We start from the raw sequence: 134,645 nt of genomic DNA on the forward strand, positions 1-134,645 counted from the left end.
CATAGGGAGGAAATGCTAACAGAAAAGCATACAAACCTGTTATTATGTACAATGAAAATAATCTGCATATCAAAACTGTATAGCAAAAAAAGATGAAAAGAAATGCACCAAAATGTTCATGGCAGTTCTTTGGTGTTAGAATTATGGAGAGTTTTCATTTGTTCTTTTTATTTCTCCTCAAATCATTTAATGAGTTTGTCCTTTTCATAACAGGAGGGACATACATATTAAAAATTAAGCATTTGTTGGTGTGTGCATGAAAGCATTTTAGACCTCGGAAAAAATGTTAGAGGTCATCAAGTTCAAAACTTCTGACTCAACAGAAGAGGAAATTGAAGCCCAGAGAGGTTGAATAACTTTCCCATGGTCACACAGCAGCAAAGCCAGAATTAAACTCAGCTATCTTGATGTCAGTCTGGGTTCAGGTATAGCAGGCTACTGACCCAGACATAACATAGAGGAAAGGAAAATTAAAAAGGAAAAGGAAGGCAGGAGGAAGGGAGGGGGGAGGAAAAATCTTAAAACTTCCCAAGCTACCTATCTTTTTTCCTAAACATTTCACATTATCTCTAGACCTGCCCGTTTCCCTAAAGGCTGACGATCTTAATTTTGCCAAGACTCTGCAAAACATTTCCTCTCTGTAATATTCCCCAAGGGAGGAAAACTTGCAGGAAGTAACCAAAGAACAATTTTTACCTTCTAACTTAATTACTGCTACTTTCTTCTATTAGGGAGCTCACCAAGAACTGAGATTTAAATGTTCCCCCCTCTAAGCTGGTGTGTAATGAGTGGACACAGAATTAAGAAAAGTTAATTTTGAATGTCAGTGTAATTCCTGTGGGAGAATACACTTCTATAATTTACCTCCCTGATCCATTAGTGCTTTGCCAGTTTTAGGAATTTAATATTTTAGTCACATCTCACATCTTGCAAACCACTCTGCACAAATTTGCTAATAAAAAGACTATTTTGCTAAAAGTTAGCAAGCCAGCTAACTTCCCCCTGCCGCTGTGATATACAAAATACAAAAATTATGTTAGCTAAGCCCTGGATTAGGGCTTCCCTGATAGCTCAGTTGGTAAAGAATCCGCCTGCAATGCAGGTGACCCTGGTTTGATTCCCAAGTCTGGAAGACCCCCTGGAGAAGGGGTAGGCTATCCCTTGGAGAAGGGATCGCCTATCCCTTGGAGAAGGGATATCCCCTGGAAATGGGATAGCCATGAAATTAAAAGAGGCTTACTCCTTGAAAGAAAAGCTATGACCAACCTAGACAGCATATTAAAAAGCAGGGACATTATTTTTCCAACAAAGGTCCATCTAGTCAAAGCTATGGTTCTTCTAGTAGTCATTTATGGATATGAGAATTGGACTATAAAGAAAGCTGAGCGCCAAAGAATTGATGCTTTTGAACTGTGGTGTTGGAGAAGACCCTTGAATGTCCCTTGGACTGCAAGGAGATCCAACCAGTCTATCCTAAAGGAAATCAGTCCTGAATACCCATTGGAAGGACTGATACTAAAGCTGAAACTGCAATATTTCGACCACCTGATGTGAAGAACTGATTCATTGGAAAAGACCCTGATGCTGAGAAAGATGGAAGGCAGGAGGAGAAAGTGATGACAGAGGATGAGATGGTGACGTGGCATCACTGACTCAATGGACAGGAGTTTGAGCAAGCTCCAGGAGTTGGTGATGGACAGGGAAGCCTAGCATAATACCATAGTCCATGGTGGGGGTCACAAAGAGTGGAAACGACTGAGCGACTGAACTGAACTGAAAGCCCTTAATTAAAATGGCCTCATATGGAGGGGACTTTTCCTAAAGTCATAGCTTGTTGAAAAAAGCTGGGGGGGGGTCGCTAATAGGAAAGATGGGGTATTAGGGATGGGGTAAGGAAGCCAGGGGAGACAGAAAGAGGCAGAGAGATACCGTGGTGGTCCAGTGGTTAGGACTAGATGCTTTCAGTGCTGGGGCCATGGGTTTGATCCCTAGTAGGGGAACTAAGATCCCACAGGTTGTAGGGTGTGGTCAAAAAAAAGAGGAGAGACAGAAAGAGTCTAATATAAAGTTCATAGAGAGAAACGGAGAGATAAGCAGAGAAAGACAGACAAAAAGAGTGAGACACAGGCAGACAAAGATATATAGACACAAAGAGAGGTTGAGAGGCAGACAGATAGAGGCAGAGTCAGGAAGACAAAGAAACTGACAGAGAGCAATGGAGTAAGAGGGGAAGTGAGAAGTGGGTGCTGATCTTCCTTCAACCTTAAAGCCCTCATCACGTCATCATCATCACAGCAGCAAACCATAATCACTCTGTCACCCGGGTTCAGGGTGTCCAGTGAGATTGAGAGCAAAGTCAAAATAAAATGGGTTGTTAGGATCCCAGGCAAGACAGGAAGAGAAGGACCGACACAGCTTTTTGGCAGAAAGTTAGACTCCCAGGACTCTGAGCCTTGGACGTGGAGGCAAGTCTTCTGGTGCTTTCTAGGAAAGCTGGTCCCCAAAGCATCTATTTTCTGCCCCTTGCCCAGAGAGTACTAACAGGGTGAAGCTTCATGTGGCTCTGAAGCACTTCCTATTACACGGACTAATGCCTGCAGGCCAGGGAAATGCCAGGCTCAAAACCTGTGTGCTCTTTCTCTCCACTGTGACCTGAATGCATCACACATGTTCATCAGCACAAACTAAAGCTTTTTTGTCCCCCAGACTTCACTGGTCTTCACAAACTTGAAATTTGCCCTAGATTTTTCTCTTTCAGCTGATATTTACACAGGAAAAAAAAATAGCGATAATAATATCAGCAGGCAGTTTTTGACCACTGATTGTGTGGCAGGCACTGGGCCACACTTTACAAGAATTATGTCATGTCGTGCTCACCACAAAACTCTTTACGTTTTAGTAACAGTATTTTTTAGGTAAGAAAAGTGTGACTCAGTTATGTTTTGTTTAAGAGCACATTGCTAATGGGCCAGGTAGAAAAGATTTGAACCCATGAACCAGCTCTTCACCACACTGCCTCTAAGTCTCTGCTGTGAAGTTTCATTCAGTTAAAGAATGCAGTTCCAGGGAATTACCTGATGGTTCAGTGGTTAGGACTCTGCACTTCCACTGCAGGGGAGCATGGATATGATCCCTGGTCCAAAAACTAAGTTCCCACAAGCCACACAGCCAGAAAAATAAAAAAAGAATATGATTCCAAGTACCCAAGAAAATGGTTCCTGAAATTGCCATGCTCCCTTCCTCAACAGGGCTTTGCATAAGTAATTTAATTAATAAATTACTTATTAAAAGAGTGAATGAAATAACTACAAATATACGTTAAAATCAAAATTAGAAGTATGAAGATGGGGAAATGCTGTAAGAATCAGCTAAGGGGGTTGAAAGTAGTTGCCTCTAAGGATGGACTAAGAAAGAAGTGGGAAATATGATTATTCTGTTATAAATACGTGATAATTGACTTCTCAGCTATATGGATGTATTATACCAATACAGTTAAATCATAAAAATTAAAAGCAATGACTTTACTGGAATTTTTTAAAATATAAGAAGAAAGATGAAAGGGAAGGAGAGAGGAGTTTTTCAAATGGGAAGAGAATGGAGTGGTGAGGGAGGGGAGGATGTCGGGGAAGACACATCCCAGGGAGCAATCCATGCAGTTCAAAGGGTCTGGGCTTGAGCTTAGTCACTCAGCTGTGTCAGACTCTGAGACCCCATGGACTGCAGTCCATCAGGCTTCTCTGTCCATGGGATTTTTCAGGCTAGAATATTGGAGTGGGTTGCCATTCCCTCCTCCAGGGGATCTTCCCAACCCAGGGATCAACCCATGACTCCTGCATCTCCCGCACTGCAGGCAGATTCTTTACTGCTGAGCCAACAGGGAAGCCCTGGGTACCCACAATCTAATTCTCAGAATGAGGAGTCACGGCCAACCTTGAGCTACACAGTGGAATGGAAGGAGACCTCTATGAAATTGTATACAAAATGAAGTCACATGTGAATTTCCCAGGTTCAATAAGCTTCTCTTTAAAAGAAACCATGGAACCATGCAGGCATATCAGCCACTCACACTTTAGTCTGAACTAGCCACTTTCTGACAGCTAGGAGTTGCAAACTCAACTGCTTACAGGGTTCAGGCATAAAATGTCCAGATTATCAAAGGAAGCTGTGATGAAAGGTTCAGTTCAGTTCAGTTCAGTTCAGTTAGGAACTAGTAAATAAACAAGATAAAAAAAATTTTTTATATGTTTTTAAAAATGGAAAGAGTTCATGTAAAGTTCTAAATTTCTGAGTCTGTCTGCCAAAATACAGTAACGCTGAGCCTGTAGTTTCTCATGGTAATGATCGCCCAGAGCTGAGTTGCAGCTGCTCCCTGTATAACAGGGAAGAGCAAATCTGACTTGATAGTGGCTCTACTGGTATTTCTTTAACCCCTGTATTCTATTGCTTTTGCTACAGATTAAGAATGTTGCCTATAGCCCAAAATATACTGGATAGCCCATTTCCAAGGCTCTGTCCTTTAAAGGTATAACAAATTTCCATCATATAGAGATAAAAAAACTGCAAAACAGTAACATTGCTCATGTTGGAAGCTTACAGGAATATGGTGACCTGACCTATATGGACAGCTGCATAAACAAAGGATTCTCACAGGGTGAAGTTTGCAATAATCAACCACTCGCCTTTGAGCATAGAAGCAGCCTGAATGCTAACTTGGGTAAGATGTTGTTGTTGTTTTTCCCTCTAGGAAGAATTTTATTGTCAAGTAATTCCCTTAGGGAACAAAGCCTCCTGAGAAGTCTGAAGCACACTTCCCCTTTCCTTCTGTGATTTAAGATGGTTCTCTGGGACACTAGACTACCATCTTCTTGGTCTGCTGGCTTTCCAAATAAAGTCACTATTCCTTTTGCCCCAACAACTCATCTGCCAATTTATTGGCCTATCATGCAAGAAGCAGTACAAACTTGAACTCACTAACATCTATAGATGGAGCATGTACTCTCCAACTCACCACATCCTACCACTCTTGTATTTTCCTAGCCCATCCTACTTTACTTGTTGACATTTTATGCCTGAACCCTGTAAGCAGTTGAGTTTGCAACTCCTAGCTGTCAGAAAGTGGCTAGTTCAGACTAAAGTGTGAGTGGCTGATATGCCCGCATGGTTCCATGGTTTCTTTTAAAGAGAAGCTTATTGAACCCATCAAAACTCTTAATGATGAAATTCATAGGCCATCTATTTCTGAGTCCCTCAGACCATGTTTATACATCTCACTTTTTCTCGCATTCAGATTAGACCAACAGAAATCCAGCTCCAAGCATTCTCCCTCCAAAAAACTTCTGTAGACCTTCCCAGATTTCTCCACAATCTATTGTTACTGTTAATTTAGTTTGGATTGGCTGATTTTGGCTTGTTTGATTTTGGAGTCTTTGATTGGGTAGTTGGTTTTTTGTTGTTGTTGTTTTTGTTTTCCATGGGGTTTTTTCGATTTGGTTTTTGCTATTTTAAGACAAATTATTAGCTGCTGGCAATCATAATTTTGCCTGTCGAAATAATCTTGGCCTCCAAGAAAATGGGGAATCAGTAGCTCCCTTTGATTGACACATACTTTTGAAAGCTTCTGTTTGCTTCCCTAGCTCTGAGGTAACTATCGAAGACAGCCATTATTGCTGGGGCCACACTGAGAAAAGCCCTGTTACCTTTTCATAACAAAATGCTGCGCACTTTGAAACTGTCTCATGCCGGGCCAATTTTCCTAACTGTTTGGCACCTGCAAAGGGACAAGATGACTTTGAATTGAGGGGTAGTGGTGAGAAAAACAAAGGGGAGCAAAGTCAAAGACTGTGATGTTCTTTATATCAGAAGTGTGCAAACAGTGACTTCCATTGCAGCTCAAAAGGAGAGAGAGATTCCTTGCCTGAGGCTGATGTCTAAGAGACTGAATCTCTACTTCACTTGAGTCAATTACATTTGATTCAGTATTTCCTGAGCATCATTATGTGAAATGCAGTATGTCTGACTTATGAGGATGCAAAGATGAGGAAGACAGAGCCACAGTTCTCAAGGAACTTGCAGTCTAATAGGAGAGTTCAGACAAAAACTCTAAGAATGATAAATAAATAAATACGGTTTCCAATTACATAATCTTTCTATTCTTTCCTAACAAACATTTATTCCCACTATTCTTGGTAACCACTACCATGTTCCCAATTTCAAGCTATTTGGTCCAGGAGAGCCCCCTGAGAGAAAGATAATTTCAACTATACTAGATGAGCCCCTGGATCAAGTCATACCTGAAACTTTCCCCCTTAGTCTTTTCTGAGCCTTCAAGCTGTAAAATCCCTGTTTGTTTTGCATAAGCAGGTTTAAGTTATCTTTTTAACTGAAAGAATCCAGACTAATAAAAACATATATAAATACTCTTACTTATATTATCTCATTTCATCTTCAAAGCAATTCTGTAAGATTTACAAGAAGGAACTGTTCAGGGCCCTGTAAAGGGATAAGACTGATGTGAACAATGCCGGTTCTATTATGTAACCTAATCAAACCTTCCTAAAGGAAATGCTTAGTCCACCAAATTATCTTGGGCCAGACCAGAGCTTTAGGGTATCAAAGGCAAGAAATTCAACTCTAAGATCAATAGAAGATCATGAATCTGGAGACACGAAGAACTATCTGGAAGGAGACTAATATAACTTATCCAGGCAAAAAAGGCCTAGAGCAGTGTCTCTCAAACTTTGATATGTATATAGATCAACTGGGGATCTCATTAAAATCCAGGGTCTAATTCAGTAGGTCTAGGGTGAGGCCTGAGATTCAACATTTATAACCAGCTTCCAAAAGATACTGATACAGATGCTGCTGAACCAGGACCACACTTTGAAGAGCCAGGGCTCAGATCAGGGCAGTGACCACCCAGACATGTTTAGGACAGAGGTAGCTACTGAACATGTTTTATTTGGCTCACACAGTAATTAAAAAAAAAAAAAGTTACTATATCAGTTTCTCTATTTGTGTGTTTGAAACTTTTCATTATAAAAAGTGTTTTAAAATTTAAGTCAATTGTCAAAATCTAAAGATGACTTTACAAAAATGTCCCACTTTCTTCTTCTCAAGAAATCAGATGATCTGGCCACACTGGGCTCACAATCCTGCCTGGAAACATGAATCTCTCTGGTGGGGCTCCAAGTTGATTCCACAGTCCATCTGCTCAGCACAGCACAATGGTTCAAAGTCTGGAACCTGGACCCACCCTGCCCATCTGGTCCTGACCTGGTACTTCTTACCCATGTGATTTTGGGCAAGTAACTTTCACCAGCTTTCCTATCTGTGAAATAGGAATGATAACAAGTAGCAACCTTGAGGTAGGGTGAGGATTAAGTAAATGGGTATGTGTAAAGCTCTCCAGAGAGTGCCTGGTATCCAGTTGGGACCAGGTAAGGCTTGGTATCATTATTTATCTCCTGGTCCTTGTATGCACCTGAGTTTGCCATCCCTGGTTTAGAAGATGAAATTTCAAGAATATTGTCAGTGGGTGAGGCCAGGAAGACCCCCTCTGAGTATGGAAACCACTATCCCTGGGGTGAGAAGTGAAAACCAGGGTAACAATCTGATACACACAGGCTGATGTTCACTGGCCCTTAAGAGTCCAGATAACAACACTTTCTGCATCTCCCCTCTTCCTCTCCCTTTGAAAGACCGCTGACTAAGGCCCAAGGACGGAGAAGTGTCCCAGTTGATGCCAGGCAACCCCCGGGACCTCTGGAGAAGGCGTGCACCCAACACAGGAGGCTACCGAGGCCAGGTGCCAACCCCCTGCCCACCTGGGGAAGAGGGGCACCGCTGGAGACACAGGCCACTGAGCCCCAAGGACCAGTTTCTGGCGACCACCTGTTTTCTGCGCAGACGCTGCCACTAGCACACCCTCTGGGGACCCGCCCCCCAAATTCCGGTCGGATCCCGCCGTCCAATACCGTAGTCGCCCCACCCTTAGTTCTAGCGTATCCTCCAGCTCCAGCTGGCCCCGAGGACATCGTCCTACGTCCCCCTCCCCACCCCAAATAACACCCCACTATCCCGGACTCAGCGCTCGAGGAGGTAGGACCTGCGGTGACCAGTCCCCTCCCCCTGACCAAACCCCTTCCCCGCCAGCCCACCTTACCCTCCCGCAGCGACGGACAGCCCGCGTCTCTCGTCCTCCTCCTCCAGCCTTGTCGCCTCTGCCACCGCCACCGCCACCGCTGCAAAGCCACCTGCGCGTGACCCTCGATCACCAACACCCTCCCCCACCAACCCCCCACGTACACCCGCATTTGCGCTCAGACCTTAGATGTGGAGCAGTGCATGAGGGGAAGCTCAGAAAGGGTTAAGGAGCCAAGCTCAAAGATCAGGAAGACCACCTCCCTCCTCCATCCCCTCTCCACCACCGCCTATAAGTTGTCTCTGCAGTTGGGCTTCTCGGCTGGCAGAATCCATTCACCCACTCCTCCTTCCTCCATTCAGTCATTCACTCACGTTGCTTGTCCCCAGATACACAGTGGTCTACCGCCACTGGTGGAAGGCAGCGGGGAAGGGGGTAGGCACGGTGGGGGGGGGGGGTCACTTGCTGTCCCTCTAGGAGCATTTTCTCCCCCTCCTAAAGGTCCTCAAAGAGAAAACCAGGAAAGGTGGGGTTGGGCTGGGGTGGAGGAGTCAACTTTCATTTTCACTCTCAAAAGGAACTGCTGGCTAGAATGAGCAAGATTTTTAATCAGTGACTTAAAGGGTGCCTAAGATGGACTTTCAGCCAGTTTGTTTAACCCCTCTGGGACCAAACGAAGTAGAGTGGATGTTGAAAGTATTATTAAATGCATTGTCCTATGTAACTCTTAATAGTGTCTGGCACACAGTGGGCACTCAATCATGGTAGCTATTATTGCCCACTGCATTCAGCAAGACACCTATTCCCAAAGCTGGAATGGAAGAGAACATCCTGCTAGTGAGGAAATATCTCATTCTCTTCCTCTTTAAGCCAAGTGATATAAACCAGAGGAGTGTGGCCAAGGGTGACCTGCAAAATACGTTCTGCTTGGTTTAGTCGGGTTTTTTTAAGAGAACTAATTACCAACACTTACAAACTGAGACACTGATCCTGAAACTGATGCTCCAGTACTTCGGCCACCTGATGCAAAGAGCCGACTCATTAGAAAAGGCCCTGCTCCTGGGAAAGATTGAAGGCAGAAGGAGAAGGGGACAACAGAGGACGAGATGGTTGGATGGAGTCACTGACTCGATGGACATGAATTTGAGCAAGCTCAGGGAGACAGTAAAGGACAGGGAAGCCTGGCATGCTGCAGTCCATGGCATTGCAAAGAGTCAGACATGACTGAGCGACTGAAAAACAGCAACAATAAACTGAGAGGGCACATAAATATGGGGATTTTCAGTACCTCTTTGATAAATAGAAGGTTTGGGCCTTCTAACCCCACTTTCCTGAAGGCAGGAAGTTCAAGGGCAGTGGGGTCCTTTAAACAAGTGTCTTTTCCAGCATTTCTAATTTTTTTTTTTTGGTCACACCATGTGGTATGTGGGATCCTAGTTCCCCGACCAAGAATCAAACCTGCGCCCCCTGCATGAAGCATGGCATCTTAACCACTGGACCACCAGGGAAGTCATGGGTGTTTCTTCTGATTAGTCAGTTTCCACTAGGCCCACTTTCCTCATTTACAAGGTCTTCTTGGTGAACCTTTATATTAATTTATTTGGCTTCATCAGATATTCATTGTGGCTTACAGGATCTTCATTGGGCTTATTCTGGCTATTTACAGGGCAGGCTAGAGCCTGACTAGTGTCAGGAGTTAGCTCCCCTCCCTTCTCCCGGAGCGTGTTTCAACCAGACTGGCCAAAGGTGGGGGTGGAGGATAAGCATCAGATCTCAGGTCCCTCACTCCTTGGTGGAGGATACATTGAATGTGGATTTGGGCTCTGGTGCCCCAGTGGCAGTCTGCTCAAGATGCATCTGTGTTTGCTTCTTTCCTTTGCTTTCCCCTCTCCTCCACTGATGCTTCCTGAGGTTGCCTCCCCCAGTAATTGATTTGTACTCACATCTTTGTCTCAGGGTCAGCTCTTGAAGGTGGAGAAGGAAATGGCAACCCACTCCAGTACTTTTGCCTGGAAAATCTCATGGATGGAAGAGCCTGGTAGTCTACGGTCCGTGGGGTCGCAAAGAGTCGGACACGACTGAGCGACTTCACTTCACATCACTTCAGCTGTTGAAGGAGGTCATCAAGAGGATGTGACTACTGTTTGGCCCTTGAGGTGGCCCTAGGCAATCAGAGGCTCTTCACCTCCCCTCTTCTGATCTAGCAATGTACCTTCTGCCCACTGTTCCTGCAGTAAGAAGCATTTTCCAGGACAGCCTTGGGAGAGTAAGGTGCAGTTGAGACCATCTGGATGGTATATGTAATCAAGCCCAGTTATGGCATCTCTGTAAACTTTTCAGACTGGCAGGCCAGTGTGGAGATATCCCCGTCTTGTGTTGGCCCAAGACCAGCCTCGGAAGTAAGTTCCCTTACTTACTGAAACTGCCATCTGCCAGCTGGTGTGGCTGCCCCTTTCTCTGGTCTCTCCCTGCTGTGTGTGTGAACCAATCTCTGCTGGGGAGGAGCACGAATGAGGACGCTGCACACTGCGCTTAACATACCACCCCAGCGCCCTCTCGGGCCCACATCGCAGGCATGGCCTGGCCCCTGCTGTGGCCTACTCCAGTGTTTCAGTGAGCCAGGCTTTCACCTCCTCAGACACGCTGAAAGGTGGCCTCAGGGCCTTTCTACAGGCCCTCTCTCCTTTTCACTTGTGGGCCATTTCCCCAGAAGAGCTTTCACTCATCATCCTAAATTCAGCACCCCTCTGTCTGCTCCGGGTTATTTTCATCCACACCTGTATCACCACTTGGAATGACATATTTGTCCTCCCTTCCCAAATTGTGAGCCTCTTTGAGGATAACTATGTCTGGCTTATTCACCATTGTAAACCCAAAGCCCGCTTCACAGAGGTGCTCAATATATATTTATTAAACAAATGAACAAAGTGTGATTATCATTATGCCCATTTCACAGAAGAGTAAGTTGATGTTCAGAGTGATTGAATCATTTGTTCAAGTTAACACATTTGGAAAGTGAAGGTCTGGATTTAAACCTGGCTCAGGAAAATGTCTGCTGAGTCATATGGTGTCTCTTTAACTTTATAGGAGACAGCAGACTATTTTCCAAAGTTGTTGTGCCATTTTGCATTGCCACCAGCAACATATGAAAGTTCTAGATGCTCCATATTTTTGTCAATATTCGATGTTGTCAGCTTTATTAATTTTAACCATTCTGCTGGGAGTGTTGATTTATCTCATTGTGGCTTTAATTTTGCATTTCCCAAGATCCCCTGGAGAAGGAAATGGCAACCCACTCCAGTACTCTTGCCTGGAAAATCCCATGGATGAAGGAGCCTCGTAGGCTACAGTCCATGGGGTCACAAAGAGTCGGACACGACTGAGCTACAACACGTTTGTTTGGTTGGTTGGTTGTTCTTGACATTTCAATCATACAGGACATGTCTGGGTGCCTCTACTCCCCTGGTGCCAATGATTAATACAGGCCTCCCAGGTGGCGCTAGTGGTAAAGCATCCGCCTGCCAATGCAGGAGATGCAAGAGACGCAGGTTCAATCCCTGGATTGGGAAGATCCCGTGGAGAAGGAAATGGTAACCTGCTCCAGTTTTCTTGCCTGGAAAATTCCATGGACAGGGGAGCCTGGTGGGCTACAGTCTGTGGGGGTCGCAAAGAGTCAGACACGACAGAATACCCAGCACAATAATTAATAACACTGAACATCTTTTCATGGGCTTATTGGCCATTTGTATATCTTCTTTTGTGAAATATCTTTTTTATTTCACAAAATGAAATAAAGATGGGAAGATAATGACCCAATCATGGAACAGAGTAGAAGCAAAGTATGAGATGGGAAAGAAGAAACCAGGTGAACTTGGCAGGTGGGAAGACAGAGTGGAGCTGTGAAATTAAACGTTAAAAGTTGGAGAGGGAAAAGGTAAGGACTATCACAGCAGGAAGATTTGCCCACTGCTGTATCTCCAACACAGACCTTGCCTGCCAGGTAGTCAGTACCCACTAAATATTTGCTGAATGAATAATAGCAGCCTTATGATATTCTTACTATTTGTCCCATGACTGCCCTCCCTTCCCTCCACCTTCTTTCCTTCAATATTAGAGAGTATATTCACATCCTAGGGAACTGACTGGAGGCTTGAGTAGGGTGGCAAGATGAGTTAGGGGCAAGTACTCTGGGCTGAATACTGCATCCTCCCCAAATTCATATATTGAAATCTTAATCCAAGATGTGATGGTATTTGGAGGTGGGGATGTGGGCCTTAGGGAGGCGATTATGTTAGTGGGGCCATCGTGACAGGATTAGTGTCCTTACAAGCAGAGGGGGAGATAGGAGATCTCTCACTTTCCTTCTCTCTCTCAGCAAACATCCAGGAAAGCCCACAAGAGGACAGAAGCTGGGACAGAGCCCTCAAGAAGAACTCCACCATGCTAGGACTTCCCTGGCGGTCCAGTGGTTAAGACTCCAAGCTTTCACTGCAGGGGGTGTGAGTTCAATCCCTGGTTGGGGAACTAAGATCCTACATGGCCCCGCACCGTTCTGGCACCTTGATCTCAGGCTTCCAGCCTCCAGAATTATGAGAAATAAATGTTATTTAAGCAGCCTAGAGAGCTGAAGAATTCAGAAGGCATGGATTTGTCCTCCAGGAAATCACAGTCCTATTCACCTCCAAGAACTAAGGTAATGGCTGTAAAAAGACCTGGATCAAGAGACAGTGCTATCTATCTATAAAGTGGAATATCATTCAATCATAAAAAGGAAGGAAGCACTGATTCATGGTGCAACATGGATGAGTCTTGAAAATATTATGCTCACTGAAAGAAGCCAGTCACACACAAAAAAGAACACATATTGTAAGATCCCATTTTTATGAAATGTCCAGAATACGTAAATCCATCAAGACAGAAAGATGAGTGGTTGCCAGAGGGTAGGAGGAGAAAAGAGCATGGAAAGTGACTGTTAACTGGGTATACATTTCATTTTTGGGTGATAAAAAGGTTTTAGAACTAGATAGTGACGATGGTCGCACAACACTGTGAATGTCACTGACTTGAACCTTTTAAAATGGTTAATTTTATGCAAGATCAATTAAAAAAAAAAAGACCTGTGAACATAAAAATGGGAATTTTTCTGAAAAATCCCTCATAGGGATTATTCTAGCTAATGCCAAAGACTTTGCTGCTGGTGCCTAGTTCCATGTCACATGTGGGGCTGCCACACTGCCCAGTTCCAGGGGCGCCATTTACACGGTATTCATTCTACAGGAGTGGCGCCCCCTAGAGTTGTGAGACATGGCAGCTCCACCTTTAGGGTCAGAAACAGATCCGACTGGCTGGAATGCCACTGCCTCCCCAAGTTTGTGTCTTTCTCCTCTCCCCCAAAAGGCTCAGGGACGTGGCTCTGACAATCCTGACTCCAATTAGAAAAGCAGTGTTAGAGGCTGGATCACGGGTGCCTGCAGGTGGCTGGTGAGAGTCCCCAGACAGCCCTGGAAGGATGGCTTCTTCACTCTTTACAGAAACTCTATCCCAGGGTTGTTAGGCTGGTTCAAAGGGCAGAGTGAGGAGTGCTTGGTAATTGCATTGAGCTGGGCAGCTTGCTTCCCAATTACTGGGCATCTGAAGTTATTTGATGCGGGAAAAGTGTCTGCACTGCTGAACTTCCTCTAAGCTGCTGTGGGAACAGCGAGAGCGTACCAGCTCCACGCTGAGATGGACCAGATGCCAAGCAGAGATGCCTATTTTGGTGTTAGCTCCTTCCTGCGCACAGCTGGGCCAAGATGGGCACTTAAAAATAATCATTCTTATCAAAATGTCATTGACATGCCATAACACTAAAGAAACAAACAACTTTATGGAGGTATGATTTCCGTACAACAATGCACCCATTAAGTGGACAGTTTGGTGCATTTTGGGGCTACCCTGGTGGCTCAGCAGTAAAGAATACTCCTACAGCACAGGAGATAGCCTGCAATGCAGGAGACAAGGGTTCAATCCCTGGGTATCTGCATAACCACCACTCCAGTAAAGATACTGAACCTTTCCATCACCCCAGAAACTTTCCTCATATTCCTTTGCCCTTAATCACCACCCCCTCAATCCTAGACGGCCATTGACATGTGAAAGAGCTCTAGAATTTCATATAAATAAAATCATACAATATGCACATTTCTCTATCTGGCTTTTTTTGCCTAGCAGAATGTTTTTTTATATTTGTCCACATTGTTGACTGTATCAGTAGTTCACTCCTTTTTCATCACTAACAAGTATTCCATTATATGGATACACCAGAATTTGTTTATCTAAGCACACATTGATGGGTATTTGGGTTATGTCCATTTTGGAGCTATTATGAATTTCACTGCTGTGTGCAAATCTTTGTATAAGCATATGCTTTCATTTCTCTTGGGTAAATGCCCAGGAGTGGAACTACTGGGTCATATGATAAAGTGTATGCTGAACTTTATAAGAAATTGCCAAACTATTTTCCCAAATTGTACCACTTTGTGTTCCCATCAGCAGCTCATGAATGCTCCAGTTGCTCCACACCCTCACAAACACTTAATATTGTCAGTCTTACTAGTGTGAGCCAACCTGGTAGATGCGTAGTGGTTGTCTCACTGAGGTGTTAATTTGTATTTCTCTAATGATTAATACTGTTGAACACCTTTTCATGTGTCTATTGGCCACTTATATACCTTCTTTTTTGCACTGTCAAGTATTTTGCTCACATTTTGATTGGGTCATTTGCTCAATGTTGAATTATATGATATATTCCAAAGGCAAGGGGTGAAGTTATTCAAGATTCTCAGTGTGATGGGAGGGGTTCCTAGTCTCCGTTTTTCTCTGGGGTCTGGCCAGGATGACTGAGAAGGGAGCCTGTAGTAGTATAACCTGAGGTGCAGAAAGATTAAAAGCATAAATCCTTATAGCATAGAGCACACAGGAGGACATTACCCTCAAACTTTAGTATTCATGAGAATCACCTGGAAGACTTGTTGAACCAGAGATTCCCCGGGAGACTCACCCCAGGTGTTTGACTCGGTAGCTCTAAGGCAGAGCCCAGGAATCTGCCTTTCTAACAAGCTCCCAGCTGATGCTGATGCTGAAGCTGCTGGTCTGGGGACCACAGTTTGAGTTACACCTTAGAGGTGCTTGATGCTGAAGATGGACTACAGTGAACTCCCTCTTGTCCAATCTGTCATCTCTGAAGCCCTCCCCTCTTCCTCCATCCACCCGCCCCTCCTGCGCTCAGAGTAACTGGACAGAATGGAATGAGTGACAGACTACACTGTCACCACAGAGAGGACCAACATGGCCCAGGGGCTCAAGGAGAGTGCTTTCCCCGATGACCTCATGGGGTAGACGCATCTTAAGGAGTGCCCTAAAAGTCAAGAACGGAAGCCACAAACTAGCTGAGTCAGGCGTGGATACGAGTCTTTTTGTGGGCAAGGAGGTTGTCTACACAGTATTCAGGATTCTTCTGAATTAGTCATCAACATGTATACAAAACTGACAAATCCAAGGTCATTTTTTTAGAGCCACTGGTTGCAACCAAACTCTTTTTAATTTGCTTTTTTAACTTTCTATTTTTTTAAATTTTAAATTGGTTTTTACTGTTGTTATTTTTAAATCATTTTTTCTTTTTTTCAAACCCTTGTGTCAAGGGCTGACTTTCAATAGGTCGAAGCAAGGGCGATGCCTTGCTACAAATGAAACCCCAACCCAGAAGCAGGTCATCTACGAATCAAACTCTTCTTAAACTTTCATGTGAAAGGTAGAATTATGCTTATTAAAAATAATTCTTAGTGACTTTGGCATCTGAGTTTAGGACGAAATACATCTGGGGGCTAAGATACCTGGAGAGACAGCAAAAGCTTGTTAGAAGTAGGAATGCATACAGATAGGCGTGTATGTGCACAGCACACTTTTTTTCCCTTTTCTTTTTTGGCAGCACAGCGTGGCATGCGGGATCTTAGTTCCCCCACCAGGGATCAAAACTGTCCCCTGCACTGGGGGCTCAGAGTCTTAACCACTGGACCACCAGGAAAAAACACACATCTTTTTCTTATATGTGTTCATTAAGCTAGAAGAGTGCACAACCTTAACTGAAAACTTAACAGCAAAGACTTTGATTTTACAAATTTATAAACTACAGAGTAAAATATAAATAAATAAAGTGAAAGAAGAAGAAGAAATGGAAAGGAAAGAATACTCACGGTTGCCAGTAACTAGGAGCAGATGAAATAAGAAACATTTTCGATCTTAGTTAAAATTTTAGAAATTTTCCAAAGTGCTTAAATGAGAGAGGGGGAAAAAAAGGAAGTAGAGTGAATAGGGGAAAGGGTACTGCCAATTCAGATGAAGCTAAAAATTTAAATTCTTGTTAAACAATCCTAAGAAATTGGCATTCAAAAGATGCTATTAATAAAAATACTCTGTTCAAAAAGATGGTTTGGTGTAAAGTACTTTTTCCCCTTTATACTTTCCCTTACCCCTCAGGCATTTGGGATATAAAGATTGGATTTGAATTCCAGTTTTGCTGTTTATTACCTGTGTGACCTTGGACAATTCACTAGACCTTTCTGATCCTCAGTTTCCTTACTTGTAAATTGGGAATAGTGAAAATTACTTCTCGGGTAAACGGTAGAAAACTCAGCAGTAGATCTTAGGCAGAACTCAAAAGGTCCACATCAAGGGACCTCCCTGGTGGTCCAGTGGCTAAGACTCCACTCTCCCAGTGCAGAGGGCCAGGGTTCAAACCCTGCTCAGGGAACTAGATCCCGCATATTGCAACTAAAGATCCTGCACGACGAAATGAAGGTAGAAGATTCCATGTGCCACAACTAAGACCCTGCACAGCCAAATAGGTAAATAAATAATTATGTATTTAATACTAAACACTAGATTTATTACTAAGTTCATATTTATTTTTAAATTAAAAAAAAAACAAACCTTGCCCACAAATATTAGGTGCTGAAAGTTTTCAGTTCTGTGTGCCCAGAAATTGAGTGTGCCAAGCAGATATGAGCAGGGCACCCACAACATGTAATGAGTCACTGAAGGATTTTAAGCAGAGTGATTTTCAAAGCTCACTCTGGTCTTTGGGAAGATAAGAGGCTGTAGGTGACATCAGTGGAAACACAAGTGTAGCGTGGATTCTGCTGGCAGTAACTTAGGCAGGAGATGGCCGTAGTTTGGACCGGTATGGCGGATGGGGGTGGAGAGAGTGGGAAGGTTTTGGATACATTCAAAGTAGGAACTGCAGGGATGATGTGGGATGATGGATGGGATGTGGGCCTGAGAGAGAGTGGGGCATCAAGGATAGCTTCTAAATTTCTGGCTTTGTCCACTAGGTGAATGAAGATGCTATTCTCTGAGAAGGAACTGGAAAAGAAAATGTTGCTATTATTGTGGAATTTGATTCAATTAAGGAGACTGCACCTAGTCTGGGGCCTTCCCTATGCTAGGCTCTCAGTAAAGTTCTGTGTTTTACCTTCCACTTTCATCTTCTTTGGAGACAATATCAAAGCCTACTGGGGCCCACAAAGAGGGAAACGTTTAATCTCTGGGAAATAACAGACAATAGAAATGGACTTCCCAGCCCACCTTGGCAGGTTTATTGAAATTCCATGTGATATCCCTGGTGACTCAGACAGGAAAGAATCTGCGTGCAATGCAGGAGACCCAGGTTCAATCCCTAGGTCAGGAAGATCCCCTGCACAAGGGAATGGCAACCCAGTCCAATATTCTTGTCTGGAGAATTCCACGGACAGAGGAGCCTGGTGGGCCAATCCATGGGGTCACAAAAAGTCAGATATGACTGAATGACTAACACTCATGTGACATTCCAACCCAATTCTGGAAGCAAATTCCAGAAATTACCTTTGGTCCTGATATACCAGGGGCAGATCTTTTTTTTTTTTTTGATTGGCATCAGTTATAAGCTGAGGGTTATAACAATGTGGTCATTTTCAGCTGGTGATGTGCTTTTAGTTCAGTATTTTCAAATGGCTCAGAGTTTTCCTCTTAACACATGGTCCAAAAACAAACATGGAAGAGAAAACATTTGGGATTGCTCCAGAAGATCTGAATCAATCACTCACATATTCAACAAACATGAGCATTGAGTGTTTTCAAGGCAACTGGTAGACAGAGGAGCTTTCTCAAGGAGCTAAATCATATGAGCAGAGATGAAACTGTTCACAGCCAAGACAGAAAGTATACTGGCGGGGGTCAGAAAAGGGGGTGATTATTATCCACAAGTGTCTTTACAGGGAATACAGGGACACGGAATGATGCAAAGACTTAGAGACGGAAAGACATGCAGAGTTACCTGAAAAGGAGTGCAAACGGGTACAACCACTTTGGAAAACTGGTGGTATCTATTAGAATTAAACAGACATAAACACTGTAATCTAGCAATTCCATTCCTAGGCATAATGCAGTCATTTGTTCACTAAAGACATGTGCTAGAGAGTTCAAGGTCATGCTATTCATTAGAGCAAAACAATCAAAACAAAGAAACTGGAAACAACACAAGTGCTGACCAACAGCAGTATGAATGAACAAACTGTGGTACATTTACACAATGGAGTATCATTATACACTGTACAGCAATGTGAATAGTTTCCAAGAACACACAATAACATGGATGATTCCCATACAGTTATAATTCTAATAATAATACTTTACAGTTGGGCATACTGTTAAATAATTTCAAGAAATACTGAGAAGTAATTGCTAGAACGGGCTTTCCTGGTTCTTCGACTCAGTAGTAAAGAATCCGCCTGCCAATGCAAGAGATGGGGGTTTAACCCCTGAGTGGGGAAGACCCCCTGGAGGAGATCTATTCTTGCCTAGAAAATTCCGTGGACAGAGGAGCCTGATGGGCTGCAGTCCCTGGAGTCATGACTAAGCAGCTGAGCACAATACACACACACACAATTCCGAGAATAGACACTGCCCGAGGCACTGGAGATGAGACAGTGAACAAGATCTTGAAAAACCCTTGCCTTCATGTATCTTACATTCTAGTGAAGGGAACAGACAGCAAATAAGTAGTATATCCGAAATCTCTGAACATGGTTAGTATGGTTTGGGCTTTTTAATGGAATTAGATAACTTAATGGCCAGGACTGAATCAAAATGAACATTATCCCCTAAACCTGGTGTTGAGGAACATCTGTGGAGAGGGGTGACCCTTGATGGATATTGAGGGACCACAGAATCTCATAGAATTATATGTAAAATGTTGTATGTCTAGGGCTTTTTCTGGGGAGACGGTCCAAGGCATTCTCAGATTCTTAAAAAGGTTGCTGAAAGGGAGTTCCAAATCTCCAGATTCTCCCCAGTGCTGCTCAGGGAGCATGCACACAATCCCAGAACACTTGCCAATAATTATGGGATCAACTGTATTTTGCTCAATCTGCTCAACATTATTTCTCTGAACCAGGAAATGTATAGTCCCGTCCTACGTGTCATTCATAAACGCTACAACAGATCTTGCTGCTTCATACTCTGTTCGCTTTGCAGAACTACTCCCTGCCCGTCCGGCAGGCATGGGGTTGTTTCCCCTGTCTTACCATCCCACAAAGGTTGCTGTGAGAGCTTTGGAAAGATTGTTTGTTCCTTTTAAAGTTTTTTCTTGAAGTGTTTTCAAAAACTGCAAGAAGTGGGTCAAATAGTACCAACGGTTTAATACTCCAGAATGGCTTTTGACCACATTTTCAATACAGCAAGAATAGCTATTAAAAATCACCTACAGGATATGACAAAGGGATCATTTTAGCTTTAATTCATCATTGATCTTCTTCTCCCCCCAACAATAGTAGTCATTTATCTGTGATAAAATAGCAGAATGAAACATACTTATTACAATAATGGGAAAATACCTATTTTCTGGCAAGATATTTCATGCTTCTATGCCCTTGGAAGTTCCTCTCAAATCTTTTTCATTCACCATAACCAATGTGTCAGTTTCAGGGTAAACAGGCAAGATGGAGTGGGGGATGGGGGGGTTGAAGGGTGGAATGTTGCCATGGTAACAAAGGATTTCAGTGATGAGTATCCATGGTGATTGTTGCTAAATTCTGAGAGGCTTTAAATGCTTTATTTAAAATACATAACAACTGTGCAGCTGCTGAGGATGTTGTGAGAGGAAGAGAGGAAGGGACTGTTTGTTCCTTTATGGGCTTGGTGTGGTTCAGAAGGAAAAAAATAAGGCAGTTTAAGGACAGACGTGCTCCCTGTGTGATGCTGTTTAACAGCTATCAAGGTCTGCTCTCGCTCTAACACAGGATGCTCTCACAGTTCTGAGTCCGTCTTACCTTGATCGCCTACTTGACAGGGTAACGCCTGAGATAAACTCCAGCAGGAGCGAGTTCCCATCCTGCTCCTTCCTTGGGCACCCTGCCCACATCACTGCCTCAGAACAAAAACACCCAGTGCCCTGAGCAGAACTGAGAGCTCCCAAGGGGTGAACCCCAATGGAAGCTTAAATTCAAGGCTGAGGATTGTGAAGCAGGGACTATTTTTTTCACCCCCAAATTTGAATGGAAGATGAACTGGAGGAGTGGGACTAGAATCCAGGTCGTCTAATTAGTAACAGAGTTCACTCTTTCTCCTTTTGTATTAGAATGAACTTTCGCTATGAACAGCAAAGATCCAACATAGAAACTTTTTAAAATAGAAGCTCATTTCTCTTTTCTAAATCCAATCAACTCATTAAGCAATAACTCCAGAGGCTCGGGGGGCCAGGGGCCCCTTCTTGTTCCACTAGACTCCATATTCATGGTCCCTTCTTTGTCCACCACGGCTGCCTAATTCTAACCATCACATCCAAATTCCAACCAACAGGGAAGAGAAAGCGATGAAGAAATAAAAGCAACGGTCCAAATAAATGTCTTTTTAAAGAAGGTTCCTAAAAACTGCCCCCTGACACTTTCCTTTATACCTCATCTGTTGTTACCGAACACAAGTCCGTGCGCCAGTACACAGTGAGGCCAAACAATACCACAACGTTGGAGTTTGGAGCAGAGAAAGGCTTATTGCAGGGCCATCCAAAGAAACGGATGACTCACGTCTTAAAAACCCTAAACTTCCTAAAAGCTTTCGGCAAAGCTCTTTTATAGGAAAGGTGAGGGAGGGGCATGGTTAGTTGTTGCAAACATCTAGGCGTCAGATCCTTTGTTCTTAAGGTCAGGACATGATCAGGTTATGATATATAAACCTACAAACCTATAAACCTCCACCAAAACAAATGTTAGTCTCTGTTCTGATAATAAAGAGCAAGGTCCCAAGGCTTAACTTTTGTCCTCTAGGGCCCCTATGCCAGCCAGTTACTCTCCCCAGGAGCACTTGTCCAGCATCCAGTCTGGGTCCTTCTGCCTGTGCCCAGATCCTGCTGAAGAGGCAGCTCTCAGCTGGTGGTGCCCTCGGGGCCAGGTCCCCAGACCTGTCCAGTCATCTTCACTGAGGGAGCCAGGCACCCAGGAACCTGCCACTCTCAGGCTTTTCATTTAGACAGGAGAGAATAGTTGTATAGGATCAATAGAATATGTGTCATAGCAAGTATCAGGTTAATTCCCAGCTCATCACAATTGCCCTTCTTTGAGAATAGCCCCAACTGTTACGGAAGTCACTGACCAAAACGGCCCATCCTCGCTAGCCATGATAGTAACCACTTGCATGAGTTATCAAACAGGAGGTGCTGGTAAGGAACATGGAACTGACAAGCTACTACCAGCCAGAATAAAAAAAAGGAAAGGAAAGAGGTGAGACGCCAGTCCATACGTCCTGCCACCTTCCTAGAGTCCTTCTCACCAGACTCCATCTTGGCTGAGCAATGCACGTGCCACCAGGAAGGTCCCTGAGTCGGAATGATTGGCCGAAGACAACCTGGAAGCTAACTCCATCAGCATAAAACCCGAGACTGTGAGCCGCGGGGCAGAGCAGTCCTCCTGTTCCCTTACCCTGCTGCTCTCCGACCAGGGCGCCCCTCCCCACTAATATCTCTTGCTCCGTGAGCACGGGTGTCTCCTCGAACAATTCCTTTCTGAGTGTTAGACCAGAGCCCAGCCTCCAGGCCCTGGAAGGGGTCTGCTTTCCTCCAACACAACCACAGAGGTGGACTTGAGGTGATAAAGTGCAACGTCCTTGCAACTTAACCCTGGCCTCTGGTTACCTCCTAGAGGTATACAACTGATCTAAACTGGACCAAGTTGTGAAACTTGGACAGAGAGACTGAAGCTGTTGGAAACTATTTCCTTAAGGGCAGCATCTACGTACGCGGTCCTCTGAGGACATCAGGAGGTTCCGAGACGGCGGCCATTAGGTGGAGGAGGCGGAGGTCAGGGAAAGGTTCGCCTCTGCCTGGAGGCCAGGACGAGGGCTCTGGAGCTCTGCGGGCAAGACACAGCCCTCAGCCTGTCCCTGGGCCCCTGGTTCACCTGCCAGCCCTGAGCTGGAGGGCCCCTGGGAGAAGGCTGAGCTCCACCTCTGGGCACATTCACCTCTGAGAGGGCCATCAGCTGCTAGGCTGACCGCTGGACTAGCGAGACCTCCAGCCTCCGCACACTCTGGATCTCGTTCCAACGATCTCGCGGTAACATGCCCCCACCCCCCAGGACGGTAGTGCTTGAGACAATCCTAAATGGTATGTTGGGCTTCCCTGGTGGCTCAGACTGTAAAGAATTTGCCTGCAATGCAGGAGACTGGGGTTCGATCCCTGGGTCAGGAAGATCCCCTGGAAAAGGGAATGGCAACCCACTCCATTCTTTCCTGGAGAATTCCATGGACAGAGGAGCCTGGCAAGAGCCACTAACACATAATCTTTATCTTGGGAGAAATTCGTCCCTTTTTTCATTCCCTTCCAATCCTGAGCACGACAAGGAGAAAGTCTCAAGTTGGTAACCACAGGTCCCCAATGCTGCCCTCAAACTTGCTATTGCCTCCTTTTAACAGGAAGTCTCAGCCCAGAGTTCTTTTTTAATATTTTTTAAATTTATTCGGCTGCTCTGGGTCTTAGTAGTGGCATGCGGAATCTGGTTTCCTCAGCAGTCAACCCCGGATATCGGCATGGGAGCTCAGTCTTAGCCACTGGACCACCAGGGAAGTCCCACCCACAGTTCTAAGTAGCCCTGCTGCTGCTGCTGCTGCTGCTGCTGCTGCTGCTGCTGCTGCTGCTGCTGCTGCTGCTGCTAAGTCGCGTCAATCATGTCCGACTCTGTGCGACCCCATAGACGGCAGCCCACCAGGCTCCCCCGTCCCTGGGATTCTCCAGGCAAGAACACTGGAGTGGGTTGCCATTTCCTTCTCCAATGCATGAAAGTGAAAAGTGAAAGTGAAGTCGCTCAGTCGTGTCTGACTCTTAGCGACCCCATGGACTGCAGCCTACCAGGCTCCTCTGTCCATGGGATTTTCCAGGCAAGAGTACTGGAGTGGGGTGCCACTGCCTTCTCTGTAAGTAGCCCTAAATATCCCTAAATACTAAACCTGATGGGCAGAGCAGATGCTAGCTTTTGTTGTACATGAGCCATTGTCTTAACAATCACAGTTGCCTTACTAGAGCTTCATACATGGTTTTACTTGCCTTGTATAATTATCATTTATTTTCTATTTTTGTGAGTAATAAGATTTTCCATTTACACTTGGGCAGTTATTTCCTTTTAAATAAACAGCTTTATGTTTTTTAAAAGGAATCTATTTAAAGGAAAAACTTACGTGCACAATAGTACTGGGGGCACATGAATATCTTACAAGTGTGACCGAACTATGGGAACACAAAATTTTCATGGAAAATACAACTACTGAGGCTGGAAGAGGCCTCATTCTAATCCCAGTTATGCCACCGATTTGCTGTGTGACTTTGGACAAGTCCCTTTACCTCTCTGGGCTCCCATTTCTTTACCTGTAAAATGAAGAAAACTGAACTGCTGTAAAATGAAGAACCACTGAACAGTGGTTGCTAAGATCCCTACTCTAAGTGATAGGAATTCTGGGGTCTACGGAGAACTCCAAAATATAACTTGCAAGGATCCAGTGATACCGGCTTTGTGACACCAGCTTCCTCTAGTGATACCAGCTTTGCCTCCATGAGCCTTTGAGAGCACGTGTTCTCTCATGCATGCTAAGTCACGTCCAACTCTGTGTGACCCTTTGGACTGTAGCCTGCCAGGCTCCTCTGTCCATGGGATTCTCCAGGCAAGAATACTGGAGTGGGTTGCCACGACATCTTCAGGGAATCTTCCTGACCTAGGAATTGAACCCGTGTCTCTTATATCTTCTGCAATAGCAGGTGGGTTCTTTATGACTAGCACCACCTGGGAAGCCCCAGTTGAGAGTACATCAAGCAGCAAAAGCTTAGTTTAGCGATGGAGATTAATCTGTATTCAGAACATTGCAAATAAATAAAGATTTTTAAGCCAGTGGAGAGCCATCTCCCAAACATGCAAAATTAGAGTTAATTATTTTTAAAACAATACACCTCTTAATTTGCAAATGAGCAGAACCAGCATGCTAAGCAGGGTCTTATTTTGGATGCTAACTACAGTAGCTTTTTCAATGGAAGATTTTCATACTCTCTCTTCACACTTCCCCTCAACTGTTTATTAATAACTCTGCCTTTTCCTTGGGTTTAAGTTATCCCTAAATATTAAAGCCGGTGTGCAGCGCAGATGCTAACTTTTGTTTTACATAAGTCGCTTGTCTTATTATAACCCGAAACAAAGACCCATATCAAGAAATCCCGAGAGATGATCTACTTCGGAGCTCTGGACTTGAACAAAATTAGGGGGGAGTCTGGGGGGGACACAGCTCCACTGTCCCTCAGAAATGTTGACATCTGAGTTCCCAGGCATATGAAGAAATGTGTGGGAAAACCACTATTTTACACCCAAGCACTGGAGAAAATTGAAGTGTCTGGCTATAGCAAGTGTTGTCAAGGATGAGTAATTCTTATAGACAGGAAGCCAGTCAAGGGAGGCCCCATGCCTGCGGTGGACAGAAGGATGGCTTTGGAGTTATTCACTCAACAAATATATATTGAGCACCTACTGTGTGCCAGGCGCTGCTCTTGATGCTGGGGAAGCAGCAGAGGGCGTGACAAAGCACCTTGCTTTCATGGAGCTGATCTTTTTGAGAAGAGTGAACAACAAACAAAAATAAGTAAGTGATAGAGTGTGTTAGATAATGAGAAGTGCCAGGGAGAAAAATAAGGAAAGAAGGGGAAATCAGGGGTAGTGGGGAAAAGTTGCAATTTTTAAAAGGGTTGTCAGAGAAGAGGTGACATTTGAGCAGACACTTGAAACAAGTTTATGCAACTATTTGGGGAAGAGTATTCTAGGCAGAGGAGAAGGCAATGGCACCCCACTCCAGTACTCTTGCCTGGAAAATCCCATGGACGGAGGAGCCTGGTAGGCTGCAGTCCAGGGGTCGCTAAGAGTCGGACATGACTGAGCAACTTCACTTTCACTTTTCACTTTCATGCATTGGAGAAGGAAATGGCAACCCACTCCAGTATTCTTGCCTGGAGAATCCCAGGGACGGGGGAGCCTGGTGGGCTGCTATCTATGGGATCGCACAGAGTCGGACACGATTGAAGCGACTTAGCAGCAGCAGCAGCATTCTAGGCAGAAGGAACAGCCTGTGCAAAGGCTGAGGTAGGAGTATGCCTGGGATGATTAACAAAGAGGTGGGGAGAGAGGATGCAGTCAGGGAGACCAGGGAAGAGGCTACTGAGATGTGAGAGCGGCTGGACCAGGTGATAGCAGCAGGATTGGGGAAAAGTAGGCAGGTACATATTTTGAAAGTAGAGCCAAAAGATTGTGCTGAATCTAGTTAGAGCTGAGTTCAAATTCCAGTTCATCCATTTTCTCAGATGTGTCAGTTTTCCTCTCCGAGCCTCAGTTTCTTCATCTGTAAAATGGGGATAATCGTTCCATTGGCAGCTGTGGTGGGGAGTCAGTGACATAGCTGGTGCACAGTAACTCAGAGCTATTATTATTATCTCCTCCAGCCAATGTTCACCTCCTCGGGGCTCTACTGACCACCTTAGAAAGACAGAGCGCCCTGGGGGTGGGGGGTTATCACAGAGGCATGTTCTGATATGGAAAAGGGAAATGAATCTGACGAGAGTGGACCCTAAGAAGATGATGTCACCAGCCACATAGAAACAGGATGGGTCATGGGCACAGGAGGAGACTGACCCCACCACATGACCTGTCCTCAGCTAGAAGCCAGGGAAACCTCCTTCCGTCCTCCGCCTCTCTCTCTGCTTCTGCTAGTCTTGTCTCATCTCTCCACTAACTGTAGCCTCTTGTTCTTGATGGCAAGTTCTGGCTGCCTCTGATGGCCCTTCTGCACACTGAAGATATGGGAAAAACAAAATAATTAAACCTTGCGTTTCTTGGTATCTTTCAGCTGGGAACCCAAAGTGCTTTTCCAACATTAATGAGACTGCTGAGGCTTCCAGCAGCTGAGCACGGAGGGCAGGTCACTGACACAGCATGGACCCAGCTGTCAGGGTCTTTCTGTTGCCTTAAGAGCCCTCCAGGAGGAATATCAGCTAATTCAGAGAAATGTCCATGCAGTTCTATAAGGATGGATGAATCTGCCCTTTGGGTTACCTCTTTTAAAAACAGTAAAATTCAACACAGAAAAAGGAAGCCAAAAAACCTTAAAATGTTTATGGAAGAACTCTTATGTAATTCGCTGCTGCTGCTAAGTCGCTTCAGTCGTTTCCGACTCTGTGCGACCCCATAAATAGCAGCCCACCAGGCTCCCCCGTCCCTGGGATTCTCCAGGCAAGAATACTGGAGTGGGTTGCCATTTCCTTCTCCAGCTGATTACCAATAATCAGCTTATCCACTTCTGCGATAATCAAGCTAGACATCAGCATAATGTCATTATGTCAATCAGTAAACATTCTCTGTCATTTCACATGTCACTCAGACGTGTTTTTTCTGATCTCTGTATTTAAAACAGCATCCCACTGCCCCCGTCTCTATTATTCTTTGTTCCTTTATCCTATTTTATTTGTCTTATTTCTTCTATTATTGTATGAAATTGTGATTATTTATCTATTTTCTTATTTACTATTTTCTCCTCCAGCTGAAAATAAACCTCATGTGCGCCTTATTTGTTGCTCTGTCCCAGCACCTGTAACAGTGACCATCACATACTGCGCCCTCAATAAATACTGAATGAGAGGATGAATGAAAGAGGGAACAACCCTTCGGGGTAGGTGGGCCTCGTATATCTTTGCCATTTAACAGATGAAGAAACTGAGGCTTATCTTATCCAGATTGAAACAAACAGCTCAAGGAGGGGTACAGGACAGAGCCAAGAGTTAGAAGAGAAAGAAGGGTGGGCCATGAGGTCTCCTGAGTCATCACACTCTGGACCATAACTGAGGAATCCAACATTCTAAATTCGAACCCATAAGTGTGTCAAGACAGAAAGATAACTCACATCTTGTTTATTTGCTTGATGTATAATTTTCAAATACACAAACTAAAGATATCCTGGCCTCCCTCTGCACTCTTGCCTTGGAGCCTGCAAATGTTAGAGGTGCCCCCATCACCCCAAACCAAGAAGTGAGCCTGGAACCCATGCTGGGCTGATAGCACGTCCCCTCTCCAACAGTCTAACTCCTGAAGCTTCTGATTAACGTCTTTGACTTAACTGAGCCCGAATTGGTGTCTGTTGCTTCGCACAGAGTCAGACATGACTGAAGAGACTTAGCAGCAGTAGCAGCAGCAGCTTCCAACCTAAGAACCCGCCAGATATTCCCACCCCCAAATTCATTGTTCCTTCCATTAGAAAAGGAGGTAAATACACATCAGGTCTGCATCCCCAGAAGACGTACAAGACACAGAGAGGTAGAAAGGGGAGGGTAGGATGGAACCTCAGGTACACCTCACAAGAGGTATCCAGAGACTGCGTTGGATCCTCCGTCCCCAATTCCCCCACCTCAACTGACTCAGGGCAAACAGAGTCTTAAAATTCACTGAATCTCATAAAAGAAATTGTGCCTTCAGCTGCAACCTCCACCCTCATATGTATTGAACAAAAAAAAAAGCAAAACCATTAAAAATCATTTTAATTTTTGCTAGAAATCATTAAAACCTTCACACTTGATGCTCTGTCTTTTGTAAATATTTCTATCGCATCCCCTAAAAAGTGATCTCACTGAATGGATGAATAATAATCTAAACAGAGGACAGGAGGAAATTTACATCATTTAAATGAAACCCTCTATTATGCAAAATTATTATTCAAATCATGCAAATATCACCCTCTCAACTGGATGAACTTGCCAGGGGAGTGGGGAGGGAGCGGAGGCAGACCACTCCATGGAGCGGAGGGAGGGAAGAAGCAAGATAAGCAGGATCCTAGAAGAGCATCTGGAGGGTACTAAAGCCTGCAATGGTCCACGACGGGATGGGTCTTTGTATGTTAGATTTGTTTGTGCATCACTCTACCCTAAAAATATGCAAAAATCTGATTCATTTCCTGTGATTCCCACAAATTGCAAGAAATGAACCCCTCAGATGTTGTGGCTGTACATCAAGAATACTTGTAGCAACAGAAGGATGGAATTCTCTTCCAGCAGGGTGTCTAGTAAAGATGAGACAACCTGAAAAAAAAGTTAGCTTTCAGGATAAATGGGGAAAGGACAGAATGTTTGCTACAACAGAGACCAATCCCCATTATTATTACCATGGATGCTGATACTGCTGATAAGAACCCCCTTCCTTTGCCAGAGTTTTTTTTTTCTTTCTTCCCTTTTCTTTATTTCTTTCTTCTTTTTCTTTCTTTCTTCTCTCTTCCTTTCTTTCTCTCTCTCTTTTTTTTTTTTTAAAGGAAATTGGATGGTGCTGTTCCCCTCCTTAAAGCCTCTTAGGAGCTTCCCATTCACTGATGACAGGAAGGCTACATGTCCTCCCATCCACCTAGGAGTAAGTGTGATTGTCATCCAGTGTTCCAAGCTGGAATCCACCTGGAAACCAGGAAATCCACCTGGAAACCAGGAAATCCACAGGAAATCCACCTGGAGACAGAGCTTAGCATATGGGCTATTTATTAAGGAGAGCCCTTGGGATGGATCCCTGTGGAAGGCTAGGGAAGGAAGTAGAGTGGATAGAGGGGGAAACTGAGCTTGTGATGCAGGTTCAACGACATCCTCAACCCCCATGGGGAGGCCTGGTGCTAATTTGGTGATGTTCAAAAGTTGGGTCTCGATGGCTAGGCCTTCATACTCCACCTTGAGTTGCAGGCTGACCCAGAAGGGGAAAAGGTCAAAGTGGCTCTGCAGCTGAGGGAACCTTGAAGGAATTAACAGCTGAGGGCCATCTGCTGTCAGCATCCCCCTGACAAGCCCTCCACTAAAAGGGGATCTGAGTGGCACATGGAACTGAGACTTGATGAGTTTTTGCAACCTGCCAAACGTCTCATAAGTACAACACAGACAAACAGCAGAGCCAAGATTTGAACCCAGATCTGTCTGATGCCAACATTTTCCCCACCAGCATGTACTTCTTATTTAAACTGCTAGTCTACACTGGTTAGTAAAAAGCAAAGGAGTTCATAATGACTTGGATAAAGGGAATAAAACAGAAAAGACTGAAAGACCAATCTGTGGTTTGACAGCCTGGGGGCCTGAGTATATGATGGCATCCCTGACAAATGGGAAAGTTGGGATGCGGAGTCAGCGGAGGGAGGAGAGGTGACAGGTTCTGATCTGACCAAGTGGCCTGTGGCAGAGATTGCTAGAGGGAAAATTTGCATTCAGGGATAGATATGAAAAAAATCACCATGTTTTGAACTCTCTGAGTTGGCAAAGGGCCAGGAAGATAACCCAGCATTTGTCTGGAGCATTGCATGACGGGAAATGCCATTAACACTTGGAAAAGATGAAATGCAGCCGAGGCGATTAAATAACAACACTGCACTTTCTTCCAGAAACTGTGAGGACTTGGGCTTCTCCCCAGAGAGAGGTAGCAACTGAAGACAGTTTCACAGATGATGACAAAATGGAACAAGTACACAGTGAGGAAGCAGAGGCCCTGAAGTTCAGCCACAAAACTTCGCTGTGTGTCCTTGAGCAAGCCACTCGCCCTCTCTGAGCTTTGAGGTGAGTGAGTTACAGTGAGCACAGTGAATTCTGCCTTAACAGAAGCCAGATATGACACAAAGCAAAATCAGATACGTTTGTTTCCTAATGATGTCTCAGTATTCTTTTGTCCCAGTCACACATCGTTTGCACATTAAAGCTTTGCCAAGAGCACTATTTCCGCAAAAGAAAACATTCCTTTTTCATCTGCTACTGAGGAAAAGCCCTCTCCATCTATCCTTTGTCCTTCCTCTCCAAGGGGCATTAAGTAAAAGAAATGTTTTGGTTTCCTCTCTACTGTAACATGTATGTGCTGATACACAGCACTGAGTGACACTCCAGCTGCAAATTCAGAGGCACTAGAAAGTGATCTGGGATGTGCAAGAAGGAAGGAGGGAGGAGCCTTCCTTCTGGCCCCTCCCTGCTCTGACCACCTACCTTCTGACTTACGGTGGCCCCTCCTGCATAGCCCCACCTGTCCTTCCCCACCCCCTCACCCCACACCGCTTCCAACTGCACTCCTTCCCTTTGCCCTGGAGGTGGTAATGATTCTCTCTCTGCCAGCCCTAATGCCTCAGTATGCCCTGTAGTCCCCTTGATCACAACCACATCGTTATACTGGGTTACAGTTACATAACTATATAACTATACAGCTATAGTCTTTTTTACCAAACTCTCCTCAATTATCCAGTTGAAGTGTGCATTCTCTTTCCTGCTGGAACCCTAGCGGATACAATAGGTGCTCAATAAATATGGATTTTTTAAAAATAAATGAACAAATATTTGAATAATTGAGTGGATGAAAATGGTAACTGTGTGAGGTGATGAATGCATTAATTAACTTGATTGTGGTCATCATTTCATAATATATTCATATATTCCCTAGTAGCTTCCCTAGTAGCTCAGATGGTAAAGAATCTGCCTGCAGTGCAGGAGACCCAGATTCGCTACCTGGGTCGAGGAGATCCCCTGGAGAAGGGAATGGCTACCTACTCCAGTATTCTTACCTGGAGAATTCCATGGACAGAGGAGCCTGGTGGGCTGCAGTCCATAGGGTCAAAAAGAGTCAGACACGACTGAGCAACTAACAGACACATAGGAGGTCTTCACAGTGGAGACCTTAAATATATGCAATACTAATTATACCTTAGTAAATCTGGAGGGGGGATGAATGGATGAATGAGGTGGATAAAGGGGAGAAGCAGAGGATTGTGGTTGAGGTTAGTTATGAGTTAGAGTAAGGTAAGGGATAGGGAGGCCTGGCGTGCTGCAATTCGTGGGGTTGCAAAGAGTCGGACATGACTGAGTGACTGAAATGAACTGAACTGAACTGAACTGAACTGAAGGGTTAGGGTTAGAACTGGGGTTAGGGTTAGTGCTAGGGTTTGTCTGCAAAGTAGAGGGAGAAGGGATGTCATCACGGCAAGCAGAGCCGCCTACAGCTGTCTCTGGTGCTGTGTGGAGGCTCCTCCATCCCATCTCTGCTGCCCAAGGGGCCGTGAGATGACTGTACTGTGCAAAAAGCCCATTAATTATTTTGGCTGAAGGTCAGTTGACACACCCCACAGACAGTACATTAAAACACCTGTCACATGGTGGTCCTTCTGGGGGCAGCCAGCACCTCCACAAAAGGATGCAAACCTCAGCCTCCAGCAAGGTCAGATTGAAGGAGTCCGGCGTGCATGACGCCCTTAGTGGAAGTCACCAGGCTCTATGGCTACGAAAGGAAGACATTTCTCATCTTAGACAAGCGATTTTGTGAGCTACCAGAGCTGTGGCTTAGAATACACTCAGGAGCCCCCATCTGGCGTCTTCCCTGATGCAGGCATTTTCCTTCTTTGTGGAATTCTAGGTTTCTAGAGTGTGAAGCGCTTCCTGAGTTTCAGTGACTCAAAGCCGTGGTCGCAATTTGGCTGTACCCTTGTCATGCATGCTTTATTATCTGTTTAATACTTTTCTTTAAATTAACTCTCACCTCCTTTCTTTGTTCTTGTTTTTGGTAAATCTGTTTTAAAAAGGAAACATTATGTCATGTATCAGCAAACTAGGATGGTTAAGGTCACAGGCTCTGAAGGCAGAATTCCTGGGTTCAAATCCCCCTTCTGGTATGTACTAGCTGTGTGACCTTGGGCAAGTGCATCAACTTCTCTGTGATTTTATTTTCTCATTTCTAAAGTGGGGATAATAATAGTATCCTATCTTGTAAGAGAAGGAAATGAGTCATGCATGTAAAATCTTGAGAAAAGTTCCTGGAATTAGTAAGCACTACGTTGGTGTTGGTAGTGGTGATTGCTGGATTATAAATAAATGGAAAACTAGTTTTCACTGGCTACACAGAGAGAAGGGCAAGGAAAACCACAAATAGAAAATAAAAACAATGTTTTTTATGTATATATATCTGAAGAAAACAAAAATACTCTTTCAAAAAAATACATGTATCCCGGTGTTCATAACAGCATTATTTGCCATAGCCAAGATTTGGAAACAATCCAAGTGCCCATCAACGGATGAATGGATAAAGAAGATGTAAAAAAAAAAAAATGAAATTTTGCCATAAAAAAGAATGAAATTTTGCCAGGGACAGACTTGAATGGTATTGTGCTCAGTAAAATAAATCAGATAAAGAAAGACAGACACTGTATGATATCATTTACATGTGGAATCTAAAAAATACAACAAACTAGTGATATAACAAAAAAGAAACAAACTCAGAGATGTCGAGAACAAACTAGTGATCATCAGTGAGAAGAGGGAAGAGGAGGAGCAATATAGGGGTAGAGGATTAAGAATACAAACTACTATGTATAAAATAAATAAGCTATGGGGATCTATTATACAGTACAGGGAATATGCCTCCCTGATGGCTCAGATGCTAAAGCATCTGTCTCCAATGCAGGAGATCTGGGTTCGATCTCTGGGTCGGGAAGATCCCCAGGAGAAGGAAATGGCCAGTACTTTTGCCTGAAAAATTCCATGAACGGAGGAGACTGGCAGGCTACAGTCCATGGGGTCTCAAAAAGTTGGACGTGACTGAGCAACTTTACTAGCTCACTAACAGGGAATATAGCTATTTGTTTTATAATAACTATAAATGGAGTATAGCCTTTAAAAATTGTGAATCACTATGTTGTACACCTGAAGTTTATATAATATTGTAAGTCAACTATCCCTCAACTTAAAAAGATAAAATTTTTAAAAAGCCAATGTTATTAAATTTTCTTTGTTAGAAGGAGATATTAGCCAATGCAGGTATTAAAATATCATTAGCAACAAGCTGCATTTTTCTTCACGGAAAAGACAAATGGAATTGATCAAGGAAAGAAATTCCCCAGGGGTCTAGTGCTTAGGATTCAGAGCTTCCACTGCAGAGGCCCTGGATTTGACTCCTGGTTGGGGAACTAAGATCCCGCAAGCCTCTTGGTACAGCCTAAAAAAAGAGAGAATTGAACAAAAAATACTTTAACCAGATGATATTTAAAGCTCCATCCTTGTATCAACTAAAATTTGTTTCATACACTATAGTCCACTCTGGTTTTACCCTCCAGGACAGGGGCAAACAGAGGTCCCAACGTTGGCCTGCCCAAGGGCACAGGCAATCTAATACAGATGTCATTCTCAGCCAAGCTGGAAGTTCTTTGGACATCAGAATTCCTAAAATCTCTTCTAGACAAGGATAACCAAGAGCCCCAGTTCAGCTCTGTTCAGTGGGTTTATATTTTCAGGCACCAGACCTGGAAAGACCTGAAATGTAAAAGAAATCTTTAATAAAATTCCATTAAAACTTGAGAAGCAGTCAATGGCCATAACACAAAATGACTTGCAGAAGCTTCGAGTATTTTCATCTTCTCCAAACTACCTTTACGAAAAAGACAGCTATAAAAGTGAAGGTTTTAGCAGCCCTGCCAGGGCTTTTGAACATACAGGTAGATTGCAATCAGTGTTGCAGTTAGCCTCAGGAAATGCAATTTTTTGGCCAATGAAAATGCCTGTGATATTCTTCTTTGGTTTTCAAAATAAATGCAAATGCACATCCCTCAAGACAAAAGGAAAGTAAGGAATAAAATAAAAAATAAAAATGTCAGGTGTAGGGGGATGAAACCAGGAGATAGTTTGTCGCTGTGGGAAGTGGACCAATTATTTTACCTCATTCAGGGCCTGGGTTCTTCACCTTAAAAAATAGGGAATTGAAACTAATGGTCTCTACGTAGAGAATGGACTTGCAGTTGCCAAGGGGGAAGGAGGAGAGGGAGGGGACTAGACTGGGAGTTTGGGGTTAATAAATGCAAACTACTAAGTTTAAAATGGATAAACAACCAAGTCCTACTGTATACCACAGGGAACTACTGACATATCCAATTTCCTGGGATAAACCATAATGGAAAAGAATATAAAACAAGAATGTATATATGTGTATAACTGAATGACTTTGCTGTGCAGCAGAAATTAGCGCAACATTGTAAATCAAGTATCCTTCAATTGAAAAACAACTAATGGTCTCTAATGACTGCCACTGACATCTCTTACACACACACACACACAGGAGCTGTAACAGAGAAAACTAGCTGCTCCTCCACCCACACACTCAGCCCTTCCCCACATTATTCTTAGTTGAAGGTTGGCCATCCTCCTAGGAACCAGGACTCCAGACTTGAGGCCTCTAAGCACCTTATCTCCATCATATCCATCCACATAGCATGCCAAATCTTGCTAACTCTCCTTTTATTATTTATTTTTGCTTTTATTTATACAACGCTTATTATATTCCAGGGAAAAAATGGGTTTCAACCTTTCCAGCAGTCAGTAATAAGCACTATTACTTTGCTACCCAGCACCCATACCCCTTCTTCTGGTAATAGCACCCTGTTTTCTTTTGAGGACCATCCCCCACTCTTAATCCATGAGGCTTAGGAAATGCCAACACACACTCCCTTCCAATGACCCAGGCCTTACAATGCGTGTGTGTATTCCATCCCTCTGGCTATAAGGATTCACTCAGGAATGGGCATGTGAGCTGTGGTGATCCAATTACCAACCCCATAATTTTTATCAGAACTAGTAATAAAGAGGTAATCTCTTTACATAGGATTTGTTGAGGGAGTGTGACATAGGTCTGGATGTACTGGTAGCCAACTTGCCACCATGAGGAAAGAAACAGCCTAAATAAAGCCAACACTTTATCAAGAGATAAATCCCTAGTAACTTTACTAAAGCCTCTGGATCCAGCCATACCTGAAATCGGAGCAGTCTCTAGTGAGCATACAACACAAGTAGTTACCTTAGTGGGAGAGTGAAAGCAGAATATCTCAGGTAGAACACTGAGGCATATGCAAAGGCCCTGAGGCAGAAACAGAAAGGAAATATCTATTTTTGTGAAACAGAATGGCTGTTGTGCAGCCGTTCTGCACAACAGAATGTGGCTGGGGTGCAGACACCAGGGACAGGCAAGAGTGGAAGGAAATTAAGTTCTGAGAGAAAGGTAAGGGTCAGACCATCGAGGGCAGACCAGAGTATGTATTTAGATATTCATCCTAAAGTCAATGGGCAAAATAATCATAATAATAAGTAAAAAGGTAAAAAAAATAAGACAATAGGTAAAGTTTTAAGAAGGAGAGGGTTAATAGTCTGATTTGAATTTTGAGAAATCCACTGGGGTTGTTTGAAGGAGAATGGACTGGGAAGGCAGATTTTGGAGGGACAATTTGGGGACTATTGTAATCATCAGGGGAGAGAAGGTGGCCTGGAACACGGTGGCATGTGTCCAAACAGCTGCCCTTGGAAAGGCCACAGAGAGGAGGAGAGGCCGGCCACGTGCTCTATCTTAGAAGCTACATGAAATGAAAACTAATGCAACAACCAAGGCAAGATTTGCAGCCCCCAGCAGCCCACCCAAACCACCGAATCATGGAGAGCTAACACAATCAATAAATCCACAGTTGCTGGGCAAGAGCACTGCTCTGCATATATATCGGCACAAAGTAAGGGACCAAGAGCTATGCACCAGTTACATTCAGTCACCCCTAAGGCTTGCAAGAACCTGGAAGCTGAGCAAACTGTCTGCCAGACAGGACCCCTTGCACCTGTTTGTCTTTTCCTGTTTACACTCTTGAGCGATTTCTCCTGACTATTTCCCTTGAATTAAAAAATGGCAGATGTTCATCATGAAGGGGAATGATTCCTTTACAGGGGAGAAATTAGACAATATCACCTTGGCCACATGATCAAGGTTAACATCATCAATAACAGGACAAATGACACCTCGTGCCTCCTGATGGGACACACCAAGAAGGACACAACGATGCCCACACTGTGTTTTTGCCAAAAGATGTTTAACCCCAATCTAATCATAAGAAACAATCAAACAAATTCAGATCGATGGACTTTGTACAAGACAAACGGCCTGTGCTTCTCGAATACCAATGTCGTAAAAGAAAGAGAAGGGAACTGCTCAAAATTCCGGGAGACTGAATCAAAACGACTAATAAATGACATGTGTGATCTCTGACTGGATCCTGGTTCCCAAAAAAGAAAGACATTTGGGGGACAATGGGGAAATAAAAATATTGACTATATATTAGACAATGATATTGTGTCAGTGTTAAATTTCTCGAGTGTGCACACAGCATAATCATAATTATGAAGAAGGATGAGAATGCTTTTAGGATTTGCACCCTGCCATGTTAAAGGATGAAGTGTCATGCTGTCTGTACTTGAGTCTAAGGAAAAATAATGATATTGATTGACAAAGAAAGTATGTAGGTAGGTGGGTAAATAGATTAGTAGGTGGATAGATAAGATAGGTAGGGTAGGTAGGACTGATGCTGAAGCTGAAGCTCCAATAGTTTGACCAAAGAGCTGACTCACTGAAAAAGACCCTGATGCTGGGAAAGATTGAGGAGAAGGGGGTGACAGAGGATGAGATAGTTGGATGGCATCACCAACTCAAAGGATATGAGTTTGAACAAACTCTGGGAGATAGGGAAGGGCAGGGAAGCCTGGTGTGCTGCAGTCCCTGGGTCACGAAAAATCAGACACGATTTAGTGACTGAACAACAACAAGAAGATAGATAGGCAGGTATATAAAGTAGACAGATAGATAAGATAGGTAGACAGATAAAGATAGGTAGGTTACCTGGGTAGACAATAAGACAGATAGATGGGTAGATAGATAAAATCAGTAGATAAAGACAGGTAGGTATGTAGGTAGGTAGAGAGACGTAGGTAGACGGAGATGACATAAATGTGGCACCTGTCAAAAATGACTCTATCAAGGTAACTATTATGTAAGTGTTCATTGCACTAATCCATTATTCTTGCATTTCTTCTGCACTCTTGAAATCTCCCAAGTTATAAATTGTGGGGAAAAATCAGTCACTTCTTTCAACGCTCACACATACAGCACACAGCCAGTGTCCTGCTGCCACTGTGGTGAAGAGTCACCTCCCTGATTGGCAATGTTACCAGGCCTCCTGGTTTGCCCAAGACAGACAGCATTATTAACAGTGCCCCCTGAAAACCAAGATGGCTGCCCAAAGTGGAGAGAAAATATCACCACCATCTGACTTCTGAAATACCAGCATGTAACACTCACATTCATCAGCTGTATGGTGGGCACGTAATGGTGTGCTGAGTATACAATGCTGAACAAAGTCAGGAAGTTTCCTCCCCTCATGGAACTGATGGTCGACAGCCCCTTTTGGCAAACTGCAGCCCACGGGCCACATCCAGCCCCCGGCCTGCTTTTCATTCACTCGCGAGTGAAGAAAAACTTTACATTCTAAAATGCTTAGAAAAAATCAAAAGAAAAAAAAATTGTGACATATGGAAATTAAATGAAATTCAAACAAAATGACCATCAATAAAGTTTTATTGGCACACAGCCCCATCATTGAGGTACACATTATCTCTGTTGTGTCCCAACAGCAGAGTCATGATAGTGACAATCTGGCCCACAAAGCACAAAATATTCACTTTCTGACCCTTTATAAAAAAAAAAAATTCGCTGACCTCTGGTCAACAGTTATATTTTCAGTTGATTTCCTAGGGTCGCCAAAAGATGAAGTAAGATAAGGCAAGTGTAACAGAAGCACCTGGCACTTAATAAATTCTCAGACAATGTGATTTGGTTAACTGTCTCAATTTACTCATCTGACAAGTGAAGGTAACTGCACCTACAGAGACTTCCCTAGGAGGTCAGTGGTTAAGACTCCACATTTCCACTGCAGGGGCGTGGGTTTGATCCCTGGTTGGAGAATTAAGATTCCATACGTTCTGTGGTGCAGCTAAAATTTTTTTAAAAAAGGAAAAGAAAGAAACCACAAAGCTCATATAGATAATCTCTGCCACAAGTTATCATCTGAAAAGGCAGTTGTGGTGTGGTGAAGAAAAAACATGGCAGCTCCAGGGTGTGGTGGTTGTGTGGAGGTAGTCAGAGAATGCAGGTCAAGCCCTTGGCAGAGTGCCTACACCTGGAAGTCAGTCAACAAGCAGCAACTACTGGCTGTTATACAAGCTGACTTGAGCAGTGCACTATTCACGAGGTGCTTGTCACATTTATTAGCGTCACCTTTTTAATGTTTCACCCTGACATATTTCAAATGTTCAAGAGAATATATGGAACATATAATCTTATAATATGAACATATTACAAAATGTTATAAAATCCATAAAAACATGAAACATATCATCTTACAATGTAAAGACCTTATAAAATGTCACAAAATCTAAAATTATATGGAACTTATGCTCTTATCATGTAAATAGATGATAAGACATAAAAACTAATAACATGAATAAATCGCTCCAATAAGCATCGTGGAAGCCATCAGAAGCCCACTGGTCCCTCTCTCTTATCCAGCCCCATCTCCTCCTAATGTGGAAACAACTACCAGAAAGTGAGGGTTATCGTTCCTGTATTTTCCTTTAGAGTTTGACTATGAACAATTTTCTTCTCTAAACATGGTTATTTGTTTTTGCATGTGGCTGGGCAGGCAGAATAAATGATCTCACTGTGTTCCTCTTCTGCCAAGATTTCCTTGTCCCTTTGTGTGAAGGATTCAGTCATATTGACAGGATCCATTCCTTCCCTTTGCTGTATCACACATCAGTCAGTGTATGAAAAACACCACAACTACTGATCCCATCCATTCTTCTGCAGAGGGACTTTTGGGGGATCTTTCATTGCTTTGCTCCTACAAAGAATCATTCTTGTGTATCCTGTTAGCTCATTTTATCTGCACAGGCAGTATGATCATCACCCCATTCTCCGTGAGGTTCTGAAAGCTTAAATTACTTCCCAGAGTCACACGAGCAAAATTTACGACCCAGTCTTTACCGTCAGCTCATCCCCATTCTCAGCTCTTTCAGATCACGCTTCCCAAATTGAAGCAATTTCCCACTTGTTGATTGTAATAAAGTAAAAGGTATTTGCTCAACCATTACCTTTTGGAAGGGCTATGTAAACTCTAAAGCAACCCACGAATTTCATTCATATCCTCCCTGCTATGTGCCATTAGCTAGTAAATTCATATAACACAGGAACAAGCTATGTCAAGGGTCTGCAAGAGATTTCCAAGTCCTGTAGGAAAAACATAGATGTTTATTGAGTGCCTACTATGTGCCGAGTCATCCACCCCCATTAAACTTCTCAACAATCCTTCACAACAAGGTAGATTTCCCAAAGAGGAATCTGTGGATCAAAGGCCTGAACTGATTTGTCTAAGATCTTATAGCCAATAGGTGATAGAACCAAGAAACAAGATCAGGATTGTAGGATTTCAAAGCCCTGATTTTTCCCACTAAATTAACACGCCTAGCACAGAATGTTCCACCTCCTCCTGGAGCCTAAAACTCCAACATAATTAACACCTTGTACCAAAACATATATTTTAACTTCCCCTTAGAAGAAACTTAATGGTTTATTCTTTTATCTCGTGAGAGGAATTAGGACTTACTTGTTGGTCCAGTGGTTAAGACTCCACACCTCCACTGCAGAGGGCACGGGTTTGATCCCTGGTTTTCACAGTGTGTTCAAAAAATTAAAAATAAAGAGAGGATTTATGCATCCCCAACGAGGATCTTGGGGCTTCCTGGGTGGCACTAGAGGTAAAAAATCTGCCTGACAAGCAGGTGATGTAAGAGTGTTGTAGCCACGTGTTCTGGGAAACAAACTCACTCAGAAGGACAGTTTGTTTCCTGGAACGCGTGGATACAACATTTGGTGCATTGGCCAAGAAACTCCTCACTTTGAGGAGACAAGTCCCATTTGGGACTACTCCGAGGCCTTGCAGCTCGAATCTTCTAGAGGGGGAAGGCACCTCGCCCTTCTGGAAGGATTGTGCTTTTCAATGCCTGGACCTTTCACGTTAGCAGGTAGTAGACGGCAGCAGAGGAACTGAGCTCTCAGGTGAGGAGAAACCTACCCAGTAGGATGGAAGAGGGGGCCTGATCACCCTCCTGGGAGGGATTAGAAGGGGCACAGACCCACAGGAGCCTGGAATAGGCAGGTGGCAACAATTACTTGGTACACAGGTTGACGAGCAAGTTAGGGCTTAGGAAGGAAATTTGTGTAGGTCATTTAGGAGGTGGTGTCCACACCGTCTTGGGGAAAATTATTACCAAGCAATTGTCAGGGGATTTTTAGGAGAAGAAACTTGGTTTTTCTGTGCTCGTATTCTGCCCTCCCCAAGGAGGTGTCCCATCTGCTATGAAATTCTCGACCCCCTCGGAATTGTCAGGCTAGAAGGAGGGGGATACATAAGTGAGTACGAATTGGCTTTTCCGGAGACAGCCTGGGACGTGGGATATTTAACCCATCTGTATTTTCATCTGAACCTAATCAAGCCCACCAAGGCAGAAGGGACTTTAAAAGTTAAGGGAGAAACAGTCTTGGATCACGTGATGTTCTGGTTTGGCTACGCTGACCGGCAGGTGAAGACATGCCGATCCCCCTTCTCCCTCTAGGACCTGGCAGGTAAGGCTCACCTCAACCCAATTAGGAAGGAGGCAGAATGGCAATTTAAGTGTCATTGAGTGGAAATATCAGAAGTACATAGGGCACTGAGAACTTTGTAGACAGAACAAAAAGGAAAAGTAGAAGGTCCGAGAAGGTAAGCAAGATGGGGGAAGTGAATCCAAGGCAACTGTATTGGAGTGCATGATTAAAAATTTAAAGAAGGGATTTGGAGGAGACTATGGGGTGAAGATGAAGCCTAACTGCCTCCACATACTCTGTGAGGTCGAATGGCCCCGTATGGGAGTAGGATGGCCACCAGAGAACACCATGAACTTAAAAATAGTGGAAGCAGTCTCTACAGTAGTCACAGGAGGGCCAGGACACCTGGATCAATATCCATATACTGACTCATGGCTAGGCTTAGCTGAAAACCCTCCTACATGGACAAGGTTCTGTATCCAGAAGGGAAAGGGAAAAATATTAATGGCACAAAAATTGACTGATGATAAAAAAGGAAATTCTACAGGATTTGGACAGGGATGACCTGACCCTTCCCCATACTGGATAATGACACGCCTGCTTCCCAGTGCTCCACCAGGACCGGAGGCCGCCTTACTGCCCCATGCAGGGCCAGGTGAAGTTCCTGCAGCAGCCACTGCTCTTCCACCAGCTCTCCTGGAGTTCGTAGAGCCGCCGTTTCAGCAGGCTCCAATCCCAGCAATGGAGACCTCTGGTCAATGCCCCCAGAATTCCACCTTAGCTGGACCTCCTAGATTGTATCCACTCTCCTGGTGAGTACTGATGGGAAGGGGGAAGAAAACACAGCAATTAGACAGAGGCTGTGCTCCACCTAGGAACAGGGGGAAAGAACCCCACTACAGATGCCCCTCAGAGAGCTACGACAGCCTCCAGTTCAGGACACATGGGGCACTACCATCAGCCCCCTGTAGCCTATTATTACCAGCTATGTTCCTCTACGGATACATTAAACTGGCAGAGACACGCTCCACCATAGTGTGGGGGAGCCACAAGCCACGATTAAGCTAATGGAGACTATTTTTCAAACCCACTGCCCTGCATGGGATGACGTAATCAAACTACTAGTCTCCCGCTTCAGCACTGAGGACAGACACAGGATCCTAACTGAGGCCAGAAAATGGTTAAGAGCAATGGCACCTGAGGGTACTGCAAACCCGCGGCGGTGGACAGAGCTAGCCACCCCGATGAGAGGCCCCGCTGGGACTGTAACACAGAGGAAGGGAGGGGCCACCTGGAGAGATACCAGGCGGCTATTTTACAAAGCCTCAAGAGGGGGGCCCGAAAAGGTATGAGTATGGCAAAACCCTCCAAAGTGATTCAAAGGGAAAGCGAATCACCCTCTGAGTTCTGCGAAAGACTGTGTGAGGCCTATAGACTTTATACGCCAATAGACCCAGCCAGAGGCTGCTGGGTCTCAGATGGTGACTAAATGCAGCCATTGTGTCTCAAGCCTACCCCGAAAATGTCAGATGGTGGCGGGCACCAAGTGACTCATGAATGTTTATACATCCCTGAATGCCTAGTACCTTTGTTGGGAAGAGACTTGCTATCTAAACTGGGGGCTGCTGCTAAGTCACTTCAGTCGTGTCCGACTCTGTGTGACCCCATGGACTGCAGCCTACCAGGCTCCTCCATCCATGGGATTTTCCAGGCAAGAGTACTGGAGTGGGGTGCCACTGCCTTCTCTGAAATTGGGGGCACAAGTGACCTTTCCCCCCACAGAAGACCAACTGTTTGAGTGGGCTCAACCACCTATTTACTCTTCCTCTCAGTAACCCCTCAAGATGAATGGAGGTTGCGTGAGCTCCTGGAAGGGAAACTGGACGGGCTAAACAGTCAAGAGAGTTAACTCAACAATTCCCTGAGGTCTGGGTGGAAGACAACCCTGCACACCCGCCCCCCACACCAGGCTTGCAAAACATGTCCCACTGGTAACAGAACTCAAAGCCGGTACAATGACATCAGTACCCGCCTTGGGCCTGCCAGACCTTGCAAAGCCGTTGACTCTTTACATGACTGAAAAGGACAAGGTGGCTATGGGAGTGTTGTCCCAGACTATGGGGACATGGGACAGACCAGTGACTTATCTCTAATCAGCTGGACAATGTTGCCACTGGGTGGCTGGGATGCTTATGGGCAGTTGTTGCAGTTGCCTTACTGGTCCAAGAGGCAACAAAGCTGACTTTGGGCCAAGATTTGTTCACAGAAGTCCTGCACAAGGTCAACATTCTCCTGCGAGGGGACCCCCATAAATGGCTGTCGACATTCCGGATTACTCAATACCAAGGACTGTTATGTGAGAACCCCCATGTTACTACTGAGCCTTGTCAGGCCCTGAATCCGGCCACTCTCCTTCCTGTGGGAGAAGGTGGGCCCTCACATGACTGCAAGGAAATATGCCAGCAGACCTGACTTGAGAGACCAGCCAATCCCAGACCCAGATTGGGTCCTGTACACCAAGGGCACCAGCCTGGTGAAACAAGGACAATGACTGTCGGGATATGCAGTAGTCATGGAAGAAACCATCGCTGAGGCTAGCTCTCTGCCGTCACACTGGTCTCCTCAACGGGTCAAACGATATGCTCTAATCCGGGCCCTCCAGCTGTCAAAAGGTAAGAAGACAAACATTGACACAGACTCCAGGTATGCTTTTGCCACACTACAGGGCTCTGTATAAGGAGAGAGGCCTTTGACAGTTAGTGAAAAAGATATTAAAAATAAGGAAGAAATTAAGACCCTGTTAGATGCTGCCTGGGAACCAGAAAGGGTTGCAGTCATACACTGCTGAGGACGTCAAAAAGAGGATACCCCCCAGGCTCAGGGAACAGACTGGCAGATAAGACCACTAAACAAGCAGCTGAGGGCTTGGGGGTGACAAGTGAAGCCCCTATTAAAGCTCTCATATTGGTGGAGCTGCCTGAGGTAACGCTAGACTCTCCAAAATACACTGAAGCCAAAACTAACTAGCCAAAGCAGAAGGGGCCATCAAGACTGAAAAGGGATGGTGGGAATTGCCAAGTGGCAAATTATTGGTACCGGAGGAACTGGCAGCCACTCTGATAAGCCAAACACACCAAGCAACCCATCTAGGCCATGATAAACTGGAAGAGCTAATTTGAAAATATTTCTTAGTTCCCCACCTCTCTTCCCTAACGCAGGACAAAATCTCAGAACTGCACTGCCTGCTCACAGGTCAATGCTGCCTCTTGGCATGGACAGAAACCTCCAGGGATTCAGCTAAAAGGCACGCTGCCCTTTGAATACCTGGAAGCGGACTTGACTGAAATGAAACCTCACCGACACTACTGTTACCTGCTGGTCATGGTATGTACGTTCTCGGGATGGGTAGAAGCTTTTCCTGCCCAGACTGAAACGGCATCAGAAGTAGCCTGGTGCCTGCTTAGGGAGATAGTTCCCAGATTTGGATTTCCTGCCAGCATTGGATCGGACAATGGCCCGGCTTTCATAGCTGATTTAGTATCACAAGTAAGCAAAACTTTAAACATCAAGTGGAAATTACATACAGCATATAGGCCCCCGAGTTCTGGGATGGAGGATGGAACTAACCGGACACTTAAAAAGACACTCTCCAAGTGGATCTTAGAGACTGACTGTTCCAGGGTGGATTTGCTTCCGATGGCTCTGCTCACTCAGGATGACCCCACAGTTCCGTGGCTCTTTCCCATACAAAACTGTGTATGGGAGGCCCCCTCCCATAATAAAACAGGTGTCAACAAATTTCCCTCAGGTAAAGGGCGATAAGATTTCACAGCAGATGGAACAACTGGGTAAGGTAATAAATCAGGTAACTAAGTTTGTACAAGAAAGGGTGCCGTTCTCCCTTGGGGAACAGATTCATGAATTTGTGCCCAGGGATCAGGTGTGGTCAAGGACAGGAAACAGGACTCCTTGGCCCCACATTGGAAGGGTCCATATACTGTTGTTCTAACCAGCCCTACCGCAGTTAAAGTTGCAGGTGTCACTCCCTGGATCCACCATGTGAGGGTGAAGAGAGCATACCAGGCAGACCCGGAGGACGCTGAGCGGACTACGCAACAGGACCCCACTGATCCCTGTGAAACCCAGATCATCTTGAAGAAAGAGAGAGGAAGCTCTACGATCAACTGCTGCTACAAGGACTTGCTGGTATCGTCTTGAGACTAACCTTAGTTTCAGTACAAAGAGGGACCTGTGCTATAATTAAAATTGAATGTTGTGTATATATTCCTGATTTATCTGGCTATATATCAGCCACCCAGGATGACATGAAAGGTCAGGTAAAAGTTATGTCTGATGATAATCTTCCTTTTTGGACTTCAGTCCTATCTTGGGTGAAGGGTGATTGGTGGAAAACTATATTTACCATTGTTATAGTTGCCTTGATAGTTCTGCTTTGTGGACCCTTTATTTTACAATGTATTATGAATTTTGTAACCCAAAGGTTGATGTCGTTCTCCCACACTGGAGGTCGGAGCGTCAGGGTGCAATATATCCCTATGAGTGATGCTCATACTATGAGTTAAGAGCATCAAGAGAGGGGAATGAAGGAGGAAACAGACAGAACAGGCTCCATCTTGAAAGCAGGACTCCATCTCAGGCCGGACTGTGGACTTTGAGCTATATGCCCAGTATCTACGGAAACAACATACCAACTGGAAAACCAGGCCACCTGGATGGAAGAGCCCCAGGGCTCGTACCTAGACTCTCTGTTGCCTAAAAGAATACCCTAATTATCTGTGTAACTGAATAGAATCATAAATTCTATCATGTTTATTGGGGTATGACCACAGGCCTATTGATATTTGTCCACTGTTAACTACCTAGGCTTAAGGCATATGAATCACAGGTTAACTTTGATTGTATCTTTCCTTTCCTTTGTTCAGACTAGTTTCAGGGAATTTGGGGAGGTGGGTTTGGGCATGTACACTTAGGGTATATAAGGTTTTCATCAGAAAAACTGGTCAGGGTCCTTGGCTAAGAGGAGACTCTGCTTTGGGCCCGCCGGTGTAATAAACTGCTCTCCACTATCTGCATTGTCCTTCTGAGTGAGTTTGTTTCCCAGAACACGTGGCTACAACAAGAGATATGGGTTCGATCCCTGGGCTGGAAAGATCCCCTGGAGAAAGGAATGCCATCCCACTCCAGCATTCTTGCCTGGAAAATTGCACGGACAAGGGAGCCTGGTGGGCTACAGTTCACGGGGTCACAAAGAGTCGGACACGACTAAGCATACACACACAAACAAGGATCTTAGTCCATTGTCAAAGGTGGAGAACATATTGAACACAATAAATCAATTCACAGTGGGGCACTGCTAGAAGCTTATTTGTATGACGGAAGCTTAGGAATCTTTTCTGTCCGTAACTCAAACCTTTGTTAAGACATTTTCTAAAGCCTTTATACAAGGTAACACTTGAGAGAATCCACCCTTTAGAAGGAAGGAAATTGATTTTCGTATGAGAAAAAATAATAATGGTAAAAGGGGAAGCAACCGTCAAACATGTATGAATGAAGATGGAAAAAAACTACTTCTTACAAGCCGAGAAATCCATCAGGACCCAGACATCTGTCACCTCCCAAACAGACTTTAATTTTAGAGTTTGCTTCCTCTACATTTCTTTCCCCTTCTCTTCCCATAGTTAGATGGATTTAACATATGCTTGGGATTTCACAAACTCGGTTTTGGTAGGTGCGATGTCTAAGAATATCTAAAGCTGGTTTTGAGGCCTTATGGGTTCTTTGAGACTCAGTCTTTGGATTTTTCCTATTCTTCGTGGGTACTCCTGTGATGTCAAGTGATTCCCAAATCCCCATCTGCAGATGTGGACTGAACCAAGCACGGGTAATTTCCAACGACCTTTCTCTCCAATGCAGCTCACTTCAAATGTGCCCACACAGCCCCTGGTAATCTTGTTTAAAAAAAAAAAAAAAAAAATACAGTTTGTGATTCAATCCCTGGTGGCTCAGACAGTAAAGAATCTGCCTGCAATGCAGAAGACTTGGGTTCAATTCCTGGGTCGGAAAGATCCCCTGGAGAAGGAAATGGCTACCCACTCCAGTATTCTTGTCTGGGAAATCCCATGGGCAGCGAAGCATGGTGGGCTACAGTCGAATAGAGTCACACACAACTGAGCAATTAACACTTTCACTTTTCTGAGCCAGTAAGGGTGAAGGAGGGCCTGAGACACTGCCTTTCCTTAACTTCCAGAACATCATTACCTGTCTCCTTGACCTTCAAATGGCAGTAATAGACGCGACAGACCAGGGCTAGATATACTTTAGAAGAGTGAATAGAACTGGCCGGAGGGATGGACAGGCACCGGAGGGGTCACAGATGATCCCTACATTTCTGGTTGAAACAATAGAGTGGTGGTAATGCTGGGGCCTGCACCAGTGGAGGAGATGCTGAGTGCTGGCCCAGAGCTTCAAGGGGCTTCTGCAGGCGCTGGGCGTGACTGTTCAGAGTTCACAGCTGCCCCAGGGAATCAGAGTGAGGCTGCCTCCACCTGAGTCCTGCTTATCCTGCACTCCTGGGCTCAACAGACCCTAATTCCCCACTTACTGAGTGAGTGGAACCTCAGATAAGTCAGCTTGTGTCCCTGAATCTCAGTTTGCATGCATGCTAAGTTGTTTCAGTTGTATCCGACTCTGTGCAACCCCATGGACTGTAGCCCACCAGGCTCCTCTGTCCATGGAATTCTCCAGGCAAGAATACTGGAGTGGATTGCCATTTCCTCCTCCAGGGGATCTTCCTGACCCAGGGATCAAACCTGAGTCTCCTGCTTCTCCTGCATTGTAGGCGGATTCTTTACCGCTGAGCCACTGGGGAAGACAGAACCTCAGTTTACTCATCTGTAAAATGGAGATGAGCCATTCATCCAGAACTACTGAGCCACCCAGGCATCATGCTAGGCACAGGTACATGGCGGTGAGCAAGACAGACAGGGGAGAGTACCTGCTTTGCCAGGGGAAGGTACCTTTCAGTTTTTTAAATCATCTCTGACAGTCTTTCCATAGCTGCTTTATTTTCCATCTTTTATTTAGCCTGTGTGTGTCTCCTTTCCCTAAATGGGGCATTAAGTCTTTTAAGACAGGGGTCAAGATGGATATTTGTTTTGCATCCCTCATAGTAGCTAGCCTAGGGCTCACCATACTCATTAAAAAGGGGTTGAATGGATGCATGAATGCATACTGCTTGTTGCTTTTGAATCTGAAAGAAAACCTGAAGAAATTCTAAACTCGCTGCTGCTGCTAAGTCGCTTCAGTCGTGTCCAACTCTGTGCAACCCCATGGACTGCAGCCTACCAGGCTCCTCTGTCCATGGGATTTGCCAGGCAAGAGTACTGGAGTGGGTTGCCACTGCCTTCTCCCCTAAACTCACTAGCCAGGATAATTAAGACTGGTCTCACATGGTAGCTGGTAGAGAGCTTCAGCATCCTGGCAATGCCAAGAATGCTCTCCATCAACCCGAGGAAGGAAAAAAACTGAGAATGACAATCACAGCAAGGCCCAAACCACAATGCACAGACAGGTATATTCCATACGCACCTAAAGAGCATTTACAGAAATTGATTGGTGATTCAGTAATTCCAGACAAGTCAGCCAGTCAGAGAGAATTGAATATCTTTAGTCCTAAACTCAGAACAGGACAGATCCAGAACTGAAAAGGAAAGAAAAAAACAAAAAGGCAAGTGGCATAAAGAATTCACAGAAAGGGATGTACAAAGCATTTGAAATGATGCTTGAGAGAAGCAGATTTAGTTACATTGAACCATCTCCGTTCATCTATTAGAGGGATGAGGGCTCATGTTGGACCACAGGGTAAAGATACGAGGGGAAAGAGGCTGATCGGGCTATAACTAGTGTCAGCCACACTGGGGGACATTTCAGCATTCTGCATCCAAGAAACAAGTGTAAACTCTTGGAACCAGCACTTTGTTGCTGTTGTTCAGTTGCTCAGTCGTGTCCAACTCTTTGCGACCCCATGGACTGCAGCACACCAGGCTTCCCTGTCCTTCACCAGCTCCCAGAGTTTACTCAAACTCATGTCCATTGAGTCGGTGATGCCATCCAACCATCTCATCCTCTGTTGTCCCCTTCTCCTCCTGCCCTCAATCTTTCCCAGCAGCAGGGTCTTTCCCAATGAGTCGGCTCTTCTCATTATATGGCCAAAGTATTGGAGCTTCAGCTTCAGCATCAGTTCTTCTGATGAATAGTCTGAACAGATTTCCTTTAGGATTGACTGGTTTGATCTCCTCACAGTCCAAGGGACTCTCAAGAGTCTTTTCCAACACCATATCCAAGTAACAAATGTAAACTCTTGGAACTGGCACTTACAGTGGGACATATGTTCAAAGCTGCTCTCAGTCCTTGGGGATAATGAGAAACACTGTTCACAGGAGACAGGTGTGAAGAGATTTCCCACTGTATGCTCTTTTGACTGATGCTAAAGCTGAAGTTCCAATACTTTGGCCACCTAATGCAAAGAGCAGACTCATTGGAAAAGCTCCTGATGCTGGGAAAGATTGAGGGCAGGAGGAGAAGGAGGTGACAGAGGATGAGATGGTTGGATGGCATCACTGACTCAGTGGACATGAGTTTGAGCAAACTCTGGGAGACAGTGAAGGGCAGGGAAGCCTGGCATGCTGCAGTTCATGGGGTCACAGAGAGTCAGACACGACAGCCACTAAACAACAAAAAAATGCTCTTTTGAATATTTCACACTTTGTTCTAAGTGAATTTATTATGTATTCAAAAACAAACACAATTTTTTAAGCCTAAGGAAACTTTTAAAAAACAGACATATTGGTTAATGGGTCCAGAATTTCAGTGGTGATGATACAGTTCTGGAAATATCGTGGTTAATGTTGCACAATAATGTGAATTCCTCATACCATACACTTAAAAGTGGTATAAACATTCAATTTTGTGTTATTCACATTTCACAATTTAAAAAAATTTTTTTAAACAAACTAAAGACAAACACAAAAGAACTCATGAATCATGAGATCACATTCAAATACAATTACTTGGGAATTCCCTGGTGACCAGATGGTTGATGGCATCGTCAACTCAATGGACCAATGGACATGAGATTGAGCAAACGCCAGGAAACAGTGAAGGACGGGGAAGCCTGGTGTGCTGCAGTCCACGGGGTCACAAAGAGTTAGACACAAATGAGTGATTGAATGACAACCAGTGGCTAGGATTCTGAGCTTTCACTGCCAAGGGCCCAGGTTGGATCTCTGGTTGGGGAACTAGATCCCAGAAGCCACAGAGCCGAAAAAAAAGAAAATACCAGCACTTGGAAGATACATTCTGCCAAGCTGTTAAAACTCAGAGGCCTAGATTATATACATTCTCTAGGGTAGTCCTGAATTAATAAATAAAGGAACATTTATTAATTGTAAAACTAAATTGCAATGTAACTCTGTGAACTTATATGAAAACATTTACAATGTAGGAAAAAAAAAAATCCTTTGCCTTAGGACGTGAACTTGATTTTTCCCTTGAAAAATGTGGTCTCAACAGTGATTACATTCAGAATGAAATGGCTCATTCCAAACCATAGTTATACTCTAAATTATACTAGGAAGTCCTAACAAAACTAGCCTAGATTATCCAAATAGTGACTTTATACTTCACCAAGAACAGGATGATTAAAAATGTGGTGAACAGATGCATGGATAGAGGATAAAGACACTGATAAAATATGTACTATGTTTTGCTGCAAAATGTGTCCAGAAGAGTCTTAGAACTGCCATTGGTGCAGATCATGACAAACAGAATTATTCTCCTTTATTCCAAGATGAATAGAGAAGAGTTGAAAGAGAAGACGGGAAATAGCTATTTGCCTTGCATGTTCATTTCTAGAAAGAGAAGCAAAGAAACTGACCTTAACTGAACCCACAAGAAAATGAAAGGACAGTTTGCCTATTTCTCTACACACACACACACACACACACACACACACACACTTCCCCTCTTTCTCTGTACATACGCACACAAACACAGAGAGGCTCCCCCATGGCCAAGAATAAGCTTAAGGGACCCCCAACATTGAATTCCAACTCCCCTATAATTTACTTCTCTATGTAACCATTCAGTTAATACTCTTATTGTCTACTCCCATCAAATTACTACCTGTATATAGATCTGTCTCCTTGACTACACTAAACATGTCAAAACAAGGACTTTTATCCATCTATTCCCGTGTCTAGTCTCTAGCAAGGATTTAATTTTTGCTGAATGGAAGAGAGTTTGTACCCAAAACACTCTACGGTCTTATCAGGTAGAGACAAGTCTGAGTAACATATGAATTTTTTTGTCCATAAAAATGTTTATAAGATTCTTTCTTATCAACTCTTCTTGGAGTAGCTGTGTTTTATATCAGGATGCTATTTGGAGATTTAAATCATCTAACCTCAAATGACAAGACTATCAGCTCACTAGTAACTGTGGCTATTGATAAAATAGCAAATCACTCTTCTTGGCTCAAATTCAGTGTTTGGAAGCTCACTTAGTTCCTAGGGGGGAAAAAACAGCACCTGCAATAAAACCATTTACTCCAGGTCACCATCCCCTTTTTCTTCCAACTGCTTCTTGTATGGGTTTCCCTGATAGCTCAGCTGGTGAAGAATCAGTCAAAGCAAATGAGTGGATACAAAAGCATGCACATGATCCAATAACAGGTGCTTTCTTCAAAAGCTTTTCATTTACAAGATGATCAAGCTTGACAGGCTACAGCCCAGCCCATCGGGTTGGAAACAGTCGGATACAACTGAGTAACACAACAACAAGCTAAATAAACCCTTAGCGCTCCATTCACAATTAATTGGTTATGGGGATTCCTGCTTTGCCCTTTAATCTACACATTCTCTTAGGGACTCTTCTTATGTGTAAGACCTACAGAACTAGAAAGTTCTTTCATGACAAGTAAAAGATACTGCCATTGCCGTCTAATGTACAGAAATTCCTTGGTGGCTTAGACGGTAAAGAATCCACCTGCAATGCAGGAGACCTGGGTTAGATCCCTGGGTTGGGAAGATCCCCTGGAGAAGGAAATGGCAACCCACTCCAGTATTCTTGCCTGGAAAATTCTATGGACAGAGGAGCCTGGCAGGCTACAATCCAAGGGGTTGCAAACAGTCAGACACAAACGAGCAACTAATATCTAATGTACAACTCAGGATCTCAGGCAGGCTGAAGGGGAAAGAGAGTTTCCAGGCCAGCAGTGTATACCTTTTCTGAAACCCCAGAGGGTACACACCAAAGTTGTTGTTGTTCACTCGCTACACACCAAAGTACCATGCTATGAAAACCCAGCAGAGGTTCCCCTCTCAAGAAAATTCTCTTGATAGATACCCTCAGTTCCTCTTCACAACTCCCATACCATTTGAAATTCACTAATTTCCATTTTTCCTGCTTGTCTTACTGTCCTGCATCTTTAGTAGTGCTTATCCCAAGTACAGCTAACTGCTTTCCTTTTTTTTTGCTGCACCATGTGGCTTGTGGGATTTTTTTTTTTTTTACTGCACCCCACAGCCCGTGGGACCCTAATTCCCTGACCAGGGGTCGAACTCAAGCCCCTTGCATTGGAAGGTGAAGTCTTAACCACTGGACTCCCAGAGAAGTCCCTTGTCGGATTTTAGTTCCTCGACCAGGATCAGGACCAGGGATCGAACCCGGGCCCTTAGCACTGAGAGCACTGGCCCACCAGGGAATCCCCAGTTAACCACCTCCTGACTGTACCAGGCCTAGCACCCATGTTGGAGCACCACCACTGTGACGATGGCCCCCACATCTATTCTGCTCACTGCTCAGTCCCAGTGACTTAACACAGACAGACGCAGCACTCGGCATTTCGCAGGGGCTCTGTATTTCCTGAATGGATACATGACCAAACCACCTGCATCTAAATACAGGCAACTCGGCTGAGACCAAGAGGAGGGCAACAGTATTTTATAAAAGTGTAAGTAAGTAAATAATACAGATCATTCCTTGGATTTATAATACAGAAGGAATACCTGTTTTGTTATTTATAAAAAAGGATTTCTTTCTGGGTAGCGATGTCAGAAGCAGCAAACGGCCCTGTTGGCATGAGGTATGAGACCTAAGCTACTCCTAAGGGGAGGCTGACGTCCTGCGCCACGCTGATTTACTGCTCCTGCAAGCCTCCTTTATCATATCTTCACTTCAGGGCCCCACTCAACACTATTTACATCCAGTTCTGTATGTTTTCTGTGTATATTACACAGACATTTTTTATTTGCTACTTACTCATAAGTTCTTTCGAATAAGATTGCCTTTGTGTCTCCCAGAGCTGCTCAATAAGTTGGTACTGAGTAAGTGCTTGAGGAACTGATTCATTCATTCTGTATTCCAAGTTCCCTTCTAGGTTAAGAGTTGCTAAATGTCAGCATCTGGCCAGTATAGAGGTTCAGGGACATATAAACCCAGTTTTTCCTGGAACTTTTTTTTTTTTTTTTGGAGTATAGCTGCTTTGCAATGTTGTTTCTGGACATTTTTGATGAAGTAAATGACAAATACTGTAATATAAGAAAATGGTTTTATTCCTAATTTTTAGTTCCCATACAGTTTACAAATACACTTTTACTCTGATAATGCAGCTTTGCAACTAGCAAAGCAGTTAAAACTAACACCCATAAATATAGGTGGGGAGACAATTAACAGCCACTAACGTTCCTCTACATAAACTATTCTCTTAATGTTATTTTTTAAAAACAATTGCAAATAGACTATGTAATATACGTGGGCAAAAAGGCAATTAACTGAATCTCTTGAAACACTAAATGTATAATAAACAGTGCATATTATCAACATTTACATGATTCACATCAAAATGATGACATCCTAAAACGTCTTCCTTTTAAAGGATAGATTTATCAATAAAATATTACATATCTTTTAATACTCTGGTACAATACTTCATATACTGCAGGAAAATTAACTGTAGGTCTAGTCATCAACTTAATAAAGGATCCTTTTCCATTAGCTTTTATTAATAAAAGAATCACAATTAGGTCATAAATAAACAGGCAAATTATTAATTACATGATTTGAGGTTTAGGATGAAAACTTGTAAAAATTAGTTTGATATACAGTAAAGTTATACAACACACTAAAACCAACTGTTTAATATTTTTGCCTTGTGTGAACTGCCCGTAATGAAAAAGGAATAAACTTTTTAGGGATGGAAGATACAATAAACTATATTTTGGAACTTACTTTTCAAGAGGAAGAGGAAAAAAGATTTTAAAGAAATCAAGGGCTAATACAGATCCTAATAAAGGCATATTGAAATCAGGGAGGCCATGTGCTTGCCATATAAAACTTTATTCCCCCAACAACATACAGAAAACAAAAACTGCACTGGGTTTGTACTTATGTCTACAACCTAAGTCTCCCTTGCGGATTAATAAGCTACAACAAAGCACTTCACAACTGCATACCTTTTTCCACATTCCTCTGCACTAGAAAGAACCCAGGACATTATATTAGTTCTTAAAAACCCCAGTAAACCCTTAACAACCCCTTAATAACACCTAAAAATAATCTTGATGACTTTCTTGGGTGTTCCAAAGCAACTGGACTTTGTAAAGGACGCACAAACACCAAGAAAATCATACATGTACGTTCTCATCCCTGTTTAGCCACATTTAAAAAGTCACTGAGTCACTGATTTCAAAGGGAGAGATGACCAGAATTTTCAGGAGGGCCACACACTGAATACAAGGTGTCTTTTTGCTTTTTTTTCCTTTTTAAAAAAGTTATTAAGACTCTGAAATTTGGCTTCTTTTTAAAAAACCCCAATACCACGTGCCAGGTAATTTCTTCACCCCAAATATAAAATCTTATGCTTATAATTTTAAAATACTTAGCCAGCTACGGGATATTGTGCAAATTTAATGTCTACCAGCAACCTGGAAGCAGACTGTAGACGTGTAGCTATCACACCTACTTCCCAGTAACCTGATTCAACTATTACTGACTGCTCTGGCCCCAGGCCCTCTGACTTCCTCAGAAACCACCTCTTTGGAACTTCCATTTCCACTGTATTTTTTTCTACCTGCACCTTGAGCCCCCGCCCCCTACCCCCACCCATCTTCACAGTCCCTCCACCTGAATCCATCCCATGTAACGTTACCCAAGAACCTACAATCACCTTTACCAAACACATGGCAAACCTCAGCACCCTAGAGACTATTACAACTTTGTCTTGGCATCAGTTTATAGCACATGATAGTTTGCTGACTTTATGGAGGGAAATCTAAATGAAATCAATGTCCCTTTACAAAGCTGGCCAAGATCAGGTGGTTTCCAAGTGCAAAACCAACTAATCTTAAGCTACAGGCAGAGACGTTACTGCAGCAGATATATTGTACAATCAAACCCTTGTTTGCTGGTGAAAGACCTTGCCCCCAAAGTCCACAGTCAAAAATTTACCGCAAAAATGAGAACCGTTCAATGTGACAATGTAATAAAAAATAACAGGACGCAAGATCCTTGTTGCAAATACTTAACTGGAATCTCTTTCCTTACAGGTTTGACAAGAAGACAGTAGTCATTTACATTCCTCTTACAAGGTAATTACCTTCAGATCAGACCTGTGTTCTGAAGCACTGAAGGCAGTGCTTCAATGCTGAAGTTCAACGGCTAGGCGGGATGGGAGGTGGGGTAGCGGGGAAATCAACGTATTCTTTTTTTCCAATGTACATTTTTGTCTTCTGAAAATGGCAGCCAGGCTCTCCTCAAACAAATCTCCTCAGGATTTTAAAGGAGGTAAAGCCCTCGGGAAGGAACTACTACCAGGGCTGGATCTAGTCCTTCCTTTTCAGGAGACAAAGCAAGGAGAATTCGATGAAGGAGCCCATGACTTAACAGCAAAGTTGCCCGGCATTTTATTATCTTTACCATGTCCACCAATGACGCTTTAATTGAAATACACTCATTGAATGATGATTCAACACACAGGGCAAAGAGGGATGTCTTTGGAGAAGGCACTTCAGGTAGGACGTTAGCAAATCTTACTGCTCAGTTAAAACAAAAATGAGCTACTGCTAATTCAGTCAGATTAGTGGCCTCAGGAGAACTGCTCCTCCTCACTCAGCCAACGGCAAGCATGGGTGTGGGATATGTGAGAGGTGCACTCTCACATATGGGAGTGTACTCCATACTCCTCTCTGTAGGGGCTAGGGCAGTGAGCTGGTTCTGCTTTCAAATGCTCTGCCCTCACAAACACATCCATCCTTAAGAGGTCAAGTGCCCAAAGTGATGGTTCAGAAAATATGCTAAGAGCCAGCAGAAGTGGTTCAAGAAGCTTGCTGAAGGCCCTGTTTCTGCCCGACTCCCAACTTACACCAGTTATCACAACCAGCTTCAGCTTTCCAAGGTCACTAGCGGCTCCTACTTTTGCTACTTTTTTTTTTTTTTAGCTGTTTTTCCATGGCACTGGTCCTGACTGTTACGCTGGGGGCCTCCAAGGAAACTTACCTCCAGTTCATGCCCTCACGCAGGCCCCTCTTCCCAAACGGGGCCTGGGCCTGGCCCTGGGCCTGGGCCTGGAACTGGCTTTAACCAACACGGGGCAGTAGAAATGATGCGGTGACAGTTCTGGGTTGAAGTCTTCAGTGCGTGTGGCCACTACTACTTTATACCCTTGGTGCCTCAGAGCTCCCATGAATGTGGTCCAGCTACCCTGCTGGCGAATAAGAGACCTGAGGACCACACGCAGACAGAGAAGCCAAGCCATCCTGCCCACCACATGAGTGACACCAGCAAGACAAGGAGAGGAATCACCCAGCTGAGCCCAGCCCAGTTTGAAGAAGGTGAGGAAAAGCAAGCTCTTGTTTTAAGCCACTCAGTTTTGAGGTGGTTTGTCAGCAACAAATGATAACCAAAAACTGGTTATCTGAAGATGCAATTTTTTTCCCCAAACACAAGACAATTACTCAAATGAAAAGGAAAGATGGCAAATGTTTTCCCACCACAACGTTTTCAGTCAACAGGCTGAATGGTAACTGGTCAACTGCTAAGAAGAAAGCATGCCTTTTATCCTAAGTTCCCATGATCTTTCCCCTCCGTGATTTTTTAATGTCAATGCAAAGGTAGACAGTCTGGGGCACTGGCTTAATTATTCTTGAGCCAAAATAAGAGGCCATCAAAATGAATTATCCACTACTGGATAAGTAATGATAAATAAAACTGTTCACTCTTCTATAGGATGTTGTTACTTAATTTTTCCAAATCATTTTTCCTCTTACAAGTGCCCTAGCATCCCCCACAAAGAGGGGAGAGGAAACTCAATCTGTTGAGGTTATAAAAAAAAATGCCAATAACTAGAATTTGAGTCACCATCATCTGTAAAATATACAACACAATTTAACTGCTTCCTCAATTTAAAATAAAATTCCATAAAATATAACACTGTCTACATCATAGAGATGATTTCTTATCTGAGGACATGAGTAACTAGAAATCAGGTATCATCAAGTTAAAATACAGTGGTCTTTAAATGGTTTCAAATTTTGCTTATCAAAAGGTAGCCAACCACAGTGCAAGTTTTCCAAATTCAAGTTCATTCTTCATGTAACCTTTCTTGCATCTGTTCTTGATCTTTTCAGGGAGAGGGTGAAAGTTCACATCTAGCAAAGAAAGAAATTAGAATTTTTAAGGAGCATACACTGAAAAGTCTGGCAAGGCAGTAAACCATTTTAAAGCAGAGTTAAAGCTTTTAAATATACTACTCATTAGAAATGAGAACTTCAACATGAAATACTAAAAACTGTGAGCTTCTAAATTCTCTTGGGTTACATCCATACACGCACTTGGGTCACTCTCTAAAAAGATGATTGACAGGGAGGAGATGTACAAGGGAGATAATTCCTAGCATCAGAGCTGGAAGGTGTGGAGTCGAGCCAGTCAGAGAGGCCCAGGAGGTTCAGTGCCCTGTGTCACACAGGCAGGCAATCAGAGGCCCACTAAGGTGAAAACTCAGGCATCCTGACTCCAATCATCCAGGACCATGTCCCCATACTTCCTAAATCCCTAGAGATCCTCTCCCAGCACAGCCTGGGTTAATCTACTTTACTAAAAATTGCAGGAATGATGATATATGCTCTTCATCACCAGTTTTAACCATTTCTCAGTAAGTGTTAACCCTGCCCTTAACAGAATTAATTTTGCATTTGATTTCAATATTTAAATGAATCCAGCTTGGAAAAAGAAATACAGGCAAAAGAAAAAGAAGGCTGATTTCTAAAAAGAAGGAGGTTTGTTTTATTATAACAGTCACGGATTATATGCCAGCTCCAAAATGCCACAAATTCACCAGACCCTGATGCTGGGAAAGATTGAAGGCAGAAGGAGAAGGGGACGGTGAGAGGATGAGATGGTTGGATGGCATCACTGACTTGATGGACATGAGTTTGAGTAAGCTCCGGGAATTGGTGATGGACAGAGAAGCCTGGCATGCTGTAGTCCATGGGGTCACAAAGAGTTGGACACGACCTGAGCGACTGAACTGAATTGATATGAACAATGAACCCGAGACCACTTGCACTGAAATACCTGTTTCTGTGCTTGACGTCTTGGTGGGTCTTCTCATCTGAAGCTTTTCTGCTGCTGCATCAGGCCCACGTTTTCATAGACTCTAGCATTGTCTTCTCTCATTCTGAAAGGAAGAGAAAGAAGACACTAACAAAAACACAGACATACTGCTTAACCTTATGTGATGGTAATAACCCATCTACTTCATTCTCTGGGACTGAGTATGGCACAGATATAGCTGCTGTCCCCAGGAGCTGACATTCTAGGAGGGGATTTGAGACAGAAACACATATCAAAATCACTGTGAAGAGCCTTGAGTCCCTGTGTTCTCAAGGGTTTGGCACACGGAGAGTTGTTTCCCAGGAGGTTGGAGTAAGGGAGGCCTGTATAACAAGGTCCTGGGTTAGACCGTGAAGGAAGCTGGGGAGTGTGCACAGAGAAAAAAAACGGTATTCACTGCGAGGAGAGGGATCTGATGGCCAGAGCTCTATGAAGGCAAAATGCAGGAATGGTCAGGCAGTGACTCTAGATCCATTCAGTCCCTATCCAGTCACGTGAAAGTGAACGTGAAGCTGATTGGTGGTTTAGGGCCCCTGGTGACCAGAACAGTCCAGGAGGACGAGGAAATCAGCAGCAGCAGGCTGGCCGGAGAGGAACAAGCTGAAACAAGCAGCAGGGGCTGGGGTCTCCTGGGTCTGAACCCTATGAGGGGGATGATGGGAAAGGCAGAGAACCTGTCGCTCACAAGGAGGCCACTGGTAACAGGGGAGTCATCAGAGCTAATTCTGTTGAGCCAACACGTGGGGAAAGCTTCCTGGCAAGAAATTGGGGCCCTGACGTGCTGGTTCCACTGCAGATCACAATTCAAAGTATCAACTTTCCCCATCGGCCTACTGGGAAAGAAAAAAGCAGCCAGAAGGAAGAGGGAGCTTGGCAAAAAGCGTACTTTTGCTGCATCATTTCATCTCAATGCTAAATAGAAAGCAAATGTAAATACGAACCTCATATATGTTATCCAAAACGTTTACACAGAGTATTAAAGCCAGCAGGGGTTTAAAAATCCACATCAGAAGCAAACAGACATAAGACTCGCAGAGGAAAATAAAAAGTAAATGTTATACCAGAGAGTGACTTCAGGATATACAGAAAAATCATAACTTATAATTACTATTACATCATTGATTTAACAAATATTTTCCTATCACATGTTTTAGTTTTAAAAAGGAGTTGGCAAAGTTTTTCTGTACAGAACCAGACTGAAAATTATGTAGTCTCTGTGGGCCATATGCGGTCTCTGTCATGTATTATTCTTTGTGTGTGGTTTTTTTAAATAACCCTTTAAAAGCCATCCATGAGCTGTACAAAAACAAGCTGTGGCCCAGATTTGGCCTGGGTGCTACAGTTCGCTAACCCCTGGTGTAAATAACCATGGTGGATTTCTGCTGACTATGGAAAATTAGACCATGGCTGTGTGGACCACTGTGTGCTTAGTCGCTCAGTCAAGTCCAGCTCTTTGTGACCCGACGGACTATAGCCTGCCAGGCTCCTCTGTCCATGGGATTCTGGGCAAGAATACTGGAGTCAGCTCCCATTCCCTTCACCACAGGATCTTCTCGACCCAGGGATCAAACCTGGGTCTCCTGCACTGTAGCAGATTCTTTACCACCTGAGCCACCAGGGACCATTAGACCATTATTTTATGTAGCAAAGAATCCTGACTCATCAAAAGGGGTGTTACCTACCTCTGCAACAATCCCCCACCCCACTGAAATAAAAATAAAATTCTTCTTGGAGAAACAGCACTTGATATATTTATAATCCCCTAGGTTCCTACCCAGTGTAGCAAGCTGCCTTCAGTTTAGGTGAATTACAATTTAGCTTAGCTAGCCACACTCACAAACTAGGCAGGCAACAATAATGTGCACCAAGGAAAAGCATGTGCTGCAAACATGTGTCATTTTTTAAGCTTTTCTAAAGGACTATGTTCAGGTAAAAAGAATTTCCTTCATTTCTACTTACTCTGCACAGGATGGTGTTGGGGTACAAGGTGGCAGGGGACTCTGATCTCCACTTGCCTGGTCCATCAGGGAATACTTAATATTTGTGTATTCGTGTCCTTTCCTCTTGCTTTTCTGAAAAGCAAAGGTTGCATATATGAAGTCCTATGACTTTTTTGAAGGAATGAAGAAGTTAAAAAGGCATTTCACAGGAAAGGAAAAAGGAGAGAGAAAGACAGAGCTGGACATATAGATAAGTTGAACCCTGAATACTGGTATGCTGGCCAAATGCCAGGGAATTCACCTCCTCCATGTAAATTCATCCTATGGGTGAAAGGGACTTTTGAACCATACAACTCAAAAGCAGAGAGAATCATGCATTAACAACTTACCGTATTAAATGAAATGTACCTGCTTCTGGGCTAAGAGAGAATTCACACTTTCTTTGCCACATTAGCATCTAATCATTTCATAGTTCACTTGCAACACATTTAATGATTTTCAAGTAAACGGGTGGGAAAAGAGTTCCAGAAATAAATGCACTCCAAGTAGAAATGGCCCACGGGTACAAAAGATGTCAGCATCTTATCAGGATCATACATTTTATCACATCGTCCCCATCCCACCCTTACACCAGAAAAAACCCTAGCACATTTAATACTTTATTTTCAGCCTAATGATAAACTCTGGAGGGAAAAAGGCAAAGAAAATCAGTAGAATGCAATCTCATCTCAGATACAGAATGAACTGCATTCGGTAGGACTCCTGGTTAGATGATTTATCACTCTTTCCTCCTAAATTCACCAATTCCAAAAATCTAATCCATAAAGTTCTCATCATTATACAATGCTGCTTTCATTTCAGGATTATTCAAGACACAGCAAATATTACAAAGGGTATCCATATCAAATATTGACATACAGCAGTGACTTTCGTTCACTGCTGGTGGGAGGGTAAACTATGCCATCACTTTGATGCACAATTCATCAGAACGGATAGTGCTAACACTAGTTAGTATCGGGTAATGATGAAAAGGCACGTATGTACTACAACTTTAAACATTTTCTTCTTCAGAGGCTCATGCACACAAGCCTAGAAGAGCTGATAAGGATGTCCAGTGACGTGCTATTTCCAACAACATTCACCAAGAGAACAAATGAATGTGATGTATTCATATCACAAAATAAGAGGAAATGTACGTATGTATACGTGCACACCAAAACAGATTTCATACACAATGTTAGGTACAAAAATACAAACTGCAAAATAATGAAACAGTACAATAGTATGATACCACCTTACTGAACATTCTATGGAGAAGGCAATGGCAACCCACTCCAGTACTCTTGCCTGGAAGATCCCATGGATGGAGGAGCCTGGTAGGCTGCAGTCCATGGGGTCGTGAAGTCGGACACGACTGAGTGACTTCACTTTCACTTTTCACTTTCATGCATTGGAGAAGGAAATGGCAACCCACTCCAGTGTTCTTGCCTGGAGAATCCCAGGGACGGGGAAGCCTGGTAGGCTGCCGTCTATGGGGTCGCACAGAGTCGGACACGACTGAAGCGACTTACCAGCAGCAGAACATTCTAAGGGAATTCCATTACGCTGTTTCTGCATATTTTTTAAAAGTGTCTTTTTAATACTGTAAATGGAAGTTAACAAAAGAAATCAACTTCCAAGTAAATAGCAGAGTGTGAGATCGGTTTATAAAGACTGGAAATTTTTCTCAGTCTTGCTCATTTGCATTTCCCCTAGATTCCCACCTCTGTTTTGCATTTCCTCCTTCCAACGCTGCCTTGGTGTGTCTTCTTCCCTTACCCTGCTCTCCACCTCTGACTGTCATTTTCTTTTTTTCCATTTATTCCTCTGTAGCACAGTCTTTTACTCCCAAAGGTCCTTAATGCTTCATATTAATAATTTTGGAAATACCTGGATTTCAGCATAATTAATTATGCTGAATGAGTTTTGTTCGTTTGCTTAATCTAAAAATCAGATGGGTGTAATATTTTTAAGTCTGCCACTGAAACCTACTAAATTAAAGTACTTCTTACTCTAGTCCCAAATCAAGTAGCAAGTTCCTACATTGAATCAAACAGTATATTGAAAGAAACAACATACCACAAAATCTACTTTATTTCTTTTTATTAGTGGATTTTAATTTCTTTTTTGCCCCACTCTGGCATGTGGGATCTTAGTTCCCTGACCAGGGAATCAAGGCTGTAACCCTTGTGTTGGGAGCATGGAGTCTTAACAACTGGGATCACCAGGGAAGTCCCCACAAAATCTAATTTTAAAAAACAAATACAATCTAAGCCTACATATTTTTCTTTTAAATCCAAAGGTTCATATACCAAATAGCTAATGTGCTGACACATAATGGCACCGACAAGTATTGGCTGAGTGGACGAATACACACACTCATTCGGTACTCTTGGGATGGGATTACTGGGGACATTCAATTTCTATAGTCTACATTCTGTAATATTTAAGTGATTCTACCTCCCCTACCTCTCATCCCCAACAAAAGGGCAGCAATAAAGGTATTTTGGTTTTAACTAGTTCCTAAATCCAAATTACAACTTCAGATTTAGGGTCAGAGGGACCATATACAGTAAGTAATAGGAAGACGTGAAGTGCCAGATAAGCTGGGAGGGAAAGTCCCTAAATTCTCCAAAACCAGAAGAAAAACCAAAGCTTCTGAATGAAATAGAGCGCTTTTCTGAACAAGATGACCTTATGGTCTTCAAAATATTCCCAAGTAATTTCCCATCTGTACCAGTGGTACTACATTCTACTTCTTAGAAGTCCTTCTTTTGAGGCAACTTCATGCTTTAAGTAAGTACTCCTGGCCCAAATCAGGAGTGTGATTTGGGAAGGTGAATATGAAATAGCCTACAGTAACCATCTAAAGGCTTCCTGGTGGCTCAGACAGTAAAGAATCTGCTTGCAATGCATAAGACCTGGGTTCGATCCTTAGGTCGGGAAGATCCCCTGGAGAAGAGATGGCTACCCGCTCCAGTATTCTTCCCTGAGAATTCCATGGGCAGAGGAGCCTGGTGAGCTACAGTCCATGGTGTTGCAAAGAGTCAGACATGACTGAGAGATTAACACTTCTAAGTTCTATTCTAAGTTCATAGCACTTACATTAAGACAACAACCTAAAGCGGTAAAGTTAAAAACCAGAGCAGAGCTTGTTAATCATTTGACCATGCCTTTCTATATCCACACTGTTTCTGAAGACGTTTTTGTACAAGGAAACAACCTAGTGAGTATTTGTGCATGGACTGAGAACCTGCTGAACTAACTAACTCGGGCTAACCACGCTTTGATAACATGGCCGCTGCGCTGCTAGGCTAGAAGCCTTTCAGTAAGGTTGTAGGTCCCCTTTTTGAGAAGCTGAATTTTCCAGAAGGTGATAAACAGGGTAAAGAAGGCAAATACCACTGTTTAGACATCACATCTATCCAGTGAGCAGCACGGTGATGGGGCTGGGGTTGGGGGTGGGCAGTGAGCTAAGGACAGCTCCCAAAAGAGCAGTCTCCTCAGTCCTCATGAACTCAGCTTTGTGTGTTATAAAGAGCTTCCAATGGAAAGGCTCCAGTGCCACATTGTTCATTATGTATGGCTTATTAAAAATGGAAATGTTTCTGTTTCCATCTTGACCACACTGGTGGTTCCAACCCTCATGTGCTATGAAGAGTAAGGCATTCATTTAAGAGATGGAATCAGGATGAATAAGGCCTGGATCAAAACTGGAACAGGCTGGAAACTTTGAGGCTTGGAGTTCTAAGCCTACCAGGTGAACCCGGGGAAATCCCAAACCCATCTGTCAGGCTTGTTGCCCCTCCCTGAGCTACTCCATAGTGAAAAATCAGAGTTGTGCGGTAGGGAATAATTCGTTTCCAGAGAGGTCCTTCCTGGTTGGGAACTTGTTTCTCCTTTTCAGATAAAGACAGTTATCTAGCAAAGCCTGTATTCTCTCTCAGAAGGAGAGCATATCCAAGCCAAGCTGCCCAGAAAAAAACACCAAAAATCTATATATCAGCCGTGTAGGCTTGGTACCTGCTCTTCTTCAATCCTGCGCTGTAGTGTTTCAATATAATGCTGGACAGCCATATAGATGAATCGGTACTGTGCTTCTGTCTGGACCATCCCTGACCTCTGTGACCGCACCATCTGAATGGTTTTGGGAACGTCAATGTCACAGTCGACACCTACAAAGCAAAGCACCACGGAGCATCAGGAGAAACTGCAGAGACAAGGTGAAGCGGTTTAAAGCACAACTTTGAGCAGAGATAAAGCAAATTTACACGTTCGTGTTTTAACTGAACCTGTTCCAAGGGCTACGGCATTGGCCTTCTGACCAACAACAACGATCCTAGAAGATTATAGGGTTAAGGGTCAGCGGTGAGGAGCCCCGCAGGTTACAACACCGCCCTGTACCATCAGCAAAGAGCGAGCAGATGGACAGAGACCACCACTCTCCTAGGCTGTGTTTTATGCCAAAAGCTCAAACAGCATCACTTCTGTTCTTGGGCAAACATGTTGAAAGTTGAAGTCTCTGGCCTAGATTTTTGTGAAAATACTTTAACATTCAATTCTCTTCTGCAGGCTATTTTCACTAGCCCTTTCCTTGCATAAACTAAAAACAGGAATCATAGCTTCTTGCCCTCCAAATGACCTACCTTTCTCTCTGATGATGTCAATAAGAATATCAATCACAATGAACGTCCCTGTCCGGCCAATTCCAGCACTGTGGGCAGAAGGACGAAGAGCGAGGACAATGGAGTCATTCATGAGGGTTTTATACTCAAAACCAAGCTATTAATATTAACAGAAACAATGTCTGCTCTTGGGAGTATTTATAAGATTGTCTATTTATATTTGCAAACATATTAGCAAAGAGCCCAGGGCTTTGGACTCAGTCCATCCTGCACTTGGAGCCCAGCTTCTTCAGCACAGTGTGCCTCAGGCAAATCCCTTAACCTCTCTGACCCTCTGTTTCATCATCTGTGAAATGGGCTATTGTGAGTATCAAATATCAGTAATGGGTGAAAAACAATTGATGCAGATGCTGGTATGGAGCAAGGGCTCAATAAAAGGGAGCTTTTATAGAACTGAATAAATAATGTTTCACACGCATCTACTTGCCCAACATATGAAAGATTTAGGAAACCCAACTTTCCCCAGTATAATCATGAAGCCTAAACTTGCTAACTGGCACCTACAAACTCTGGTGCGGAGGCCATGGGCCTGGCTTCTAGAAGCCTGAACGGGGAGCGGTCCAAATATTCTGAAACAAACAGGTATGTTGTCAGGGGGAAAAAAATACACCATATTTCCATGGAAAACAAGAACAGGATCACAATCAAAGAGATGAATCCTAAAATAACTGCATGAACAGAGAAAACCAATCAAACATTACCAGACTAAGGGTGCCTTAAGAATAAGGACTGTGTTCACCACCCCCTGCCCCACCACCCCAGTACCTGGTGGTCCCACAGGATCTAGAAGAAATATACTTTGGGGTCAAAGTATCCCTTAATGCCACAAACAGGCATTAAATTTTTCCCACAGTTAAAGAGCTGTGGCTTGGGCTGGGCAAGTACAAACAAGCACCCTGGGCATCGAGAGATGATGGGACAGGTGACATCCTAGAGGTGGAGGGGCCAGTCACCTGCAGTGAACCACCACGGGCCCCGCATCCACAATGCTCTCCTGCTTGTGGTGAACCTCCTCCAGAAAGTCCAGCACGCCCCCCGGGTCACTGGGCACGCCATGGTCTGGCCAGGTCCGAAAGTGGTATTGCCAGACCGTTCTCTCCGTATTCCCCTGGAGTAAAGCCAAGAAAAACCAGAAAAGAATTAAATAAATCAAGGGGTTGAGACATCGTCTGGGTCCTATCTTTCCCAGATCCTCCGTGAGCCAGGTGGACCAGGCCAGCACCGCCTCCCGACGCTCCGTTCACAGGTCCCCCCGACAAGTTCCCCAGATCTCTCCTCCTCCTGGGTCTGGCTGAGCAATCCTGGAGGCTGGAACCCGTTGCCTCTGTCCAAAGAAACAAGATGTCTCTTACAGCAGTTTGATCTTGAGGAAACGACAGCCAGCAGTCGTGCCTGCCCCGTCAGCCAGCGGCAGATGAGGTCCCTGTTCCCCCTCCTCCGAGCACAGCTGCACGTGGGAGACAGCGGAGCCCTCTGGGACTCGGGGGCTCTCTTCCCACCACCTGAGAAAGGGGAATTCCCTCCAGACATCTGCTCATCTGTCTTTTAAGGTCAACAAGGGTACCGAGACTACAAAAAACTAAAAAGGCGTCGTGTTCTGGGTTCACCCAATTAGGTCACTATTTGTCACTGTGTCTTCTTCCTACATTATCTGGAGACTACATAAGCTAAGTAACATTTTTAAAGGGGATTTTGAAAAAAGGAAAGAGAGAGAATAACCAGACCAGTATCCACCACCTGTGACCTTCAGAACATCCAAGGAATCTGAACCACAGTCAAGATCTTTTCGGGAATTCTGTGCATTTAGTTTGCTGAGTCATGAAAAAGGATTTTTTCTGGAGGTTACCAGTGAGCTAAAACTCAGGGGGTTCCCAGGGTCACAGAAAGGACAGGGAATGAGAGAGACCCAGCTGCCCTGAGCATCCTTGTTCCTCCTCCTATATAAATGGCCACTGAGGTCTTGGTCCCACTCCTCCTTCCCAGGCGATTAGGAGGCTTAAATGAGATCATCTGATAGCACTTTAAAAAAAATGGAGCATGCTATACAAAAAGCAGATAACCCATGACCAGTAATCCTGGAGAAATGATCGGCCTTGTGTCAGCACCTGCACCCACAAGTGCAAAACACAAACACAAACACCAACATTCCCTGTACCTGGTACTCCCAAATCTCTGCTAAGAAGATGGATGGTTTATCAAAAAAAAAAAAAAAAAACCTGAAGAAAAATCCACCTGCTACTGAGAAACACCTGATAACGAGAAGACGGGTAGTTTACCACTACAGCTGAAGAAAAATCTATCTGAAATCTTTGTCTGATGTCCTCTGAATCTCTAATTTCTGCTTGACAGAGACATTCTTCCAGCTTGCCCACACAGTCTCGCAATCGACTGAACCTCCACCCTCTCCCTGCCAGCAACAGAACGGCACATCAGAAGTTCCGACATCTCACCCTGGACCACAGCCGCTGAGGCTCCCGGCTCACCCAGGTCCCCAGACCACCTCATGAAACTCACCAGAGGACAGTCCCTCCTCCGCCCTCCGCCTGCCTCCTCCCGCCCCGGCTGCCCAGCTATGTCTTCGTGCACTCTCTCCATCACGGATCTGCACTCCCCCAACCCTCTCTCCACCCGCTGCTGAGGAACCCCAGCACCTTAGGTAGGTGTGACAGCGGGTGTCTGCTCGATGGCATAGGGACTTGTACCATGGCTTCTCATGGCTACATGACTGCAATTCCTTGAGGACAAAGGCTGTTTTGTTCACCTCTGTGTCCCAAGAGGCCCCTGAATAAGTAAGCCTGTCTCACCATGAAATCATGATGAATCCAAATCACGCTGGATGCAAAGTTAGTCACCCCAGATGTACACATATTGGTGACTCCCTTTGCTGTCCACCTGAAACTATCACAACATTGCTGATCGTCTATACTTCAATATAACATAAAAAGTTAAAAAAAAAAAAAATAGTCATCCCAGGGACAAACCTGAACTACATACAATTAGAAGCTGACACATGGAACATGAGCACTAAAATAGGCCTCAGGGCCTTTGCACTTGCTGCTCCTTTTGCTTGGAACTCTCCTCTTCCGAGCCTCAGATGCTGCTCCACCTTCAGGTCTCAGCTTGCCTGGCACCCCCCGAAAGAGGTCCTCCCTGCTTACTCCATTTCATTCTCTAACACACTACACTGTGGCGTTCACAGCCCCAGCACAACTGGAAAGCTTGGTTGGTTATTTACTCCTTAGCCTCCCACCTCCCTAGGCTCTGTGGGGAAAGGGACCATGCAGATCTGGTTTGCCATGTACCAGTCCAGTACCTTGCGGCTTCCCAAGTGGCTCAGACAGTAAAGAATCTACCTGCAACGCAGGAGACCTGGGTTCGATCCCTGGGTCAGGAAGATGTCCTGGAGAAGGGAATGGCAACCCACCCCAGTATTCTTGCTTGGTGAATTCCAAGGGCAGAGGAGCCTGGTGGGCTACAGTCACAAAGAGTCAGACACGACTGAGTGACTAACACAATGACAACAAAACAAGTACCTCGGTGGTACCTGGCACACAGAGGGTGCCCACAACTGGATGTTATTCAGTGAGTGAACAAATGCCTGAAGGTATGCAGACAGGAGTGACCGCACGACCCTGGATTAGCACACCCCCTGTGCAGTTACCAGACTGTCTAAAGTACGACAGTATACTTACTTGTCCAACCTTCGAGAGTTTAAGTTCTCTTAAGGTATAGTCGTGAGCGGCACTTTCCTTGACGTTCCTAACGCGCATGACTCCATATTCTTTTAGTGCATACTCGTCAGGCCAGTATTTGACACATTTACTCTGGAAGGGGTCCAAGAAGAGAGTTAATCTCTGTGAACTCTGACATGAAAGACTCAACCAGCAGAAGAGCAACATTCAAGTGTTGACTACTAACATGGAAAAGGGCCTGCCTGGTGTCTGTTGGATTTTCAAAGAAAAGGAAAGAAGAGTTCAAACTAAAGAAGCAGATGCAGGGAGAACCAGGGAGAAGTGGGAAGAGAAAGCCAGTGTAGCAGAGTGGTTCATCTGAGTCACAGGTCTGAGGAGAGTCGGTGCTTGTTTATTTGTCTCTAAAGAACCAAGGAGGGATTTCCCTGAAGATCCAGTGGCTAAGACTCTGTGCTCCCAATGCAGGGGACCCGGGTTCAATCCCTGGTCAGGGAACTGGATCCCACGTGCCACAACTGACCGTTTGCATGCCTCAACCAAAGATCCTGCATACCACAACCAAGACCCAGCAGAGCCAAATAAATAAATATATTTTTAAGAAAGGACTTGAACTTATCTTTTTAAAAAAGAACTAAAGGGCAGAGAGCAGGGGACTACGGGGTGTGCAGGGTGCTGACTAGTAACTGCTGAGCGCTGAATTCCAGAGATCTGCCAGTCACTCTGCAGGGAAGACAGGCAGGGGCTCTGGAGGTGGATGGGCTACCCAATGAGCCAGACTGTCTGGTTCATTTCCGCGCCCGTGTAGGAGGCCTCCGTGCCTTATCTAACCCAAGTGTGAACAACTCCAGCACAGAAAGGCAGCTGATGGAGTTTTGAACCAGCTGCTTTTTCTATATCCAGATCCACTTGATACCTGCTGCACACGTCACCCTTGCTTAACCGGGCGCCTGGGAACGCCAAGCCTGCAATAGCTGCTGGCTTCGGGTTGGAAAATATGGCACTAGGGGAATCAGTCTTGCTGCCAAAGAGAAAGATACTTTGTTCAATGAGACATGAGTCTGCAGAGATCTAGTGATACGTCCTGGGCAGAGAATGTTTTTGTGTCTTGCTTTTTTCCCCAGGAGCAGTCACCCACACCACTCACTTTCCACAGCCCCCAAGACACAACTACCAGCAAGAGAAATCTACCTGGTACATTAGGAAGATACAGCAATTCACTGTTAAAAAACAAGAAATCAGAAAACAGCTGCAGACACCACCCCCCCAGTCAATGATTAATCGAAAGGAAACAAAATATGGTAGGAGAAAAGATCAACAGAAGAATTAATGGATAGCACTACTGTTTTTCTTGACATGCTTTATGTGGCCTTTTATTTATTATTCTGAATTTGGCTTTCCCTCCAGTATTTTGTAGATCCAAATACCTCTTTGACAGATTTGATACAATTTTTATTATCCCCAAATGAACACTTTGACTATTAAATGTATGCAATGCTCTCACTGGTCAATCAATTCTGAGGGCTGCTGGTCACCCAAGAGAACACAAATCACAACTCCTAACACTGTAGCCGACTCTACGCGTCTGCGAATGACTGCGCCCTCCTCCCAGTTTCCCAAACTCTGATGTAAACCTTGGCAAAAAAATTCTAACGTGAGCACCGATACTTTAGCTTTTAAATTAAAAGCCCAGGAATCCAGAGTCTGGTTTTTCTTCTATGCACTGGCGGCAGGGGGCGGATACCAAGGCAAACACAAGTTATTGGAAAGACCTGTGCGGAGACCGAGAGCACATCACGCCCTCCGCTCCAGCTGCACAGTGAAGAGGGAGAATGGGAACACAGGCGCAGGCCAGGAGAAGGAGGTAAGGAGCGGGGCAGGGTGACTGGTCCCAACGTCTGTCTGTTCTAGGAGCTTCTGGCAGCTCTTCTGACAGGGGCCAATCCTGATCCCTCTGAAGTAACCCGAGAACCCTCTCTTCCCAGCCCCCAAGTCGGCCTCCTCCAACCGCACCAGAGAATGAGAACAGGCGGCCTCCTATAACTGCAACCAGGCAACCGGCAGGGTTCAGTTTTCCTTTCTACACTCAGAGCAGACGATCCTCCCCTGAAGCAGAAATTATAAAAATGTTTTAACTTGTCCATTAATTCAAGAACATCTAATGCTACTGTGGGCAGCTGCCATCTAATGCTACTGCGGGCAGCTGCTGGAGGAAGCCTTTGTTTCACCATGACCAGACCTGGCCCCAAAGGTATTCAGACATGTTAACAACTAGCAGTACAACAACGAAAACCTTATAAGGGAACTCCTTGGTGGTCTAGTGGCTAGACTCCACGCTTTCACTGAGAGAGCCAGGTTTTGGTCCCTGCCCAGGAAACTAGGGATATGACACTAGACCATGCAGTGCAGAAAACTACACCAGGTTTCCTCCACTCCCCTTTTTCCAGAGGGTCAGTTAGAACAAGCTTAGCATGCCTATTCAGTTCTTAACATGATCATGACATGACAGAACATAACATAACATGATAGAAGCAAGGTCCGATGCTGTGAAGAGCAATACTGCATAGGAACCTGGAATGTCAGGTCCATGAATCAAGGCTAATTGGAAGTGGTCAAACAAAAGATGGCAAGAGTGAACGTCGACATTCGAGGAATCAACGAACTAAAATGGACTGGAATGGGTGAATTTAACTCAGATGACCATTATATCTACTACTGCGGGCAGGAATCCCTTAGAAGAAATGGAGTAGCCATCACGGTCAACAAGAGTCTGAAATGCAGTACTTGGATGCAATCTCAGAAATGACAGAATGATCTCTGTTCATTTCCAAGACAAACCATTCAATATCACAGTAATCCAAGTTTATGCCCCAACCAGTATGCTGAAGAAACTGAAGTTGAACGGTTCTATGAAGACCTACAAGACCTTCTAGAACTAACACTCAAAAAAGATGTCCTTTTCATTATAGGGGACTGGAATGCAAAAGTAGGAAGTCAAGAAACACCTGGAGTAACAGGCAAATTTGGCCTTGGAATATGGAATGAAGCAGGGCAAAGACTAATAGAGTTTTGCCAAGAAAATGCACTGGTCATAACAAACACCCTCTTCCAACAACACAAGAGAAGACTCTACACATGGACATCACCGGATGGTCAACACTGAAATTGGATTGATTATATTCTTTGCAGCCAAAGATGGAGAAGCTCTATACAGTCAACAAAAACAAGACTGGGAGCTGACTGTGCCTCAGATCATGAACTCCTTACTGGCAAATTCAGACTTAAATTGAAGAAAGTAGGGAAAACCGCTAGACCATTCAGGTATGACCTAAATCAAATCCCCTATGATTATACAGTGGAAGTGAGAAATAGATTTAAGGGCCTAGATCTCATAGATAGAGTGCCTGATGAACTATGGACAGAGGTTCATGACATTGTACAGGAGACAAGGATCAAGACCATCCCCATGGAAAAGAAATGCAAAAAAAACAAAATGGCTGTCTGGGGAGGCCTTACAAATAGCTGTGAAAAGAAGAGAAGTGAAAAGCAAAGGAGAAAAGGAAAGATATACCCATTTGAATGCAGAGTTCCAAAGAACAGCAAGAAGAGATAAGAAAGCCTTCCTCAGTGATCAATGCAAAGAAATAGAGGAAAACAACAGAATGGGAAGGACCAGAGATCTCTTCAAGAAAATCAGAGATACCAAGGGAACATTTCATGCAAAGATGGGCTCGATAAAGGACAGAAATGGTATGGACCTAACAGAAGCAGAAGATATTAAGAAGAGGTGGCAAGAATACATGGAAGAACTGTACAAAAAAGATCTTCACAACCCAGATAATCACGATGGTGTGATCACTCACCTAGAGCCAGACATCCTGGAATGTGAAGTCAAGTGGGCCTTAGAAAGCATCACTACGAACAAAGCTAGTGGAGGTGATGGAATTTCAGTGGCGCTACTTCAAATCCTGAAAGATGATGCTATGAAAGTGCTGCACTCAATATGCCAGCAAATTTGGAAAACTCAGCAGTGGCCACAGGACTGGAAAAGGTCAGTTTTCATTCCAATCCCAAAGAAAGCCAATGCCAAAGAATGCTCAAACTACTGCACAATTGCACTCATCTGACATGCTAGTAAAGTAATGTTCAAAATTCTCCAAGCCAGGCTTCAGCAATATGTAAACTGTGAGCTTCCAGATGTTCAAGCTGGTTTTAGAAAACGCAGAGGAACCAGAGATCAAATTGCCAACATCTGCTGGATCATCAAAAAACCAAGAGAGTTCCAGAAAAACATCTATTTCTGCTTGACTGACTATGCCAAAGCCTTTGACTGTGTGTTTATCACAATAAACTATGGAAAATTCTGAAAGAGATGGGAATACTAGACCACCTAACCTGCCTCTTGAGAAACCTATATGCAGGTCAGGAAGCAACAGTTAGAACTGGACATGGAACAACAGACTGGTTCCAAACAGGAAAAGGAGTACGTCAAGGCCGTATATTGTCACCCTGCTTATTTAACTTCTATGCAGAGTACATCATAAGAAACGCTGGGCTGGAAGAAGCACAAGCTGGAATCAAGATTGCTGGGAGAAATACCAATAAACTCAGATGTGCAGATGACACCACCCTTATGGCAGAAAGTGAAGAGGAACTAAAAAGCTTCTTGATGAAAGTGAAAGTGTAGAGTGAAAAAGTTGGCTTAAAGCTCAACATTCAGAAAACGAAGATCATGGCATCTGGCCCCATCATTTCATGGGAAATAGATGGGGAAAGTGTCAGACTTCATTTTTTGGGCTCCAAAATCACTGCAGATGGTGACTGCAGCCATGAAATTAAAAGATGCTTACTCCTTGGAAGAAAAGTTATGACCAACCTAGATAGTATACTCAAAAGCAGAGACATTACTTTGCCGACTAAGGTCCGTCTAGTCAAGGCTATGGTTTTTCCAGTGGTCATGTATGGATGTAAGAGTTGGACTGTGAAGAAAGCTGAGCGCCGAAGAATTGATGCGTTTGAACTGTGGTGTTGGAGAAGACTCTTGAGAGTCCCTTGGACTGCAAGGAGATCCAACCAGTCCATTCTGAAGGAGAACAGCCCTGGGATTTCTTTGGAGGGAATGATGCTGAAGCTGAAGCTCCAGTACTTTGGCCACCTCACGCGAAGAGTTGACTCACTGGAAAAGACTCTGATGCTGGGGGGGACTGGGGGCAGGAGGAGAAGGGGACGACAGAGGATGAGATGGCTGGTTGGCATCACTGACTCGATGGACATGAGTCTGAGTGAACTCCGGGAGTTGGTGATGGACAGGGAGGCCTGGCGTGCTGCGATTCATGGGGTCGCAAAGAGTTGGGACACGACTGAGCGACTGAACTGAACTGAACTGAATGTGATCAACCTGACACGTCCAATACTTCAAGAGACTATAGTACGCAGTATACCTTTCCTCTCTCCACTTCTTTTGTTGTCATGACAATCACTCGGGAGTTCTCTTGGAACACCATCCTCCAGAAGTCATTCACCGTGTTCTGCAGGCAGCCTTGTGTGGCAATGTAACTCTTTTTGGGCTTTGAGTTGTTGCATTTGGTTTCAAATTCAGGCTAGAGATTGAGGAAGAAAACAACTTCAAATGTTCGAAAATTGCTTTCAGGCCATGTGGAAGGATTTAAAATACAAACACTGGCTAGCAATATACAATCAGAAAACACCATGAAAGCAGTTTACCATGATAATGTTTGCGTTGATGTAATCCGAAACGGGCTCATTGGGATCACCATCGTGGAGGACGACCCTGGTGTGATCGACTGGAAGAAGAAGAGACCACGGTCACAGTGGTACTCAGACCCCTTCAGGACAAGTCAAGTCAAATCAGCTCATCCTCAGGGAGTCCCGGTTTTATTCATTTCATGATAAATGGCATTAAGAACTAAATCCAACGTGAACATCATAATCTGAATATGATGCCCCCAAATGCTTTCCTTAAGGAGTATAAGGTAGCAATGTTAATTCCCTGGTTTTAATAGTGTATTGTTGACATTATCATCTGGAGAAGCTGGAGAAAACAACGGTACACGGGAACCCTCTATGTATTTTTGCAACTTCTTGTGAGTCTAAAATTATTTCAAAACAAAAGGTTTTTTGCTTTCTTGTTTTTTTTTTTTTAAAGGAAAAGTATAGGTAAATGACGTATGTCTGAGATTTGCTTCACAACAATTCAGGGAAAGAAGAGATGTGTACCAGAATACAGATAAATTGGGACCTCCCTGGTGGTCCAGTGGCTAAGACTCCATGCTCCCAATGCAAGGGGGGCCAGGTTCAATCCCTGGTCAGGGAGCTAGATCCCACGTGCCACATCTAAGAGGTTGTATGCAGCAACTAAAGATCCCATGTGCTGCAACTAAGACCCGTCACGCCAAAATAAATAAAAATAAATATTTTTAAAAAAGAATAGAAATGAATCAAGATTGGAGACGAGCTGACAATTGGTAGAGCTGGGTGCTAGGCATGTGTGGGTTGTGTATACTGTCTACTTTCAAATATACTTTAAACTTTCTGTAATAAAAAGGATTTTTAAAAAGTGAAGTAGAATTAAATACAGTCTCCAGACAACAAGATTCTGACAATAGTATCTACTGACCAAATTCTGTATAAAAGTACATTACTGATATAAAAATCTGAGTGTGCTTCCAAGCAACACATTTTACACTGGGAATTAGTAATAAAGTCCTAAGTCTTAACACTGTTCTTTTGTTTCAGATTGCCCATCTTTAAAGAAAATGATGCTAATCAGAAGAAACATCTGCTTGGGATTTTTATGGAAGGAAAGGACAGTAATATTCTTTTTAGTACTGCATACCACTGTTCCCGTCATCTTTCCCTATATGCCCACATCTTACTAATGAGCACCATTCAGACCTCCTGAGCAGAAATGAAAACTTAAGATGTAGAGAGGATAATGCTTCCCCAAGGTCATTAGGACCATGCTGTGGCTCAGAATGATTCCCTGCAAATTCCTCTTTATCTCTCCTCGATATTAGAAGAGCTTCCACTGTCTCCCATCCTCACTTACACACATCTATATGGATGTGATATTCATATACACCATGTATGTGCCTATATGAACACAGAAAGAGGAAGACTATGCTCCACACACACACACACACGGGATGGGTTTACAATATATAACAAAGTAGCTCTGACCCGATGAGACATTAGAGCAAGGCTCTCCAATCTGATCATGTTCCCCAATAAACTCTAATAATAAAGTTTTTGGACATTGAAATGTATACATATTGGATGGGTCAAAAAGTTCATTCGGGTTCTTCTGTATGCTCACAATGTGGGAAACCCAAACAAACTTTCTGGCCAATCCAATCCAAGTATAGATACAAACAAAGCTTATTAAATACATTATACACACTCTGCTATCAAGCTGCTATCAGATTTAATTTTTTTTCTTTCTCTTCCTTTTTTTTTTTTTTTGGATAAAGAATATAAATCAAGAGAAGTTCTAAATGTTTCTTCCTGGCCCACTCTGGAGACCCTGCATTACAGCCTGGAGCTAAGAGTAGTGACTCTGGGGGTTCCAGTACCGGTTTTCCCACGCAGACCCAAGAGCCAGGGACTGCAGAGCAAGGGCACAATCCTGGGACCCCTGAGGCTGACGGTGAGACCCTGGGAGAGAGCAAGCCTTGACATGATCTCTCCTGGGCAGTCTAAATTAACAGAAGGAAACAACCACACTCTAAGCCTCCTAGTGGCAATTTCACTCTGTAAGAAGCAGCATCACAGGGACGTGATGAACGAGGCCATCCGTCTCCACCACAGCTGACTACTTTGGAAACTACTCACAATTAAAAGAAGCTAAGGCCTTGGATCTGCTGAAAAAGCACATGCCCCACCTCCCCAGAGAAGTGACAGAGACACTGGGGATCAAAACCTCCAAGAGTGACTATTACGGAGACTGGTACTTACAGGGCAGGATGTTCTTATATCTATTTTTGTTTTTATTTTCTTGCCTCTGACCCTCTTTCCGGCTATAGAGAAGTTTACACTCCTGTTGTTGTAGTGTCTGGAGAGAAACAAAAGTAAACATTATTATGAATCAAAAGCTTCCCCAAAAAAGCCTGACTGAGCAGTTCTGCTTTAAGGGATTTATCCCAGGAAATGTTTAAGAGTCGTGGGCGACAGCTATAAGAATGCTCACCTTAATGCTACATCAAGAGGGGCAGAGACACTGAAAGAGCTGCCGAAATAAACACTTTCATTCATTCAAACAAAGGATGTTCTACAGACATTTAAGAGACAGCCTAGGAGAATATCTAATGCCTTGGAAAGATGATCAGAGTGTTACCTAAAAAGAAGGTCAAATTTTCCAAACAGTGTGTTACATAAACCCTTATGTCTGTGTGCACGTATGTATGTAAGAAATGGCAGAAGTCTGTACACCAAAAAAGGATGGGGCTTTTTTATTTTCAGCAGTAAGATTATGTTTTGTTTTGCTCATTTTTTGCCTAAATTTTCTACACTAAATATTTATGAGAAGAGAAACTTTGGGAATTTCCTATCAGGTTAGGACTCCTTGCTCTCATTGCTGAGGGCCTGGGTTCACTCCCTGGTCAGGGAGCTAAGATCCGATCCCCCAAGTCGCCCAGTGTGCCCCTACCCTGAAAAGAGAGACCTTTAAAAGTAAGTTATTAAGAATGAAAGCCAGTGACCGTTGGTATACAGTACCCAAATAGGAGATGTGATCCATGTTCTTGAGGACTTTGTAATCTGCCTACTTTAACCATTGATGAATTCAAAGTAAGCTGAAACTCAGTTCTCTAATCTGGATTCTGGCGGACAGTAAAAGTGGTTTACTGTGGGCATGCAATCTTTGTTAGCAAAGCTTTACAGTCCTCCTGTGCCCCAAACCTACATCAGTGCCCTGGGCAGCCAAGCCTGCGTCTGCACAGACGCCCGCTCCCCTGCACTCTGAGGGGAGGGGGAGCCCCTCTGTCTCCCCAGATAGAGATGGAGGAGGAGAACGCTCAGGCTCCTGAAGCGAGTGGTCAGGAAGGACACTTCTGCAGGGAAAGGACGTGGCGAACGGAACCAAGGAAAGAAGAGCCTAAACAAAGCAGGCAGCCACAGCAGGGCTGGCCCCAGGGAAGAAGGGACGACGTAAGGAAGTGGAGAGGAAGACCAGCTGTAGAAACAGACAGGAAGGTGGACCAGCCAGGCTGAATGAAGCATTTTCAAGGATGTAGGCTTCATTTTCAGAATCACCAAAAGTGCCTCTTCAAGGAACCAATGGTTTCAGACAAGCCTCGTTTGAATAGGAAATCACAAATGGGCAAATCAAGAAAGTGAAAGGCAGACTAAAAAGAAAAAAAAAAAAGTGTTACATACTAAAAATATATTTATATATGCCAAAATGATGATCCCTTAAGAGATTTCTATACAAGGGAAGGCAGAGCCAGTATTTCATAACACAGTGGCCCTATTATATTTCTATTTCATTTATCTGCATTTCACAGACAGGTATGAAAGTCAGGAGTTTAAATTGCTATTTGACTCTAGGTTTCAAAATGCAATAATTCAGCCTTGACACACAGCTCAAAACCAAAATGTTTAGCCAGCTGAAACCTGGACAGAAATAAAATACAACATACACAGAACTCTGACAATCAAATGGTCACTCAAAATTCCTCAGTGAATTCACATACAGTAATTAGAGCCATCTGCATTCTCGGAGCTGGCATATCCTCTGATACTGCTGTTAGGAAGAAAGTTTGATCTTGATTTTTAGACAGTAAGGTGAGGTTCAAACCCTATGAACTGAATCAATCACTTAAACATCAACCAAGTGAAGAGAAACAACATCAACAAAAGCTACACGCCAGGAAATAACTAGGGGCTTGATTCAAAACAAACTTGACAGCAAAGCATTCAAGTGCTCACTTATGGAACACACTTCGAGTGACGCTTCACTTGTGGAGGGCACACTGCCAGAGCGAGCTCTAGAAAAGGCAAATCTCATCCATCTCTCCCTGTTTAATCACGTTCAATTTCTCCCCCTGCCTTCGAGACAAGCGCATGCTTCTTCGAACAACTCAGCAGACCTTCTCTTCTCTGAGTGGATGGAGGCCTGCCTCTAACCTCAGCTTCTGACTGTCCGGTCACTATCCTGACTGTCCTTCAGTGTCCTCCAGCATAAAGCAGGGTGAACCCTAATTACCTACCCCACAGAGTTGGTATAAGAGTTAAGGCGCACTGTCTACACCGCAGCCACACCAAGTGTCTTGAACCCACCGTATTTCTTCAGGCCTTCATGTTCTTGTTCATGGCCTCTGCCTAGAATTCCTTTTCTCTGCCTTGAATACCTCTGAATGTTACTTTTCGGTCATTCATTAGGACCCACCCCAAGTGCCGCCGCCTCTGGGAAGCTCTCCTGACCCACTCACCACGACCTCCCTGTGTCCCATGATACCCACACACGATCTGCAGCACCGCCCTCCGTAAGCGCTCCTGTCACACTGAATACAGCTACACCTTTACAACCTGTCTTTTCTATTAGAGAGCATGGACCACCCCTGTTTCCTGTAAACAGCTCAGCATCCAGCACAAAGCAGGCCCTCCAAATGTATCTGCTGGATGGACAAATAAATACAGGAAGGGGCTGGGGGGTGGAAGGGAGACAGACAAACCACAGACCATCACTGGCGATGGCCAGGAACTGCAGGCCCCACACTCAGCATTCCATGCTGACACTGTTGACCTGGCCTTCAACGTAAAGGAAAGCCACTGGAGGCAAAATATGAGATCAGCATTTCCCAATCTTTAGTCACCTGGAAAGCATATTTAAGGGAATTCCCTGACAGTCCAGTAGTTAGGACTCCAAGCTTTCACTGCCAAGGGTGCTGATTCAATCCCTGGTCAAAGAACTAAGATCCCACAAGCTGCACAGCACAGCCAAAAACAAAAAGATAAATGAAAACAAAGAAAGGAAAGCATCTTCAAGATGCTGTCTCTTCTCGGCACACTGCCTATTATATCAGTTGTTTTCTTAAACTAACCTCCACTTTTTCCCCTTTGGAAGATGTATTTCAAAAGAAAACTGCATATTACTAGCACATAAGAAATCCACTATCACTTGCTACATATAGAAGGTAACCAGAAGAAGGAATATAATAAAAATGAAATATTGTCAACTCCTATCTAGATATTATAGCATGCCTGAAAGTGAAAGTCGCTCAGTCGTGTCCGACTCTTTACTGTCTATGGAATTCTCCAGGCCAGAATACTGGAGTGGGTAGCCTATCCCTTCTCCAGCAGATCTTCCCTACCCAGGCACAGAACCAGAGTCTCCTGCATTGCAGGCCGATTCTTTACCAGCTGAGCTACCAGGGAAGCCCTGGTATGCCTGAGGCTTTATTTAAAAAAAAAGAAAGGTATACTGGCAAGTGTTAAGAAATAGATGTTGCTGCTGTACAGTCACTAAGTCGTGTCTGACTCTTTTGTGAACCCATGGACTGTAGCCTGCCAGGCTCCTCTGTTCACGGGATTTCCAGGCAAGGATACTGGAGCCACTTCTTTCTACAGGGGATCTTCCTGACCCAGAGATCAAACCTGCATCTCCTGCACTGGCAGGTAGATTCTCTACCACTAAGCCACCAGGGAAGCCCAGAGGCAGATGTAAGAGGCATATTAAAACTGTACTCAGACCTTCTCCTAAGCCATGACCAAAGAAATAGATAAGGGTAAAAGAGAAAACCTTCTTCATTCACTAATTTAATCTTACTGTAATAGGGCCGCCGAATATCACCTCACACACCAAAAACACTTTGCTAGAATAATTCAGACTTCCAGGCTGAGGAAAGCCTCACCAATACCCAGCACGTGCTGGCTGGACCATCTACTCGGCTCAGCCTCTGGCTTCCCTCATCCTGCATTAAGTTACCAACTGTCTCTTCCATGCGGTAGGTTTAAACAGAACACAAGCTGAGACAGTTTGGGCCCTGGAGTCTTCCAGAAAGGACAGGCCCAGGGGCCCTGTGTCCCTGGCTTTGCCAGGTGCTGACTGCCAGCGGCTGGCAGCTGTCATGGATTAGAACTGAGTAACCGTGTGTCTCCCACTCCAGCCCTGCCCCCTCCTCAGACCCCATCAGCCTGTTCTCAACTATGCCTGGGGCCCACTTGCCTGAACACAATTCATTTCTCACAGTAGACGGCTGCCATTCCCTAGAGTGAGGCTGAAAATAAAAAGAACTCGGAAGTTGTGAGTTTCTGTGCTCTGCCAGCAGAGGCTCCCCGACTGCACCCGAGATTATCAGCTACCACCTGCTAAGGGGTGCTTTCTCCCAGGCACCAGGCTGGTGGACCAGGCATTGTCACCAAGCCCTGCCCCCAGGAGGTTACAACCCCTTCCCAGTTGATCTTCCATGAACTCCCTCTCAGCCGCCCCCAGGTCACCAAAAGCTGTGAATGACCTGCAGCTGACTGTCACTTTTTCTGTCCCCATTATCCACTGGGCCAGGCAGGATGTCAGTGACAAGGCATTGGACAGGCAGCTAAAAGCATAGTACAAAACTAGAGAGAAGCCCATGTGCAACCAACAACGACAAAAAAGACTATAAAGCTTGGGCACAGGCTGCAAGTATCCCATTCTCCCAAGCAATACAACCAAAGATTTGCACCCAAGGATGAACCCTCCAAAAGGACCAGAGGCTGGCTACAGTCACCTGATTACATGAGCCAAAGCTGATCAACAAAGGGATTATATCAAATGGTTAAGCCTTTATAAAAGCCATGAAGAGAAAGATAATCCCCTGATCCACACTATACATTAGGAGTGCCCAGCAGCACCACCAGTGTGGACAGAACAGGTGTTCACAGTGCAGAACCATCCCTTACACGTATGGCTGTTGAACATCCATGCTCCCCACACCTGGACCCCAGCCAGTCTCCAGCCCAAAAGCCAGTAGCAGCATCCTCAGTCTCTGTGATGATCGAAAGAGACCCCCCGAAACACCCCCTCATAGACTTCCAAAGCCCTCTGATTAAAGACCACTGGAACTGGCTCTTGAACAGAATGTCATGAATGCAAGTGGAAAAACAGGATCAAAGAAAGACAGACACACAAGTGGATGGGCAGAGCCAGGCAGCCCCACGCGCCAGGACATGGCCTGAGAACCATTTGTCCTCACTGCTCTGAGCAACCGGGACTAACTGCTAAGGAGGGGGAAAATAATGCCATAAACCATTAGGGACAGACCAAGTTGTACAGTTACTTTATTTTTTTAATTCTAATCCTTCCTCTTCTTCTTATTTTTTGGCTGCACCGAGTCTTTGCTGAGGCGTGCAGGCTTTCTCCAGCTGTGGAGTATGAGCTCTTGAGCACGCGGGATCAGTAGTCCTGGCACATGAGCTCTCTAGCTGTGGCACGCAGACTTCTCTAGCTGCAGTGTGTAGGCTTAGTCGCCGCGCGGCATGTGGGCTGTGGCATCTCAGTTCCCTGACCAGGGATCAAACCTGCGTCCCCTGCATTGGAAGGTGAATTCTTAACCACTGCACCACCAGGGAAATCCCAGCAGTTACTTTATTTTTAAAAACAAACTAGGAGGGGAGGAAACAAGAATAACAAAGTATTGCTAAGTGTTAAGCTGAGTGTTGGGAAAAAGAAGGTTCATCATCCTATTTTCTCGACTTCAGGGTGTGCGAAAACATCAATAATAAAAGAAGGTTTTTATAAATTGCAAAAAAGAAAAACAGAAATGTAAAAGTTGCTATTAACTCTCCCGCTACCTATGCATGGCTGGCCTCTTGAAGGAGAGAGAGAAGGCTGAGAAGGGCTGCTGGGCCGATGGCCTCTCTGATTCGGGGCCACGAATAAGACAGTGGTAACCATGTGGGCAGGCTCCACGTGTGCAGGCCTTCTTCCCTGTCTGAATGAATTTCTGTTTCCCTTTGGTGTCTGCCCTCTGCAAAGAGGAACACTGGAATTCTCACTCTGTCCTCTTTACTGCAAACTCTGCAATGTTACCAGGCACCACTAGCGGGTGAAAGACCCCACTTCCAGATGCTACACGGCCTGGCCTTTTACCACTTCCTCACGGTGGAGTCTGAGCGGTTAGTCCCGAATGAGTCCACGGCAACCTCGAGAAATGAAAGGGCTGATGGAGTCTCTCATGGTCAGAGAAGGTCCGCACTGATGGACAAGCACTTACAAAGCACCATGAATAGACAAAACCAACCTAAGAATCTGGTTCCTTTCCAGGAGCATGTTGTAAGTCAAGTCATCACCTTCCTCCAACAAGGGGAAGAATAAGTGGAAAAACACATTTAGAAGACACAGTCCCCAGATGAGAATAGGATCTGACACAGGAAATAGCAGCCCACAGCACAAGATAAATTCATCATTAACACTCTGCCATTCAGTGTGTAATGGATTAGGTGATGTGGAACTTTGGGAGTGAGATTCATGAAAGTGAAGGGAAGGTGGTTTCTGGGAGGAGCTGAGGCTTGAGGTAGGTGAGGGGTGAGGCAGAGGCAGAGGAGGGCAAGGAAGAAGACAAGACATCCCAGCAAGGTAGGGATGCGAGCAAAGGTGGCTAACAGGCCAGAGCTAGTAACCTCAGAGTTGGGGGGAAGGAAACTGGTCAGAGTCTGGAAGTCATGCTGTCAGCGGTGGGGAATGAGGTCAGGTGGGGAGCTGGAGGGCTTTGGGAACTGGGCAGGAGATCTTCAACAGCTGAGCAGCACAGTGCAGTGGACTGGGAGTCAGAAGTTCTTAAAGTTCAAACCACAGCCAACTATTTGCCCGCCACATCCTTGGGGACAGCTTTCTCCCTTTCTTCCGGGTACTTCATCTTCAGAATGAAAATGCTGTATCTCTGGTGGGACATCAGGAGCCACTGCAGGTTTGCAAGCAGATGAGTGACAGGAGAAACGCTGGGAGCAGATGAGCATGAAGGGTGAATGGAAGGGCAGAGGTCAAGGGTAAAAGAGCAGCTGGTGTCCTGTGGGGCGGTGAGCACCTACAGCCCTGGCATTAGGTGAGACTCCTGTCTCGGCCGCTGCCCGCCTGAGTGGTCCTGGGGAGTTGCCCTGATCACAGAGCGTCCAGGGACACAAGATCTGCCTCCCTCAAAAGATCCGGAGACACAATGAGATGACTTCCTTAGCCCACAGCACAGCACCAAACAGACCGTAAATGCTGGCTTGCTTCCTTCCTTCCTCTAAAAACAGAAAGACAACTAGGAAAGGAAAATCAACTGGACCTGGTGCGTGACAATCAGAGAAAGAGGAGAAAGACGCGTTAAGGGATGCTCCGAGGATTCCATCATACAGGGTCAGAATATACAGGACAAGCACCAGAGATGGAGATGTAAAAATGGATAGTTGGTTTGAAGGCAAAAATAAAATAGTAGGTCTGGTTGTGGATGCTTGAATCTGAAGAGACATGAAAGCCAAGAAGTGTGGAAGGCACAAATCAAAAGGTAAAACCAGAGCCTGGAAGCCACTTGGTGTAATTGGACTGGGGTGAAAATGGACGTGCTCTCAGTGAAGAGCAATTTTAAAACCAGAAGAGCAGAGGGCCCAGGCCATGTCTTGGAGAACCAGCAGAGTTAACTGGTCAGGAGAAGAGAGAGCAGTGAATAGCAAGAAGGGCACATGGGATGGGAGGAGGGAATAAACCAGGCACATGCTGCCATCAGAGGAATGAGAAGATGGTGGGAAAGAGAGGCTGGACAGCTGTTCCAAGACCGGCTCACAGGAAAAAAAGGCCAGAGAAAAGACTGCTTTTAAATCACAATTAAGAAAACCTTTGGTGGGACCTCCCTGGTGGTCCAGTGTTTAAGAATCTGCCTTCCAATGTAGGGGACACGGGTTCAATCCCTGGCTGGGAAACTAAGATCCCATGTGCTACAAGGCAACCAAGCCTGCGTGTTGCAACTGGAGAGCCTATGCACCGCAACTACTGAGCCCGTGTGCCACAGTGAAGACCAAGCACAGCCCCCCAAAAAGAAAGCAAGCAAGCCACTGGTGTCTTCTAAAAGTGTTATGTCAATATACTGGGGACTGTCACATTCCAAAGTTAAGGAAGAAAGGGGCTAAGAAGAAATGGAGGCCACAATACAGGCCCACTGGATGGAGAAGACAGAGGACAACCACAGGTGTAGAAAGCACCAAGGGTGTTCAAAAGCAAAGGGGAAGGTTAACCAGAGACGTGAAAGTACCTGGAAGTATCTCAGGTTCTTCAACTCTCTGTAAAGACATCAGGCAGCTCCAGCAAATGAAAACATTCCTAAAGAGAAAAACCTGACACTGGAGAGGCACAGAACAAAAGCAGGAGGGGAGGGAGGCTGAAAGAGAAAGAGTTCAAAGGAAACAAAGGAATTTCTCCAGAATGAAGCTTGTGGAATAGACCCCCTTAGCCACTGTGATGCTCTGCCTGCAAGAAGACAGCAGCTGGGAGCTCGGGCCTGGATGGAAAACCCTGATGACAGCTTCAAGGCTGCCATCCTAGGGCATTTTTAAGCACGAAGTTGGAGCCCTGGTTGGGGGCTGTTGTTCAACATGGGTTTGCTTAGTCACCCAGCGGAAGATTTCCGCTAGAGATCACCAGCAAGAATCATTATTCGAGGCACAGCTTTGGGGTGCAGTTAAAAGTCTTGTCTCCATAAAAACCTAACCACCTCCAAGGAGAATTTATAGCTCCCCTGAGCGGATGTAATCACTTTAAAGAAATCAAACCAGACTGTGGGTTTGAAGATAGGCACGAGCTCCTTCCGGAGACACGCTGGCTGGCAGAGTTGCTGGCAGAATCCAGGACATCTGTGTGGCTGTCAGCGAACTGCCTGCAATGCCCATGCAAATGGGGAACAGTTTCAGACCATGACAGGGAAGAGATGCTTGTGTATAATGGAAGGAGGATGGGCTTTGAAGAAAAACCAAAATACTGAGGAAAACAAGCTTTAAAGCGCTTTGTAAAACAGAACCCCAGTGAAGAAGGTGTGCTGGGTTTATCTGTGTGCATTTTTTTTTTAAAGTCAGAAAGTTAATAACTGAAATCTTTCTGAAATTCATTACTGAGATCTTGAATGACATCGTTTTAAGCAAGTCTGTAGAGAGGTTGCAGGGACTAAAATGTGCATTCGCCAAGCCTCCAACAGGGACTCCAAATGAAAAGTGCATGAGAATAAAGAGGGACATATCAAAGCAAAGCCTGGAACATTCCTCCATACTTTTTAAGCGTCAGAGATCTGTTCTCTACTGAATATAAGCAAAGGGTCCAAAGCCAATACCTAAGTCTCTTGCTACTGAAAACAGCTCACACTTGACAAAACACAAAAACATATGCTGTGCCTACTGTGTGCCAGGCACTTTGCTGGATTCTGGGGCTACAGTGAACAGAACAAAACAAAAAGGACTACATGTCTTTGCAGGGCCACAGACTCACCCGGACTATTTTCTTAGATAATATGCATACAGCAGACATAAACAGCAGGGCTGAAGTGTATCTATTTGTTCACCAACAGTTTCATTTGAACAAAACCATAACTCATAATGGGCTTCCCAGGTGGTGCTAGTGGTAAAGAACCCACCTACCAATGCAGGATTCATGCTTTTGAGCTGTTGTGCTGGAGAAGACCCTTGAGAATCGCTTGGACTGCCAGGAGATCAAACCAATCAATCCTAAAGGAAATCAGTCCTGAATGTTCATTGGAAGAACTGATGCTGAAGCTGAAACTCCAATACTTTGGCCACCTGATGCGAAGAACTGACTCATTAGAAAAGACCCTGATCCTGGGAAAGACTGAAGGCAGGATGAGAAGGGAAGCAACAGAGGATAAGATGGTTGGATGGCACCACTGACTCGATGGAAATGAGTTTGAACAAGCTCCGGGAGCTGGTGATGGCACAGGGAATCCTGGTGTGCTGCGGTCCATGGGGTCACAAAGAGTCGGACACAACTGAGCAACTAATCTGAACTGAACCAGTGAAGAAGATGTAAGAGGAGCAGGTCTGATCCCTGGGTCAGAAGGATTCCCTGGAGGAGGAAATGGCAACCCACTCCAGTATTCCTGCCTGGAGAATCCCATGGACAGAGGAGCCTGGACGGCTACAGTCCATGGGGTCACAGAGTTGGACACAACTGAAGCAACTTAGTACACACACTCTCACGCATGATACACAGGTGGTGAATTCAGGTTTCAGGTCACTTGCACATCACAGGGACAAAACGGCAGGATCATAACCTACCTGTTCATTCATTTAGTGTCAGTCTCATTTTAACAGAACTTTAGTTCATTTCACCAAATCTAGAAATATTGTCCACCTCTTCGCAGTCATGAGCAGAGATATGCAAGAGACACAAGATGTTTACAGAAAAGGGCACACTCATTTTACCACAGTAAATGTGGTTTTTTAAAAAAAGAAAGGTGGGGGAGAAAGAAAAGAAGATGGAGAATCTACAGGGAAGAAAAATCAAAGCTTGGGTTCGCAACATTCTGATCACACCACATGACCTAGAAGAAAACCATCAATCTGAATTTATTTCAAGAGCAAAGGAGGAAAGAACCAAAGAGTTTCAGAAGAGACTTTGTATATTTTAAGATGCGTCAAGATCGGAAGTAATTTGTAAGTGTCTTCTGGGAGAAATAGCTGAAAGAACACTCAGAATTTTACAGAAAACCAGAAGCCTGGCATACAGACAAACAAAATGTACCCATCAGAGCTAAATTCTCAAAGGCACTGCAATTTAGAGCTCTGGCTGACTCTAAAGACCGTAGGACACACAGTAAGAAGGAACTAATCCCAAATTCATCACCTTCTGGGAGAAAACTAAGGTACAACCACTGAAATAATGCCTTGCTGTTTGATCAAGCTTTACCTTCAGAGGACTTAGATTTTAATGAGTTTCTGCTTCCACAGACCTAAGTTCTACAATTGTTCGCTCTGTTCCCAGCCTTATTCCCCTGGCCCCAACTTTAAAGGGCATTTTTAAAAAAAATTTACTGGATTTAAGAAGCAGGTACATAAGAGATCTAGAGAGCAGGCCACCAGCTGTTGGGATCTAGCTTCAGTTTAAATGAAACGATAATGCCCTGACTGAGTGCCTGACAATTCATCACCCCAGCCTGACCTCTGAAGAGGATATAGGAGAGTTCAGACATCATCTTGTTTCTCTCCCACTTCCCCTGAAAGCCAACTCAGTTCTCCCTCATTTTGTTGTTAATAATATATAAAACATGAACTTAATTTGACACGTCATGGAGTGAAACCATCAGGTGAGCATTTAGAGTCAATCTTCTTTCCATGGCCAGAAAGGTCAGGTTACGCACCTTCCTTCTAAGTTCTTATCCTAACCCTACCAATGGGATCAGGAAAAACTCCCTGCTGCCACAAGCGGCAGGAAGGACTTAGTTTCTTTAAGCATTGCCTAAGTGAACTTAACGAATCCAGATACCCAATGCACCAGATACCCAACTGGCTGCTATAATTTTTTAAAAGTCCATAGTCACTTTAGTTTCCCTGGTGGCTCAGTGGTAAGAATCTGCCGGCCAGTGTAGAAAACACGAGACACAGGTTTAACCCCTGAGTCAGGAAGATCCCCCATAGAAGGAAATAGAAACCCACTCTAGTATTCTTACCTGAAAAACCCCATGGACAGAGGAGCCTGGCAGGGTACAGTCCATGGGCTCGCAAAGAGTCAGACATGACTGAGAGACTAAGCACACACGCACACACGCACACACGGTCACATTTTATAGGAAAAGTGGTTGATGCAAATGACTGCCCCAGTTATTTTAAAGTGTAATATAAAAATGGGTCTAGATTACAAAATTACTCACCATCTACTTCTTATAATTATTTCTTACATTTACCAAAAAGGTTTGATATTTTAAAATTTTAATTAAAAACAGTATTTTTCAGACTTTAAACATGCTAACCAAAATCATGCAGGATAGATAATAAAGATTAAAGATGAGTAGGGAGTTTCCTGGGAGTCAGTGCTTAGGTTTCAGAGCTTTCACTGCTGTGGCCCAGTTCAATCCCTGATCAGGGAACTGAGATCTAGCAAGCCATGTGGGGTGGCCAAAAAAGAATAAAGATGAATAACAACCATCACTTTTTAAAAAAATATAGAATACCAAAAAAAAAAGTTAATATTAACAATAATCCACAAAAATAGAGAAACAAGCATGCACAAGGCTATCCACTGTATCTTCTTTCATTTGCAAACTATCCAAATGCAGATCAATAAGCTGAATAAATTATGGTACATCCCCACAATGGAGTATTATGCAGTAAAAATGAATGAAGATTATCTGTAGACACTATTGTCCGGTGGATCTCCAATGTAACAAAAAGACAATGCTGGGAAAAAAAAGGGTGTAAAATGTTGCAACTATTTATCCACAAAAGGATGGGTTATGAAATTACAGATACATATTTGCTTATGCTTTTTGAAAGGCAATGATAAGCTACAATTTTTAAGGAGGAAAACATGGGAATAGAAGATAGACTTCTTTGAATGTATTTTTTTATATCTGACTTTAGAACCAAAGATAATATTTTATATAATTACAAATAAAATTTTATAGAAAGAAATTTCTGAAATTCAAATATAAAATGAAACAACCTAACTGTATATCCAGTTAGAAAATAACCATATAGAGAAGAACGATTACAAATGAATTGAAAGAACAGTAATATGACTCTATTTCTCTGAAGGAACTACCTTAAGGATTAAAAAATAAAAACTAGGAAAACAAACTGTTTTCAGTAATCATATTATTACAGGTAGTGGAAGTCTTATAATTCTGAGCCCTAAATTTGAATTGGAAGTTTCATCTGGACTCATAAGTTATTTCAAGAAAATAACTTTTTCTAGCTCCACCCACTGAGAAGGCAATAACCAACGTTATAGCAATAAGCACTTCTGGCTCCTGGACTACAGTCTCTAAATACCACTTCCCAAGAAAGGAAGGAAGAGAAGGAAGGGAAAAAAGGGAGGAAAGAGAGAAGCTAACTCACTCCTTAGAGAAATGACTGATTCCAGTTCTGATATGGGAAATGTATTACCTGTAACAATTTATTAAACCAGAAAGTTAAGGAATCTAGCAAAAACTACTAGAGTTGTACAGGAAGGAGTAGAAGCCACTTGCAGAAGCTCCCAGTGGCAAAAGCTAAAATAATTTGAGCAACAAAAATGATGATGAATGCCGTAAACAGATGCACACTGAATGTGTTAAAAATTCATGAGTAGGGCTCCTCTGGTAGTCCAGTGGGTAAGAACCCACTTTGCGACGCACTGGACACCAGTTCGATCCCCGGTCTGGGAGGATCTCACATGCTGCGGAGCAATTAGGCCCATATGCCCACAACTACTAAGCCCCAGCCTGTGAGCCACGACTACTGAAGTCCGTGCACCTAGAGACCGTGCTGCGCTACAAGACAAGCCACGACACTGAGAAGCCTGCGCGCCCCAACTACAGAGCAGCCTCTGCTTGTCACAGCTAGAGAAAGACCATGCACAGCAACGTAGGACCCCTGCACAGCCATAAATAAAGAATAAAAATTAAAATGTAAGGTGCCAATGCAAAAATAAAGTAAAAATAAAGACGTACAAAACGTTTTTTAAAATCCATGAGCACATATTGATAGAAAAATTTTTTTTGGAGAATGCTATTTTGAAAACTACTTAGTAAAAAGGAAGAGAATCAAACATTTATCTTGTCTTTGGTGACAAGCACCTCCTGACACACCAACATATATGCAGTCCTGCTGAGGAAAAACTGGATCTGACGAAGCTTCTAGATAGACCAACCTACAAAAAATACAGGGGACTTCCCTGGTGGTCCAGTGGTTAAGACTCCATGCTCCCAATGCAGGGTGCATGGGTTGGATCCCTGCTAGGGGAATGAAGATCCCACATGCCATGCAGCACAGCCAAGAAAGAAAGAAGGGGGAGGTGGGGGTGCTAGCCTGTTCTTAGAGCCTCCCACATGAGAACATTTAGAGGCTTAGGATTTTAAAACAGAGATCCAGGGGGAACTTACTTGAAAAATGATCCAACAACAACAACAAGAGACAACTAGTATAATGAGAACAATGACTACTATTTGATGAATCTTCATTATAAGTGGAATGTAGTGTAAAAAGACTGGCCAGGTAACATCAATTGTTAATGTTGGGTGACAGGTATATACTGCTACAAGCAGATGATTCTCTCTGCACTTGTATATATTTGAAATTTTACATAATAAAAAGTTTTTTTAAAAAATAGGTTTTTCATTCAAACTCTGATGTAAGATCTCTGAAATTTCTGTTCTTATCCATCTCTCAACTCAAAGTTCCTTAAAGACAAAACCCTGTCCATCTTGTTCACCAGGGTGTCCACGGTGACTAACCCAATGCTGGTACAAAGGAATAAACACGAGGTCAAATCCCTGGTCAGGAACACAGAGCAAAGACTATGACTGTCTATTCTGTACCCACCCTCAGTGCTGCAATTCAATCAAGGTTCGTGGTACAGAATGTTGGACAATTTACTCAGCCTCTCTGAGCCTGAAGGCTCTTCCCTCATCTGTAAAATGGAAATAATATCTTGCCAAGGTGATCTGACATATGGTGGTTAAAAGGACTCCATGTGGCCATTTACTTGTCCATTCATTCCACAGATATTTATGAACCCTAAAGGCCATGGCAACCCACTCTAGTACTCTTGCCTGGAGAATCCCATGGAGGGAGCAGCCTGGTAGGCTACTAGTCCATGGGGTCACAAAGAGTTGGACACGACTGAGTGACTTCACTCACTCAAAGTCCTACAAAAAGTGTGTAATGATCATTCCCATAAACAGAATAACAATAATATAATAACATAAATATTAGCTAAATGTAAATACTCATTCAACAAACATTTATGGAGCTTCTGCTGGTTACTAGGCATGCTGCTTAAAGGTAACTATGAAGATAGATACAGCACACACACACAATTGTTTTTCAGGACGTTTTCTGTCAAAGGGATGACAAGGGAGAGAAGAAGGTTACAACGGTGACACGTCTCACTGCAACAGGGACACAGCCCACTCCCACTGTGGACATTCTCCTACCCAAGCTGGTTTCAGGAAAGAAATCAGTTAATCTCTGAAAAGGTATAAACTTCCAGATTATACCTTATAAAAGGTATAAGCTCCCAGATTAAAGCCACATCGAGCTGTCTTTTACTTATTCGCTGCAGCAAAGCTATATATTCTTCCTGAAGACCCCAGCCAATGCTGGAAATCTTCCGAAGAATTAGGTACTTTTATGTTTCTGGGATTTTGCCAGCAGTCCAAACCAAAAGAGCCAAATCCATGAGCCAAATGGCTCATTCATTTAATATTAACTGCCAACTCCTTTCTCCTAGAACATAACGCCAACTTTTTTGAAAAAGCCCCCTCAGCAACTTGCTCCATGTCAATCAACGACCAAATTAAGAAGAGCTGCAGATCCAAGTGAGTATTTGAGATCCAATCCCAAACACAAGACTATCTTCCCTTCCACTAAGATTAGGATTTAATAAATCATGTAAAAAAACTTTCTTTCATAACTTACCTCAAATTCTTCCCAAAAGCCTTGTTTGACTTTATCTGTGGTCTCAGCTAATTTGCTTAGTTCTCGAACCCGACTTTCTATTTCAGCAGCATTGATACGAGTTGTGTTGAGGGGCTAATCAAATTCAGCAGTCAGTGCAAAATGAAGAAAGTATTACAGAAAAAAGCGTCAATGCAAAAAAAAAAAAGACTTCTATGTTGGCATTCATAAAAGCAAGGACAGGAAGTTCACAGTATTCACAATAAAAGTTTTCAAACACAGTTTCACTTTCCTTTCTGTTCAGTCAGGAAATACCTTTCTTGAATCTCCACATACTTTACTCTGCTGATATAAATTTGAACCTATTTTTCTTTATAAATAGACCACATGTTAGAGATGATGTCATTTGCCACTAAGTAATGAGTGAGTTTTAAAATAGTAGTAACTCCCAAGTGAAAAGCAATGATCACCTAAAGATAATCAAAGCTGGATTTACAATGAAAACTTTATCAAAACTTTGCTTTAAAACTCCATAAGGCCTTTTGAATTATATATGAAAACAGTCATGAAAATGATGTAATGTCTAAAATTCGTTTACAAATACTACGGAAGAACGTAGTGAGTGGACTAATAAATGAAACAAGACTTGATGAGTTGATATACTTGAAGCTGGATGATGAGTACATGGAGGTTTATGATACTATTCTACTTCCATCTGGAATATTTTATGTTGGGACTTCTTTAATTGTATAAGGAGGTGGAGTTTAGCTTTCCAATATGCTTACCTGTTTGAGTTGTAGTACTGTGCCCAATGTTTCTACCATAGGATTCTTCTTGTAATGCTCCACGAGGTCTGTCAAAGAGTCAAACCGTTCTCCTCCACCAACATCATATTTCAGTTCCTTTCATGACAAAAAACAACAAAAAAAATTACGCTCATGACCTTTAGGTTAAATGACTGCTTTTCCCAACTCAAGTACAGAGACTAACTCTCCCCCGACTTGGTAGTCTTGAAAACCGATGGCTTCATAACCGCAGTAGCTGGGAAAACGAAGCAGCTCAGCACAACTGGAGCAGACAAGATGAAACTGGAACACTGTCCAGACCAGTCCCCAGAGAATTATCACTATTTGATCTGTTTAGCAGCTCCCTGTTTTCAGAGCTTGTCTTTGAACCTGACTTAGAGCCTATTTAGCCCTGCCTTCAGGGGATTTCCCCAAAACAATCTGGAGCAACTTGTTTAATATCACAGCTGCCTGAGGCAGCAATACCTTTATTCAGTGCTTTATAAGAGACTGAGCAAAAACCTAAAAGGAAAATCCAGGCAACATCCATAGCGGGCTCTGAAAACCTCCAACATACTCTTGAGAATCTAGAAGGACATGTGCACGTGCAGGGCTATGTGAAGTTCAGGAAAGATCCAAAAAGGCCCTAATCTTTATCTCTGGCTGATTCTGAGGTTGTGTACAAGCAGGAAGTGAAGGCTAAGGCTGAGTTTTAAGGTATCAGAACACTAAAAGCAGACGTGCCCCAACACACACACACACACACACACACACACACACACAGCTATGCTGGCACAGTCTGGGAGATTTAATGTTTCACGGCATTTAAGGAAATCTCTGTCCAACCATCAGGTGATCACTATGCTACCCAAGCAGAGACATCAGTGGCCCCACATGACAAAGAATATAGGAAAGTCAATAAACATACAAACAGCAACAACTATAGGAACAATAAAAAGCAGCAACAACAAACCCTGGGAAAGGAGGACATCAGACTTCCAGAGCTGCCACATAATATTGCTTTAACTGTCTAGTTTCCAGGAATTTCCTGGTAGTCCAGTGGTTAGGACTCCAAGTTTCCACTGCAGAGGGCCCAGATTCAATCCCTGGTTGGGGAACTTAGATCCCACAAGCCATATGGCATGGGGGAAATTTTTTTAATAAGTAAAATACTTTGCTGTCCACCTGAAACTATCACAACATTGTTAAATGGCTATACTCCAATACAAATTTAAAAGTTTTAAAAAATAAAATGTCTAGTTTCCAACAAAAACTCATGAGCCATGCAAAGAAACAGGAAACTGTGGACCATATTTTGGGAATGGGAGGAAAGCATTCAGTAGAAATTGTCCTTGAGAAAGTATAGACAAAACTTTAAACCAGCTAGTATAATAAAGGAAACTATACCAATTAAAGGAAAATATGAACATCACGTCTCATCAAATAGAGAATATCATGAAAACTTTTACATAAATGCATTATTCACGATAGCCAAAATGCCCATCAGTTGTTTAATGGATAAACAAAATGTGGTATATATCCATAAAACAGAAAGTATGACAACAGAAAGAGTTTACTGACACATGCTACAATATGGATAAGTCTTGAGAAACATGCTAAGTAAAAGAAGTCTGTCACAAAAGGCCACATATTACGTGAGTCCATCTATATAAAATACCCCAAACAGGCAAATCCATTGAAATGAAGAGATTAGTGGCTGCCAAGAGTCGGGGAGAGGGGGAAAGATAGGGAATGACTGGTAAAGAACACAGTTTCTTTTCGGGGTGATGAGAATATTCTGGAATTAGTGTTACTGGCTGCATAATTTGTAAATATCGTAAAAAAAAAAAAAAAAAAAAAACACCAAACTGTCCACCCTAAAAAGAGTGAATTTCATGGTGTGTGAATTATATCTCAATAAAGCTGGTTTTTTTTAATCTTATTAAAAAACCAAAGCAATAAGTGAATACACAGTTACTATTTAAGAAACTATGTCAATGTATATTATCATATATGAAATAGATTGCCAGTCCAGGTTCGATGCATGAGACAGGGTGCTCAGGGCTGGTGCACTGGGATGACCCTGAGGGATGGGATGGGGAGGGACGTGGGAGGAAGGGTCAGGATGGGGAACACATGTATACCCACGGCTGATTCATGTGAATGTATGGCAAAAACAACTACAATATTGTAAAGTAATTAGCCTCTAATTAAACTTAAAAAAAAAAAAACCTATGTCAAAACAAAGTTTGATGTAGACCAAAAACCTAACCTCCTCAGTCTAGCCACCACATTAAAAACAAGAAATGGTGAGTTCAATTCTCCCAGCCTTAACTGATATGAAATCACATGTAGTCACAGGCTATACTGTGCCAACCCAAGGGAGGAGCTGAGGCCATCGCTTTAGAAATTCAGATGGAGGCAGATTACAGCTGCAACCATGTCCAAGTAGATTGAGATACTGTGGGGCTGGGAATTCCCTGGCAGTCCAGTGGTTAGCACTCCACACTTTCACCACCAAGGACCAGGGTTCAAGATTCTGCAAGCCACGTGGTACATCCAAAAAAGATTAAAAAAGATACCACAGGGCAGAAGGTGACTTGCTACAGACACACAGGAAATAAGTAATACAATAAAGCCATGAAATGATGAAACAGTTATAATTAACAAGGTACTCAAAGTGTAGAAGCCCTCGCCTAAATGAACAAAGAAAACCTGACTTTGCAGGAAATGGTGTTGGTCTTCTCCCAATTGAAAAACCACCCAAAGATGACATTTCAGAAGACTCACGGTTCAGCTGGGGCTTTACCTGACAGCGGATCATGACGTGGGTCACTTTAGACTTGGCATCATTGCTCTCCCCTTTGTCATCTCCAGTTCGGACAGAGAGAACAAAATCTCCAGGGTGGCTCTGGCTCTCGCGCACAAGAAAGCTACCATGTTTTCCTTTTTCAGTTAATAATTTTTCTGCTTCTTTCCCAGAGAGGTGTCCATGAAACCACCTAATTTTTTTTTTTAATGACAATCAATTGAGTTCTGCAATGAGTTCACAACATCCTTTTATAAAACTACCATCCACAGTCATCTCTCAAAACAATTTAAAATAGACACATTCGTCTAAGAGACTGATCCATCCCATTCAAGACTGAACCTGCATCCCCAGCATGCAGGAAAAAGGATAAAGATGTTATGAGTAACCATTAAATTCCTTAAATGAGCCCACAGTCATCTGAACACAAATATCCTCAATCTTCCTTATTTTCTTTTAAATCCCTCATCTTTTAAAAAGGCAGTCTGCCATTTCTCCACTGCCCAACCCTAAAATGACCAACTATTTAATCACAGTCATTTAAAAAAATTATAATACAGAGTTATGGTAGTGACAGAGAATCATGTGAATGTTTGCCCTTGCTTTGGCATGCAAACACTCCATAAAAAAGGGATCTTCGTTAGAAATAAATTCAAACATTCCAAGCTTTTCCAGATTTGCAACTTATACTTCAAGAGCCTCCAAGTTTGCTGTTCACGTATTTGGACTATCCGCTGGGTTATCATTTCAAATTTTAATGCACATGAGACCTGAAGTAGAGGCAAAGGATTGGGCTAACGATGTGAACTCTCATACCTTACAAGCAGAGATACCAATACACTAAGTCAGAATGGGGCCCAGCAATTTGCATTTTTAACTAGCACATTAGAGTCCTAATGTAGGCGGTCTGAGGTCAGACTTTGAGAAAATACTACTCTAAGTTACTATAGAAAATATCTTAACATAGTCATATTAATAATGTGGCTTTTTCCCTCAGGATCTTGGTGAGGAAACAAGTATGATCCGCACGTAGTGCTAATCGCTCATCTCTGAAGGTATATGTATCAAGATATTTTTCATCCACTCTCAGCCAAAGACAGTAAAATTAAGAAATAAACTGCAGAGAGTTGGCTGACAGTCTTTTGCTTAATAATCTGGCTGGCAAACAAATGATCAGCATAAAATAACAATGACATGAAGGTATAAAGAGAAGAAACCTATCTGAAGACGGAAAATATACAAACATAATTAAGAGACCCTGATTTGGTACCGAGTCAGAAAGGAGACCGAGAATGCAGAAGAAAACCAATAAAATCAATACAAATAAATCAAGCCCCAGCTTTCATCAGCTTAGTTCCAAAACAAGGGAAAGATCTCAGAAATAACACAATTCCCTCTAAGCAAGGTCATTCCCCCACATTCGTGGATATAACATCAAAGAACTTATGAACAATCTGAACCGTCTGAGTTCTCTGCTTTCCCACTTCTGAGCTTAAACTGACATCTGTTGGTGGCACTGCTGAACAGCTAGTCAGGAGCTACAGGGAACTACTACCGTTTTGGTGTTTCCATTAGTGTTTGTTTTCCTCTCCTAACTCTCAAAGTTCAGTAACATTCAAATTTAATAATCTTAAAATTATTGCATGTACCAAGTATAATCTATATAGGAACTGTCTGAGACTTCTATGAGTTCTCAGTAATAGTGACTGAAGCTTTTGCAAAAAAAGGCCACTCTGAGAGTAAACTGATCCTACCACTGATACTTTAGTGAAACTTTTAAGATTATGAGATTTTTAAGATTTTAAGATTAATAAACAGATAGAAGCCAAACCCCCATGATGCATTCACATCACACCTATGACACGGAAGAGACACAAGCTCCACAGTTACGGAACCAGAACTGACCTTTCAGAGGTAGGATCGGCACAGTTGAGAGGATATTTGAGCTCAATGACATCTCCATTCTTCTCTTTCAATTGCCCATGATGTTCCATGTAATACTGGACCAATTCAGCCAAAGTGGCAAATTTCTCTCCTCCGTACAGGTCATAGTAATCACCAGTGTTCTGAATCTTGATGTGGGTGACAGCTCCATTTCTTCTAAAATGGTCCATTAGAAAGACGGGGTGGCGGGGCGGACAAATAAAGAGCTATACTAGTAAATACGGATCTCACATTCATTATCAGATTTCACCTAACTGAAACAAACCCAAAGAAGGTACAAGTTTATGCTTTTTTAAAACAAATGCATTGAGTGAAAAATAACCACACAGTCAACCATTTCAACACAAAGGGTTCTGTGTATATTAAGGGGCAATCATTTTTCTCATCACTAATTAATCAAGATGAATATCATTAGAATTAAACAGTAATTTAGTAAACCCGCTCTTAAGTATTTTGCCCTCTAAAAATGAAACTTCATGGCTACCAAAAGATTGGCTCAAGAATATTCACTGCGGCCTCTTTGTAGTAGCAGAAGAATGAAAAATCAAATATTTATCACCAAAATGTATACAAATACTCATACAATGGAATATCATATAAGAATTTACAAAGAGAGACACAGAACCATTGATATACACAAACAACATAGGTCAATCTCTAAAACATTAGGTTATGACAAAGAAGCCAGTACTCACTTTGGCAGCACATATACTAAAATTGGAATGGTACAAAGATTAGCATGGCCCCTGTGCAAAGATGACATGCAAATTTGTGAAGCGTTTCATAATTTTTAAAAAAAGAGAGGGAGAAGTCAGACACAAAAGGAAATATACTGTATGACTTCATTTATATATTACTGTCAAATAAGCTAGTCAATGGGGATAGAAAAAAGAATATTAATATTGCTGACCTCTTAGCGGGAGGAAAATTAGAAAGGAGCACAAAGGGACTTTCAAGGGTGAAAGAAATAGTCAAGATTTTGACTGGAGTTTTGGTTACATTAATAAGTACACTAGTCAAAACTCATCTCACGATACACTTTAAGATATCATACATAACTGTATCTTTAAAAATCATTTTAAAGACATTTAACTGACAGAGGTTCCAAAATGAGACGGCTAATATGTCAACCCACTGAACTGATGTAACACACTGGCCAAAAGTTTCTAAAACTTGGTATTTTAGTTAGCCTAGGCAGTCTGATGATTTTCCGTTTGGTTTTCCGAACTACTAAATATACCTCGTTACTCATAATCATCTTTGTGGACCCAAGAAGTCTGGCAATCCCAAAATGATAGCCACTAACCTATATTTTTTAGTCTGACCCTACAACATTATCGACGGAGGCCTCTGTTAAATATAAACACTACTATCTTTATCCAAAGATAAAGCAAAATGGGAACGAAGTATGAAAAAGTACCCTACAATGTTAACAACAATATCTACTTCTAATGTGTGGTAACAATCTTTTCCATGTAAAAAAGACTTACTTCAAGTAAGTCTCTCCTCCAGCTACACCTGATTCTAATTTAGCACATGAGCTTTCTATCTCTAATCTTAAGAACACAAAAACAGATATTTCAGTTATGGACTAGATCAATATAAAACAACAGAGGTGGATCTCAAAAATACAATATTAGGAATTCCCTGATGGTATAGTGGTTAGGACTTGGTGCTTTAACTCCTGGGGCCCAGGTTCGGTACCTGGTCAGGGAACCAAGATCGGCAAGCCTTGCTGTGCAGCCAAAAAAAAAAAAAAATGTATATATACATAAATATACATGATAGAGCATGAAAGAAGCACAATGCAGAACGATATGCTTAGCATGTACCATTTATGAAAATTTCAGAATGTACACAAGTCATACCATATATTATTCATGACACAGACCACAGACATACATATAATTATGTTTACATTTTATTATTTTTATGTTCCATTATTTATTATATGTACCCTTTTTAAAATGAACTAGAAAGAAATATACCAAACTCAGACAGTAGTTATTTCTGGGAAAGAAAAGAACAGCAGAAAGTGTGGTGAAAAAGAGGAAACTTTGCTTTACTTTATATTTTATTTTGAAGAAAAAAATGACTGGCAATAAACACAACATGGGTAATTGTACATAAATTTATGTATTTTTCTGTATTTTTTTTGCTCAAAATTAAAACTGGGTATCTTCCTTGACTAACTAGCATGGGCGCATAACAGAAAGTTTAGATCACCTGCAGAAAACTAGAATAATAAACATGTCATGCATACACATATACACATATCTCAGTGTCTATTATATCATATATACAAGAAACCATATTTATCATATACATAAAAAAATGAGTGCATAATCAAAAATGAATACAGAAAGAAATGAATCTGACTTCATAGTAAGTTCATAACTACACAGAAAATTAATTCCTGTAGCTTTTGAAAACAGTACTAACAGTACACCCTTATTGGGGTATATTCTAAGAACAAAAAAGACTCCAGGGAAATCATGAACTTTACTTAATTAGAAATGTTTGTAATTAGAAATGATAGTGGTATAGTCATTCTGAAGCTATTTTCCTATTATAGGATTGGGCAAATGAGGTCATACACTGATGCGGCTATAAAACAGGGTTCTCGCTATAAGTGAACGGAAATGCAAATACGGAATGAGAAGAGGTGAAGAAGCTGGTGTTGAATTGGAACTATCAAACTTGGCTTGATATATATTCATGTATGTATTGATGTTGATATATTCAAAACTTGCTTTCAAATATATATTTACTCTCCAGCTCTGTCTACTACAAGGGCCTAAAAGAAGTAACACTCCAAGAGAACAAACACCCAAAGATAAGACAAATAGATATTCTGTGCTTTCTGATGTGACATAATGGGATGGCTTCAAAAGCCACGATTGAAATGAAGAGAGAAATCTGAACAGGGACTGTACGTTAGATAACATTGAATCAATGTTAAAATTCCTCATATATAATATTAATGATATTGTAATTATACAGGATATCCTTGTTCATAGGACATGCACACTGAACTAACAATATTGAGAGGTTAAAAATAGGCATCCTGACATTTGCAACTTATTTTCAAAAGGTTTGGTAGAAGGAGTATACACACACACACACTCATAAAAAGAAAGAGCAAACACAGTGAAATGTTATAATAACAGGTAAAAGAGACTGCGGGTGTTCACGGTATTCACCTTTTGACTTTCCGATAGACCTGAAATTGCTCAGAATAAAAAGCTGAGGAAAAGTAAATTAAAAAAAAAACCCCTCATCAGTTCTGTAGTCCTGGCTCTGCTGCCTACTAGGTACGAGACCAGCTTTCTAACTTGACCTTTGAGCTTCAGCTTACTCACCTCAAAGCTGGAGATAGTGGTATTTATTCTTAGGACTTAATAAAGTGGTATTTATTCTTAGGTTACTGGAGAGATTAAATAAAATGAAACACGGTGTTTAGCAAGATGGCCTGGGATGTGTCAAGTCCTCAGTAATGTTTGCTACCATCCTCCTCTTCCTCCTCCTCATCATCATTACTATTATATAATCTCCATGCAAACTCTTGTAGGTCAAATGTCACTCAACTGTAGGTTAGAGGTCTGTGCTAAGACAAGGCCTTAAAACTCACGAAGGCTTCGGCCCACTCCTGGGAGCAAAACAGAAGTAAAAGCTAATGACGACATGGGCTCCTAGAGAAACTAATACCCATCAAAAAGGGACTTCTCAAGTCCCAAAAGGGTCCTAGATAAATCCTGAGAGCACATTTTCCTTACTTTTTTATTTAAAAATAATAACAACAAAAGAAAATTCATAGAGCAGTTCGGATCTGGCTCCTGGAATGAGCTAGAGCAAGGAGAATATGAGAGTATATAAGAGAAACTCAATTTCAAGAAAAAACTCTCCCATGTGGGCTCAAAGAGACATGCAACAGGATAGGTTGGCCATACTGTTCAAAACAATTTTAAACACAGTAAGGATAACTTAGTGTCCAACAATAGGGGATGGGATAAATTGTGGTATATTCACACCATTCAAGTATTATACAGCCATTAAAATTGATAATTAGATCTATATGTCCCAGCACAGAATTAAAAAAAAAAAAAATTTCAAGGAAGTCGCAGAATGCATACGTTATAAAGCCAGGGATATGAATTCTAAAAACACACAAACCAACTCCATATCATTCACACATAGGACAAATGCAGTACAGCATAAAAACATGTTCAGGAAGGAGATATGCCAGCCTCTTGATGGTGGTTTCCTCTGAGGAAAGAGCGAGGGGAATGGGACTGGACAGGGGAACAAACGGCCCCACAACGTCCTCAGTGATGCTTTATTTCTTGAAAAAGAAAAGGGATCTCAAGAAACTCTTCTCTTTCTTTCTCTTTTTACTTGAAGTATAGCTGATTCTCAGTGTTGTGTTAGTTCCAGGAGTACAGCAAGGCGGCTCAGTTATGTACACATTTTTTTTTTCAGCTTCTTTTCCCTTATAGAACATTACAGGATACTGAGTACAGTTCCCTGAGCCATACAGTAGGTCTTTGTTACCTACTTTATATATAATATAGTGTGTATCTGTTAATCCCAGACCCCCACCACCACCACTTCCCCCTTTGGTAACCTTAAGTTTGTTTTCTATGTCTGTGAGTCTATTTGAAGAAATACTTCAAGAGTATTTTTTTTTCCCCATTCAGTAATCACCAGAAGAGAAACAGAACCAAATTCAGGATGAGTGGAACCAGAACTGCGCCTTGTGTGGGATTACACCGGGATCAAATCAGGCTCAATTTAAGAACTTATGCTCTGTTCCAACTCATCCTTATGTGGTCCCTCCAGAGAGAAGAAAAGCCCACCTTTCAGGCCCTTTCTGCTGACTCCCTAATCCGCTCACTCGTAGGAGGCCATGTCCTGAAACACCACAAGCAGGCCTGAATCACCCCTGATCTGGGGACCAGGGCACTGGCAAGGCCTCACTCACAGCTCTGCAGACATGTCTTCAGACTCTAAATGAGGGTAGCAGGTGGTCCAAATGTGGTATTAACATTTCCCACCTGGCAGGCGCTCTCAGGATGTGCTCTTGTTCTTCCGACTCACCTAACGGAAAGCGTGAAGTCGCCAGGGTTGCTTTTGCTGGGCCTCGCCAAGAAACTGCCGTCAACTCCTCTTGTCAACAGTAGGTTTTCTGCCTCCACGCCAGTGATATTTGGGTGAAACCATCTTGAGAGAGAGAGAAAAAGAGCGATGAAAAACAAAGCACTGCTTTCCACACCATTGCCACTAAAATGCCTATGAGAAGAGTAGCAGATAAAAATATCAACACAACCTTTCCCCAACTCTCTCTGATCACCGCCTTCTCCGTCTTCCCTTCTGTAGGGACCTGGCATCCCGCTGGCACAGCCGGTGAGGCTGGGGGCATGGTTAACGGGACTGGGGCTGACATGGATGCTATTTATTCAGGGTGGCTGGGGACGGCCTCAGCCATAAGGGAATATCTGATCAGATCTGGAAGAAGCAAGGCAGTAACATGTAGCCATATAAGACAGGAGCACAGCAGGCAAACGGAGGAACAAGAAAAGGGCACAGGGGCAGACCATTTTTGACCTGTTCAACTTGGGACAGAACAGACAAGGGTCAGAGGGAAAGGAGATGAGGCCAGTGGGGTAATGAAAAGCCAGATGAGGGAGGGCCTTGGAGGACACTGTAAAAACTTCAGCTTTTATTTTTGTGTGAAATGGGAAAGGACTACCAGGTTTTTAGGCAGAGGAGCAACATGATCTAACTTACTTTTTATTTATTTATTTATTTATTTGGCTGTGCAGGGTCTTAGTTGCAGCATGAGGAATCTTCAGCATTCACTGTGACATGCAGGATCTTTAGTTGTGGCACATAGAATTTTTAGTTGCAGCATGTGGGATCTAGTTCCCTGACCAGGGATCGAACCCAGGCCCCCTGCATTGGGAGCAGAGTTTTGGCCACTGGACCATCAGGGAAGTCCCTGACTTACATTTTAAAATCATCCTTCAAGCTATCATGCAAGCACAGAGGCACACAGATCAGTTAAATAAGCTCCTGTGATAATCCACGCAAGAGACGATGGTACCAAGGACCAAGGTGGCAGAAGGAGCAGTGATAAACAGTCCAACTGGGAATACTCTGAAGGCAGCCAACAGGATTTCCTTATTAACAAATGAGATGGAGAAAAGAGAAAACAGTAAGAAAGATGCCTGGGTTTCAGGTCTGGGTAAGTAGAAGGTTGGAGGTACTGTGTACAAGACAAGGGAAAAAGGTGGGGAGAGGAAACTCAGGTGTTGGATTTGGCATGCGCTAAACACGAGATGCTTAGTCATCCGAGAGTGCATCTATATTACGCACTAAGGTTAGATATTATTACTGCCAATCATAATAATAAATGTAAGACTGTTCTGACAAGGAATAATCAGAAAAGGCAAGAATTCAGACATAGCCTACCAACACTCCTGTTATTTACATTAACTGAAATTTATTTTCTTTTTAATTTTTCCTACTGTATCTTCCGAGCATTTGGGGGAAAGTCTAAACATCACTCTGATTGTCCCAGAGAAAAATCACAGGGCTCAGGTGAAAAAAATATGTATACATTAGTTGGCTTTTTACTCCCTCTGAGAGCCTGTCAAAAAATCAAGATGGAATTTTACCCCAGGAAAACTCAACCTCAAGTTATATATACCTATCATCCCAACATCCCATACTTTAGCATACAGCATGATTACTAAACTCTTTTTTTTCCTTTGATTTCTTTGATCTGTGGTTCCCACCTGAGTCCTCACAGCCCTAGGGAATCAAAAAGCAATAACAGAGGGTTTCCAGTTACTTATAACTTTTCAAAAAGTACAGTGAAAATCTTACATTAACATTCAATTTGTCTACCTATATAAGCCAGTTAGAATGTCAAATCTCTTTTGCTTTTGGCTACAAAATAACGTATTACTTGATGTGGTAGTCTGAAGCTGAGTGGGGGAACACACATATAACCAAGAAAAAAAAAAAAAACAAACATGCAACAGAATCCTCCTGCCAATGCAAGAGACATGGGTGTGATCCCTGATCTAGGAAAATCCCACGTGCTGCAGAGCAGCTAGGAATGTGTCACAACTACTGAGCCTGAGCTCTAAACCCACAGCTACTGAGCCCATGTGTCACAACTACTGAAGTCTGTGTGTGCTAGAGAGCATGCTCTGTAACAAGAGAAGCCATCACAATGAGAAGTCCAGGAACCACAGCTGGAGAATGGCCCCAGTTCACTGCAACTAGCGAAAAGCCTGCAGAGCAACAAAGACTTGGCACAACCAAAAATAAATAACTAAATAAATATTAAAATTTAAAAAAATAAATTGAGACAATAAATAAGATGTGGACATATACACTGAAAAGTGTCACCAGGTACTTAGGAAAATTAGCCCAGAACAATCACTCTGACACTTGTTCTAATGAAACTATTACACTTTAAAAACAAATGGGAAAAAAAAATCTTCAGTGCCTGCAGGAAAATCAAATAACTTGCTACAGGAAACAAATGAGACTAGCATCCGACTTTTCAAAGTCAACATATACAGCAAGTTGACAAATGAACAAGAATTTTTTTAAAAACACAATGAAAGAAAAGTGTAAACCAAGAATTTTATATCCAGCCAAGTTATCCTTCAACTATCAAAGCTATAGAAAAAAACAAGTTTCAACATAACAAGAACTAAGGGAATGCTGCACATATCAGTCTTTCCTGATGAATCTCCTAGAGGATAAACTTCATTTAAGCAAATGGTAACAAGCAACATTGACAAAATACCTGACAGTGGCTATTTAATAATCTGTAAGTGTACACGGACAACTGAAACAAAGACGGGAAGGGGAGTAGAAGGCTAATGCACAGTAGTTACATATTGTCACACAGCAGAAATACTACAACCAGAAAATGGGAAAGGGAAAACAATAAAAACCTCATTGTTGGGGAACTAGGATCCCACATGAGTCCTCTTGATCTCCACAGCTAAAGAGTCTGTGTGTTGCCAGGAAAGATTCCCCAGTGCCACAACTGAGACCCAACACCGCCAAAATAAAAACCTCACTGCTGTATAGTGAAAGTGAAAGTCACTCAGTCATGTCCAACTCTTTTGTGACCCCAGGGACTGTAGCCTTCCAGGCTCCTCTGTCCATGGAATTCTCCAGGCAAGAATACTGGAGTGGGTAGCCTATTCCTTCTCCCACAGACCTTCCCAATCCAGGAATCAAACCAGAGTCTCCTGCGTTGCAGGCAGATTCTTTACCAGCTGGGCTACCAGGGAAGCCCCACTGCTATATAGGCAATAGGCAACAGATGGGTATTTAAAGGAAATGAAAAAAATCTGATAAGCCTGATAATGAAAGTCAAATAACCAAACAGAGGGGTGTTAAGTACTAGAATTAAGAAAAAAGACACAAACCTTCCAAAAAACTATTTTCAACAAAAAACTTTTAAATACACATCTTAGAAAAAAATTATACACACACACATCTTGAGACAAACAATGCAAGGAAACACTATTACACACAAGACCCGTGAAAAACTTGGGGGTTAGAGGCACTGATCCTTACACAGTTGAAAATCCATATTTAACTTTATACACAGCCCTCCATACCCACTGTTCTGCTTCCAACCACATGATTTCAACCAGCTGCAGACTGTATTGTACTGTAGCACATACTTATTGAGGGAAATCTATGTTTAAGTAGACCTGTGCAATTCAAACTTGCGTTGTTCAAGGGTCAACTGTAAGTATAAAATATGATAGAATTGATACCAAACCTATCAATCATAACAATAAATGTAGATGAGGTTGCTATCTATTAAAAAAATTAACAAACAACAAATCTATGAATATTTATGTACAATCACCTTTATGGAGCAAAAACTATAGGAGATGCAAGGAAACACACTAATAACACAAGATTTTAATAGTCCACATCCAATACAAAAGAAAACAGACTAAGAAAATAGGTGAGAGATAGAAAATCTAAACAATGTAAACAATATGGTAGATACATTGTGCATATGTTGAATTCCACAACTTGATAACAGTCACATATTCTTCCCTGGTGCCCAGAGAATTTTCATAAAAACTGATCAGATATATTAGGTCACAAAGAAAAGAAAACAGTAACTCCTATAAAGTAGAAGTATTACAACTTAATACCATTGTATCATGATTGGTCTACAGAAAATAACAGAATTCTGTATCAGCAAAACTACCATTTAACAGAAAAACCTGTGATCACTTTTTAAAATCCAGATGCACATCAGAATTATCTTAGAATTTTTTGAAAAATACAAATGCCCAGGTATTGCTTTTTTTCTCCAGATGTGTTTCTAATGAGCAGCCATGTTGCAGAGCAACTGGACTATACGATTATCTTTTACTTTTTATCTAGCTTGTTTCACTTTATCTGTTTCATATTCAGTGCTCCCATTTTATTTAGTCTCTGTTTTCCATTTTTTCACAAATAGCCATATATGTATTATACACATATTACATGTCTATATATACATGTATAATATATGTATTTTAGAAAACTTATATATATATTTTTGCCTAGCTAAAAAATTTATGACATTTTGATTCTACTTGTTGGATGTAGTATGAATAGAATGCTAGATTTCATGCAACAAACAACAAAAGTTTATTGTATAGCACAGGGAACTCTATATAGTCTGTATAATAACCTATAATGGAAAAGAATCTTAAAAATAGTACATGTGTACACACATAAATGAATCACCTTGCTGTGCACCTGAAGCACTGTAAGTCAACTATATTTCAATAATATATATATATAAAGAGAAAAAAGTATTACCAAATACACTATCATAAAGCAATAAAACCGAATTCTACTAACATAAGCAAAAAACTGAAAGGCCCTTCTACCTGGAAATTTTAAAACCTTCCATTAAACAACTGTTAGGTAAAGGGGGAAATATAAGCTCAAATTACACAATTTGTAAAAAAAATAATGGCCACAAAAACACTATGTATCGATATTTATAGCATACAACTAATGGAGTGGTCAGTGGGAAATTCCCTACACAAACACTAACAATAATAAAAAAATAAATAATAAAGTCCCACCCCCCCCAAAAAAAAGGCCAAAGTATACCACAAGGAAGGAAACATATTTTATTTATTATTATTTTTTTAATTTTTATTTTTACTTTATTTTACTTTACAATACTGTATTGGTTTTGCCTTACATTGAGGAAACATTTTATAAAGCTAAAAGCAAAAATCAAAGAAAACAAAAAGGTAGCAGATGTAATCAATAAAAATCCTGCTTCTTAAAATTAGCAAAATAGACAAACCACTAGTTAACTTATTCAGGAGTACAAAAACAAGAAAAAAAAATCACAAATACACAAAATAAGAAATGACAAGGGGGAAATAACCATAACCACTGAAACAGAAGAAGGAGAATTTTTTCAGAAGCTACTTCACAAACTGGTGCGCAAATAAATTAGAAAATCCAGATAAAGTGAATAATTTTCTAAGGAAATACAGACTGCCAAAACTGGTCCATTCAAGAGAAAATGCAGGCAAACCAACTTCTATATAAAAACAGAGCAATTTTAAAACTGCCCCACAGAAAAGCACCAGGCTTTTTGTTTGGTTTCAAAATGGAATTCTATCAAACTTTCAAAGACCATACCATTCCAATGCTCTGTAATTTATTCCAGAGAAGCAAAAGGAAAGAAAATGCACCACTTCCTTTCATGAAGCAAGTATAACACTGATATCTATACTAGATAAAGACAGCTACTTCAGTGATATGGAAGGCAGATACCTTGTGCCTGATTCAAAGAAGATTCTAATTATTTTTAAATTATAACGATGGTTATATCACAGTATTTGAAAACTCCTGAACCCTGCAGTTCTCAGGTTGCTGAAGTGAATGAAGGGAAGCCACTTTGTCTCCCTCTGCAGACGCCTGCTGCAAGCCCAGCGGTTGCTCCACTTGGCTGGTCACCCCGCCTGGGCCCCACCACCTACGGGAGGCCTGTTCCCTTACTGTTCCACCACTGTTACCTCCTCTTTGTTTTTCAAAAACAGGTTCTTAGAAGAATTTCTCGGGTTTGCCCTCAACCTCACCACGGGGAGGGCTGCCTCAAGAGCATTGTTTACTGCTTCTAGCAAGATCCTTTTATTTGGTTATCCTGTTTTTCATTCCTGTTTCATCTTTCCTTATCTCAGCCAGCTACTTTAGGCGGCTCTAATTTTGTATAGAGTCGATGCCCTCTAGGATCCTGCTGAGCACACACGCTTAAAGCTTTCTAAAACCTTTTAAAATTTATTTATTAAAACAGCACAGATAGGCATGAAATTCAGAGAAAAATGGCCAAGGTTCCATAGACTCCCAGCTGTATTCGTCAAAAGTAACTACAGTTAGGAAGTTTCCTGTAACACTGAGAAACGTCTCATGCATACACACACACACACACACACACACACACACACACACACACACACACACACACTTACCTATGTGTGCACAGGTGCATAGTCCATGCCAGGCTATGTGAAACACACACACAAATGGAATCCTGATCCACACCCCGATTTTTTCACTTACTACAACACAAAGATCTTTCTATATCTTTCTATTCTTTTTAATGGCTATACATTATTCCATTATAAGAATGTACTATTCATAATTTAATCCCTATTAAAGGACATTTATATTATTCCTAGATTTTTGTTAATACAAATAATGCAGAATATCATACCCTTTATAATTATCTTTATACACGTTTACAAGTATGTTTGTAAATTAAAATTTTAGAAACAAAACTGTTTTGACAAGAGTGTTTTTTTAACTCTGACAAATCTGTCAAACTGCACTCAAAAGAAGGTAACAGTTTCAACTCCCATGAAATGAGTGTGAAAGTCCCTGTTTTCTCCCAGTTTTGCCAATACTACATATATTACCAAACTTTTTCATGAGTCATGGAAAATGGTACCATTCTACTTTGCATTTCTGTGTGAGACTGAGCAATTTTTCATGTTTTCAGACCATTTTTTTTTCCTTTTCTGTGAGTTGTCAGCTTGCCATTGTTCATTTTCTATTGGATTTTTTTTCTTACTCATTTAAAGGGGCTCTTGATAGAACCAGAAAAATGATCCTTTATTATATGTGTGACAACATTTGTCTTAGCATTTTTCCTTTTTTACTCACTTGTGGTTAATTTTTTTGCCCCCAAAGAAATGCATCTTGGCATGATTAAATTTATCAGCTGGTTCCTTTATGGCTTCTGGGTTTCTTGCTATGTTTAGAAAACCTTAACTCACAGCAAGTTGTTGTGAGCTTGAAGTAAATTAATAACACATAAAATGCTTAGCACAGAAAAAACTCTAAGGACTTTCACCTTGGGAACTAGGAATTCTGTTTTAGATCAGAATAAAATACCTACAATAAAGGCATAGATTTTAACAGGACCCTTCACAATAGGTACTAAAAAGACGGGGTGACTGGAAGAAGAAAGTAAATAAGACAGAGATGAGAATTTACATCAGGAAAGAGTATGAAGACAGAGAAGGCATAATTATATGTTTACCACTAATCATATTTCTTAATTGGTAGAAAATTGCTTTATAAAGTTGTGCTTTTTTCCTGAGGTACAATAACACAAATCAAGTCATGAAAAGCGTTAGTCACTCAGTCACGTCCAACTCTTCGAAACCTCATGGACTGTAGCCCACCAGGCTCCTCTGTCCATGAGATTTCTGAGGCAAGAATACTATAGTGGGTTGCCGTTTCCTTCTCCAGGGGATATTCCTGACCCAGGGATTGAACCCGGGTCTCCTGCATTGCAGGTGGATTCTTTACTGTCTGAGTCACCAAGGAAGCCATAATTATTTATATATATATATATATATATCCCCTCCCTTTTGAGTCTCTCTCCCCTACAAATATTTCAGATTTAAATTAAAAGTTGCAAATTATAAAACAGAAAAGACTTCTCCATGGTCATATTATTACATACATTTTTTTTTCCTCAATTATGAACTAGCTCTGACAGCAAGGAAAAAAATAATTTACTGGCTATTATTTATTATGGCTGGTTAAAACTGCGGCCACGGGACTTCCCTGGTGGTCCAGTGGTTAAGAATCCGCATTGCAATGTAAGGGACACGGGTTCGATCTCTGATCCAGGAAGGTCCCACATGCCATGCAGGCAACTAAGCCCATGCATCCTAGGGCCCGTGCTCCAAAACAAGGAAGCCACCACAGCGGGAAGCCCGCGCACCGCGTCTGGAGAGCGGCCACCCCTCTCCGCCACTAGAGAAAGCCCACACACAGCAACAAAGACCCAACAGCCAAAAATAAAAATAAACATAAATACATGCTTTTCTAAGCCTGTGGCCACATTTACTGACTGTTTTCCATGGGGCCAGCATACAATGTAGACTCCAGAAATCAAAATTTTAGCCTTTACACTGTTATTTATTTCTAAAAATTTCTGGAGCAAGACTCTGAGTCTAGATGGTCTTCATTCATAACCATGTGTTCCCACCTTTGTATATTTTAAAAACACAACATTTATGTAGAGTATCCTGCTGAGGCTGAGAGACATTATAAAAGTGACTGCTGAAGGTAGGGCTAGGTAACCACCACGGACACTCATCAGACAGACTGGCACAGGAGAAAAAGCAAGTGGTCTCTTTACCCCTTTATTAAACAAACTATTATTGCTTCATTGCCAAGTTCTAATTATGCCTATCATGTTATTAAGAGGGAACAGAGGAGAGTAATGTTTACCGGGGAAACTCAGTAACCAGCATTTAGCACAAAGGTTAGACAGAGTAAGGGCTTAACAAACACTGGTTATCGCTGTTGTTATCATTACTATTTTTGGTGGAAGATATACAGATAGATTCTTCTTTTGCATAATTATGTCAGTTTCACATGGCCCATTTTGACGTATGAATCATTTATTTTACACTGTCTTTGCAAAAACTGAACTTCAGGGCTCAGGGGCTGTCCCCATGTTATTTCGAACAGTGTATAATTAGAAATTGAAAGTTCTACAACATAATCCACCCACTTGAGTTTTGATATATTGTAAACTCTCCTTCCTGAGCTATGCTTTTCAAAAAGTTCTTTGTATTTACCAGAAACTTTTTCCCAATTGCATATTAATATTTGTAGTTCAATGACTAGCAGTTTTGTGATTTGCAAAATGCTCACCTCTAACACAGAGCAATGGCACCCCACTCCAGTACTGTTGCCTGGCAAATCCCATAGACAGAGGAACCTGGTAGGCTGCAGTTCATGGGGTCGCTGAGGGTCGGACATGACTGAGCAACTTCACTTTCACTTTTCACTTTCATGCATTGGAGAAGGAAATGGCAACCCACTCCAGTGTTCTTGCCTGGAGAATCCCAGGGACGGGGGAGCCTGGTGGGCTGCTGTCTATGGGGTCACACAGAGTCGGACACGACTGAAGCGACGCCGCAGCAGCAGCAGCAACACAGAGCAGTTAAGAGTTCATTCAATCCCTGAGATCTTAGTGAGGGAGGGTAGAGGATATGCATGTGCTAAGTCGCTTCAGTCGTGTCTGACTCTGTGCGACCCTATGGACTGTAGCCCACCAGGCTCCTCTGTCCATGGAGATTCTCCAGGCAATACTGGAGTGGGTTGCCATGTCTTTCTCCAGGTGATCTTCCCAACCCAGGGGCTGAACCTATGTCCCTTACATCTCTTGCACTGGTAGGCAGGTTCTTTACCACTGAGCCATGAGGGAAGCCAAAGAATCTTGAAGTTAATAGGTTTAATATTAGATTATAGAGCCAGCCTCAAGGATGACAGAAACACTTGTAATAGTAGGTACCGAGGCCACACATCTCTAAATCCTGCCCCCATCTTCTGCTTCATGTGAATTCAAACAGCAGAGGTTAGTCTCCCCAAATCATGTAAATGTATCTATGTCACCTCAAAGGAGGGGAAAAGGGCATTTGGGTTTATCAACAAGGTAGGTCCATAAAAGATGAGAAGAAACAGATAAATTTCAGTCTGTCTAACGTCTACCGTAGGCACTTGGTGAAGGATAGATGCCGGAGTTAATTTTGGGGAATGAAGAAAAACCAGGGAGGAGAAAAGCCAGAGAGGAAGGGCACAGGGGAAAAAATCACATGCAAAAGAGGGGAAGAGAGTTCGCTTCTTTATTTTTTCTCAATGCCCTGCCACAAGGCATGCTGGATCTTAGTTCCCTGACCAGGGATCAAACCGGTGACCCCTACAGTGGAAGTACAGAGTCTTAACCACTGGGCCACCAGGGAGTATGAGCGTCCTCTTGTACACTGTAACTCTCACAAACCTGCAGGTGCTTGACAACCCCTTCTAATTGGTCATCCTCTGGCACTATTTTTTTTAAAACTTTGTTCTAATTTTATATTGGGTATAGCCAATTAACAATGTTGTGATGGTTTCAGGTGGACAGCAAAGGGACTAAGCCATAGCTGTACATGCGTCCATTCTGCCCCAAGCTCCCCTCCCATCTAGGCTGCCACGTAACACTGTGCAGGGTTCCCTGTGCTGTGCAGGAGGCCTTTGTTGGTTATCCACTTTAAATATAATGGTGTGTACATGTCCATCTCAAACACCCTAACTATCCCTTTCCCCATCCTTCCTCCTGATAAGTTTGTTCTCTTAGTCTGTGGCACTATTATTTATTAAGATTCTCAGGTCATAATATGGCCCAGGTGGGGACCACCCATCTCGCAGAAAGAGCTGAAAACACATACACACTCACACAACCCCAACACCTGTGGAAAAAAGAGCCTCCAATCAATGTGTGAAACAAATCAGCCCTGTGCTGAGTGGGCTTGAAGAAAGGAAAGACAGAATCCCCCACCTCCAGGAGAGTTTACTAACCCAAACTACTTGCCGGGAAATCATACCAAAAATGTAAATCTCTCATTACTGAACACAGATTCTACAAAGCCCTAGCTCACTGAGACCAGGCTCTTCTTTATGTCAAATGAGTTTAAAAAAGAAAATGCTGATGAACCAAAAAGAAAATACAATGATGCTGATTATTTTATCCATGCGTCCCCTTCCCCCCAGTGACGTGGGGAAACAGTCGAGCAGGCTGTTAATTTCAGGAACTTATTCTCAAGGCTGCTATGCTAAGAAAGGAGTTTAAACTAGGGATTCAAAGTCTAATTTCAGTTTCTTGCCTAAATATAAAGTAATACTGGGTATGGTTTTCTTACCCACTGCTCCAGAAAAAATGATTCTTTGTCCTTGGGGAGAAAGCTTAGAGTGGTACTTTCTGCAGATTACAAGAATGTTCCTTTTTTCCAATTAAATGGTAATTTTCTATGGTGAAAAGGATGAGTCATGAGGGAGGGGTAGTCGATAGGGAAAAGGATTCTAGGTAACAGAGATTAGAAAAAAAGTTAAGGCAGTTTTTCAATGGTAGTAAAGACCTATGGCTTAATCGATCGTTATCTTTTCACAGAGTTTCATTGGTCAGCATCTCTGCTCTGATGACAAGGCATTGGAAACTGCCTCCAAAAATCTTTCCACAAATGGCTTCTACCCTGTTCAAAGTCTCGTTTGTCTGCTCTCCCAGGGTCTACTCGAGCCTCTTACAACCCTCCCTTCAGAGCAGCTAGAGGGATATTTTTAAATAGATCAGCTCATGCCACTCCCCGATCACATCCTTCTATGGGTTTGAGCTGCTCTTAAAATACAATCCAAACTCTTCTCTGGGGTCCACGTGATGCTGAGGACCTTAATAATCCCTGCATGGTCTAGTCCCCACCTACAGCCCCAGTGTCAGCTCTACCACGTGCTCCTGTCTGTCCTTCAAGCACTCTGAGAACTCCCCACCTCAGCACTTTCACACTCGCTGTTTCCTTAAAACCTGGACACTCAATGCCTAGTACAGTGCCCCCCATACGTAATAATCCCCTAATAACTAAGTTAAATCCCACATTCGTGAATGAATAAGTCAAGGTTCCATTAGAGTGGGTCAGTGGAACGACAAAGGCTCGGATCTATAGTCTACTATTTTTAAAATAAACATATTGCATGTGGGTATAGGTATGTGTATATAAACAGACATATACAGTGTGTGTGAACGTGTACATCAGTACACAAGCATGTGTGTATTCTAAACAGTACACTCTATACTGACAAATTTCAGTTTCAGTTTGGTCCTACTTTCATCAGACTCATTCGATGTTGGCCTACAAGTCTGTCTCCCTCTAAAGCCAATGCTACTTGAAAACATGAACTGTGTCTTTCATATTTCAGCACCACCAAGAGTTTGCTAAATGTACATCATCCTCCAAAACTCAGTAGTGAAAAGGGCTGCAATTTTAGGGTGTCTGAATCCATTTTGGCGGGGTGGGGAGGGGGGTGGTCTCAAACCCTTGGCTGCAGTCCACAACTGCCACAGAACCTACCAAACATCAGTATTTGTCTTCCCCTTCCTTAAAAACGGCAGCATTGGAGGGCAAGTGCTGTTTGTGTTTCCCAAAGGGAAAAAGGAATAAGCACAGTGTCTTCTATTGTTCTGCTGCTGCCTAACAAAGTACACCAAGGCCCACTCGTAACAATTACAAACAAGGGTTGGCTCTGCTTTTCCAGATCTCGTGTGACTCTCTAACAGTCACCACATTGACCACGTGCAAGAGGGGTAAGTAATCTTAACAGTGGGCCTTGCATTTGAGCAGCTCTGGACAAACACCCAAGTGACTCTCTAACAGTCACCACATTGACCACATGCAAGAGGGGTAAGTAATCTCAGCAGTGGGCCTTGCATTTGAGCAGCTCTGGACAAAAACCCGAGTTCTGGACAGGACGTTAGCAAAGACAACCAGTTTCAACTAGAAAGACACAGAGCTGTTATTTTTCAGTAAGGCAAGTTTATTGACTCCCACAGGAGATAAACAAACATGGCCACCAGGGAGAGCCTGGGACAAAATGTACTTGACCTGCAACAGATAAACCAAAAGCCTAGAGTTAGAGAACAAGCTAAATTTTCTGCCCCTCTTAGTACAAGTCATCGGACAGTCTCTCCCAGAAGAACAAAAGCAAACGCCAAAGATGTACCAGATGCTAAAGGATATAACCTGTTTGGTCAGCCGGGTGAGGCAGAGTAGAGCAGCCAAGCAATCTCAAAATCTAAACAAAGAACTGCCATCACTCTATTACCTGGGGTGGTTGTTGTTTAATGGCTAAGCCATGTCTGACTTTTTGCGACCCCGTGGACTGCCAGGCTCCTTTGTCCATAGGATTTCCCAGGCAAGCATACTGCAGTGGGTTGCCCTTTCCTTCTCCAGAGGATTTTCCCAACCCAGGGATCCAATCTGCGTCTCCTACTTTGGCAGGCAGATACTTCACTGCCTAGCCACCAGGGAAGCCCCATGGCAGAGGAGGGGTGGGGATGGGGTGGGGCTTGTCATTTAATTGCTCATGACTTCCTTTCCCTACCTGTGATGCTGAGAGGCATCAGCATACTGAATATGACATTTTAATTACTGAACGCATAGAGACTCTAAACCCATGGACCAAAAAAGATTAGTTTGATAATTAAGCTACACAAAATTCAGGATATTTGTCACTGAGGCGTCAGCTCCTATGATCACCTCCTCAGAGACTTTTCCTAAATCCATCATCAAAACTAACGACATTCTCCACATTTGCTTTTTTCGGCCTCCCAGAAGTTACTGCTACCTGAAACAGTCTTATTTATTCATGGGTTCTCTCTCAGTCATGAGAACAGCAATCTTTGCCTACTTTATTGCCTCATCCTGCCTGGTTCAGTAACTACTTGGTCAATGTATGAATTCTGAGGTTAAACGTCATTTGAAAAAGAACAGTTTGAAGACTGAAGACACTATCCGATTTCAAGACTTTTTATAAAGCTACAGTGATCAAGATCCTGCAGTATTGGCATAAAGACAAATAGATCAATAGAACAGAAGAGAGTCCAGAAATAGACCCATGTACAAACGGACAACTGATCTTCAAAAAAGGTGCGAGTTCAGTAAAGATGGACAGTCTTTTCAACAACTGGTGCCAGAACAACTGAACACTCATATGTAAAAAAGAGAAGATATATCCACAGCCCATACCACACACAAAAGTTAACTCAAAGTCAATCACAAACCTAAAACTATAAAACTTGGAGAAAACATTTGAGACTTAGATTAAGCAAAGATTTCTTAGGAATAACACCAAAAGCATGATCCACTTTTTTTAACTGATAATTTTGACTTCATCAAAATTAAAACCCTCTGTTTAAGACACTGTTTAAAAAAATGAAAAGACAAGGTACAGAGTAAAAGAAAATGCTTACAATTCTGATCAAAGACTTGTATCCAGAATAAAAAAGCTCTCAAATTTCAATAAGAAAACAAACAAGTAAATTTTTTTTTTACACATAAACTTTCAAAAGGAAATTATTTAATCAATAGATGTGCCACCAAAGAAGAGATACAGATGGCAAACAAACACATGAAAAAAATGATCAACATTATTAGTCACCAGGGAAAATACAAATTAAAATTACAATAAATAAATATCAAATCAGTATGCTGTACACCTGAAACTAATATAATGTTACATGTCAATTATACCTCCATTAAAATACTAAATAAGTAAATTAAATTAAAAAGTACTGATATAGGAAAAAACTACAATGACACACCTTTACATGACTGAAATTTAAAAACTGACCGCACCAAGTGTTGACCAAGATGTGGAGAAACTATAATTCTTAATACACTGCCAGTGGGAACATTTTGAAAAAGTTTGATAGTTTTTGAAAAAATTAAATATACATGTGCTCAAACAGGGGCTCTGTATCAACCTAGAGGGGTGGGATGGGGAGGGAGATGGGAGGAAGGTTCAAGAGGGAGGGGACATATGTATACCTATGGCTGATTCATACTGAGGTTTGACAGAAAACAACAAAATTCTGTAAAGCAATTATCCTTCAACTAAAAAATAAATAATTTTTTAAAGTAAAAAAAATTGTAAATCAACTACACACCAATAAAAAATTTAAAAAATTATATCTCCTAAATATATATATATACACATCTGCTATGTGATTCAGCCATACCACTGATAAGGAATTATCAAAGAGGAATGAAAGTATACATCCATATAAATACATGAATACATTCAGGAGAAGGAAATGGCAACCCACTCCAGTACTCTTCCCCGGAAAATCCCACGGACAGAGGAGTGTAGTAGGCTACAGTCCATGGGGTCGCAAAGAGTTGGACACGACTGAGAGACTTCACCTGACTTCAAACTCTGAAACAACCCAAATGTCTACCAACTGGATGGAAAAATGAAGGGTGGTACAGGCATACAGTGGAATATCACTGATCAATAAAAAGGAACTATTTGCCATACACAACAACATAGATGAACCTCAATATAATTTTGCTGAGCATAAGAAGCCACACACAAAAGTCCACTTGTATAAAATCCTAGGAAATGCAAACTAACATATAGTGACAGAAAGCAGAAGAGTGTTTGCCTGGCAACAAGGAAGGGATTATAAAGGGTTCCAGGAGCCATCACAGGAGTGATGGATATATTCATTATCTTGATTGTATTGCTGGTTTCTTGAGTGTATACATGTGTGGAAACTTATCAAATTGTATGCTTAAATATATTTAATTTGTGGCATGTCTCTTATACCTCAATAAAGCTGGTTTAAAAATAATAAAAGACCTATGATCTGAAAACTAATAATAAATAATCCCCAATTGTGTGCATTGTTGTTGTTATTTAGTTGCTAAATCATCTCTGACTCTTTTGCAACTCCATGGACTGCAGACAGCCAGGCTCCTCTGTCCATAGGATTTCCCAGGCAAGAATACTGGACAGGGTTGCCATTTCCTTCTCCAAGGAATCTTCCCCACCCAGGGATCCAATCTCAGTCTTCTGCATTGGCAGGTGAATTCTTAACCACTGAGCCACCTGGGAAGTCGTGCATTACAATCATTTGTGTGTGTGTGTGCATTACAATCATAATCTGACTTCTTAGGGAGCACATATTTCTCTTCCATAACAAGTATGGGAGAGCTGGAGGAGGAGAGGAGGAATTACTTCATTTCAAACTGTCATCTTTACCACTTGCTGCTTTGGCTCTTCTCACACTTCCTGGCTTCTAAATTAACAAGCTGGACAATGTAGGGTCTATTACTACCCAGCCCCTACCCCACCCCCAGTCCCCAGACTTTTTGTCTCCTAAAAGAAGCAGATCCTTACTTGTCTGGAAAAGCAGACACAAGGAACAAAAGGCTCAATGACTATCTGACAGATTAAAGAATAGAAAACTGTTTTATTTAAATGCTCTCTAAAGAATTAGAACATTTGAGGCTATACCCTGTTCTGCTGAAATGCAATTATATATTACCCAGATCTGTAAGCACTTGCCAGAAGACCTGTCCAAATCACTCACTGCTTGAGTTTTCAGTTTTCTCCTTTCACTCTTTTCATCCCATCAATGAATAATGTGCAGGTGTATTTCTGAGAAGACATTCCTAATGTTTTGAAGTCTCTCAGTCAATAACCCCAACAGCTTGAAACAGTTTTCCAAATGTCTAAAACAGTGTGAATCCTATACAGAATGACAATACAATAGCAGGATCATTATCTGAAAACAATCGATCATACTAATATTTAACAACAAAATTAAGGCTTACAAATGATTGGCAATAGTTATAATAGCAATTAACAGTGGGGTTCTGTCTCCACCACTTACTGATTGAGTGACCTTAGGCAAGAGTCAGACACGACTGAGCGACCAACACTAGCACTAGAACTACTAGGCAAGTTGCTTAACTTCTGAAATTCATTTACTCTCTTTAGAGCGGGATAACAGTACCTACCTGATAGGGTTATAAGGATTAAATGTGTTTGGCATACGGTAAGAGCTAAATAAATGTTAGCGATGAGTAGTATAGTTACTACTATACTACTTTCCAAGGATCTCATTAACTCACTCATCTTCCTTCTGACTTCTAGGTTCAAACCCTGTCATTTACCAGTATGTTTCTTCTGAGCCTCAGTTTCCACATCCGTAAAACGGAGGTAATTAATGTTACCTGACTTTTAAGGTTGTGGTGAAGGATTAAAATAGCTAGAGATACGATCCCTTCCCTCCCACCTCCCAAAGCGAAGATCGCAGAGGAAGGAAATACTTCTAATAGCTGCAGATATAGTCAGTTTTTCCATTTCTGGCACGTGAGGGGTGGGGGGGGTGGGGGGGGGGAGAAGATGCAAAGAGGCATACAAAGTGGTCAAGGACCCTGAGTAAAGCCCCCAAATGCGCGCAAAACGCAGTGACCCAAAAAGGCTCGACTATCGGCCTGGCCTCGCGCAACTCTCTCCTCTCCCCTCCCGCGTCCCGGGCCGAGGAGCCTCCCCTAAGTGAGCGGGGTTATTTCGGAATCACCATGAGGCAATTCTCATGAGGCAATGGGTCAGGAATGCGGCGCGCCGAGCCGGGCCGCTAGCGTCCGCGGTTCCCCGGGCGGCTCTACCTGTCCCCGTCCTGACGGGCATCCCCAGGGCTGCGGGAGCCGGAACTCCGCGGAGGCAGGAAATGAATGAGGACCCGAGGGGTTGGGGGCGCGCTAGGGCCGGGCCCCGGGGCCCTGGAGGGCTTAGGGGGCTGGAACGGAGCCTGCCCCGCGACCCCGGGCGGGAGTCCGAAGCCCAGCCGGGCCGCCCCCTCCCGGGCGGAGCTGACTGAAAGCGGCGGGGGCCGGGCCGAGGCCCGGGCTAGGCCCTCGGGGCTCCTCACCTCCGCGATGTCATGTTCCTCCCGCCCTCCGGCTCCGCGACGAACCGGCTCCTTACTCAGGCTCCGCTGGGCCCGGTCACATCGGGCTGGCCCGAGGGAGGCCCGCTCCGGACCGGACGTGGGGGGGGGGGCGGGCAGAGCCAGCCGGCCGCGCGCAGACCCCCCTCAAGGCCTGAGGAGCCCGGAGACTGTGCAGCCGCCCCCCAATCCCGGTTCGCTCCTCCTCCTCCTCCTCCTCCTCCTCCTCCTCCCCCGCCCTTCCCCGCCGGCTCCTCCGTGACGTCACTCCCACGCGACGCCCGCCGCTACTTCCTGCTTCCATTCTGCTCTGAGGCTGGTCATGGCAGTTCAGTGGATCTGTGGAGACTCCGCCGCGCTGTTCCCAAAGGACCTTCTCATTCTCCTTTAGATCTTGGCGTTAAACCGTGCGTTGTGTGCTCAAAGTTACACGCAGTCGCGTGAATTGATTCTATCTGCTCCCACAGCGTCAATTTCCATCCCTGCGCTGTGAAGTCGAATTTCATTCATTTCATTCCTCAAATAGTTGTTCCACTTACTGCTGTGTAACCTTGGGAAAGAGGTTGGGATCGCAAAGAGTCGGACACGACTGAGCGACTGAACTGAACCTTAGGAAAGTTGATTTCTCTGAGCCTCCATCCTTGATTTCTGTAAAAAGAGAATAGTAATTGTATTTTCTTCTTAGGATTATGAGGACGATTAAATATGTAAAATGTTTAGAACTAGGCCTGGTCTGTTTAATAAGTTCTCGGTAAAAAATCCGCCTGCAATTCAGGAGACCCTGGTTCGATTCTTGGGTCGGGAAGATCCCCTGAAGAAGGGAAAGGCTACCCACTCCAGTATTCTGGCCAGGAGAATGCCAAGAACTGTATAGTCCATGGGGTTGCAAAGAGTCGGACACGACTGAGTGACTTTTACTCACTCTCTCCTGTAGTTATTGGGGCTTCCCTGGTGGCTCAGATGGTAAAGAATCTGCCTGCAATGCAGGAAATCCTAGTTCAATCCCTAGGTCGGGAGTATCCCTTGGAGAAGGGAATAGCTACCCAATCCAGTATTCTTGCCAGTAGAATTCCATAGAGAAGCCTGTGATGCTACCGTCCATGGAGTCACAAAGAGTTGGACACAACTGAGCAACTAACACTTTGACTTTTTCACTTTTTTGTGTGTAATTATTAGCTCTATTATCATTAGAAGGAAACGTGAGCGTTTTCTGTCTGCTAGGCACTGATTTTCCACTATAGAGATAAGAGTGAACTGAGAAGACAAAAATCCCCGATATTCTCATGGGAGGAGCTACAGTAATTGAGATAAATAAAACAATTGAGATAATAACCCCAATACTCATCTCCCTTCTTTTCTCCATTGCCCTTTATATTACTCTAAATGGGGGTATTTAGGGAAAGCTTCACTAAGGATGATATTTGAGTCAAGGAGCAGTCTAGTAGTGAAGTTGCTCAGTTGTGTCTGACTCTTTGCCACCCATGGACTGTAGCCTACCAGGCTCCTCCACCCATGGAATTTTCCAGGCAAGAGTACTGGAGTGGGTTGCCGTTTCCTTCTCCAGGGGATCTTTCCGACCAAGGGATCAAACCAGGTCTCCCACATTACAGGCAGACACTTTACCGTCTGAGCCACCAGGGAAGCCCTGAGCAGTCAGTGGAAATTTAGAAAAAGAGCATTTCAAGTACAGGGGGAGGCCAGTGCAAAGGCTCTGAGGCTAGAGGCTGACTTCTGTATTTGAAGAAAAAGGGAGAGCATTGCAGGCAAATTCTTCATGAGTCTGAACTGCCAGAGAAGTTGAAGCACAGCAGGAGGTGGGGGATGGGGCGGGGCGGGGCGGGGGGGGGGGTGGGGGGGGGTGGGGGTGATATAGGAGATGCAGGGAGAGTAGCAGCAAATGAGATGAGGAAGGGGTAGAGATGATATAGGGTCCAAAGCCTATTGAAATAAATAGTAGGGACTTCCCAGGCAGTCCAGTGATTAACTCTGTGCTTCCAATGCAAGGGGCTTGGGTTCCATCCCTGGTTGAAGAAGTAAGATCCCATAGGCCAAAAAAAAATTTTTTTTAATCTAGTAAAAAAAAAAAAAGATAAATGAACAGTAAAATGGAGAGTCATTAAAAGATTTTAAGCAGAGAAGAATATAATCTATGCTTTAAAAGTATTCCTTTGGGTACTTTCAGTAACTGAATCACGAGGGCAAAGCTGGAAACAGAGACCAGTTCAGAATACTGTAACACTGGAGATGATGGAGATGATGGAGCTCAGACCAGAGTGAGACGGTAGAGCTTTTTCTGAGAAAAATCTGCCCCTGTGACTCATGAAAGGCCACAGATCTAGTACATGGCAGAACCAAAATTCAAACCCACAACTGCAGAGCTCCAAAATCCTCATTTTTTTCCCCTTCCAGTGTTCCCCACATCATTCCTATACAAAGAACTCTCATACCGTATGCTAATTTCTTCAGCACTGATGCTACCCAAAAATTCTTACAAAAATTGCCTTTAATATATGCCAATTTAAGCCATAGACTTTGAACAAGCAGTTGTCCAGCCTGTTTCTTTTCATTCCCCTGAATCTGGCCACCCAGATGGCAAACAACATCCTATCTGACCTTAAGTCTGAAGGCTTGTTCTCTCCAACTATTCACCACATAATAGCCCCGGTAATCTAAACTGCAAAACTAGTCACTCCTTCAGTTGAACACTTCAGTGTATTCTCACTGCTTTTAAAAGACGGCCAAAAAAATTTTTTTCTGGACTTTGCTAGTGGTCCAGTAGTTAAGACTCCATTCTTCCAATGAAGGGGGCACAGTTCAATTCCTGGTTGGGAAACTAAGATCCCTCGTGATGCAGCGTGGCCCCCCAAAAATGAAAACATATATAAAATGCACAGTATGCAGCTTGAGTTTTTAAAAGCATTTGACAATCACCTGGTCTGGTCCCTGCTCACTTTACCAGCCCCTTTTCTCACTACCGCTCTATGATGCAGCCATGCTGAATGACTTTCAGTTCCTCTCAATAGCCATGTTCTCTTCCACCTCAGGGCCTTTAAGCAATCTACTCCCTCTCCTTGGAGGATTCTGACCCTCCCCAGGAACTCTAGTCTATGCCTCTGATCTCGGGCTAAAAGTCATCTCCTCTGGAACAGAAAGAATCACTCATTCTCCCAACCCAGTTTAGATGGTCCCCAAGATACCTGGTGGCTCAGATGGTAAAGAATCTGCCTGCAATGCAGGAGACCCGAGTTCTATCCCTAAGTCAGGAAGATCCCCTGGAGAAGGGAATGGCAAACCACACTAGTATTCTTGCCTGGAGAATCGTAAGGACAGAATAGCCTGGCAGGCTACCGTCCATGGGGTCACAAAGCATCAGACAGGACTGACTGATCAATACTAAGACACCTATTGTAGCTTAGAACTGAACACACTCCATTATAAATCTAAGACACAATATCATATGAGGATTAAGTTGTTAATCTCCAAAGTTTAGCTTGCCTGGGTGTCCTCAGGCGAGTCACTTGGGTCCTCTGTTTCTCAGTTTACTTCTCTGTAAAATGGAGAGATCAAAATACTACCAACCATCAGTTCAGTTCAGTCACTCAGTCGTGTCTGGCTCTTTGCGAACTCATGGACTGCAGCATACCAGGCCTCCCAGTCCATCACCACCTCCTGGAGTTTACTCAAACTCATGTACATTGAGTCAGTGATGCCATTCAACCATCTCATCCTCTATCGTCCCCTTCTCCTCCTGCCTTCACTCTTTCCCACCATCAGGGTCTTTTCCAATGAGTCAGTTCTTCACATCAGGTGGCCAAAGTATTGAAGTTTCAACTTCATCAGTCCTTCCAATGAATATTCAGACTGATTTCCTTTAGGATTGACTGCTATGATCTCCTTGCAGTCCAAGGGACTCTAGAGAGTCTTCTCCAGACTACAGTTCAAAAGCATCAATTCTTCGGCGCTCAGCTTTCTTTATAGTCCGACTCTCACATCCATGACTGCTGGAAAAACCATAGCTTTGTAGATGGACCTTCGTCAGCAAATGTCTCTGGTTTTTAATAAACTGTCTCAGTTGGTCATAACTTTTCTTCCAAGGAGGAAGCGTCTTTTAATTTCATGGCTGCGATCACCATCTGTAGTGATTTTGGAGCCCCCAAAAATAAAGTCTGACACTGTTTCCACTGTTTCCCCATCTATTTGCCATGAAGTGATGGGACCAGATGCCATGATCTTAGTTTTCTGAATGTTGAGTTTTAAGCCAACTTTTTCACTCTCCTCTTTCACTTTCATCAAGAGGCTCTTTAGTTCTTCACTTTCTGTCATAAGGGAGCATCATCTGCATATCTAAGGTTATTGATATTTCTCCTGGCAATCTTGATTCCAGATTGTGCTTCATCCAGTCCACCACCTACCATAGGGTAAGCATAAAAAATAAAAGAGTTAATGTTTATGAAGTACTTAGAACAGTGCCTGGCAAAGTCAGCATGTGATAAATGCTGGTTATCATTAGCCTCTTTTCAAAAGTAAACTGTAAGCTGTTTTTTTTTTCTTTTGGACACGCTACATGGCTTGCAGGATCTTAATTCCTTGACCAGGGATTGAACACAGGCCACAGCAATGAATGTGCCAAGTCACCATTTGACAGCCAGGGAATTCCCAAACTGTAAGCTGTGTAAGTGAAGAAGCCATTGGTACCCCAGTATCTTCTATGTTCTATACACTCAACAGCTAGAGTGATCTTTCTACAATACAAATCTAGTCATGTCCTTTCCATGAAAGAAGTTCAAAGCCTTTACTGTGAGTGAAAATTCTTCCATGGGGCCCTTCTAAACATAAACTATGCCTACCTGGTTAGTTTCATTTACCTCAACTTCTTCACATAATCTGGTAGTTTCCAAAGGCCTCTGGCTGTTTCTTGTATCCTTGTCTTTCAAAATTTAATCCTTCTTAATAATATATCCTTTAGGGGACTTCCCTGATGGTTCAGTGGCTAAGATTCCACACTCCCAATGCAAGGGGCCCTGGTTCGATCCCTGGTCAGGGAACTAGATCCCACATAGCACAAGTAAAAGATCCTCCCTGCAGCACCTAAGACCCAGTACAGTCAAGTAAAATTTTAAAATTAATTAATTAATTAAATACCCTTTAAGTTCATCTCCATCTGGGAAACTGAACGTCATGCAAGGTTCAGCTCCAACTCAATCAGCTCCTCTAGGAAACACTCACTGCACACATCCCTTGACTACTTCCTCAAAATAAAATAGAAACCTCTCCCTGGAAATTCCCTGGTAGTCTAGTGGTTAAGGGGCTTCCTAGGTGGCTCAGTGTGGAAAGGAATCCGCTTGCCAGTGCTGGAGCCACAGGAGATGCAGCTTTGATCCCTGCATCGGGAAGATCCTCTGGAGTAGGAAATGGCCACCCACTCCAGTATTCTTGCATGAAGACTCCCATGGGCAGAGGAGCCTGGCGGGCTACAAGTCCGTAGGGTTACGAAGGAATCAGACATGACTGATCAGCTGAGCATGCCCAGTGGTTAGGGCGCGGTGCTTTCATTACCATGGGCCCAGGTTGAATCCCTGGTTGGGAAACTAATGTGAACAGAAGCAGAAACAAAAAAAAACTCTCCCTAAACTTTGGGATTTGCCTGTTCATGCCTCTGTCAGTCCCTAACATTGTTGGTTGATTTCCTGTCTCTTCCCCTAGATCAGGAGCTCTTCTTAAACTCATTGTCTTCATCTTTTTATGCCCAGAGCCTAGCACAGGCATGGACAAGCTTAATAAACATTCCATTCAGTTCAGTTCAGTTCAGTTCAGTCGCTCAGTGGTGTCCGACTCTTTGCGACCCTACAAATCGCATGACGTGAGGCCTCCCTGTTCATCACCAACTCCCAGAGTTTACCCAAACTCAGATTCATCGAGTCGGTGATGCCATCCAGCCATCTCATCCTCTGTCGTCCCCTTCTCCTTCTGCCCTTAATCCCTCCCAGCATCAGGGTCTTTTCCAATGAGTCAACTCTTCGCATCAGGTGGCCAAAGTATTGGAGTTTCAGCTTCACCATCAGTCCTTCCAACCCACTCCAGTATTCTTGCCTGGAGAATCCCATGGACAGAGGAGCTTGGTCGGCTACAGTCCACAAGTCGCAAAGAGTCGGACATGACTGAGCGACTTCACTTTCACTTTCACTATCAGTCCTTCCAATGAACACCCAGGACTGATCTCCTTTAGGATGGACTGGTTGGATCTCCTTGCAGTCCAAGGGACTCTCAAGAGTCTTCTCCAACACCACAGTTCAAAAGCATCAGTTCTTTGGCACTCAGCTTTCTTTATAGTCCAACTCTCACATCCGTACATGACCTCTGGAAAAACCATAGCCTTGACTAGATGGACCTTTGTTGACAAAGTAATGTCTCTGCTTTTTAATATGCTATCTAGGTTGGTCATAACTTTCCTTCCAAGAAGTAAGCGTCTTTTAGTTTCATGGCTGCAGTCACCATCTGCAGTGATTTTGGAGCTCCCCAAAATAAAGTCAGCCACTGTTTCCACTGTTTACCCATCTATTTGCCATGTAGTGACGGGATGAGATGCCATGATTTTCGTTTTCTGAATGTTGAGCTTTAAGCCAACTTTTTCATTCTCCTCTTTCACTTTCATCAACAGGCTCTTGAGTTCCTCTTCACTTTCTGCCATAAAGGTAGTGTCATCTGCATATCTGAGGTTATTGATATTTCTCCTGGCAATCTTGATTCCAGCTTGTGCTTCCTTCAGCCCAGCGTTTCTCATGATGTACTCTGCATATCAGTTAAATAAGCAGGGTGACAATATACAGCCTTGGCATACTCCTTTTCCTATTTGGAACCAAATATTCCTTTAGATATACTTTATTTTAATTTCTTCCTCAGCTACAAAAACAATACAAGTTCCTTGAAACAGATCAAATAAAACAGTGATTTTTCCCTGCTCTACAATGTATACACCCTCCCTTCCCAAACCCCTACCAGAGTTAATGGTTTGGTGTGTATCCTTCCATACTTTTTTCTATACCTATACAAACACACATAGCCCACACCCACACTCACTCACACACATGACATGTATAGGGATTTTTAAAAATAGAGTCTTCTTGTGAATATATATTTATGGGTTCATAATATGTATCACTGTGGATGGTGACTGCAGACGTGCAATTAAAAGATGCTTGCTCCTTGGAAGGACAGCTATGACAAACCTAGAGAGTACCTTAAAAAGTAAAGACACCACTTTGCTGACAAAGGTCCATATAGTCAAAGCTATGGTTTTTCCAGTAGTCGTGTGAGAGTTGGACCATAAAGAAGATTGAGCACTGAAGAATTAATGCTTTCAAATGGTGGTGCTGGAGAAGACTCTTGAGAGTCCCTTGGACACAGCAAAGAGATCAAACCAGTCAATTCTAAAGGAACTCAACCCTAAATATTCATCAGAAGGAAGGACTGATGCTGAAGCTGAAGCTCCAATACTTTGGCCACCTGATGGGAAGAGCCGACTCATTGGAAAAGTCGCTGATGATGGGAAAGACTGAAGGCAAAAGGAGAAGATGGTGGCAGAGGATGAGGTGATTAGACAGCATCAGTGACTCAGTGGACATGAATATGAGCAATCTCCTGGAGATAGTGAAGGACAGGGAAGCCTGGCATGCTTCAGTCCATAGGATCACAAAAGTCAGACATGACTTAGCAACTGAACAACAACAATAATATGTATGTATTTGAACATACACATACATTTGTATATATATGTACATATATATGTGTATACATATAAAAAATAAAATTCTGATATTTTTTCCTCTTAAAATATAATGGGCATTACTAACAGAAGCAGAAGATATAAAAAGAGGTGGCAAGAATACACAGAAGAACTGTACAAAAAAGATCTTCATGACCCAGTTAATCACAATGGTGTGATCACTCACCTAGAGCCAGACATCCTGGAATGTGAAGTCAAGTGGGCCTTAGGAAGCATCACTAAAAACAAAGCTAGTGGAGGTGATGGAATTCTGGTTGAGCTCTTTCAAATCGTGAAAGATGATGCTGTGAAAGTGCTGCACTCAGTATGCCAGCACATTTGGAAAACTCAGCAGTGGCCACAGGACTGGAAAAGGTCAGTTTTCATTCAAATCTCAAAGAAAGGCAATGCCAAAGAATGCTCAAACTACCGCACAATTGCACTCATCTCACATGCTAGTAAAGTAATGTTCAAAATTCTCCAAGCCAGGCTTTAGCAATGTGTGAACCATGAACTCCCAGATATTCAAGCTGGTTTTAGAAAAGGCAGAGGAACCAGAGATCAAATTGCCAACATCTGCTGGATCATCAAAAAAGCAAGAGAGTTCCAGAAAAACATCTATTTCTGCTTTATTGACTATGGCAAAGCCTTTGATTGTGTGGATGACAATAAACTGTGGAAAATTCTTCAAGAGATGGGAATACCAGACCACCTGACCTGCCTCTTGAGAAATCTGTATGCAGGTCAGGAAGCAACAGTTAGAACTGGACATGGAAAAACAGACTGGTTCCAAATAGGAAAAAGAGTATGTCAAGGCTGTATATTGTCACCCTGCTTATTTAACCGATATGCAGAGTACATCATGAGAAATGCTGGGCTGAAGAAAGCACAAGCTGGGATCAAGATTGCCAGGAGAAATATCAATAATCTCAGATATGCAGATGACACCACCTTTATGGCAGATAGTGAAGAGGAACTCAAGAGCCTGTTGATGAAAGTGAAAGAGGAGAATGAAAAAGTTGGCTTAAAGCTCAACATTCAGAAAACTAAGATCATGGCATCTGGTCCCATCAGTTTAGTTCAGTTCAGTTCAGTCACTCAGTCGTGTCCGACTCTTTGCGACCCCATGAACCTCAGCACACCAGGCCTCCCTGTCCATCACAAACTTCTGGAGTCCACCCAAACCCTGGTACTATCACCTCATGGCAAACAGATGGGGAAACAGTGCAAAGAGTGATGGACTTTATTTTGGGGGGCTCCAAAATCACTGCAGATGGTGATTGCAGCCATGAAATTAAAAGATGCTTACTCCTTGGAAGGAAAGTTATGACCAACCTAGACAGCATATTAAAAAGCAGAGACATTACTTTGTCAACAAAGGTCCATCTAGTCAAGGCTATGGTTTTTCCAGAGGTCATGTATGGATGTGAGAGTTGGACTATAAAGAAAGCTGAATGCCAAAGAATTGATGCTTTTGAACTGTGGTGTTGGAGAAGACTCTTGAGAGTCCCTTGGACTGCAAGGAGATCCAACCAGTCCATCCTAAAGGAGATCAGTCCTGGGTGTTCATTGGAAGGACAGATATTGAAGCTGAAACTCCAATACTTTGGCCACCTGATGTGAAGAGTTGACTCATTTGAAAAGACCCTGATGCTGGGAGGGATTGAGGGTAGGAGGAGAAGGGGACGACAGAGGATGAGATGGCTGGATGGCATCACCCACTCGATGGACATGAGTTTGGGTGGGCTCCAGGAGTTGGTGTTGGACAGGGAGGACTGGTGTGCTGCAGTTCATGGGGTTGCAAATAATCGGACACAACTGAGTGACTGAACTGAACTGAACTGAACTCTAGACCAGCACTGATTGTCCATACAAATAAAATGTCAGCCATATATATGTGATTTTATCTATTTGTTTCTTTGGCGTATAGTTGCTTTATCATGTTGTGTTAGCTTCTGCTATACAGAAAAGTGAATCAGCTTTACATATACATATATTCCCCTCCTTATTGGACTTCCTTCCCATTTAGAGAAGTTGCTCTGTGGTGACAGAGCACTGAATAGAGTTCCCTATGCTATATAGTCAGTTCTCATTAGTTATCTATTTTATACATAGCAGCATACCATATATGTAATTTTAAAACTTCTAGTGAAAGAAAGTGAAAGTGAAGTCGCTCAGTCGTGTCTGACTCTTTGCGACCCCATGAACTGCAGCACGCCAGGCCTTCCTGTCCAACACCAACTCCCGGAGTCCACCCAAACTCATGTCCATTGAGTCAGTGATGCTATCCAACCATCTCATCCTCTGTCGACCCTATGGACTGGAGCCTGCCAGACTCCTCTGTCCATGAGATTTTCCAGGGAAGAGTACTGGAGTGGGTTGCCATTTCCTTCTCCAGGGGATCTTCCTGACTCAGGGATCAAAGTCTGTTCTCTCACATTGCAGGCAGACTCTTTACCCTCTGAGCCACCTGTGAATCCCCAAAACTTCAGGTAGTCACATGTAAAAAGGTAAAGAAACAGGTAAAATAAGTTTGTAAAAATATGCTTATTTAACCCAAAATAATATCAAATATAAAAACTATTTTACATTATTTTATTTTACTTATTAAACCTTTGAAGTCCAGTGTGTATTTTGCACTTACAGACAATGTGTGAAATCTCAGTGCGAACTGGCTGCATTTCCAGTGCTTAATAACCACATTTGGCTGATGCAACCATACTGGACACTTATTCCTTGGAAAGAAAGCTATGACCAACCTAGACAGCATATTAAAAAGCAGAGACATTACTTTGCTGGCAAAGGTCTGTCTAGTCAAAGCTATGGCTTTTCCAGTAGTCATGTATGGATGTGAGTTGGACTATAAAGAAAGTTGTGCTGCGAAGAATTGATGCTTTTGAACTGTGGTGCTGGAGTCCCTTGGACTGCAAGGAGATCAAAGCAGTCAATCCTAAAGGAAATCAGTCCCGAATATTCATTGGAAGGACTGCTGCTGAAGCTGAAGCTCCAATACTTTGGCCACCTGATGTGAAGAACTGACTCATTGGAAAAGACCCTGATGCTGAGAAAGATTGAAGGCAGGAGGAGAAGAGGGCGACAGAGGATGAGATGTTTGGATGGCATCACTGACTCGATGGACCTGAGTCTTAGCAAGCTCTGGGAGTTGGTGATGGACAGGGAAGCCTGGCGTGCTGCAGTCCACTGGGCTGCAAAGAGTCGGACACGACTGAGCGACTGAACTGAACTGAACTGAACCATACTGGACAGCACACTGAGATGTAACTCACGCTTTTCCATATCTGCATAATATTCCACAGTGTGGATGTTCAGTATTTAGTCAGTTACTGTGTTGGTAGACAATTTATTTACAGGGTGGTCTGTTTTAATGGTGCTTGCATGAACTTCCTTATGAGAAAATTGAGTGAGGGAGTGAACCACTATTAACCTTAACATTAACATTAAGGGAGTGATTATTAGTATTGTCAATATCATCCTCCATTTTTAAAATAAGATAACTCACGTGCAGAGATTTATCACAAACTCAGAGAACAAATGATCCCTGGCTAAAAGAGTAGTACTCTTTCTGTAGCACAACTGCCCACTGGTTTTCTGTTTTCCAGTAGCTCAAAGAGATAGGATTCAATGTAAATGTATGTGTGACCTTGGATAAGCCATTTATTGTAATCAAACCTCAGTTCTTTCATGTTAAAGTCCTACATCGTGTTAAAGTCTTGCATTGAGGCTTCAAATATTTACATTGTAATTAATAAACTGCTGAACAAATTTATGACCTCCTTATAGATGGCAAAACCAGGTGCTTAATCATACTGTTTACTCTATAACAGAATGATGATATTAATGTTTTGCCCAACTAAGGGGTTCCTTGGTGGCTCAAACGGTAAAGGATCTGCCTGCAGTGCGGGAGACCTGGGCTTGATCCCTAGGTTAGGAAGATCCCCTGGAGGAGGGCATGGCAACCCACTCCAGTATTCTGGCCTGGAGAATACCCATGGACAGAGGAGCCTGGTGGGCTACAGTCCGTGGGGTCACAAAGAGTCCGACACAATTGAGGCGATACAACTGAGTGACTAAGGCCCAGCACAGTGAATGCTAAATTTTGCAATACCGCAACAAAACACTAGAGGGAGTTCATTATATCTTTGTGTCAATGGCAAGTTATTTAAGAAACGTTTTGGAGTCATCACTAGGAGAAAGTCTCTGAGACTGTCAGAATTTTTGAGGGGTTCAAGTAAGCCATTCTGCACTTTATTCGTTGTGATACATTTTCTGAAGTAGCAGTTTCTAAGAGGTGTTTTGCTTAAGAAGCTGAGCAAATAAATGTGCTGACATCCCCATTCTAAAAAAAAAAAAAAAACAACCAGTGTCAGCTCTTCCTGGAGAAAATTACATGCCTGGACAGTGAATAATCCTGAATGGGTATGAAACGGAGTAGGACACTACGGTCCTTGCCTCAACTTGCCTTTCATCTGTAGAAAAACTTTAGACAAAGAACACGTTTAATTAGAGAACTGAGAAAATGCAGAAGCAAAGAAAAGCAGTCAAACAGGACAAAACAATAATAGTTTAGTCTGCAAGCAAAGTCAAGGATCTTTAGTTCCTTCTCAAAGGCTGTAGATAGTATTCTGAGCCACATCCTGTGAGCTGTCTTATAGAGTCTAAAACCCCCACCAGGTGGAAGAACTTATCTACACGATGACCAGACTGAAGCCGTGAAACAAGCTGCCGCAATTCCGAGAACCGACCTCAAGAAAATGGGAACAAATCAAGCCTGGAACTGAAGACCAACTGTACTTAGTTAAAGATGACGCTGGTCAGGCCGATTTCAAGAGGACTATCAGAGCTGACTGTGCTGTTTCTACACATAGCTCCCTCCCTCTGCCTATAAAAACTCTTGCCCCCAATTGTCGGGTGAGAGAGTCAGCCTTTGGACAGGAATTGCCGGCATCCAAAATAAAGCAAACTTTCCTCTTCGCCAACCTTGACTCTTTAATGTCTTTTGAGCAGCGAGTAGCCAGACCCCACTTTTAGTTACTGGTTCTAAATGCAGCCTATTAGGATCTTATTCATCCTAACCCATGTGGAAGGCAGACATGGGTAGAAGCCCCATGTTTCAACAAACGTGGCAACCCTGCCTCTACTGTGGTCAGAAGTGTCCCACTGATGTTTCTGAGACCTTCATAAGCATCTGATCACTGCATTTGTGTTCTTAGTCACCTGGAACCAGAAAAGGCTACATTAATCTCAGGGACACAGCATTGAAGCAAGTGGTTTGTATACATCAAGGCATAAAGCTCTAGCCACCAGCAACAGCAAACGGAAGAGAATGGAAACTTCAAGCTGAAAGATGTCGTATTGTGTACAGGTTACCTTAAGGGCTGCAGTGAAGTTTAAAACATACACACACACACACACAAAACCCTATAAGATATACCGTGCTATTGGTTTTGCAAGAGATAATAACTGTTCTTATTTTTAATTCTATTAATATGCACAGCAAGCTGTCTTATTCATCTTCATTAATCAGTTCTTTAATCTTCACAGACTATTGGTTAAGTGTGCACTCTCTGAAATCTGATCCATGCTGTGGGCAAGTTACTGCACCTCTTTGAGTCTGAGTTTTCCCATAATAGTATCCTCTATAGGCTGTCAGGAGGA

The 134,645-nt window shown here is 43.1% G+C and overlaps 1 protein-coding gene and 1 non-coding gene across 2 annotated transcripts; one reads left to right on the forward strand and one right to left on the reverse strand.

Annotated features, from left to right (window-relative positions):
- Positions 1-53,836: 53,836 nt before the first annotated feature.
- On the reverse strand, positions 53,837-121,337 carry PTPN11 (protein tyrosine phosphatase non-receptor type 11). The gene is made up of 16 exons (XM_068990120.1): positions 121,190-121,337; positions 103,441-103,563; positions 98,305-98,499; positions 96,400-96,592; positions 93,591-93,707; positions 92,827-92,940; positions 77,212-77,308; positions 74,962-75,041; positions 74,679-74,837; positions 69,241-69,372; positions 66,502-66,656; positions 65,510-65,577; positions 64,887-65,038; positions 60,844-60,956; positions 58,846-58,948; positions 53,837-57,920 (listed from the first exon to the last, which is right to left on the reverse strand). The coding sequence occupies exons 1-15, from the start codon at positions 121,201-121,203 to the stop codon at positions 58,879-58,881; spliced, it is 1,782 nt and encodes a 593-aa protein (XP_068846221.1). The 5' UTR covers positions 121,204-121,337; the 3' UTR covers positions 53,837-57,920; positions 58,846-58,878.
- Positions 99,031-99,134, forward strand: LOC138094212 (U6 spliceosomal RNA). The gene has a single exon (XR_011146241.1). It is a non-coding gene; the product is annotated as a U6 spliceosomal RNA (small nuclear RNA).
- Positions 121,338-134,645: the final 13,308 nt, after the last annotated feature.

The sequence above is a fragment of the Capricornis sumatraensis genome, chromosome 17, assembly GCF_032405125.1.
Source record: "Capricornis sumatraensis isolate serow.1 chromosome 17, serow.2, whole genome shotgun sequence".
Classification (NCBI taxonomy): Eukaryota; Metazoa; Chordata; class Mammalia; order Artiodactyla; family Bovidae; genus Capricornis; species Capricornis sumatraensis.

Excerpts from the sequence above, each read along its gene's own strand:
- PTPN11 (XM_068990120.1), bottom strand. Across the intron at positions 98,500-103,440 it reads GACTTCACGCTTTCCGTTAG|AAGAAATGGAGCTGTCACCC; the intron begins GTGAGTCGGAAG and ends GGACCATTTTAG. Across the intron at positions 75,042-77,211 it reads ATATAAGAACATCCTGCCCT|TCGATCACACCAGGGTCGTC; the intron begins GTAAGTACCAGT and ends TTCTTCTTCCAG.